Source organism: Hakea prostrata, chromosome 6, assembly GCF_041222555.1.
Source record: "Hakea prostrata isolate BN-2017 chromosome 6, UWA_Hpros_2, whole genome shotgun sequence".
Lineage (NCBI taxonomy): Eukaryota > Viridiplantae > Streptophyta > Magnoliopsida > Proteales > Proteaceae > Hakea > Hakea prostrata.
The window spans coordinates 36,830,207-36,968,707 of NC_142605.1; the positions used below are offsets into that span (position 1 = coordinate 36,830,207).

Below are 138,501 nucleotides of genomic sequence, written 5' to 3' on the forward strand. Positions count from 1 at the left end.
AATAAACACAGGGGGTGAGACCTAAACACACCAACCAAAGTTTATAATTGGACATGTCAACTATAGGGGCAAAGAAGTTTGGAAAATTCATAAACAATGTAAATATGCAAAGAGAACACAACACAAGTAAAAGAGATGTACAAGTTTACAATCATTATATAACATGTTGAGTATGGCCAGCTACAATTGTGCCGACGGATACGGGGCCCGCCCCCGGGGCGGGGGGGCCGGGGGGCGGGGGGGGCGCCCCGAGCTGAGGCCCACATCACTTTGGCAAAAGAGAACGAAAATCGGAAAAACAAACGAAGTGGGGAGCATCGCCGCTTGAGAGGCGACAAAGCGGGGGAGCGACAACGGCGGAAGTGCCGAATGAACTATGCTTATACCTCTCCCCAAACTCGTTTGGCTAGTGATGACTTAAAGCCGAGCCGATATTGTTAACGGCTCTCCAGAAGAAGTATCCGAGGACCTGTGATGACCGGGTGAATTCGGTCAGCCGGTGGACTTATTTGTTAAAAGGAAAAGAGTACTGAGAAGGTCGTCCCCATGGCAGTTGGTAGGCATTTACTGTGTTGCATCTCGCTCGTAGTATCAGAAAAGGACTTCGATCTGTGAAGATTGCCATTTCAGAGCACTTCTTACTTCAACTCTTCTCTATTCGTTTTCTCTCTTCGCTTCGATTTCTCGATATAACTTCATCTGGATTCGATTCGGTTCGCTGCTTCTGAGTGGAATTTGATTTTCTTTTTCCGATGCCGGAAAACCTTATTGTTCACTAAAACGATTGAAATCGACTGCATTTCGTTTGTTATTGCGAATCGATCCTTGTTTCTTCGAAATTGAGAATTTCGATCAGGTATCTCTGTTTATTTGCTGAATTTTGCATGCATTTGGCTGGTAAACTTATGGATCTTATGAATTTGTTCATTTATGCATTTTTAGGTTACTGATACTGTAATCTGCTTCGATTGAGTTTATACTGATATTTCTTGCTTAATTCCTTTTTTTTACAGAGTTCTACTTCAACGATAATCGTATGTAATCTGTAAATTATTTTTTTTTTCTAAAATGCAGGGATAAGAGTGGTAGCAGTGGCTGATTTCAGATTTCTACGATTACTCCAAACTTTGATTGTGAAGAAGTTCGATCAGTGCTTCAGAAGTATTACTTTTTCTTCCCTCCGAATTCAATTCTAGACAGCGGAATCCACGGTTTATTTCACGGAATCAGAATCTAATAGGGGAAGGTAATTAGTTCGGGAAAGACTATTTTTTTTCTTTCATTGCTTCCAGATATTGCAGTGGAACTTGTATGTCTTCCGGATTCTAGACTGATCAATGTAACCAACTGATTTTAAGGCTTGTGCTTCCAGGTTACAACCACAGTATGATGTCATCCTTCGGTTCTTAATTCGTACCGACGCATAAAATCGGCATCTTTTCCAAACGAAGCTACTTCCTTCCAATTTATTTCCACCAACCAAGTCCAGAAATATGAGGAATGGTATCATTATTATCTGGTGCGGTGTGTTGAAAATTCGCCAGGGTGTCAATGGGTAAGAAATCACTTATTTAGAAGATGCTGGGAGGCAAATATTTTAACTTTGTGATCCCAATCAATTCTTTTTCTTTCCCCTTCTTAATGTAGGAATTACTGCGCCTGATCCCGTTGAAGTCGTCATCTATCCACCAAGATCATTCTTTCTTATTATTGTTTCTATATTTTTGCCCGTTCGAAAGCTTGGTTGATGGATCAGTGAGGCGAGTTAGTTTGGAGGTAGATCAATAGGAAGTTACCTCTGCAATATCGCCGACTTCAAAGGATTTGACATATTTAGATTTTCTGAAGTTTGATGGGATTTATGTCTACTGGGTTGCTCCTTTTTGGATCAACCGAGATTGCTCAATTTACTTCTGAGTAGGCAAGAGTTATCAAGAAAATGCTGGAACCTGAGGTGTGTTCTTCACGGATTCTGTCACCTTTTCGCGAGGAAAGTGGTGATGAGGAGCTCTCCGTTCTTCCCCGGCACACCAAAGTTATTGTTACAGGAAACAATCGAACCAAGTCTGTTTTAGTGGGTCTGCAAGGGGTTGTTAAGAAGGCTGTTGGCCTTGGTGGCTGGCACTGGCTGGTATTCCTCTATTCTTTTCCATAGATTTGTGTTCATTGTCGTATCGATGCCTTTTTTGCTTATATTCATTTGCATGTCTGTAATTTTTAAATGCCTTGAATGCTCATTTTTCTTTTCCCGATTGGTAATTGATTCAATGTGGGGGTAAGAAATTTTTGCTTACATTTGATACTATTCCCATTTTTGAGCTTTTGCACGAATAATCTGGATGCTGGGGTTTATATAAATTGGCATATGGGAAGAAACTTTATTTTCCATGGGCTGTGAACATTGCTCCAAAGCAATTCAACGGGGAATTTTCCATCTTATGTATTAATTAAATACATTTTACACACTGAAAAGAATAGAACATTCAATCAAACAGATAACATTCCTGGTATGAATGCCCTCCAAAATCCATGGGTAAGCCATCTCAACTTTATTGCATGACAATGCTTGACCTTTGTAGATCTGAAGCTGCCATAGGTGATTGCATTCTTCTTCTAAAACACTCATTTGATAAATGAATCTTAAAATCATGTCATTGTATTGTTGATGGTAGATTAGGAGATTTTGCCGTTAACTCTATTTGTTGATTCTAAATATTTAATCTAGCACTTGAATGCATAACTTCACTGTTTTTCTTCTTTTAAGTAAAGAAAACTGTATCTGTGGAGTTGCAGGTTCTGAAGAATGGAGTGGAAGTTAAGCTACAAAGGAATGCTTTAAGTGTGCTAGAACCACCCACGGGAAATGAAGAGGATGATGATGACCATGATTTAGATAATTCTTGCAGTAGCTCAGATATGGGTGAGAAGAAGAATAATTTTTGTAAGCCTAACTTGTAAATAATTTCTGGATACATGCTTTTCTTGAAGTGGAGCTCAATTTTTTCTTACTGTGAGTTTACTGCTGCGTGAACAGCTAGTAGTATTCAGTTACACAAATCAAGCAAGCCAAGAGTGAGGCATACAAGGCCCTGGATATCTTCCAAATCAATTAACAGAAGCCATAGCAGAGAAACACACTCAAATAACCACAAACATCAACTGGTAAGAATTCAGGAGCAAAAATGTCTATAAAGTTCTTAAGCTTTGTTAGGATATATAATTAATTAATATCTGTTGGTGAAGTTTATGCAACAATAATCTCATTTTTCAGTTTTTCTTGGATCATCAGAGGGTGAACTTGGCAAAGCTAGGAACGAATTCATTGTGGAGATATTGGAAACAATTCAATCTTGTAGGTTCACTAACTTTTTATGTTTCAACGTTATATTATTACATAGTTTACTAACTCCAATGGTAATTTTATTTTATTTATGAATGATGGGAAGGCACGTGCAAATGAGTACATTGACGGCTTTGTCTGATGCAGCAAAGCTTCATGTGTTTTTGTTAAAATGGTAATTTAGATATAATATCCTGCTTAAGTGGTCCAACTTGTTCTGTTGGACCGGATCATTTTAAACTGACAAATATTTGGTGGATTGCATCTGAGATCAAAGTAGTTTTTATTTTAATCTCAGTGACAAAATTTTCATTCGTTGGTAGACCTAATTCCACTTGTATCCCCTTACACCCATGTAATATTCTTGGATTCATTTATTGTCACATGGCCAATGCTATTGGTTTGAAATCTGAGAATTTTGATACTCTGCTGTCTAGCGCCTTGCTTGCTAATACTGTTGTTGACTGAGATCATGCCACATAAGCTGTGGAATACACTCAATGGTAAGTGGAAAACTGTTGTAACGTTGGATGTATTCTGCTGCTATTTTGGTTGTCTCTATGATCGTATAATGGTGACAGGGCATCCAGGCTGCGAAGATCAGAATCCAATATCTGATGTCTTGGCAACCTTGGGATCAACCTGTCTATAATATTTTTAGTCAAACCCAAATTGTCATGGGATATACTAGGATTTTAGTACCTAGAAACCAGAGTGGTCCTTGCTAGATTAGATTGGTGAGGAATCAATCAGCACCGGCCCAAAGTTGACATTGTTCTAGACTTTGGAATGGGATTTGCAGATTCAATCCTTATTTTATAAACCCTGTTCCCAAAAAAGCAACCCAACCATGACTTTTATGTGGTCCACCGGACCAGAAAACCTTCTTGTGTATTTTATTATAGTTAGAATCCATCAATGGACTATTAAATTCTTACTCTCCTGTCCAAATGGTCATTTATAGATATAATTTTTCAATTAAATAGAAGTCTTTTTGTGTCTTCCTAATTATGATCTCTATCTTTCTTGGCAACTGAACTGGGTGAATCTTCATTGTAGGCGAGGAACAATCTTCCTCATCCACCTTCTAGGGAGCAACTGGTGGATGCTGTGAAGCGGCACTTTTCATCACAGGTGGTGGCTCTTTTGACTTCCTGCTTCTCCATTTTGTGGATAATTTCATCATTTTAACACTAATTTAACCATCTTGATGCTCCAGCAATTGGACGAGATTGAAGTGATCGTGGAATTTATTCATGCTGCCAAGAAGTTGAAACCTGCGGACTCATAAGATTGGTACACTCTGATGTTTCGTGTCCATCTGGGTTGCAGGAAGAAGAATTGCGGGATTTCCAAATGCTTTGTATTATACGCATCATCAATCTAACCTTAAGTAAATTCGATTTGGCCCTTGTGAGTACTGATGAGTCAAATCCAGATTCTGATGTTCTAATTTATATCGTCTTTATGTTCCTTACCGTGTAGTTAGCCAAGTGGACCTGTGGAATTATGCCGAAATTATCATCTGGGAACCCACAGGTGAACCTTAAGACTATTGAATGGCTGTTGTACAGTAACTGTCCTATGTAATCAATTATCATACTATCATCAGTTAGTGCATGTGTTTGCTCAATGATGCATTATATCAAACAGTTGCAGCGAACTACCCCACCTGCTCTCTCTTCCCCCAAGAAAACAATATCATTAGTTAACCAGTATGAAAAACTCAGTTCAGTTCTTGCTTATGCGCACAATGAGCTTGAAAGGAAATCCTAACGAGTATTTGGGATCAAGTCTTGTATAGCAACATGATCGATATTCATTAAATGCGTTTTTTGTCTGAGAGCCTTCGTGTTTCTTTTAGTAGGTAGAGATCTGTGTTTTCTCCATGAAATTTTGACGATGCTTGTATCATGATGGAGACGCTCCATGGTTTCATCCTGCAAAAAGTTTACTAGTGCCGGAAACAATAATGTTAAAGCGTACGATATTTTAGGGGCTCTGGAAGGAAGATGATGGGAAATTTATGGGAGATGGGGACCATGACAGGCTGTCGTTTGATGTCACGAGATACGAATGGGGCATAGCCAGATTTAGTGATTGGAACGGGTCAGCGGCAAAGACGGTAGAGTGCACGAAAGTCACCACAGGAATTTGTCTTCTCTATCTATAAGAAGATGGTGATTGGACGAACGCAAGCAAAACGCCATTTGCTTCTTTTCTCGTGGTAAGTTCATTGTTGTCATTTCGACGAACAGAGCTAGGTTTCCGTTTCCTACCATGAATCCGGATCATCACCCCCATTGATTGTCGCGTGATGCTACCGAGTACAGAAAAAGCTGCGTGTCTGAAGGGATTCTGTGTTGCATGCCTTACTGCCTTTGCCTGCCTTTGCTTGCAGATGATGTGCTCTAACGCCAACCAAACGGTGGCTTGGCGTGGCGTGGTGTGGTGGCCATACTCGTCTGACTGTGTCAGCCACATGTTTTTTTTATTGATACACGACACCTCAGGCCAGGCCGCTTAGGTGACCCAGGAACCCTACAGGGTCAGGCCATGGTGGTATAGAATGGCGCCCGCACAGACAATTACTCAATTCAATTGGGCTGACAAAAGAGGACAAGGAGACTTTATGGAATAAAATGTGCAAACCCAAAGGATAGAGGTGGACTTGGTTGAGAAAACTACTCGGAATTATAAGATTCAGCATACGAGTATAGAGTATAGGGTGGGTTTTAGAATTTCTAAGGTTTCTGAGTTAATTGATTTAGAGGCCATCAAATGGAAAGTTGGCTAGTTCGAAGTTCTTTTCACCTGGATGATGATGCTAAGGAGATTTTGAAAATTAACCTAGGTTTATTTCAAATAGAAGATTGGTAAGCATGGGGTCCTGCAAAGTTGGGGTGTAATCAACAAAATTGGCATATCATCATTTAACAAATTTGAAGGAGCATGAGCCATGAAGAAGGAATTGAGGCAATCAACCAAATTCCCCTCTCAGCTGTGGAAGAATGTCTGGGCGTGTAATGCACCTCCCAGGATTTGCAGCTTCATCTGGAGAGCTTGCAATCAAGCACCAAGTATGGGGATGAAAGAAAAGAGGAATGTTAAGGGATGCAACATGTCAGAGATGCGGCCAAGCTGAAGAATCGGAAGATCATCTTTTTATGGAATGTGAGTTTGCCAAATCAATTGGTTTGGGTCACTTTTCTCCTGCATTCCTCCATCAATCAAGCCAGATTTTCGTCTCTTCATGGTGGATTGGCTAAAGCTTGACTGTCCAGGTGAGAAAAGGGGGCATCGTGCTAGATTAGCAACTATGACCTATTGGCCTTTGTGGCTGTCAAGGAATGAATTAATATTTTACAACAAATAGCCTACCCCTCAACAGGTAATTGGGGTAGACTATTTGCATCACCCCATTTGGAAGCAGCATAATCTTTGCCAATGGACCACCAAATCGAGATCTCCTGACCAGCTTAGAAATCCATCTGTAAGGGTTTTACCTCTAGAACTCTCTCTCATCCCCCAAAAACCTTTTGTAGATACACTAAGAACAGACTTATTGTTGTTACCAGGGGTTTGGATACTTCTATTTTGTAGCTCTGAGGCTAACCCAAGCTCTCGAGCTCCTCCTCCTCCATCCCCCCCCCTTCTTGTAACTTCTTTTCGTTTCCCCTTCGGGGTGTTTTATATATTTTTATTCCCCAAGGAAAATAAACTGAAAAAGGGGTTCAAAAAGTTGTGCATAACGATTAAGTCAGGCAAAGCTCAGAATATCCAGCACACAGAGATTCTTCTTGCTGATAGGACTGTTGGTAGGTAGGACGTTGTAAATAGCTAGCAATTCAAACTTACCTTTTGCAAAAACCAACAGCAACACACAAAACTACGAGAATCACTAAAGCTTAATTAAATATTAAGGCTGTTGCAGTTGTTACCTCTCCATGAAAAATAAAGATGATCCCATGAGATAACCGACATTAATTGTCCTTGTTAAAAACAAGGTCTCAACCTAGTTGACAAAGCTCAACACAGAGTCATCTTCAACAGGGTAAACGGGAAATTCAACATCAGTAATGTAGTCTTCCATCTTCATTAGCCTAAACAATCTTCCCAGTATATCATACAACTCTGAAGCTTGAGGATGAGATCTGTCACATGACATAAATGTATGAACCACACCAGAAATTTCCATCCAGCTACAACCTGGCACTTTATAGTCACACCTGCCCCTCATAATTTTGCGTACTCTTGCCACATCAACCCAATGCCCGATGGAAGCATAGAGGTTAGACATGAGTGTATAATTCACAGACTTATTTGGCTCCAAAATGAAAAGCCTCTCTGCTGCCCACCTAGCTAATTCTAAGTTTCCCTGTAGCTTACAGGCTCCAAAGAATGCCCCCATGGCATTTGAACCAGGTTCAAAGGGCATTTTGGCCAAAACATTATACGCTTCCTCCAGATGGCCAGCTCGCCCAAGAAGGTCAATGAGACAAGTAAAATGTTCTGAATCTGGCAGAATTTCATGGTCCTCGGTCATTGAGGTAAAGTATTGTAGGCCCTCTTCTATACGGCCTCCGTGGCTACAAGCAGAAAGGACCCCAAGGAATGCAATCTGATCAAGCTTCAAACCTTTGGACACCATCTCCTCAAAAATTTCTATGGCTTCTGCAAATAGACCATGAAATGCACAAGCACCTATCATAGAAGTCCACGTAACAATGTCTGGGCCTGCAATTGAACTAAAACACTGAAACGCAGAAGTTATAATACCACACTTGGAGTATGCGTTAATGAGTGCATTTGCAACTGATAGGAAAGCATCACACCCATTCTTTACTACATGGGCATGAGATTGGAAGATTTCACTGGTTGCAGGCATGCTGGCACATGAACTGAGGATGCTAGCCCATGTAAGCTCATCTGGCACAAAATCTTGTTGAATCATACTCTTGAGAAGTTTCATAGCGTCCATTCCATTGCCAATCTGTCCATAACCCACAATCATGGTTGTCCAAGAAACAACATTGCGGGAAATCATTCCATCAAAACCCCTGCGTGCGTCCATGATAAATTTACATTTTGCATACATGTTAACGAGTGCACTAGCCACGAGAACATCCACATCAAATGAGAGTCGAATAATAAGACCATGCACTTGCCTCCCCAATTCGCAAGAACCCAAAATCCCACAAGAATTTAAAAGACTACTAAAAGTAAAGTCATCCCCCTTTATACCTTCAGACCTCATCAATTTAAAAACTCCAAAGGCCTCTTCTGCCAATCTGTTATACGCATAGCAGGAAACCATCACATTCCACAGAACCATATCTTTAATAAGAATCCCATCAAATACCTGTCGTGCATCTTTCACAAAATTACACTTTGAATATAAATCAACAAGAGTACTTCCAACAAAACAATTCAGAGCTAGTTTTGATTTGATTACAAGACAATGCAACTGTTTCCCAGTGTTGAGGTCATTTAGCTCAATGCAGCTGCGAAGCAACCCAACAAAAGTGATATAGTTAGGCTCCACCATCTCTATAAGCATTTCCTTGAAATATAACAAAGTCATATTGTGGTTCGACTGAGTACTTCTTTTACTAAAGCCAACTGTCGTGGATATCATTGTATTCCATGTCACGACATTTCTTTCATCCATTTCATCAAACAGCCTCCATGCATCTGCAAACTTGTTGCATCTGAGGTACATACCCAATAGCTGGTTTCCCAGAGACTGTCTACGATTGTACCCTAATTTAATGATGAGCGAATGCACTTGTCTTCCTTCAGGTAGGTGACCCATTTTCGAAGAAATTCTCAAGACGTTTGAACAGAACAAAGTGCTTAAGTGGGATAAATTGGCATGGTTCGGTCCAAAGGTCTCCATTGAAGACCCGAGTTCTCCACTAGGAAAAGTTGAAGTCTTATTACATGGGTCGTCTTCATTTTCTTCACCGCATCCGGTAGTTCGAATAAGAACATTAGACGAGAAAGCTGATAAGTGACGCTTGTCATTTGTAACAAACTTGAAAGGTGAGATGAATTTATAGGGCATGGAACTTGAAAAACATTCGGTGCAGATGAGTAATGATGCATTAGGAATTCCCTCGAGCAAGCTTTAAAGCATCGCGTATCCGTAATGTATTAGTCGGGCGATTGTAAGAGACGTTTAGCTTCATATCATAGATATTATCGTTGAGTGTGGAACTGAATGGAAATGATCAAAGTACATAAGGAAATGATCTAATTTAAACATAAAACAATACATATATAGCTAATAAATAATCATTCTATCATGCACCTATTACTTAAACATGTGTAATTCATAACCACCAATAAGACATGACACATCTTTAGATCGGATTTTATTTATTATAGAAAAATCTTATTCTAAACAAACACATTCATTCAAGTTCAGTGACCAGTAAAAGAAACCAAGATTGTAATAATGAACACTTCAGCTTTTTTTTTTTTCCTAATAAGAGGGAAAATACATAAAAACATAGATAGAAAGACATTACAATCATCCAAAAAGTTCCTGGCATTACTTCTTCTTTTTCTTCTTTTTTTTTTTTAAATTCATAACAGTAATGGAGCTTTTCAAGTAATCAGCCATCAATGACTAAATGATAACTTTTTGGTAGATAAATGACAGATACCTGTTTTAAACCAACAATCTGGAATTCTGTCTCTGGAACCACACTACTCTTTAAAAGCCTAAATTCAAGATTTGTGGAAACATTTCCTAGGTAATCAAAAACAGGAACTAGTGCCCTGAAAACATACTCATTTGTATTCTCTACCATCGTAATACCCTATACAAGAATAAACCAATCAACTATTGGTTTTAGCCCCTAGTAAGGTTCTTTACTGGTCTATTACAGTCAAATATCCCTTTATTATATTATTGGTTTTCAAAAACCAGTAAATTGACTATCTCAATTTGCGGACAGTAAAAAATCACGATAAACTCAAAGATAGATAAACATTAAAAGCATGAATTCGGGTTGATCCACATATTCCTGTAAATACCTAACAACCAAACCGTATTATTAACATGGAAGCTATTGCATCCTAATTCTTAATCACATTTGAGACCCCAAACCACCAAATCGGATAACAAGAAATTACAACCCAAGTGACAAAGCTCAGATTATTATTACTAATAATTCATAGATATATGACTGCGATTACAAGTTTACCTGAAGATCTCTGAGAGAAAACCTTGAAATGGGCTTCTGTCCTTGAACGCTGGACATAGTTGAGGCAGCCTAGCAGGAAGAGTGGGCGGCAGGGTACCAGGAGGAGGAGGGAGAAATAACCAAAGGGAGTGGGGTCGAAGAAGAAGAGGAAGAAGAAGAGGCTACTACTTACTACTGTAGGATTAGTCACCGGAACAGCAGCTACAGAAGAGGCTACTACTACTCTGCAACTCGTAGCGAGAGAGGTAGAGAGTTGAATTCCACCTCTTCAAAAACCCTTGTTTTAATGTTTTCTCCCTTCAGGAGCTGGTTCGCATCGGATGAATCCGATTGATAATAAATTAATGAGTAAATTTTCATCCGGACTCTATGTCATTTTTAGTCCAAAAATAATTGAGATTTTGCATCTGCCTCCCTGTACTATAGAAAAAATCAACTTAAGGACAAACTATCAATTTTATGACTAATTTGCCCCCTTTTTTTTTTTATTTAAGTAAAATCTTAATGAGATGGATGAAGAGATTTTCCCTTCATCCATATTCTTCATTGATTAAGGGAAAAATTTATTTTCTCAACAATGCGAAAGCCACCTTTTGCCTACAACATTGCCTCGGCCATGGATCGAGCGCTCCCCGATTAAGAAAAAATTTAACCGAAGATTCATTTCGATTGTCACCACCACATAAGAAGGGGCTGCAAGCACCGGCCCATACCGGGGTTGGGACAAAGATGTTCAATCTAGGGAAGGATCCGGAGCCCGCACGGAAGAAATTGAGCTATCAAGATTGCTTAAAACCGGCAATTAAATATGGGTTTGTTCTGTTCCAATCCTTGAAATTTTTGTGTATATTATGCATTCTACTGTTATGCAGTTGATTCATTTTTTCTTTCCCATTCCAATCCGTGCTCTTTTCTTAGTTTTTCTGTGTGGGTTTTCAGGTTGGAATGGGAATGTGAATGATTTGTGTACTCTTTTTTTTCTTCTATTCCATTACATCGTTTATGACTCAATGAATGGATGTTGTTTTTGTATGGTTTGTTTATTTGTAATTATCCTTTGCATAAAGTTTAGTAGTGTGTTCTGGGCTCCAATCGTTTATGAAAAAAAAAATTGAGTTCTCGTATGTAGTTTTGTTTCGGTTGAAGGTCGTAGTTGGGGTTTTTTTTTCTCGTTTTTGTGTAGAAGTTTTGAAATTCATTAGGTTATGTCGAAGTGCTTGGAAGGAAATAATCCTTGAAATATTGTGTATATTCATTCTACTCATTTGTTATTTGTTTTTTCTGTGTCTGTCTTAAGGATCCATATCCGCCTTTTTTTTTTTCTTTCTTTCTTTTTCTTTTAGGTTTTGTTTTCATTAAGAAGAAAAAGTACATAACAAAATACAAAAAGACATTATGGTCTTCCCTTTTTGCTCAACTCAATCAATGAAGAAGATGGGTGAAGGAAGAATCTCTTCATCCATCTCGCTAAGATTCTACTTAAATATAAAAAAAAAAAGGGGCAAATTGGTCATAAAAATAATAATTTGTTCTATAAATTGTTTTTTTCTATAGTATAGGGGAGGCATATGCAAAATCTTTGTTTTTTGGGACTAAAAATGACATAGATCAAACCTCGGGGGGTCTAGATGAAAAATACCCTAAATTAATTATTATATGTCAACGACATGTCTCCGATATATCGTTAATATCACTGATATGTCACAAATGTCATCGATATGTTGCCAATGTCACTAATATATCGCCAACATCCCTTCTCTCTCTCTCTCTCTCCTGTTTCTTGTATTTTAAGTTTTTAACCCTATTTTGCTATAATCTTCGACCTTTACAAGTACATTTTGCTTCGTTACGGCTGACTATTATATTGTTTGTATTGATCAAACAAGATTTCAAGCTTCTCCCGCATACAACCGGGCATGTGTCGATCAAAAACATTAGTTTAGATGATGTTTTAAGTCAAAATAACGTTCCCAATGTGTTTATTAATCTCAAGTTAAGCTACACAACAAAATTCATACTAAAAATGATCCCAAACGGTTATGTATAGGAAAATAGTTTGAACCCATAATATAGTGTGGTACATTTTGTGTACAAATGAACCATGCCACTTTTGTTATTAGTTCATTCAAATCCTAATGATATTGCGATCAAACTATCGATATAATCTATATATAATAGACAAAACAAGTAAATCTAAGAAGATGAGTGAAGGATGAAACAAAAAACTGAAACAATAAAGTATGGATAGGATAAAGTCTATAAAGGTTAAGTGTTTTAATTGTAAATTACATTAATATCCTTTAATTTGGTACGGTATAGTTTTGGTACATACCGACCGTATGAGTACTTGAAACCAAAACAGTACCAAAGGAATTTGGGTTCAGTACGTATCATACCGAATTTTGAATGGTGTGGTTTTAGACAATGCAATTCGGTACGGCTAAACGATTTTGATACACAATTGACACCCTTATGGGCATATGGTGTTTTAAGCAGTTGAGATTCAACAAAGTTCACACGGCATGAAACCAACAACGGCCACCATGAACACCACCATGACAGATTCACTGCTATATCATGATTTTGGTTTAAATAAAATAGTTTTAGAAGGTGTATTTGGCAATCTAAGCATAACAATAACAATTTTTTTAAAAATTTGTTACAATTTTAAATTTTATTTTAAAAAGTAAATATTATCAAACTTGAATAGTTGTTATTTCTACTTCTTTAAACAAGTTTTATCAATTGCCTATAGGTATTATTAAGAAGGTTTTATTTATGCTTATAGTTTTATCAAGTTTTATCAAATGCCTATAGTTTTTGTCCAAATAAATGTGTACTTCAGTTGTTTAGCCCCGTCTTTGTACTCGAAAGAAAATAAAAATGTGTAATTCACGCGGGGTTTTCATATCTAACATTTATTTTAAAATATATTACGTAAGCAAGAATCAAGTCTCCCTAAGCGGAGCGAGGGTCCTTGATTCATTTTGTTCAAACTTAAAAGTGGGCTTATCTCTTAAGAGTTCAAATCAATTATATCTTAGGGGTGAATAATGTGTTTTTCTAAATTTATTCAATCACAAAGTAGGAGATAGGGCCCACACGGACCCATAGAGAATTTTATATTTAACTTTTTTTTTTGAACAAAAAGATGATCGAAAGTCATCTCTTAATATATAGTAGATTGATGGAAAAATATGTAAGAAGCACAGACCAAATTGAGGAAAAAAGATCACCTACTCGATAGGTTGACCTAATCTGGAATTTCCAAAATCAAACTGCACCAATATTTCCTCCCTACCCCATATGGACGCTTGTCACGTGTCTCATGTGGAGAATATCCTTATCTACTGCCAAGTGGACCCAAATTCTTTGATTCCAATCTAAAAAATTATATATAATGCCCCACCCAGTTAGAGATTTAACTGGGACCCACGTGTTTAATAAAACTGAAAAAAAATAGGAATAAAAGCAATTGGAGCGTCACAGGCAGTTACCGCACATTCTTTACTTAAAAACATTCTGGGCAATCCAGGAATTTCAATGATATTGACTATTTGCCGTATTTGGTCTTTGATGAATCTCCACCGACTCGATTGGTCAGATTTGTCCTCGGTCAACTTTATCAACGACGGATATGAATCGGTCTATTGGATCAAGAGGATCAACGGTTGAGAAGTTGAGATGGAGGAAGAGAAATGCACAAGCAATGTAGAGTGTAGTGAGAGTCTCTCCAGTCACGATTCTGCTTAAGTGGCGTTCATACTGAGAGAGATAGTTTTGTAGTTGCGAGTTGATGGATTGGTGCATGGTACTTCCTTTCTCGTTTTCTTTTTCATCGGCCGGAATTGCTTTTTGGTGCGTCGTTGCTTGTGAGCTTATTATCTACTCGATTCTGTGCTTAGGGTTTATGTCAATCCGGAACTTGGATTTACCAAAGCTGAAATCGTTGGAAGAATCACCGAATTTTGTTTCTATTGGGAGGTGGAGAGGGGTTGAATTTGTGCCCCTTTTTCGTCTTCCTTTAATCAAACTAACTGGATAGCTCTTCTCCTTCATGAGTTTGGATAGGTTTGGATTTCAAGAGGTTATGCTTGTTAGGTGAGTTATTGATTAGGTTGTCCTTTTTTCAATATCCAAAATCCAAATTGGTATGATTTTCAAATTTTAGGGTAATAGAACTCTGTATTAATGTCTTCTTTAATTGATTCAAAAACGTGGAGCTCAGGATTTTATCCTGGTTCGTTAATTGGATTATCGGTGCCTTTCCTCTTTATTCGAGAGGTAAATGAATTACCTTGTTTCTCGTTCTTGGACTCTCTCTAGTGATTGCGTACTTATCAGAGTCCTTTCTCATTTATTCGAGAGGAAATTGCCTTGTTTCTCGTTCTGGGATTCTCTCTAGTGATTGCGTACTTGGATTTCTTTGGTTTCCGGTGTTTAGCAAGTTGTTGGGTACTGCAACTGTTTTGTAGCTTGTTTGCCAGTTGAGTGTTTCTTCATGAATTATGCCAGTTTTTAAGGAAGCTTTCCAGAATTCTATTTTGGGGATACTCAGTAGCTTCCGTATTCAGTTATTTCTCATTGGCATCTTGAGATTTATTTTAATTAGGCAACTTTAATCAACCGTTGTTAAGTCAATAAGTCTGATTCTTGATTGATTGATGGAATCTGTGCAGATTTTCTTCTTGTTAGTCAAGAGGCTGGAAAGCAGAGGGATGTTGCATGATGGCAACTTGTTTTGAGTCCCCTTGAAAGAAAAGATATTGATTAATTGAATTGTGGGAGTGGGTGACTGTGCTAAGAAGAAAAAAATTCTTAAGTCGTGGAGCTATCCAGAGGACAAAGAAAAGGTATCTATCTTTTGGTTTGCCCTTGTTTAGATCAATAATTAAGTTGAAATTTTCTGGACAACCAAATGCAGAAGAATTGCTGTTGGAAAATTTGACAAGTTCTGTTTTGTTGATTCCTCACATACCAAAGGCATCCTTACTGGGAATCGAAGAGTGCTTTCTCCCTATGAAGAGTAGTTTTGCACTTCCCCCTTTTTTGGGTTTTTTTTGGGGTGGTTTGGTGGCGAAGGAGGGGAAAGAATTTTGAAATCTTTCTTTGAGTTGCAAATTTAAGTTCTACATTCTTACACTTTGTATTTTCTTACAGTTATATTTTTCATCTTCTTTGGTTTTGGGGTTGGAGTAGACTTTTGCAATGCTATATAAATTTTGATGAAACATAAAATATTTTTAATATACACCTCTGCTTTTCCTCTTTAAATCTCTCTTTAAATAGAAGTATTGGGTTTGCTTCAAATTTGAGTTATGGTTTTATCTACTACAAGAATTGTGAATGATGCATTTACGTTCATGGATTTGAATTGAAGTACTGAAAAATACTGTAACATGGAAGATACCGTATGACCCCCAGTGGGGTCCAATGGTTATAGACGAACCAGCATTTAACTGAGTATTGTTGATGGTGATTTCTTATAGAAATGAGTTCGAAGATCATAGAAAAGGTTTTCCTGGCTCTGGTTCTGAGGGTATCCCTTTTCTTTTCTCAAGTTTGCTATGAGGACTGATGAGAGGTTCAGATTCAAGCCTAGATATTACTGGCAAGTTATTGGTATTATTAATCTTCATGTGCTTGTTTTTGCTTTTGCCCTTATAATTTATTTATCATATTCTCATTACTGTTAGATGTCTTACCATTTTCTACTGTAGAAATGCTATCTTTGTAGTCATAGTTTCAGCAGCAGTTAAAGTCTTCACCAATCACCTCCCACCTCCCCCAACCCTTGCCAAAAAAAGAAGAGTTACAAGTATTTGGTTGTTTCCAAGATCTTCCTGGCTTGTATTTTGCCACTCAGATGTTAATGAAACTGGTACTGGGATCTGTTATGTGTACTGTTTGATGGAATAATGAGTTCAGATGTTCTTAAAATGGTCCATACGGAAATCTGTTCCCACTAAGTGAAGCACTTGTCATTGTTGTTTAAGTTGGTTTTCACGCGAAAGTGTATACACGGAAGCTATAGGTCTTTTATATATGATTAATTTCTGCTTTTATTGTTATTTTAATGGTTTTCATTATCTCTATCTAAAATGTCAATTGTTTGGTATTCTTTTCATGGCTTGCAATTCTTGAGGCTTGTTTAGATGAAACAAAAGACATGGGGTAAAAGATTGACTTAGCAACATAGAAATTGGGGTGAAAGGAAAATAATAATAATAATAATAATAATAATAATAAATAGCTTTTGCAAACACATTTCTAACAAATATTCCAAATGTGTCTAACATATCACATTGAACTGTTTATGAGGAAACAAGCCACAAATTATATGAATCACAGATAAGTGACTTTATGTGCATTGTTAGTGACAGGATCAGGTATACTTTTGGAGTTGGTGGATATTTATATTCACATTAGTTATGCTTTGATCCCCATGTTTTTGAATCTTATGTTGTAATCACTGTTTAATCTTTCTCTGTCCAGAATCCTCCCCATTTCTTTGCATCACATAGATCAGCATCTCATAAAATAAGAGTCCTGTTCCTCTCTGCTGAATGTTCTGTCATAGAGATTACATGTCTGAGGTAACAGTATTTACGAATTTTGATTTTTGTTTTTCTTTACAGATTCTAATAGCCACACCCATGTCCACTCAACATGGATGAGATTATCTTTATTTTAGATAAGTTGGCAGGTGCCTTTTTTTTTTAAATCACAGCCATTGATCTAACAACAAAGAGTTTCAGCCATTAAACACTTAGCCTGAAACTGGCTGTAACAGTGATCTCTTATCCCTTACCACCAGCCCTGCACCACCACCCTGCTTTGCGGTGTCTCTTTCGCAGCTTCTTCCCCCCATGCTCTTCCTCCTGCCTGGTATCTGCTGTCCCCTACTCAACCCTCTCTCCTTCTCTTTCCCGTTCAACCATTTAGCTTTAATTAATCTGTTTAATGGTATACTCAACAGTTTGATCTTCAAGAGAGACATAGATGGCCTCTAATGGCAGAGTAACTCGGAAATTTGTTATCCTACTACATAATAGGTTGAATCTTCAGGAGTTTTTTGGCTGATGGAATTTGAATGGTTGTGTTTTTATCTACTGATTGTTGTGTGCTTACCCTCTTGTAATCAAAGTCACGTATCACTATTTGGGTGATGGGTGGTGGCCTTGATGGAATTTGAATGGTTGTGTTTTTATCTACTGATTGTTGTGTGCTTACCCTCTTGTAATCAAAGTCACGTATTACTATTTGGGTGATGGGTGGTGCCCTTGAGGTGCTAAGCTAACAGCTTTAAGAGAAAACTCCAATTACTTTAAAAGTCACTTTGATGCTTCCATGAAAAGAACCCCCTTATCTGTCATAAAAATGATGACCCAAAGTCTTTCATAAAATAATCACCACCCTTGTGAGAGAACGATCAGAGAGAAGCAAGGGCTTGTGAGAGTGAGAAAAGAAACTCTAGAAACCCAAAAAATTAAGCAGAGAAAGGAAATTCCGACACAAAGAAATTAAAAACAGAACAAAAGATTGTACATGTTGAGGTTCTGGATGTTAGAGGGAGTAAGGTCAAGAAAAGTTGCAATGAGTGGTGAACGGGGCAGGAAGTAAGCGCAAGGGTGGCTGCTGCTGCATATCTCATAGTTGTATATCTTGTTAAGCTTAACACTTTGCTGCCTAGCATGGTAGTACTACCTTCTCAGTTGGAAAGGAGAGTTATCGGGGAATTAATATTGCAAACAATATGAATTTACAAAAGCTTCTCCATGCAGTTGTGATGCTTGCTTAGTGTCTGTCTGTTGCCCCTCTTCCTCCCCACAGAGTACTTGAATGATCATTTTTCTTTTTCCCTAAGCTTCATGTTTCTTTAATTTGCATCTTTCAATATTGCTCAGCTAGGAGATTATTTCACTCCTCTGATGGCATTTATTCCTCCTTTTTTTGGGGAAAGGGAAAAGGATGCACCAACTGCAAATAGCTTCTGCTGGATATTGGAGATAATTGAAAGAAATGGGAGGTTGCTGTTGTTGTTCTTCCAGAAGGTCTCAACTTAACGCGACACCAGTATATTACTATGTTAGTAGTTTCTGCCCTCTGAAATTAGATTTATCTTGGGTTATTTCTTGTAGAATGTGCTAAATTACCTGTAGATTTGGAGAATACATTTCTGGATATCAGGATTCCAAATGTGGGGTCTTGTGCTTTATGGTTGCATCTGCTTTCTGGGAATTAAGAAAAACAGCAGCAGAATGTAGACACAAAATTTTGGCATTTGTTTGAATATTGGTGATGCACCACCTAATGGCACCATTGGAAGTTCTGTGCAGAGCCTAGAATTTTGAGATAATCTTTTCCATTTTAACCTTCTTTTTAAAGCTTTGTTTGATGAGAGTGAATGATTGAGATAATTTTATTTTATTGATGTGGCTGTATAGAATTTCCTTAGTTCGATTGATCTTGCATTTGTGCATCTCTATACAGTTCAATTTTCCCCTCTATGTGACTTCTGGATTTCTTTATTTGATTGACTTGGAACGGATGTTCCTGGCCCTGAAAACTTGGATTTGTTGTTTTGGTACTGCCTTCTCAATGTAACCACTTAGCATAGAAATGTAAGCAGTTGCTTGTCTTTTAAAAGAGAACCATTTCTTTAGATTGCATTTGCCTTCAGATAGCCTTTTTCAATTTGTCATCCCCCCTCTCTGCAGTGCCCTCGAACATTGGAGGAGCGTGAACCATTATCATCACAACATGATGCAGCATCTGCACTCTCTACTGGGCTTCTAGTTGATACAAATCTGGATTTATCGTCTCCTGATACTTACCGTGCGCCTCCTGTTCCCATACCCTATGATGTTGAATTAGGCCGACCACAAACCCCACCTGTCACCCAAGGAAGTAATGCTGACAAGAGTGACAATGTGCTGCAGCCCACAGATGCTGAAGCTGTTGGAGAAACAGTCAGTGCCAGTGGTAATGAAATATCAGCTACATGTGGAAGCATGAAAGAATCTGACTGCAAAATTGATGCCTCTCCGAAGGAGTCTGAGGTTGAACCTACAAAGGAGTTGGAGGTTGAACCCTCAAAGTTGAGTGAACCTATTGCTCCAGTGGTTGAGGAGGATGTTTGCCCCACCTGTTTTGAAGGTGACAACTATTTCATTACTCTTAGCTGTGGTAGCAGGTGAACTAGATGGCTGCTAATAAACCTTTTGATGTTTCTTGCCTGCAGAATATGATAAGGAGAACCCAAGAATCATCACAAAATGTGAACATCATTTTCATCTTTCCTGTATTCTTGAATGGATGGAAAGAAGTGACACCTGCCCCATATGTGATCAGGTCAGTTTGGATAGAATTTTGAATTTACTGTTGTAAGATCTGAGAGAACCCTGACGTGTGTCACAGAGACACAACAGGGCCTTTATTTATACTAGTAACTGGCCAAAAATAGGATAAATCTTCCTTGTATGGGAATATTACAAAGATAATAATAAAAGTAACCTAACAAGACAAATATTCCCTTAGTAAAATAAATACTACTGCCTCTGCCTTGCAACAGATACATTTTTTTCTTGAAAGAATGATTAGCTAAATTATTCTTGGCATTGTTTTATCATTCAGTTCTTAACTGCATTCCTTCTTATCAATTGAATAGTTCCTCAGCAAACTTGTTTTCATTTCTCTTGCATTCTTTATTCACACTGGCTGGCCTCTCTCATGGATATGCATTTATGAACAAACTCTGCTTCATTTAATGTTGCAGGAAATGATTTTCAGCCAGTCATGAATGATGAGAGTGGATAGTTTCTAATTCTTCGGTTGAACTTGATGCGAGTTTCTAATTCTAGTATGGATGCATGGGATCGATTGATATATAGCAATTGTCAATGTCAGATTATGCTTCAGTTGCCAAGTGGTTTTGGTTAGAGTTGCCAAAGATGGAGGAGACTGACCTGGAAGATGTCAAAATAGTCTGCAGTGCTCAGATGCGATTGGCAGAAGAATAATCCAAGCTGCATGCTTTCTGAAGGGTCCCTCTTTCGTTTTCTCTTATAGAAATTGTTAAATTCTACACTTCCTTATTGATTTCCTGTTCAGGATTCATTTTCTTCCTGTTCTGTACAGCTCATCGTTTGATCTGTTGAACAACAATGATATAAGCTGGGTTTTGTTTTTCCTTCCTGTTAATAGTTTTGAAGGAGCAAAAGCAAGGTGGCGTTGGACCATCCATCTTAGATATTCTAATAGTTACCCTTGATCAACAATTTGTATTCTGCAATATACTCCTTATGCAGTGGATTTGATTGTGCATTGTGATACTTAACTCTAAATTTCTTTGGGAAGCAAAAAATAGAAACCAGAGCTTTTTAGAACAGCGAGCGATGACTGTGCTCAGTAATGTTTTTTTTTCGGCAAGTCACCTCAGCGTACAGTTGCCAAAGTCATGTACTGGGAAAAAAGAGCCGAAGTTGGAAAAAGCCAAATTCAGTATGTAGTTGCGTAGGCATTTTCTGTGCGGCTCTCTATGGTTCTAAAGTGATAGATTTCGAAATTGGGTCATGCGCTGTCAAGCCTAGATTTAGGACCGTCAGATCCAAAATTTCGGTCGAAATTGAATATCAACCGTTGAATTTCATTGGTTGAAACCGAAGTTTCGATCCAATGGCCCATAGTGTGTGGCTTGATAGTCCTGCATATTTAATGCAGGACCTAAGCAAAGTCTAGGAAATTGAAGATCGGGATATTACTGCCCGTAAGAATTGAATCTACAACCATCTCCATTGAGAATTCAAGTTCCTAACCATCATTATACTAACTCTATTGGCGATAGATTTTACCTATGTGGCTCTGAAGTCTCAAAATAAATTAATTAAAAAATACCCCCAATATTTATTATTTATTTTAGATGGTCTAGTGAAGGGGACATGACCAGGAACAAAAAACAAAAAAAAACAAAAAAAAAAAAAAAAAAAAAAACAATGATATCTCGCCATATATCACCGATTCTCAATGATATCTCGCCATATACAGGGATATATTGAAAATATCTAAATTTTATTATTATTATTTATTTATATTTTTATGCTATTCTTGCAATTTTTAGGCGATTTTCTCTTGCGATTCTACAGCAAAATATTTAGAATCAATGGACAATCTTACCAATTTTATCCCAATGATTCAAGACTCAAAATGTAACGTGCTAAATGTAATTAGGAGGAGAATCTATATATAATAATTTTTGAAAATAATTCAAATTAGGAAGATATTTTATATAAAATCTTCAAGATTTCTTAGTGATATCTTGCCATAAATATCGCGATATATCGAAAATATCGAAATTTTATTATTATTATTATTTATTTCGATTTTTATGTTATTCTTGCAATTTGTAGGGGATTTCTCTTGCGATTCTACATCAAAATATTTAGAATCAATGGACAATCTTTCCAATTCTATCTCAATGATTCAAGACTCAAAAGGTAATGTGCTAAATGTAATTAGGAGGAGAATCTACATAGAATAATTTCTTGAAATAATTCAAATTAGGAAGACATTTTTATATAAAATCTTCAAGATTTCTCAGTGATATACAGCGATATCGAAAATATCAAAATTTTATTATCATTATTTATTTTGATTTTTATGCTATTCTTGCAATTTTTAGGTGATTTCTCTTGTGATTCTAGAGCAAAATATTTAGAATTAATGGACAATCTTACCAATTTTATCCCGATGATTCAAGACTCAAAAAGTAATGTGTTAAATGTAATTAGGAGGAAAATCTACATAGAATAATTTCTGAAAGTAATTCAAATTAGGAAGACATTTTATATAAAATCTTCAAGATTAATGAGCAATCTTACTAGTTATAATCCAGTGATTTAGTCCTCAAAAGTTAGCATATCAAATGTGATTAGAATAGACGTCAAATTTGTGTTCAAAATTTCCAAAAATAGATTAAAAAATCGGAGTCGAAATTTGACGAATCTTTGGGCGAAATCTTGCTGAAATCTTGGGGAGATTTCCCAATATCGCCGGGTTCGCTACCCGGCGATATAGGGCGATATATTGTTCCTTGGTGTAATGTACACGCAAGTCAATCCCGCGAGGGATCATCGTTCGTTTGGATGACGTCGTTTTAAATTGGTAGCCCGCGATGCACCATGTGTTGAAATTCCAAAAGCGGAAAGACCAACGAAAAATAACAGAAAACTAGGTAGGTGAAAACAGAATCGTCATTGTGGTCTTGGGAGTTTCAAATCCGTTTCACTTCTCAGTTCCTAACGAATCTTGAAAACGGCAAAGCAGAATCAATGATGTTTTGATGGCGACGAATGATGTGAACCAGGTCACAGAGAAACACCTCTATGTCGTGAGAGATAGAGGAGCAACGAAGAGAAGAGAAAATCTTCATCAACTGAGGAGACAACGAAGAGAACAATTCGAGAAATGAACGAAGAGACGACGAATAAGAAGCAGAGTGTCAATGAAGTAGAGCTTGGGAAAGAGGTAAATAAAGTAAGCAATACATTATCGAGAAATTCCACACAGAGATCGGAATCGAGGTCTTCTAGGAGCAGCACATCTCCATGGGTAGAGGCGCCGCTGATCACCGCCGGCGTCTCCGTCGCAACCAGCGATCTTCAGCCTGCGCCACCTAGAGTAGAAGAATCTGGAAAAGGTGATGATTACCTTCCGGTGAAGAGCTTTGCCGATGTTAAATCTGTGATTTTGAAAGAATCGAGGAAGCTTTGGGGGATCGCCGCTCCGATTGCGTTCAATATACTTTGCTACTATGGAATTAACTCTTTTACGCAGATCTTCGTTGGTCACGTTGGTGATGTTGAGCTCTCCGCCGTCGCCATTGGTTTGTCGGTCATCTCCAATTTCACTTTTGGCTTCCTGGTAAGTGCTGTCTCTCTCTCTCTCTTGCCTTTCTCGATGATGTCTTTTTCATGGCCGGAATCTGCTCCCCTCGCCTCTGTTTCTTCGCCACACAGTAGGGTCGGTGAGGTCATGTTTCTAATTTATTTGTCCGGCACTTAGATTATATGATAGAAAACCATAAGGGGAGCACAGACCTCCCCCATTTACGTGCAACTTCTTGAAGAACACAAAGATCAAGGAATCCCTTAATATTGGATACGTAAACCCTTCCTTTCCTTTCGATCGCTGATGAAGTCCGCATAGATTGTCCAAATTCAAATCTCAGCAAAAGTCACATTTAAACTCTGAGCTTTTCTCTGTATAATTCAAGTATATCATCTGAATGAACCCTGATCTTTAAGAGGTGTTGGCCATTAACAACTGAGTCAACCTGTGATAGTATCAAACCCTGATCTCCTTACTAAGAGGCTAATGAGAACTCTTTGGTCACAGATTCTAAATTGTGAACAGAAAAATCTAATATGATATTTCATATAGGATGCTAGCCGTATGAATTTATGCATATGATCTAATATTTTGGATTTACTAATCCATATTGGCATTCATCCAACAACACGGAAGAACAGAAAACACTAGGCAGCTGGAATCTGTATCCATGAAAATCGTACCTTCAAGTTTAAGTCATCCTTCTAGATAAAAAGTTTAGGTCATCCAAAACTCACATTGTTAAAATTGCAGGTCAACTTTGAACTTTTTACATACATCCTCTCAAAAACATGCTAAACATGAGACATCGCTCAAAATCAGACTTCACCTTCGATATTTCCGTGGGCGTTTTCATATAGGAGGAGGAGAGAGAGAGAGAGAGACAAAAATGCAATTCCCATTTAACACTTGGAAAGGGCGCTAGTCTTATCCATAGAGCATTGGCCATGGAGAAATAGGTTTCCCTTTTTGTTTTCTTTGTTGCTCATTTTCAGAATTAATAACGCCAGGATGATTGCTTTCTATATGTGGGTAGTGAAGTTGAACACACTAGGAATTGTTGAATCATGACTCTTCTCCTGAGTATCTTTAATTAGTTGCAATATAAAGACCAGATCGAACTGTCATTCTCATTCTTCCCTTTTAAATATTTTACTTGTATGTTTCTTTTTTAGTAAAAGTTTATAGGTTTGTTTTAAGGTGCGCTTCATTCAGTCTTGTCTTTAGATGTTAATTTACTGCTGACTGTTTGTCGGAATTCCTCAGCGAAAAATATAACAAATGTTCATACTTAATACTCTAAAGATCCCCATACCAAAAATAAATAGCTCAGAAGATTCAGTCACTTTCAATCCGTTTGAGATCTTCTTGGATACAAGTGAATGTTCTTTGACTTTGATTCCTGAACCCTTGTGGAATTATACCTCTCTCAACAGTTTTCTTTATCCATTTCACTAATTTTGGGTTGTATTGTTAAAAATGGCAGCTTGGTATGGGTAGCGCACTGGAGACACTATGTGGGCAGGCGTTTGGTGCTGGGCAGATCTACATGCTTGGCATTTACATGCAACGCTCATGGATAATCCTCACAGTCTCTTGTGTATTCCTGACCCCAGTGTACATCTTTGCCCTGCCTATCCTCGATCTCCTTGGCCAGCAACATAATGTCGCAGTGCTCACTGGTAAATTTTCAATTCGGATCATTCCCCAGATGTTCTCTCTGGCCATCAATTTTCCAACCCAAAAGTTCCTGCAGTCCCAAAGTAAGGTTGGGGTGCTGGCATGGATTTCCTTAGGGGCCCTTCTCCTACATGTATTATTGCTCTGGATTTTCATAGATGTGCTTCGCGTGGGACTGTCTGGAGCAGCCTGGGCTTTCAACATAAGTTCCTGGTGTGCCGCAATAACTCAGGTCATCTATGTGGTGAACTGGTGCAAGGATGGTTGGAAAGGCTTGTCTTGGCTGGCTTTCAGAGAAATTTGGGCTTTTGTTAGGCTTTCCTTGGCCTCTGCTGTTATGCTTTGCCTTGAGATATGGTATATGATGACTCTAATTGTCCTCACCGGCCACCTTGATAATGCAGTCATAGCTGTTGACTCTATCTCTATCTGGTAAGTTAATTACTAAGCCCTCCTAAAAACAACTATTAGCATAAAAGACTGGCCTAGCTAGTCTCAAGATTCAAGACGTTCTGGGCAACTTAATGTGTTACTCCATGTGATAAAGGACCCCAATTCTAGTGTCAAAGTCATTTCACTCGCAATGTGATTTGTGGTTGAGTTCCATTATATGCAATAGAAACTCAATTCACTTTCCTTTTCAGACCAGATCTCTTAAAAATTCGATCACAAGTCAGAAAAGTAAGAACTCTAAGCTGTGATTGGTATGTATTCTCGGACTAAATTATGGGTATAGAATACATTCTGAAATGAAATAGTAGAGGAGTATCCTGTTAAAGAATTGTTTCTAGAACTGGAATCTACCCAAAAATGCTTACCTAAATAGCCTAAAAATTGTTGGTATAGGGTTACATAGGAGAATTGCCTCCTGAGTGTGGAAGCTTACAGCACAGGATTTGCCCTTGAAAAAGGGCATACCTTGGCGCAATGGTTTGTGGACAACCGTTTTATTTTCTTAATTTTTGAAAATTTAAGGTAAAACTATGAGTTAGTTTTGGTCAATGAATTTAGGTCATGAAATGTGAACTTCAGCAGGCATAAGAACTAAGAAATTAATATTTTTTCCACAATGGCCATTAGCCATAAATTAATGCCTGTTCTAGTTTCAAAATCTAGGATGATAAGGTCTTGGAGTAAAATTTCACTTTCCAAATGACGGGGAAAAAAATGAAAGAAAGAAGGAAAGAAAATGTTCACTTTTCAATTAACTTGCACAAATACAGTGTCTTAACCATTTCTTATTTATTTTTCTTGTTCTTTTTTCTGTTTCAGCATGAATGTCAATGGGTGGGAAGCAATGCTGTTTATTGGAATTAATGCTGCAATAAGGTAACAGAATCATTCTTGAAGTTCATATCTGCTATAGGTTTCATAGCTCTATTTGTTCAGAGGGGAAGGATCTAATGGCATCATAATCTGACTATATATAGTGTTCATGGACTTGTCCTTGATGCTTCTGCTTCTTTTTTTTTTCTTTGTTCTTCTTCTGTTTCAGTGTTAGAATCTCAAATGAGCTTGGATCAGGAAACCATAGAACAGCCAAATATGCAGTCTACGTTGTTGTTGGTCAATCTCTTCTTATTGGGTTAGTTTTCATGGTTGTTATCTTGACTACCAAAGATCAGTTTGCTGTACTTTTTACAGACAGTAAAAAACTGCAGAGAGCTGTCTCGCTGTTAGCTCCCTACCTTGGACTAACCATGGTACTTAACAGTGTCCAACCAGTTATCTCAGGCATGTTCTGAATTCTGATCCTTATTTCCATTCTAGTCCTCTCTCTCTCTCCCTCCCTCTCATAGAATTAGTTTCATGTTTATTTGTGATCTTGTTGATAAACAACCCTGGATAATTTGATCTTCGTATTGTTTTGCAGGTGTTGCTGTTGGAGGTGGATGGCAAGGACTGGTTGCTTATATTAATTTGGGCTGTTATTATATTTTTGGGCTTCCACTAGGGATGCTTTTAGGTTACAAAAAGAAACTTGGAGCAGAGGTATCTCATTTTTCTCTCTCTCATAGATGAGTCCAGATCCTCTCCACCCAACCTGTTCATGCCCCCATCCATTCTCCTCTTCTCACAAAAGCCTCTAACATGAATAGTACTTATGTCAGGACTTGTGAGAGGGGGAGGATAATGACACGGACAGTTGGGTGGAGAAAATCTCCATGCATCATAGACATATTCTGATCTTCAAGAAATGACCAGCTATCCAAGTGTAGCATTAGTGTCATGGATGGTAATTAATGAAAACCTACACTAACATGTGTTACGGCTCCAGGGAATTTGGTCTGGCATGCTTTGTGGAACAGGACTTCAGACATTGATCCTACTATTCATCATTTGGAGAACCGATTGGAAAGATGAGGTAAATATTAGAGAGGTTACATTGCTTTCCATTAGATTAGATTAGACCTTAAGGAAGCTTCTTAAATTAAATTTGCCAAGTATTATTCTTGTGGTCTTGGATATTTTCATATAATAGTTGAAGAGTCTCACCACCTAACAGTTTTAATCTAATCGGATTGATTATACTCATGAAAAGTTGTGATTCAACAAATATATTGCAGGCTGACAAGGCAACAGAACGCGTTCGAAAGTGGGGTGGAGCTGAGAGTGAAGAAAAAGCTTGAGACAGATTCTCACTAGTTTTTTTTTTTTTGGTTCAAAAGGGCTTTATTAAGCCCCGGGATGGGCATTATTTCGAACCCATGACCTCTTCACTAAGAGGTGTTGGTTTCAACCACTAGAGCGGCTCTGCGTTGGCCTAGTTCTTATTCTTTACTTTGTAGAAGTTGGATAATAGTGAAATTAGTCTTAAAATGATAATTTTTTTGTTAGTTGTTGAACCTTAAACCATTTTTCACTTTTTCCTAAGAAAATTGCTCTAGTTGTTGAAATTTTTTTTATGGTATATTTTATTTCTGAATTTATGACATCAACTAAGGATGTTTAGTTAAACAATGAAATAATTCTTTTTGATTTTATAAGGTTATTATTTTTTTTCCCTTTGAAGAAGAGATAATACAGCTCTGATGAATATCAAGCAGTTAATTCCACCTCCCCACGAAATTTAGATTAAGTGACAAGGGTATAGCCTTTAGCTATATCATATCCTAAGAAGAAAGATTTTTCTCTTTCATGGATTGGTTAATGCTTTATTATTTGCATATTCTTTTGTCTCGTTGTGAGTTTATAGTTTTCACATATTTTTATCACAAATTTAGGAAAGAGATCCATTTATGGGCACTGAGAAGATAGACCAGAAATAAGCTTTCTTCCCAAATATATGGTGAAAAATGTGAAGAGAGTGTGTTCTCCATCCAGTGAATAGATCCCAATTCCTTGTTTGAAGGCAATAATTCCATCTCTATGATTGAAGAAGATTAAGGTTCTTAACCTACAAGAAAACACACTAAAGAGGTAAAAGAGTAAAAAGATCATGGGGGAGTCTTTGATTGTGCTTTCTTTAAAAATCATGATCTCCATCTCAGAATCTAGAAATTGGGGTGTACTGGTCTATAGAGATCCAATGTTTGGGTTTTGCTTGGTTTCTTGGGGAGTTGGATAGGTTCTCTCAGAGTATGGCATTGTCTTAAGTCAACTAAAGCAGCTACTCATTTTCTTGTGCTTAAATGAATCCGATAATCGGATTCAAAACGTAATGGCAATGTGTCCATTAAAAATATGTTTAGAAGTTTACATGAGTCAATTTCAAAAAGATCGTTTGATATTAATGCATGAGTTGTGATTGTTCAGAGATCTTCATCTAAACTTGTTCAAAACTAGGGGTGTAGTTGGAATTTTGTTTATATGGTCATCATATTATGTGCTCTTGAGAGTTGAAACTTGTTGAGGAATCCGAACAAATACTTGAACGGGTGTTATAATCACAATACTTATTTATAGCTGAACATGTACCAGAGGAACTTTCTTTCAGGTATTTAGACACCCCAAATTGTGCAATACGGGTTCCAACTGTGTCTTCACCTCAAGATCAGTCAGCCCAAATCTTTAAGATTGCACCCCAAAAAGGTTATTTAAGAGTACATATCCAACAAAATAACAGCAGGGAGAGAGAAAGATGAGTAAATTTATATAAACTCGAAAATGGACATTTTGGATTAGGCTATTCAGCTCAACTTCTTATAGGAAGGTACCTATCCAACTTACCTCTCTAATGGCATCTCCTCGTTTTCACCCAGCCATCGGCTTTCTGGATTAGGGCCCATCATGACATTTCGGATCAGGCCTATGACCTACGACCCACGTCATATAAAATTATTAATATTAATTAATACATATCTATATAACCATGACTGGGTCACAATAGGGTTTAGGCTTGATTCGCGTCGCACAGGGTTCGATCCTTAACTCAAAGTAATATTATATAGGTACTTATTATATATAAACGAGATAATTAGCTCCTATCAATCCGACGTGGGACTAAATAAAAACCAATAAGATAAAAGACACGATTAAAACATATATTTATGTTTATATTAAAATATAAAATAATAAACATAAACTTTTAAACATATTTACAACATTGAGAAATGAAAGTTCTTAGTTTTAAGTGTGAACAAAGGCAGCAAGGTCTCAAATCGTATCTTGAGGGTCTTTAGAGGAAGGTGACAAATAGTTACAGAGAAACCAATGCAATGGCAGATATATGATTCGGATGGAACTACACAGAGATGTATATTTGTTTGACTAGTCAACTATTTCTTCTCCATGTGGTTGAGGAGATTAATTGCTCCTTATTTTTGGATATATTTTTTTAGCTTCTTTAATAATAATAATGACCTTTTAACGGAAAAAAAAACGTTTGGCTTGTTGTATTTTCATTGAATTAATTGTCGTTGCAATTTAATTGATGTTTAATTATGTTTTTTCGCATTAGATTAGGATCATAAAACCTCTAATACTTACATCTACAGAATTACATGTAATACAGCATCATTAAATTTTGGAGAAAGTCTTAAATGTAATTAAAGAGTTTGGTTTTCTATGACGTTTATTACAACAATAAGAAAGAGCCTTGTCCGCATGGTTTAAAGTATCTGTATCAAATATCAGGTATATTTCCATATCGAGTATTGTATCGTATTGGGCCAATGTATTTTGGTGCAATCTAGTAGAGAGACATATCAGTTGTATTCAATATAGATACGTTTCATCTAGTATTGTATTGTATCATGGGATACTTTAAACCTTGCTTGTCCCAACTAAATGGGGTCGACCACAGGGATCGTTGTCTTCCAATCTGTTCTATTTGAGGCTTTACAATATACAAGGCCTATGTCATGCATAGGATCTTGTTAGGCTAATGCGTTTGACGTGGGGGTGCCTAGCATTGGATGGACTTCACATGGACTCCATTAAAATCAGTCTCACAAAAGAATGGTTCAGTTAGGATCAACGAAAAACCAATTTGTTTCACTTGAATTGATATAATCTACATGGTGTTCATCCAACGTTGGGCACTATAGGCACCACTCTATCAGACACACCAGCCTAGCAATATTGGTCATTCCTTTCTCACCATTTCTCGTAAAGTTATTATAAGTTTGCTCTTGGCTCTTCTAGCACCTTCAATCTTGATTAAATCACTCTTACGTACAGAGGCTTTTAGAATATGGCCCCATAACCTTAATGAACTTCCACATAACTTATCAATTACGAGAACTACTCTTAGACTAGATCTAATATGATCATTTTGTATTTGACCCTTAATACTTTTTCCATCCATCTTAGCATCCTTATTTTTGCTACACCTGGTTTATATATATGATGTTTTATAATAGCCCAATATTCTACATCATACATCATATATAATTGATTGCAAATAGTCCTATAAATTTATGCTTTGAGCTTTAAAATAATACGCCAATTATACAAGACTCCAAACACAACTCTCCACTTCAACTACTGCATTTTAATTGAATAGAAAACGTCATCCTCTATTTCACCTTCTTTATTTATGATTGAGCCAAGGTATATAAAATAGTTCACTTCTAGAATTTCCTTCTCATCAAGTTTCACCACTCACAATATAATTGGTTATCTTTATAAGAAATGATCTACATAGATAGTATGTAGTTTCATACAGTTTAAGGATGTATTTGGAAATAACCCCCCTTCCACCCGAGCTCTGCTTGTGCAGAAGCCCTTGATACCGGATTCGCCCGTTTTATGAAAATGAAAGGAGCATATGTATTTGACATTTTATATGGATGATGCTATAATAATTTGAGTCCTATGCTAGAGGGGTGCTAGGAGTCTAGTTCATAACATGTACATTCAAGGGGGTTCCACTTCGATAGTTTTCAGATGTGGAACTCCACGTGATTATATGGTGGAGAAGGGTTGTGTGTGTTGGTTGGGGGAGGGGGTCCTCAAGGGCAAGGTTTAAAGTATAGGAATCGAGTATCATATCAATCATGTGATTTTACGAGACATATTCTCGTATCGAGTGTTGTATCGAACTGGCTAATGTCATTTAGTGCAATCCAGTAGAGAGACGTATTGATGTATGCGTATCAGTTAGTATCATATCATATCGTGGATAGTTTAAACCTTACTCAAGGGGATGTGAGGAGATGTTCCCATGCATTTTCGTGAAAAGGATGGAAGCCTGCATCGTGGCTTTCTTTTATCCTATTTTTAACTATCGTAATATACTTAATAAACTACTCAACCAAAAATAAAGAGACTCCGGTACCTCTACTCTGAGTACAGAGGATAACTCTAACACTCCACCACCATATATTTAGGGAATATATTTTGTCAATTTTTAGAGATGGGCCCCCTCTTTAATGTGTGGTGGAGAGGACTTTCGATTAAAATTATCTTCTACCCTAAAGCGGGGTAGAAAGGCTTGATTCAAATAAAGAGATATCAAATCTTTTTTAGATTTTACCTCTTGCCATTTTTGAAACCAAATTCTCCAAAAAGAAAAATTCCAAATCTAACCTAGGAAACCGAAAATGAGATTCCTTGAGACATCCAATCTTCATAGGAATCCGGATTACCTTCCCGTCAAGAGAGAAGTATGTGTTTCCTCATACTTTTTCATCACACAATAAGGCTGAGGTTCACGGGAGATCCACTAGAGTCTCATATCTGATTCATGTGGGCCCCCTTTATTGTGTGGCTAAAAGGCATGAGGGGAGCACATACGTTACCTTGACGGGTAGAGGATCCCAACTCTCCTTGTAGATTAAGCTATTTAAAAGGCATAAGGGGAGAATTCCAAACCAGGCCTATTCATTTGTCTATCTTTTCTCTAAGTTTGGTCTTGTTAGGGTTTGGGGTTTTGACACCTTAAACTCTGCGGTATGGTGTGTGATAGTTGATTGTCACTTCTTTGAATTGAATTTTCAAGCGTTGAATATCTTTGCTTTCTATGTGGTTCAAGCAGTGTCACAGAGCTATTATCTAGAAGTGGAACATCAATCGCAGTTCTAAGGTAACATTTTCTTTCTCCCTTTGTTGATTGATGAACTGATCTTCATTTTTTTTAAAAAAAAAAAAAATTTTTTTGGTTAAGCACTAATCTTAAGTTTGGATGCAAAGGCTGTATGCTTGATCCAAATATAATTTGCTATCTCAGATAGTTCTTCTTGATCAAAAACCCTAACATTTGTGGATCTCTAAATTTAAAGGGCCAATTTTGGATTTTTCAAAAGGTTGATTGAGATCGATTTTGTAAAAAAAACCCAAATTTTATGTTTTGAGTGGAAGCCTCGCAGAAAATTGAAAAAACCAGAGAGCTAGGATCCCATAGCATAAAAAAGAAGAAGTGTATCGATCTGATGCAGCTCATTGTTTCAAGAACACCACTGAGTGCTATCGAAATTATCGATTGTATAATACTACCAAAATAATTTATCAATTATATAAAAAAGGAAAGAGAAAATATAAAATAATATAAATAACATACCATTAGCAAACCAAACCAAACCCTTTTCGTTTTTTTTTTTTTTTGTTATTTCCAATTCACCCCAACCTTGTCATTCCAAGCTGTAAGAACTAGGGTTAGTTTTTAGAGGCCGTAAGAGTTATAGATCTAACCCAATGAAACAAACCCTAATATTACTGAACCAAAAAGAAATTCGTTCTTTTCTCCTGGGCCTTATATGGTCGTAGTTATATCCATAAATATATTTTGTACCATTTGTCTCTACGAATTGAAGAATATCAGAAGAGGAGAAAAAAGGGCAAAAAAAGAAAAATAAAACAGGAAAGCGCAAGTGATGGCCAAGGATAGTCACACCCAAGTACTGGTACGTCTGTTCTGTTCTGTCTGTGTGTCTCTCTCTCATGAGTCCTGTTGCGATCTTCGCAGTAAGAAAACGTTTTTGAAGATTTGGTTTATGTATCTGTTCAAAATTTAAGGAACCCGTCTCCATTAATTTGGCATTTTTGCGAGAGACAGAGAGAGTGAAAAAAGGGGGGGTGGGCAAGGGGGGTGTCGTATGTATTTCGTGAGACAATGAGAGAGAAAACGCGGGACGCAAAATGAGAGGTACTGGGGGGCCAGAGAAGCTCTTTCGCCGTAGATCATTGGGTTCCCGCCAAATCCTCAGATGTTAATCGGTATCATTCTGTTTATATTTTTATATTTTTGGGTTTCTCCAATTTCGTTCTTTCTTTTTTTCGTAAATGTTTTGAACGTTCAAAAAGAAAAAAGTGAAGTAAGAATTTTTGTGTTTGTTTAGGGTTTGAATTCGAAATCCATGGCAGGATGGTCGATTTTGGCTGATGGGTCAGTTCTAGAATGCCTTGAAATAGTTCGTTATCTTCAGAGAAATGGTTTCTGCTTGGGTCTCGATGCTTCTGTAAATGAAAATCTTTCAGGTTGCAAAGATAAGCTCCGATGTTTGTTCGATCACATTCTGACTGTTTTTCTCAAAGAGATATCTGTTGGGCAAGAACTGCGGACCTTACCTTCAATGCTTGGAGATGGACAGCCTGTAGATTTGTTTAAACTTTTCTGGGTCGTGAGACATAAGGGTGGATACGATTGCGTGTGTAAGAATGAACTGTGGTCTTCTGTTGCAGAAGAATCAGGCTTCAGTTCGGAAATCGCGTCGTCTTTGAAACTGATATACGTTAAGTATTTGGATATATTGGATCGATGGTTGCAGAGAATATTCAAAGATAAGAGCTTGAGAAAAGGTTCATCGGACAGTGGTGGAGAACTAGGTGTGTTACCTGCAGAGTTTCGAACGGAGTTTGAAGGTATGTTAACGGAGCTAAAGGACCAAATGATGATAGATGGTGGACACATTCAATTGGATTCAGAGAAGAATGAGTTTCTCTTGCCAGCTATGGATACGAGGACTCGTGACTTTCTCTTACCAGCTAACGGTTCAGGGACGCATGAGTTTAGCTTGCCATTTACGGGAGACTCAAATGATACGCTTGAGGTGCCTAGTGCGATGCCAACCAATGGTAGCAACAATTATGATGAAGATGACAGAGAAGTTGATATGTCAGAGTGCGAAGCTGATGTTTTCACTCACAAGAGGAAACGTGAATCGTCATTGTCAGAAATGCTGAATTGGGTTATTGAGACTGCCAAAAATCCTTGTCATCCTGCCATTGGAAAAGTGCCTGAAGTGTCTGAGTGGAAATCTCATGTGGGTAATGAGTTCTGGGTTCAAGCTGTGTTGGCTCGGGAATCACTATTAATGAGAAAGCACACGTGCTCAGCTTCTGAACAGTCCATTCTCCAGGTATACTTTAATTCTTGTTCTTTTATTTTGCTGTAATTACATGTTTTATGGATGCAGTATCTTGGCACCAGTCGCAATTCCAGGAGAAGAAGAATAGTTTGAAATTTCAAGAATTAATTATTCCTAATCTCAACAGTAACTGCATTGAAAGTTATTGAGTAGAGTTCTGTTTTCAGTTTCTTTCCTATTTTGGTTAGTTTCATGTCATAATTGCTGCTGAATCAGAAATCTATAAAAACTAGTTCTGTTGTGAATTGATTTCAGTTTCTCCATTGATTACATCTGAGATTTATATCAAACTTTGTGCTTCGTGCTTGGTTATCTGATGGTATACTCAACCCACCTACTGTTGAAATTTGATCTTTATTTCTCTCAGAAACCTACTTCTAGTGGAAATTTCAGTTCTGCTCTTTGTTATTATCATTTTTTGTTTTCTGTTTCAGTTAAGGATCCTTGTCTTACTGCAGAAATATGTTGGTGTTCTAGAATTTTAATAATCTTTTGACTGCTGGTTTGAGTCCCACAATATTTGCCATAGATAGTAACTTCCGGAATTTTGTTTGTTAAGAATTCTACTCGTAAGTCAGAACTTTGACCAAGGTTTCACTTCAATCTGACTTGTTGAATGCTAGATGATTAATTTCTGGAATCTGGTCATCTGTTTGTTCAGTGCAATTCTTGTTACCTAATCCCTTAGGCTTCTAGAAGTGTTTCTTGCTACCTAAAGCATGGAGTTCAGCTCTACTCAACACAGTTGTCAAGGTAGCAAGGTGACCAATGCGGGGAGAGGGGATGCAGATTCAGTGCCTTGGACAGACCCAAACCTATTTGGGAACCCAGATTTGAGACATCCAGATATGGGTTCTAGTCTGGTAGGTATAGAATTTATTTTTTAAGATTGTTGGGATTGTTATATTATGGGCCAGCCTTGGCTCTACGGTTGACATACGCCGCGTACCACAGATGTAGCCCTGAGTTCAAGGCATCAAAACTGCCGCCCGACAAAAAATTGTTGGGGCAAGACTGCATAGGAAAACTGCTTGTGCCCCGGAAGCCTTTGGCACCGGGTTCACCCTTTTTTCTGTTATATAAGGTGATCTTTAATTTTGGGATGGATACTTGAAATTGTTTAGCAATTTTTAAGTCATTAAAGAGTATTAGTATAGTTGTGGGCCCTTTTTTTGTTATATAAGGGGATCTATAATTTTAGGATGGATACGAAGAAATAGTTTTAGCATTTTTTAAATTATTAAAGAGTTCTAGTATTGTTATTTCCTTATTGAAGTCCGTCTTTCTATTATTTATACATTTGTAATCCATGCATTGAGTAGATTGAATAGAATGGAATAGTTGAGTTTTGTGGACTGAGTATTCTGGAGGCTGTGTACGAGTTCTCTTCCTCCCCCCCTCTTCCTTTCCCCTTCTCTTGTAGTGTGATTTCTTCCTTTCCTGCAATAATGACTTCTCTCCTCCACTAACCGTCCACCAGTTTGTATTCAAAGCTGAAGGATCATCTCCCCCCCCATCAACCTATCTCATTGCCTTGCCTGTGAATTTCTGTCATAATGTTGTCTTCTCTTGTTCTCCTTTTATTCATTTTTGAAGCGTACGGGGAAAAATAAAATAAGAAAAAAGAATATACCCTATATCACTGAAACCTCAATCAAAAGCAACCCCAATTTCCCTTTCCCTTCCACTGCAGCCCTCACCTCCCATGATTCCCCAGAAAAGGGGGGGGGGGAGAGAGAGGAGCAAGAGACCGTGGCATCAGTTAAAGTCATACCTAGTTCAAGGAGTTTATAGCGAATTAACCTTCCACATCTATGGCCTCCTTCAGCTTCCTCATCCATGACCTCCTTCGAGTCATTGTACCCCTGGTGAATTGCACGTACATAATCCTAGTGGAATTCAGACTCCTGCCACTAGTCATGCTGATCTCCTGCATTTTCTCTGAGATTTATGCCGTCTGAGTCTCTTTCTGCTTGAACGCTGGTAGAAGACTCAGCTATGTCATCTGTGCCTTCAATAAAATAAGTTTCCCTCTAAATGCATTTATCCCATCTTGCATTGTCCACTTAATCGATAATCTGTTTAGGTCATACTTCTTACCCCCCCCCCCCTTCAGAACTATCCCTCTTTTAGTCTTTTTATAAATTTCTTTTACATCCCATTGTTCCAAGATTACCCCCTCCTCACCGATACTTTTTTAGCTTGCTGTCCATTTGATTACAGTTTTGGTATTGTTATCTTAAATCCACTACATTACGGAGGTTTATCAATTAAATTTATCCATTCGATTAGAGATAAGTTTTATAAATTGCGAATGAACTTTTTAATTTGAAGACAGATTTTCGGGAGCCTGCCGAAAGCAGTAAGACCTTCCATGATAATGTGCCAAGTATGATACAATCATCATAAGGCAGATGAGATATGGAAGAAAATGCGGACAACAGAAGTGGCAATTGAACTGCAGTAATGGTCCAATCAAGATTACAGTTGAAGAATTGATTGACATTCTGACTTTAGGTATGAAATCCTATGATCAGATACCAATCAAAGTGATGTCATTTGTTAATGACTATCAGAAGATCTTGATGATTGGTCATGAGATTGGCTTGATCATCGCCCCATCAAAGTTGACTCCAATACTGATCGAGTGGTACTTATTTTTTCATTTGATAGAACTTATGGCTGAGCCTTTTCTCAACATTGGGGGAATTGATGCTGGTGACTATGTTGGACTATCCCGAAAGTCATTAGGGGAATCCGAACTAGGCACGGGATCCAAATAGGGGTTATAGTCTTGTAGGCGTTTTGGATTTTGTTTTCATACTGGGATAATTATGTAAGGAGATATTTCATTGGATAGTATATATCGGTTTTAGTTTTAGTTAGTTTTAAATTGTTTAAAGTCCTAATATGTGTTTTTTGAATTACTTATATGATTGTAAACGATGCAATTAGTAATTTACTTAGAATAGAATAATCAAGGTCTGTTCCTAGTGGCTTGAGGATTGTAAGCAAGTTTTCTCAGCTTCCCATTTGACTTGTGCAGCAGTTTCTTCTGTCCAACGATTTCGTCTCTTCACCCCTGCCTCTCTACAAATGGTCTTTCAACACATAGGTGACGATGTGCCTGCTTTGTAACCATAGCACCCAAGCGATGTGTTTTTTATTTCCCGTCGCTTCTAACTATTTAGTATGCTACAATATATGCCTTATAAAAGATTGAGATTAAGACACATCTAGTCATAAAAAATCAACATTACCTTGTACCATCACAAATCAAAACTTTGCGACGTCAGTTCATCAAAATCAACACAACTAGAAGATGATAGGATTGAAGAAGCAAGGTATTTCTTAACCCCCCCCCCCCCCCCCCAATAAAAAATAAAAAAGAAGAAGAAAGTTATTGGATGTTTGAAACAGTCAAATATAAATTTGGTTCACTATTCTTGGAATTGGTCGTTATGCCTTACATTTGGCTTACATGGTTCTTATAAAATATGATTGGATCCATAAGTAATTAAACTACTAAAATTTAGAGAAATGTTCTTCTAGTGTAAGAAGTTTGACTGGTCAACTGATTTTGTTCTTGCATGTGACTTTCTGTATTAGGTAGAGCTAGGAAGACGTTTCGAATTCCTAACATTAGTTTTTTGACATGCCAGTTTTATGTATCTCATTTGTTTATTAACCCCATTTCGTATCTTTGTACCTGAGGATTGACAACCAATTGGACCCGATTTTAGGAATTTTTTTTTGGACTTAAAAAGCAGGTATCAAGGGCATTCGGGTTCCCAAACCAATCCATTCCAATCTTGTTGAAATTGAAAACTGAAGAGGAAGATAGTGTCATCGAATAAATATTTCAAGCTGGAAGAAACAAGTCTAAGATTGCATGAGTCTGATTTATATTGAAGAAGCTATGTTTTGGTTACACCATATGGTGTGTAGAAATGTTGTTAAAATAGTTATGACTTATGAGTGAAAACATCTTTTTTAGATCAAATCAAATGATATTTTACTGCTATTTTAATTTTTTGCCATGTTTTATCCTGTTAAGATTTATGGGATTTTTAGATTTGAGAAAACCTCAATGAAATAAAGTTGATAATTAATCAACTGTAGAAAATACTTGTTTTGTTCTTGATTCTTATTAATTTTAGGGGGAAGTGATTTGACTTTATCCTTTCGAAATTCGGTTTTAACTATTTTTATTGGGTTCAAATGGGGAGTTTTTGCTTATTTATCAATAATTTAAGTAAAGAAACAACAGATTTATTTCCTTTACTTTAATGATACCTAGCATAAAATGAGGGTCAAACCTGGTTTGTTGCCACTAAGGTAACAGTCACCTATACCTCAGAAAAAAACCTTGACACCTTGGCAACTGCGGTACTTCCTCAACGCATGGCTGGTTTGGTATCCACTTTTGCAGATCTAGGATTGTGTATGCTCTATTTGCTTGGTTTCTTTTTTTTATAACCGTTGATTTTCTCTCCAATGTTTGAAGTTAAAAGAACTTGGACAACATGCATTCTTCTTTGTTTATTGGTTTATCCAATCATATCACAGGCAAGATTTTCTGCCTTTTTGTATTTTAATGTATGCTCAGGGTTCTTAGTTGCATCTTTATTGAAGTTCCTGTACATTATAAATTCTTATTGCATAGGTTTTCTATTAATATTAGTTTCAGAATATAATGATATCCCCTTTGCGACATTAATCTCCTCCAAGCATAGTTCAAAATCTAGGCAAGATCTCAACCTGATTGAGACAAGATTGCATTCTCGATCTCAAACTCAAGTAGTTTCAGTCAAGTTTGCTGAATTTTAGCTGAGATATGTTGACCTGTTTGAGAAGAAACTGCTTTCACTTCTTCTCAAACACTATGATGTCGCATTCATATGCCATGCAAATGGAGGACAATGCAGTTTGGCTCTACCGGACCATGAATGAACTCAATCCAGCACATCACAATTTAGTAGACATTCGCAATATTGTATTGGTGAGACATGGAAGACCTAGAGTGTCTATCACATATTTATTGTTTGCTATATGTACTATGCATAGGTCACTGTACCTGTACTTTCTACATCTCGTCTTTGACTATTTCTTAAATATTATAGGTTTTCATCTATTGTTGCATAATCTACTTGCTTTACTTGTCAATGTCTAATAGAAATAAAAAATTAAAAAAATGTGTAGAATAGGCAATAATACATAAGAGGTTGATGTCTACTGCCAACGAAGGTGGAATTCTGTAACACCAAATTGCGTAGTTTTTAAATAATCATCAAGATCAAAATATGTTTATTAAGCCTAAAATAAGCTTCCCTTAAAGCGTCATACCCAGCTATTGCTGTTTTCCAACTACAACATCAAATTGGAAAAAGAAAAGTATTGTCGCACAAGAGACAGCAGTTATCTTGATGAGTTCTGAACCTTGTTTCTGAATCTAGTATCACATAATCAAAACTAAGCATGGAAAGTGTTTTATTTGTTCAACTACTGTTTCGTATCTTGTAGGGCGTATTCTTTCATGTTGTAGATACCTTAGATTATATTCTCACTACTTTCCTTGTGATTAATGCCTTCCTTGCGTCTTAAGCCTTAACGTAAGTACTTGAGACTAGTCTTTTGGTCACATGACAAAGCAACTTCACCGCATGGTGAAATGAGAACTGGCAGAACATGATCTGCCTTGCTGGCATACCAAGAGAGTATCTTGGGGATCAATTAGCATAAGCCTGAGGGCTGACTAGATATTTCATTAACATAAGCTACATGGAAAATTGGCAACCATTGACAGGTGGCATGACAGAGCTGGTGGTGGTCGTTCACATGGTCTGCTGACAGTAGAGTTGTCATTGCAAAAACTAGGAAATAGGCTTGGTCCAGTTGGTTAATTTCCCTCATTGGAGGGCTATTAGTTATTCTGGGTCTCCACCAACAGATGTCGTAAGCTGGTGGTTCGGGGACAGCTTGGTTAGATGCAACATGTAAACATGTATGGTATTCAAAGAAGAGTTTGAAGGCAGTGATCCTTTTGGTGCAATCAGGAGAACCCTGGGAGACCAATCGCTTGAGCAGTTCTCCACCTTGGGATAATTGTTTGCTCTTTAATTCTGGCCAGAAAACTATTCAATCTGACTACCACTGCTAAGCTCATTTTATTGGGTATGGATAATCATGGTGTTGCAGTTTGGTTTCTATTTCTGCTTGCTGATGAGCTTCTCTGTTTGGACAGCATCTTATGTTCAGCTGGCCAAAATCTTCATTTTGGTGGTAGCTGGAATCCTCTAGTTACCGCATCTCTTTCTCAACCTCAACCTTGCCTCCTTTGCCCCATCTTTTCAGTTCAGCCTGTTAACCCCCATCATAGCAAAGGCTGTGTGCCATGTGTGATGAACCTACTTTTATATATTGTGTGTATTGTATCAATTTTGCCTCAAAGTTTTGTGCTTAAAGATAATTGATAACATAATAGTTAATTTAGGTACTGTGAGCTTTCTCCATTTGTTAAGAGCATCAAGGTCTTTAAAGGTTTGTTGAACATCCTATGATTGGTATAGAACAATTTTAACTTGACTCTTACATGCATGCTATATTTATACTTCATTTCATGTTTGTAGTTTTTTTTTTAAAATTGCATGTTTTATTGTGTGAATTTGTTATTCACCTACGTTTCCTAGTATTTCTCTATGATGGATGTGGCACATGTTTCCTAATTAACTTTCCCATTCAACTGTTTTTTATTCATAGTTGTTAAGGTGCCTCATGTCACGATGTTAGGCAACCAGTTGTCTCATATTTGAGGCACCCATTCCCAGATGATGATGGAAATATGCATGCAATATTGAAAACATGACTGAGATAAGGGGAAATACATGGAATATGGAAAATATACCTATAATATGGTGCTCACCTTGGGTCCTTTGACTTGCCCTCATGTAGGCTTGGCCTTGGCTCATCTACTATGATAGAAGCATATCTAATTTGGTCATATTTGTCATGGTGATGCAACGTGTTGGCAGGAGTCTGGGACACCAAGGAGACACCAGAAGGTGTCTAGACAACCCAAGGTTCTGTCCTACAAGGGGTGCTTGGATGTGAATTTTTTCATGAGAAACTAATCCCTACCATGCTCTACATTTGTTATGTATTGAGTAGCAACGTATACAGTATATTAAAAAAAAATTCTGGATTCAAATGCTGTTTTCTTATGATATGTTGTTTGGATTATGTACTGAGGAAAATCCTATGGAGCATTTTTTATGTTCATATATTACAGACGTATTTTTGTGTAGGGATAAAAGAAAACATTTATCTGTTGTAAGTTTTCCCATAAAATGGTCTCCTGACAAAAAGTTTTACTGTTTCTGTTAAAACTTGTATTTGTGTATGCAAGAAACCACAAATCTGGTACATGCATGGGCTATAGCATTCATTCAGACATATCCCTGAGACATAGATGTCTCTTCTTGTGTATATTCGGAGCTGCCAAAACATGGAATTCACAAACCCCCCACCTTCCCCCCCCCCCCCAACCAACACCCCTCATGCACACAAAAAAAAGAAGAATGCCTACCCTACCCTGCCCTGACACTTTCATCCTTCTGGCACTCCAAGTTAAGGGTTTTGGATGGCTATAGTGTTTTGTCCTGATTCCTGAGGATCAGTTTAATTTGGATGGCGAACTTCTCAGCCTTGCAAGGGGAATAGAGCTACTGCTACTGTAGCTTTGGATTCTTTTATACCTTATGGCTTATGCCATATCAGGCTTCTTGTGATGTTTTCAATAGTATTTCCATTCCAATTGCCTGATTAATATTATAAGAGAACTCATGCACTTCTGCTAGTTGGTTTATTTCAAATCGATCTTAATGAAGTTACTGTATAATCTCAGTTAAATTTACAATGATTTTAAACATGATAGGTCTGATTAGACTGTAAGGGCCTCATGTGATCTTAGTCAATTGACTTGTCACTTTTTAATCCAGCCTCTCTTGTCAGAGCTTCGCCATATTTTGCAGGATGATCTTGTCAAATGTTCCCTTTGGTACTGCAGAATATACTGTGTTGTAGGGGTCATTGATTTTCCTAGAGAAAAAAGTGTCTTCTCTTCTAATATTATGTAAAATACTTGCAGAAAAAGCAAAAGGTGCATCCATCCATGTACGAGGATCCTATAGATGGCTATCATCAGTTGACAGAAAGATTGCGGTGCAGCCAGAGAATTCTTTTGAGAAATTCTCTGTCACCTAGCCCTTCCCCATTATCTTCCACCTCTCAAAGTAATCCAAAAATAAACCTTACTCCTTTTGTTGCGGTGCTTGGAAATTATGACAAGAGAAAACCCCATGTGTCTGCTGATTCTTCAACTCCTATTAGAGTTGGTGTCTATGGTGATGATCACCTCCGACAACATGTTGCTGTTGGTCCACTTTATCAAGCTCAAGTACCGGATTGGACTGGTGTTCCTGTAGAAAGTGACTCTAAATGGTTAGGGACACGGATTTGGCCACCGGAAACAGGTCAGTATTATACGCTCACTGAAAGCGATCCTATTGGAAAAGGTAGACAAGATTCGTGTGATTGCCGGCTTCGAGGTTCAGTTGAATGTGTCAGATTTCACATTGCTGAGAAAAGGATGAGACTGAAGGTTGAATTAGGGTCTGCTTTCCATATTTGGAAATTTAATTACATGGGTGAAGAGGTTTCACTTTCATGGACAGAGGAAGAAGAAACAAGGTTCAAGGCTGTAGTAAGATTAAATCCTCCATCGCTGAACAGGAGTTTCTGGAACCAAATTTGCAAATACTTTCCCAACAAGAAGAGGAAAGACTTGGTGAGTTATTACTTCAATGTATTTCTTCTTCGGCGCCGGAGTTACCAGAATCGTGCGACTCCAAAGAGTATTGACAGTGATGATGATGAATCAGACTTTGGATGTGTGAGTAATGGTTTTGGGCATGAAGCAGTAAGGGTTGCAGACAACAATCCTATTGTGTGTGTTCAAAATGAGCAATGTATTGATTTGGAAGAACAGGCCTAGGTGAATTGGATATCTGGATTCTGCGCGGAGGTGCACTTTGGTTCTATGAATTGTTCAACCATCTTCAATGGAAATAATCAGTCGATTTTTCAGTGGAAATTTACATGGTTTTTTCTTTTGACCCTGGTACAGCATCAATCACAACCTCGAAAATTGGATTGTGGACGGGCTAAAGATCTTTGACAATTTTATGGGTGAAACAATTTTGGACAGATGACATCACCCATGCTAGAGGAAACTGCTTATAGTTGGTGCTTTGGTGCTGCATGATCCTGAAGTTTATGGAATTCCTTGAAATTGGTGGATGAGCCAGTTATTCTTACTCTTGCAGTGTATATTTTCATGATATGCTGTTTCACTCAGGTGGATGAAGCATCTGGTACAGGGACCGAACAGGTATACTGGGATTGCATTTTCTCTGTTAAAATTTTAGCTTGGTAAAGCAAGGCTGACTCAAACCTGAAGAATGCCAAAAACACATATACAAACAGAAAAAGAGAGAGAGAGAGAGAAACTTAAAACATGGTAATTCGCAGATTTAGGTAGATGATACTTTCTTTATTTTTATTTATTTTTTTAAAGTGGCTCTGATAGATTATTTTTCTCTATTGGTTTATGCCTTTGAGCATTATAGGATATACTTCTTTGTTTACTTTGTTCCTTTTATCTGTTATCTTGTTTTCTGGTATGGGTTTGTTGACTGGATGGTTTTTCTTTTCTGATTTATATTCTCTTTTTTGGAAGAAGGTTGTTGGGCATGGTTTCCTTCATTTTTCCATTAATTTTTCAGGGCAAGAGAATGCTAACTGATTGTGTAGTCTCTTTATATTATGGTGGTGGCATGGAGATAGAGGGTTTGTGGACGTGTGAACCACGTTAAATCTGTTTCATCTTTCTTTTTCTTCATTTCTGAGTCATTATAACCAATTTGCAGCCAATGGATTTAGAGATGTGAAAGTGGTTGATTGGGTCAGTTTTGGTTTGGTCTAATCCGTCCAATATCTTTTGAGGGTCAGCTTTGAAAAGGGTTTTGTTGTGTTCATTGTCTCTCATTTCTGGAAGGAAAGCAGGATTCAATTTGAATTTCCTTTTGGAATATTGGTTTCTTGCTTTCTCTGATTGGTCATGTTTATTTTTATAGGAGGCTTAGATCTATAATGTAGAGGTAGTGAATGACATGGGGTGTCGAACTTGAATGCTGCCCATTTAATGCACAGCATATGCTGCCGACGGTGGAGGTTAACCACTTTGAAGGTGTTGAAAACCAAAACAGACTGTCGAGATCGAATTATTGGTCGAGATTTGATCTCAACCGTCGTCAGCACATAAATGTGCAACACTGAAGTTCAACCCTGACATGGGGGACTTTTCTGAAATGGAAATGCACCCAAAGCATCCACTTTCGGCTACCTCTTGCCAAAGAAGAGGACAATACGATTGTTGGGTTTCCTATTATACTTTTCTGTCTTTCTCTTCTTTTCTCCATCTCGCATCAATCAACAAACCGTCCTCTTTGAATTTCTCTATTAATCTTCTGTTTGGGTCTGAGAAAGTGTTTCCTTTCCGACCCCTCCCTGCCCATCTCTCATAAAGTCAAGAGTAATCAATTCCTCCGGACAGATTCCACCATTCCAAATTAAGCATGAAACATCTCTAACATTATCTTTTCTTCATTAAACAATTTTTTGCTTAAAATTGGGCGAATGCCAACTAATTTTTTTATTATTCTTAGTGCCCTTATTTAAAAACATTTAATTAGAAATTATACCAAATCTTGCTCTGATTTTAAAATTTCCACCAGAAGATTTCAATGTGTGACTGTGACCACAGAATTCCTTTCCTTTAATCATAATTTGGAACTGGGATCTTCTGACGTTGAAGATGCAGAAAATAATTGAGGTTGAAAAAAACGACGGGTCCACCTTAAGGATGTGTTTGATTGGTGAATGATTTTGGGGTGTGTTTGGTAGTACTTTTTTGAGTGCGTTATCACCTAGAATACAATGTGTGGTCATGTTTTGCAGCCAGGCAAGCAATGAATGAGTGATTGCTATTTCTTTACCTACCCTTTCTATATTTTATCGATATTTTTATGTTTTTAAGACCTTCCAAGGATTTCACTTTTCATCTTAAGGATAGAAAATCAAAGCTTCATAGCCAATTCTTGTCTTCTTTCTCTCCTAAATCGAGGTCAAGAGTTCAAATTTCCATGGGTTTAGGATCGAAGTTTCATCATATATATATGTTTTTTCTTTCTTATATAAAGGAAAACGATTTAAGAACAAAATCAAGAAATGCAACAAAATCTGCTGGAAGAGGCCAAGAGGGGGATTCTAAAAGAATACTGAAAAAGTCCCTTATTTCAGGTGAATCTTCGACATGTCAACAATTTTATTTGTTTTTTCGCATATTTAGCTGAAGTGTGTGCTATCATTGAACCTTGAGATGGTTTCGACTTCTTTTGCAAGTGTCACACCCCTCTCCCTGCTTGTGTGCACTACCTTTCAATAAGGACATAGTCTTGGACGAGTTAGATTCCACCACAAGGACTATCTTTAAAGTTATCATGATGATGTAGTTTTGAGGTATAAGTAAATTGGCTTGGAAGAACTTCATCTATTTTCACAAATAAAAAAGATTTGTTTGGTATCGTGGGGATCAATATTTATTCCATTTCAAAGGAGGTGATGGGTGTCACTATATTAGGTTGTCAACTTGCACCTTGATGGGTCCATGACATCATGAATCACAAATGTGGGTCTATGACAAACACCTTTCCATCAAATGTTAGCATCATTTGATAGAAATGCGAAATTCCTTCAATCATGTGCATTTAATGTGCATGACTGTCAAGCGAGATTTCGGTCCATCAGAATGAAATCTGGTCAAGATTAATTGAAGTAATGTCCATAAAAATAAGGGTGTGATATCAAATATTCTTCTTAGTATAATATTTTTCCTTTTTATTTTCACTATTTGAAAATTAAAAATAAAATATTTTATGTACCTTCACCTACATACTGTAAATGTGTCTACCAATTTCAATTGGACCCGGTCTGTTCGAATGGATCCGGTTCGACCAATTTATGATTCACCTATGAAAAGAAATCAAATGACCCTTTTGCAACGAAGGCTAGGACGGTGGCGAGGCTCTGACTCCCAGGAGATAATGATTCTATTAACCTTGAAATCCGGAGAAAGTTGTGACGTAACGATTCGTGAAAAGACGCGTGGAACCCTCTTCAAGCATCTCAACTACAACGATTCCCGCGTCGTTCATTTGTATATTCTCACTAAGTCACTAGTCACTACACGATCATCTAGACATTTAGGCGTCATATACCCAAATTGCCCTTTTCTTTAAACCGTGATTAATTACCCTTAATTACATATTCTAATTCCATTTTAAAAAATGAACTTTAGGACATTCTCGTCACTGTAAACTCTCATGTTCTCTCTAGAGCCCGCTGTTTTAGCTTTTTGTCGTGAAGAACTCGTCTGTTCGGCTAAGTTCATCGCTCACTGAATTCTGAAACCGCAAAGTGTTTCTCATTACAGAAGTAAAATCATGTCTTCTCCAAGTAAACGCCGAGAAATGGACCTGATGAAGCTGTAAGTTCTTCGATTCGTTCGCCCTTTTTTTCTTTGTTGTTTCAAATTGTTCTGTTTTTTCAGATTATTTGTTGCTTTATTTTCTTTGTCTCAGGATGATGAGCGATTACAAGGTGGAGATGATCAACGATGGCATGCAAGAATTCTATGTGGATTTTCATGGACCGAATGATAGTATACCTCTATTCCCTTATACTTGTCTTCTCTTTGTTTTTGGATTTTTGTTTCTTGGAGTGCAAAATCGTGCCCTTACTTTTTTTTTGGCGAGGTGAGGGGGAAATGGTTTTGGTTCAATCTTGTTGTCACGTACAGAGACAGTATCTGGTGTATCTTTTTTCCATATTCCCGTTTATTACTGCAGATGTTTCTCTTTCCCTGTTGCTACTGTTCGATTTCCGGAATTTAATTCTGAATTGTTTGATTCCATCGTCTTTACCGCCGAAATGGTCGGAGCTCTGTATTACTTCTGTACTGATATGAACAAGAAAGTTCAGACTTTGCTGAGCTTTCAATTTTTTCCCCATACGGTCATACCTATCAATTTACTACAAAAATCTAGAACAGCTTTATTTTTCACTCATCTTCAGTTGTTCCATTTCTCCTTGATGTCTCAATACCGCATTATTTATTTGTGTCTCAATTTCTTCCTGTATCTACTTGTACATTGCAACAGGAAGTTTTAGTTCTAAATATGTGTGTATGTGTGAGAGAGAGAGAGGGGATGTACTATCATGGTGGAGTAATTATTATCTTATTTATCTACTGGCTTTTGATAGGTCCTTACCATGGTGGTGTGTGGAGGATCAGGGTGGAGTTACCAGATGCTTATCCTTATAAGTCACCTTCAATTGGTTTTCTTAATAAGATATACCACCCAAATGTCGATGAAATGTAAGCTATGATTGTACATATTCGGAGTTTTGACTTGGCTATAGTGGCAGCTTCTCATGTTCATTTATTATTCCTGTATTTCTTAAGATATGTGCTAATTTACAGTTCTCTGGTTGTTTTACAACTTATCATCCTGATGAGTTCCAAATATCAGGTCAGGGTCTGTTTGCTTGGATGTAATCAATCAGACTTGGAGCCCCATGTTTGGTAAATCAGCTCATTCTACAATTCAATTATCCAATCAGATATTGTTTGTAATGCTGCAGAGTGTACTATGAATTCATGCAACTTTTCAGATTTATTTTTCTGTATAATTGGTTCCAGATGTTGATTTCCATGTTTCACAGATCTGGTAAATGTGTTTGAAGTGTTTCTTCCACAACTACTATTGTACCCCAACCCATCAGACCCATTGAATGGAGAGGCTGCTGCTCTGATGATGCGTGATCGAACTGCTTATGAACAAAGAGTGAAAGGTATGAGATCCCTCTCAGCGTTCATTTATCCTGCTTATTTGTAAGTTTGTGTGAACTGAATGAGGCATGACATAAACCTCTTTACTCATCTTAAAGATAAGTTATATATGAATATTGGTTCTAGTTTAGTTGGACTTAATGTTTATATTGACTGTAGAAGGTGGGAAATTTATTCTATTTTCGTTTCTCTTAATGTCAATGTGTAGATATTCCTCCAAAAAATCTGGATGATTCCTAGTTGTGTAAGCTTGGTACAGACCATGTTTTGCAATGTAAAGGGAAAATGTGTAGTCATTTTTGATCTTTATAGTGACCAGCTCTGCATAAGACCAGATATGGTTATTGGTTCTTCTGAACATGGAGGCTGGGATTATAAACCCAAATTGTCATTCAGTGTTGTTTGCGGTATATAATTTAGTACAATGATGGTAAATGATAATGCTATGGTTTATCTTTATAGAAATCTATGCAATTATTTTATTAGGAAAATCTTGAACTTATTCGTGAACTTGAAGAACTTGCATAGTCTAGTCTACGCATCTATCTAATGATATTATGCAATTCTTACATGGTCCAGATTAAATTACATGATAGTTGATTTAGGGAATTTGTTAAGTGATCTCCTGTTTGGTTTCTCTTCCTTTCACTCCCTGTTAATTGTGGTTGGGCTGTAGAATATCATTGGATGTCCATTGGCTATCTATACTTGGTTTAAATGGGGGCCCATTTCATCTTTATATAGCAACTTTTCTTATGGGATTTAACTGTAACCTCCAAACTGCTGGCTGGTCACAATTTCTACATGCTTGACTTTTTTATTTAGATTAAATATGTGAAACCATGTACCGATTTGCTCTTTCTTTTCACCAGACTGTCCCTGTCTAGCAGTCTTGTGTGCCCTGAAGAGATGTTTCTAGATTCATTTCATCCCAGATTTGTTTTCAAAATGGAGTTTAGATTCTATGAACCTTTTGTCATCTCCCTGTTTTAAGTAGAGAAATTTTATAGGTTTTACCCCTTATTAGAAAGAAGAGAAATAGTAAAAACAACATTCCTAAGGAAGGAAGTGGTACTGTGGGATGTCATAGAGCTGGTTATGGTAGCTGTGCATTTTACTGTTAAAGCTGATGTTTATATTGCTAATCAACATGGTAACTTCTAAGGCTAGACTTAATCCATAATGGGAAGAAAGATGTACTAACAGGCAGCAGTATCAGCTAGGAACCAATTTTGGGCAATTTATAAACCCCAATTTATTCAAAGTTTGGGATATGATTGATTGGTCGAATTTAGTCATCCTCGGATACATCCTTGGTTGAGAATTGGTTAAATTAAGGATGGTGTATATAGCAGAGAAAAGGAGGGTGGCATTTGCTCCAGTTGTTGAGGTTGTACCATTGTGGCCGAGTGGTCACAACTCACAAGTTCAAGTCTACTAAAGGCCTCTTTGTAAAAGCAGATGTAAGGCTGCGTACATTATGACTCTCCCCAGACTGCAGTGGTGGGAGCCTTATGCACTAGGCACACCCTTTTTTATGAAGCAGAGGAACATCAGATGTATCTCATTTTTCATCTTATTGACCACACAACAGATAGATTGAACAAAAAGGTAATAAACCAAGACAAATGAAACTCTCACAACTAAAACTCCACCTCACCATAGATATTTCTTTCTGTATTTTTCTTGCTGTCTCTACTTTCTGTGTAGTGGGAGCGAGTGAATTGTACCAAACAAAAAATGGTGAGAGGCAGGGGGACCGTTGACTAGAACTTGCTGTATGGTGTAAAGGTGCTGTGGCATTTTGCGATTCTATTTCTCTTTAACTTATAGAACGTCAGTGAAGAACGAGATTCTGATCCGCTTTTCTCAAGATGAGAAAGCTTGTTACTAGCACAATTGCTCATATCGGTGGATGTGTATGTGATGTTTGCATATTATTTTATTTCTGATCATTTCAAAATTAAAAATGCAACTAGAAATAATGTCAAATGTCATGCCTTGTCTTCCAATTTGATTGTGTTAGTACTATACTTATCAGTTGTGTGTATCACTGTTCTGAAAAGTAGTCTGGAATCTGAATCCTGGACTACTTCATTAACCATGAATTGGCAATTCTGAAATGGAACTCTGTTATACACCAAAGCATTTATATCATACATGCTTCTATTAAAGCCGTAATTAGCTGGAATTACTAGTCTTCGCATCACCTCAAGTGGGGGGAATTCTATTTTAGAGGGCAAAAGTTAATCTCCGTCTATGGATAAATTGCGGGTTAGGCTGCAAGCAGCCTTTCATTGTTGGCTTTAATAATGATTGTGACAGGAATGGAAAGGCATGACTCCTAAAGAGCTAACGGCAATTCTGGTTTTTAGACACTACATATATCTTCCAGAATTAGGCTTGTTTTAAACAGTTGCTGATAGGATTTACTCTTACTGTAGTTCCTGCGTTGATACCTCTTTAAGCACCCCTGAACTAATGTGCTCTGTGTTCAGATTTATCAAAATCCTATCTTAAATTAATCTATGGGCTCTGTGATGCGATTTTCATCAAAATGTGTGTTTACTGTTGTTGCTCATTCGCACCCGTGGTCCAGAATATTGTGAGAAGTATGCCAAACCTGAAGATATTGGGGCCAAAGAAGAGGAAAGATCCAGTGATGAAGAACCGAGTGAAGATGAATATGACTCCAGTGATGATGCAGTGGCTGGCCATGCTGATCCCTAGTCTACAGGTGCATAAAAAACGTGCAACATTCAACTGGCTGTATTTGTACATTGACATTTATATAGTTCATGGTAAATTAATCTTCAAGTGGTTAGCTTCTTTATTTGGAAGAAATTCTCCAGGTTCTTCTGTTTCTTAGTTTTAGTTATCCTTTAGCTGTTTACAGTGTGATTCCACTTCCACTAAATCAAATCCATTCCCCAAAGCTTCCAGCAAGCCTGCTCTCAAAGGTAGCGCCTTACCCTCTAACCTTCTCTATGGTTCTTTTTCTCTATGGTTCTAAATGCTTATCTTCCATTAGTAGTGCCAGTGCCTGTGAGGGAGATTGTGGGAGACGGTGATGGTAAGAAATCTTTACATTTACCTCCTTATTTTGTGCACCTCTCCCACTTTTTGCAGACCCTATAAATATTCTCTAAAGTTGATTGTTATTTAACGGCTGAGGGGAGATTACAATTTCAGTTAATAAATAGATTTAAGTGAAGTTCTTATTTTACTCATTGATTCTCTTCTCCCATCTTCTTCATGTCAAAACAAGCACTCTTTTCAATTCTCAAAGATCGCTGGTGTAATATTACTGGTGAAATTGTTCTCTCCAATGTTGAAAAATTAGACGAAAGAACATTCTTTTGAATTCTTAAGAGTTCAAATCAAGTTTGTTATTTTTTATTAGGGATAATTATGTTGTCCCTTATACTTTAATTTTATTACTACTTTATGACCTGTTTTTTTTTTTAATTATTTATTCAACCTTTAACTTTGTGTACAATTACTAATACTCCCTACCATTACGTTTCATTAGATTAGTTTAGTGATGATATGACTTTTGCATATTTTTATAGAATTTCAAAAATAACCTTATGATTATTTTTTATTTACTCTTTTGTCAAGTTATAATACTAATACTAACCTTAATTACCTATAGAAAAAAATTAATTTTAAAAGAAACCATTGAATAAAGGAAAGATGTGATTTTTCTTTTTTAAAAATAAAGCACCAAATAAAGGAAAGATGTAATTAAATAAAATTTAAAATGGAAACGAAAATATTAAGAAATATCAAATTAATTCAACGTTGGAAATTGAAAATCATCTAATATATATTGAATATGCATGTTACCAAATTTCAAATTAGTTAGCATCTTATATGCTAATTTGTTTGTAAAATTTTCATCATTGTGATTATGAAAAATATAAATAGAATGTAAGAGTTTTAACAACCATAAATATGTGGTCCCACTAAATTCAAAATTAATTTTAAAATATAAGATTTTTAAGGATATAATTGACATTCAATATAGTTTCTATAAATGAGGGTAATGTCATATTTTTGAATTCTTAATTTTAATGAAGGATAAAATAGGCATTTCATATTTAATGTTAATAGCCACTTAACACCGTTATAAGTGAGGGGGACAATAGTAATTCCATAAAGAATGAGGTTTGATTAGTAATAAAACCAAAGTATAAAGGAGCATTAATTATTTCTTTTATTATTATTATTATTTATTTTTTTGTGTTCATGAAAAACTCTAAAAGCCCTCAGCCCATTGTTCCCTACCTTCTCTCCACTTCAAATCTTTGCGTCAGATTTGGGTGCAACACCCAGCATCGCTTCAAGCCTCAACTTACTTGTATAGCATCATTGACGCCACAGGGCACAACCCATGCTTTCCTCACATTAACCTATTTGCATGTATATGAAGGGTGGTCTCTTTGAGGCTTATGGCTTTAGCAACCAATTCTGCCTCCTATGGGCAGAGTGCAGAGTCGATATTTAATATTGGGCGGGGCCAAGTACTGATATTTTACACATAATGTAATGAATTTTGTACTCCATTATTTTTATCGTTAAAGAGGGTCGGAGAAAAAATTTTAAAATTTCAAGAAAGGAATGGAGAAGTTTCCAAAAAATTTATGGTTAAAAAAATTTCTCTAATCCGCCCAAATCCCCCGGCTTCACTCAACGTCTTAATTTGCAACCGTGCTCCACTACAGCTAAAAATGGCTAGTGGTCATCCACCATTGCTATTAGCTATGCTAGATCCTTACCAACCTTTGAGCAATCCAAACTTGTGAGCTCTCTGTCCTCCATTACCTTAGTATGTCACCCATGAATAATTGCATCAGCTCCACTTGACCCGTAATTCAACCTTGGAGCAGAATCTTCATTGGGTTGAGCCCATTGGTCTACTATTGCTCAACTCATAGTCTGTGATTCAGGACCAAGCGATCACATTTTGGTGCAAAATGGCACAACACTAGGATGGTTTATTTGTTGTACCATGGTTAAATTTATATAGGATCTCCAGGTTACGATTTCCATGACTGCAATATGGTTTGGTTTTTCTTGCCAACTGTAGTGGGCCAACCAAGGACCGAGTTGAAAAGGACGGAACCAGGACGAGTACAACCAAGGGGCCTCCCCGACTTGAGAGTGAGACCACGCTCACTAATCGAGTCTGGTCGAACAGGGTGCATGCGTTGATTCCGAGACCAACAACTCTAGTAGAGCCGATCTGACTAACTACTTAAGTGGGAGGCGTGCTTCCGAAGGAAAGGAATCGCAATCCACGATCAGGATCATTAGCGCAATTATGAGCCCAAGAGATTGAAGACCAAGATCATAGAGGTGAACCATATATAAACCAGCCTTTATGCACTCATAAGGTACGAGCAACTTCATCCTACTCTTGCATTCGCCAAGGAAATCATGATTGGAGTAGTTATGTTAGAGTCTAGACTAACTTGATTGTTGGAGGCAGTTCCCCTACCAACCTAGGTCGGCCTATAGCTAACTCGTTTGTGAGTACAAGTCCATTTGCTAAGGGGATGAGTTCAAGACAACAAAAAACAAAAAAAGAGGTCCAGGTTTTTTATACCAAGAGGATGATTACCATGACTGCAATATGGTCCTTTTTCATTTTCTTTTTTTGGTGGGAAGCATGAAATTTTCTTTATAAAGATCAAAACTTCGAGATAAGTTACAAGCAAGAGAATCTAGTAGTAGTGGTCAGTACAGGAATAGGGGTGGGTGTTAAGATACAAAAAGATTCTTGAGTTTTAGTGGCTGTCTTGGCCAACACATCTGCTTCAAATGTGCCTTCCTTGTGTATATGTATGAATGTGACATCTTTGTAAAGGAGGTAGCCAAGTGCTGGATATCTATAAGTAGTGGAGATATATTCCACGCCAGGGTCTGAGAAGGGTTGTTGAGTAAATCAATAATAGTTTTGTTGTCACTTTCAAGTAGGAGTCGAGGGTGTGTGCAAGCCTATTGCTCATAGGAGAGCTTTGCGAATTGCCATTGTGAGATTCCTTAAATTTCTAACCCGATTATCTGGTACCCTAAGTCCGCGTACCTGGAACTTAGGAAGAGATCAACTCTAGACCATCCGGGTTGAATCCAAAGATCCTAGAATCGAACCCATGGATTTGGATGATTGTGATGAAGACCCAGCCACTTTGTTTGACTTCACCAGAGAGAGAGAATTACTTCCAAAGGCATTAAAGCGAGATTTTGATGTGCCCGAAAAGCTATGCAAGAGGACTTAAAACCTTAAGGAAAATATACCATTGAATTGGTAATTTTGTAAGGTACCTACCCTCCGAAGACCATTGCGATCAGCCCTCGCATGAGGAAGATGTGGTGGGAGGTCGGATAGGGGTGGTCAGATAGGTTGACATGTCCCTACCCACAAAGGGCAAAATGGTCTTTTTATCTCTTAAATTGCCTTTTTACCTTAAGTCTCTCTCACAAATGTTTTTGTGAGATCTTTTGAAGAAAGAACACTTGGGAGAGGAGAGAGAAGAGAGGAGCAAGCTTAGGGAAGAGGGGTTTGTGTGTCTTGATGTGTCGAATCGGGATTTGGAAGTTTGATTGCGTAAGGAGGTAAGACTGCTTCACCTCACCTAATTTTGGTCAAATTTCATGAGGTTTTTGATAGATAATTTTATTTAAATATGATATTGGAGGGCCTAGGTTGAGGACTAAGTTTTCTAACTCTATAGAAAGATTTGCACAGCTGTTGTGCACATCTAGGTCGAACCTAGTGCGAAACCGAGCACTTTCGACCTAGTTGACTGGGTGAGCTGCCCGCCGAATTAACAAGGTCGATTGGGGCTGAGTTGACCCGCCTTGTTGAACTGGAATTAATACCCGGTTAACCCACATTTGATCTATGTTCAAATTGAATCCCGATATGAATTCTATTTATCTTGTTTATTTTGCTAGGTTAATTGAGACTTGAGCATTCGTTAATTTTGTGAATTTGTGGGACTTTACGCGTTAATTCTCAATTAACAGGTGAGGATAATATCACACATATTATGTAATATCATTGTGTGTTTGGATTGTGAATAATATAGTATTGCATGATAATTGTCGTTACCTTCTATAATCTCGATAATCTTGCATGTTATATTGCATTTATGATTGAATGATTAAATATGAATCGTATGTGGTTATGTGTTTGGTTACATCACTTGATTGATGTATGTGAATGTATGTGACTTTGAAATGGGGTTTACCTATTTTTGTATTCCTAGCTTGGGTTATCAGGGGTTGTGGTATAGGACACTGTCCTCTAATGTCCCCAACACTTTTCATAGTTGGTTTGTTTGTTTATATGCATTGGTTAAGAATTCCGAGAGTGCTACTACCCTTTCGGCAGGGGTATTGAAGCCGAGTGACCCGTGATAATAGTGGATAGGGCTTTGTGTGCTTTAGGCAAACCCACGGTTATCATGCATTGGTATAGAGACATGTGTTAGAATGGGACTCATGGGACTGTGATTACCCAACAGACGGCTTGAGTGTTGTGAGGGGACATGAGTGGCAACCACCCTAGCATATGTAGATGACTACAGGGGTTACGGAATGGTAGACCAAAAAAGGGCAGTTAGGCGGCGTGAGGAACCCCATTCCTAGGTAAGAATGATACCGGACCAACATGGTGCATATGCATGAGGAAAGGTATCTGGATTACACATAGTACGATACATAGTGACTTTGCATTGGGCTAGAGTAAATCCTTGACACGCGCCAGCTCTTAGACCAATGGTGATGTGAGAGAATGTTGATCTAATCCCTAGCCATGGTTGATGTGACAGGACCCAACTACTGCAAATAACTCAACAGACAAGCTTAAGTGCCATGAGGGAGAGTGATGAGACCACCCAAGAAGGCTAATGTGTTATCTTAAAGCGTGTCTACTATAAAGACTACATGGTAGAAGTTATAATCATGTTTTCATGTTCATCATTTATTTCATAGATGTGTATGCTGACATAGGTGTTTGTGTACATGATAAATGCATGATGTATGATATGTTAGGCTCACTGAGTTATGTAGGACTCAACCTCTGTGAATATTGTATTTTCTTAGATTCTATTGCTAGTTGTGACGACTCATGCTAATTGGAGAGCATGTAGTCGGAAGAGTCCTATGTAGAACCGGCCATGCAAGTTATCAATGTACATAACACATCGTGCGTATGTGCCTACTATGCATACGGAGGCTAGTCTCTTTGAGCTTGGGGACTCTTTTTGGGATTGGAAGACTTTGTTTCCTTTCAACTGTAAAACATCATATAATATAACTTCCGCTGTATAACTCCTGTGTACTTTTTTTGTATCGTAGATTATCTTATTGTGTGCTTATGTGGAAGAATGTAATAACTCTTGAATTACTCTTTTGTACACTCTTGCTCTTAAATTATGCTATGTTGTATTTATGTTATGGATTAGAATTCGAACCGGATCCTGTAGTGTTATCACCCTCACGAGTATTTCGGGTGAGATCGGAACCGACTGGGTGAAGTGTAACAGCCACGACTTATGTAACAAGAAGTTCTTGAGCTCCGGCTCTTTGACCGAAAGAGAATATAAGTCCTGCCTTTGTGATCACGGGCTATGCCACCAAAACCTACTAGGTGGGACTAGGGGGATATGGTCTGGTTTTATATCCACGGGAAAATATGGTTTGGTCGTGGGTTAAATTTTTGCAAACACCAGTCAAACCGGATGGCCAGTATTGAACCGATTGATAAACGATGACCTAAAAATTTAATCTGCTCCCAACTCCAAAACCCTAAATAAAACTCTCGCTCGCCAAAACCCTGATGAACACAGCAGACGTAGATCTATATAAGTGTAAGTGTATAACCACACTCGGCCTCAGTGTCGAAGCTGCGAACTTTCCTTCGCCCTCTTTTTTCCTTCGCTCTTTTCTGTTAAACTTTGTTCTGCTCCGCCGCTCGAACTCGCAGCCATGAGACCGCCAAGGGGTAAATCTCTTACACTCAATCGCTCTCTCTGTTTTACAGTTTATCGAGTGTTCTAAATAAATCGAAGAAGATATAATCTCTAGCTAAGCATCTCTCTGCGGTCTAGTTATACTTCGAATCTCACTATTTCGACTGATTTGCAGGCCGAGGTGGTGGTGGTGGTGGATTTAGAGGACGAGGTGATGGTGGACGAGGTAGAGGAAGGGGATTCGGGGGAAGAGGTGGCGGTGATGGTGGTGGCAGAGGCCGCGGTGGCTTCGGTCGCGGTGGTGGTCGTGGCGGAGGAAGGGGACGTGGTGGTGGTCGTGGAGGTGGAATGAAAGGGGGAAACAGGGTCATTGTCGAGCCCCACAGACACGAAGGAGTCTTCATTGCTAAGGGGAAAGAAGATGCTCTGGTCACTAAAAATATGGTTCCCGGGGAGGCAGTTTACAATGAGAAGAGGATTTCCGTGCAGGTGAATTTTTTTTAATTGTTAATTCTTTTGGGTTCTCAATATCTTACTTGACCGTTTCTAACCCTACAAGAGGGTAATGGCCTATGAGTTATGACTGATCTCTTCCGTATTCAGTTTATACATCTTCATGTCGAAAAGCTTGATTTTTTCTCTGATGATAGAAAGGGTTGATTTTATCATATTGGGTACTTCTAGGGTTTCTATGACTAGTTTAGTGTCTATTGTAGAGCATTCATTTGTTCGCTTTAAATTCTTTAGAAAGCTAAAGTTTCAGTCTAGCAGCGTGTTCCATTTCTAGCACTAAAACTTAGTTTCTTGAATGCATTTTGGCTCCATCATGGAGGTAATGAAAATAGTGAGATTCCTGCAGGAGATTATTCGCTGAAAGGGCTTGTCTGCTTTAATGGGCAGCCTAATAAACGAAACTTCTGTAGTCAAAGTTCTTTCTCTACACTGTCGGTAGTTTGTTTTGTTGGAAGTATGAATATGTGATTCATAGCAGTTATTCATGTTCATGCTGTTATATTTTCCCATCCGTCCTTTAACATTACAAGTGCATCAGGTGTATATGTTGTCTAGGTTTGTATTGAGTCGAGTTGGCTGTTTGACTTCCTTATTCTTTGGTTGGGTTTCTAGAATGAAGATGGAACAAAAGTTGAGTACAGGGTTTGGAATCCCTTCCGTTCGAAGCTGGCTGCTGCCATTCTTGGTGGTGTTGATAACGTCTGGATTGTGAGTGAATTCACCTAATGCACATTTTGTTCTCCTAGTGGAATTTATAACCTCATTTGCTTTACTTAATTCTTTTCGTTCCTTTCTTCCCCTTTTCATTTTATTTACGGTTGCAGCTATTCCTTGTAAATGCCATGGTTCTCATTTTCTGTTTATATGTTCTTATAAAAGGTTCCTGGAGCTCGTGTTCTCTACCTTGGAGCTGCTTCAGGGACAACAGTTTCTCATGTGTCTGATATTGTTGGACCTGTAAGTGAACCTTGTAATACTGTTTATTATGTTATTTTATGTATTGTTTGCTGCTGTTATTAAGTAAGTTCTCTAAATATTTTTAATGTTTGCTCTTGAACTGGAAATTGTTTCATTTTATGCTTTATAGACTGGTGTGGTGTATGCGGTGGAATTTTCTCATAGAAGTGGGAGAGACTTAGTCAACATGGCTAAGAAGCGCACAAATATCATACCCATTATTGAAGATGCTAGACATCCTGGAAAGTATCGTATGTTGGTAGGAATGGTGGATGTTATATTCTCTGATGTTGCTCAACCTGATCAGGTATGGTCTGATTCTATTGGATCATATGATTTATTTATTATACATTAAGTATCTGCCTCAAATTTGAAGTGTTTTTTTTGTTTTTTAAATTTAATTTCAGTGTCTTTAACCTTCTTAATAATACACTGAGGTTCATGCACGAAGTTCAGTGATTTGGTGTGTATGCATAATTTTTTACTTTGGAAATGATCTCATATCCTTCTTTTGTTGTTATGTTGTTTCATCTTTAACTTATTTTCACTGGGATCTTTATATTTTTTCCTATCGTGTTTTGTTCTTTTCACATACTTCAAAGCTAAATAGTTTTTGCTTTTTTGAGATTCCTCCGTCTTTTTAAACAAATTTTACATTTATTTATTTCAGCGAGTTTTCTAAGAGCTAGCAGATGATGAGTTACTCGGATTCCCCTTCAAGACCTTGTGGGTGATGAAATCCCGAGCTTCTGATGCAAATGGCTATTTTAAATTATGAATTTTGTTTTGGCCTTCCTTTTGTTTTTGCTATATCCTCCTATGTTTTGGCTGTTTCTTTTCTTTCTGTTTTTTTTTTTTTTTGGGGGGGGGGGGCGCTTAGACATAGAAATGGGGATCTAAAAGTGGAACAGTTGGCGGCCTATTTTTCACTTTGTTCAATTTTAGTCCTTTCATTTGTTCCTGTTATTGTTGCAATTGTTAACATCTTAATCCCTTGTTTTCATGTTTCTCTGCATGCTAACCAATAACCACACTGACTTTTTATATTGTTGGCTGAGCTAATTTTTTTCAACTGAGTACCAGCTTTTTAGATTCTGCTTGATTGAATTGAACATAGTTTAGTTTTTCTATTGTGTTACTTGTTCTCCAGGTTATTTATGCTTGTGTTTCGGTGATTCATTTACATTCTCATCATATACTCCTGGCATCTTGGAGACTAGAGATTTGTCAGTTGTAGCCAATCAATTGGACCCCTCATGTTGTATACTACTTAAGAGTCTCTGACACATTTATTTATCTTGGCAGGCAAGGATCTTGTCTCTGAATGCTTTAAATTTCTTGAAAGATGGAGGGCATTTCATTATATCAATCAAGGTTGGTTGGTTGAAATTATTTTCAAGTTCTTTTCTAGAACCCTACTGAAGAAATGATTCCCCCCCCCCCCCCCACCCAAAAAGGAAAAAAAAAGAAAAATAGAAGGACAAGCATTACTTCTTGTGCTCACACACATGACTAAAGGACCTCTCCATCCCTCCACTCATGCACACAAGGGCAATCTTCCTCTTTGTAACAGTTGTCTTTTTTATTAATAAGCTTCAACTTTTGCTAAATGGACTTGTTTGTGGATGCTTGTTCTTTTGTTAGTCCACCCACTGAGGAAGTAAATCATAATCCTGAAATCACATGTATTTTTTTTTCTGTTTTTTTTTAGGCAAACTGCATAGATTCTACTGTTCCTGCCGAAGCAGTGTTTGCTCAGGAAGTGAAGAAACTGCAGGAGAATCGGTTCAAACCATCCGAACAGGTTACACTTGAGCCATTCGAGCGAGATCATGCTTGCGTGGTTGGAGGATATCGGATGCCAAAGAAAAAGAATGCTGCGTCATAGAATTCGTATCTGACAGCCACTTGTAACTTTGGGTTGAGTATTTTTATCATTCCAGTTTTGACTGTTCTTGGACTCTAATGATGGAACTGTCAAAAAAAAATTCAAGGGAAAGGGAGGGGGTGTCTTATTAGTTTGTATTTTGGGGAATAGTTAACTAGAACTGAAATGCTAGAGAAAATTGAAGAAACAATGTTTTACTTTAAGATTTTGTTAGTTTGAATCTGTGGTGGTTTTGCCATGAGGTTTCACTTTATTATTGCTTGCTCTCCTTTTGTTTTTCCTAGTATTAAGTTAAATGGTTCTAAATTCGCTGCTGAAAGAAGCCTTTCATAATCCCAGATAAACTATTTGTGTTTATTTGATTCATGGCAAGGCAATATTAACAATGGAAGCTTCGCTGGTAACACCTTTTGAAAATTTGGAGGTGTTCTTCTAGTAGCTTGCCAAACATGGGAAACATGGCTCCTGCAAGTTTTTTTACATGATAATGACTTTTCACCGCAGTAGTAAAAATTTATTGGACCTTCAGTTGAAAATCAATGTATAAGATCGATATCTTGGTAGAAATCAGATCTTGATTCAATGGTACGATTTCAGAAGTAAAAGTTTTATGACCTGTTGAAAAGCAATGATTATCGAGATCTTGGTCTCAAAATCAGATCCATGGTATGACCAAGTAAAAGTTTTATAGACCTTCAGTTTAAAATCAATGATTGAAATTGAGATTTCAATCTTGTGCATAGTAATATTTTTTATAAGAAAAACAGCAAAAAAGAAAAAGGAAACATATTCTTTTGGAACCTAGTAACTTCTAAATTATTTATTTGATATCTTTCCCATGCATTAGAAGCTTCCACTAAATACAGTTGGATGTTGTGATAAGATATAAAAGTTGAAACCAATAGTCTATCATATGAAAATTTATTTCTTATATTTTTCTAGTTGTGTATACTTGCTGGGTGTAGTCAAATAGGGTATAGAAAAATGTAAATATGGCATAAGCGCAAGCATTAATATAACCTATCAAATAGGGTGTGGCTCGGCCTTGGTGGTTCAATAAAGGTTTAGCTTAAAAATGTTGACTTATTGGGAGATTGGCATAAGAAACTTGTTTTTTTAAGGATGTCAATATGAAATTTGAGATTGTTTTACTTTCATGGGGTTTGGGTTAATCATATTTTTGGCGATCATTTTATTAGTCATAAAGATTGGGGCCTAGAGTTACAGAGTCCTTGTAACAAGAGGAAAAGAAACTTTTTAAGCAATTTACACTAAAAAATTGAATCCACTGGAAACTCTAATAAAATAAAGGGATAATCACTATTGCTCTCTTGTACTTTGGTTTTATTACTAATCAAACCTCTTTCTTTATGAAATTACTGTTGCCCCCCTCACTTCTAACGGTGTTAAGTGGTTGTTAACATTAAGTATGTAATGTCTATTTTGCCCTTCATTAAAATTAAGAAGTTAAAAAATGTGACATTACCCTCATTTTTAGAAATTATATTGAATATCAATTATATCTTTAAAATCTTATATTTTACAATAAATTTTGGCTTTGGTGGGACCACACACTTTGTACAATGGTTAGCATATATTAGGAAATTTTCAATTTTCAACTTTGAATTACATTTGATATTTCCTAATATTTTAGTTTCTATTTTAAGTTTTATTTAATCACATATTTCCTTTATTCTGCGAATTCTTTTTAGAGAAGAAAAATCAAGTCTTTTCTTTATTCGGTAGTTTCTTTTTAGAAAAGAAAATTTAATTTAAAGTTAAATTTTCTCCATAGTTAATTAAAGATAGTATTATAACTTGCAAAAGAGTAAATAAGTAAAGAGATAATTGTAGGGTTATTTTTGGGTTTTTAAAAAAATATATAGATGCCACATCATCAGTAAACTAACTGAGCTTAACGGAAGGGGGCATTAGTAATTTTAGATAAAGTTAAAGGTTGGATTAGTAATTTTAAAATGTAGAGGGGATAAAGTAGTAATAAAATCAGAATAAAAGGGGGCAACAGTACTTATCCCTAAAATAAATCGTTTGGTTTAGATGTTTAGTCGGGATTCAGATTCTTCAAGATTCACCAAGAATCTACAATTTACACTAAAAAACTGAATCCATTGGATTCCAAACAGACTCACCTAATTCAACCCCAAATATAAATATGGATGATTCGCATAGGATCACCATTATCGTGAAAATTTCTCTATGGATTCATCTTCTCAACAGAGCATGAACGTCACTCTAGGGCTCATATTCTATGTTTTCTCTAGGGCTCATCTTCTCCGCGGAGTGTGAAAATTTTCTCTAGGGTTCATCTTCTCCGCAGAGTAAGTTTTCCGTTCAGTTTGGGAACGAGCATAGCAATCATTCGTTGAGTTCCATCGTTGTTTTCTGACGTTTGATTTGGCTTCACAAGAGCAAAATGTTGTTGTCGAGCACCATTTCTGGTTCGTTGAGCTCCATTGTTGTTTTCTGACTTTCGATTTGGCTTCAGAAGAGCAGATTGTCGTCCCAGTGCACCATTGCTGGTTCGTTGAGTTCCATTCTTGTTTTCTGAGCTTCGATTTGGCTTCACACCCATTTCTGCAAAAGATATCCACAAAAAATGTAACATCTCTACTCGTGTAATCTTAACTGCTTTAAAGCGTTCCACGGTTCATCTCATCTCTCTCCCTAAGGACTTCACCATGTTCAAGTCCATGCACATGTATGACATCGTTGTCAAGAACTGTAACTGTTTTGAAGTTAGAGACATGTAATAGCTCATCTTCAACATCAAATTGCAACTGGGTTTTCTTCTTGATCTTCTTCTTCTGTTTGGATAGTCTATCTAACTGGGTTAGCTAGCTTCTATGGTTTCTTCATGATCTCTTCTTCTCCTTTATGGGTCTAGACTTGTTGTGTTCGTTTCATGAATTCCTCATATATATGTGTGGATCAGTTATGTAAATTCTTCAAATAGTAGTAGTTCGGCAATGAAATGTGGGTTTGTGTTGAATTTCCATGTAAGAATTTACTTTTCATAGTTCCATTATTAGTCATCCTTCTGGTGGTTCCCTGGTTCAAGGTAGATTTTGCATTAGGTGCGTTGGCTTCACAAATTGTTTTGCATTGGTTCCTGATTTTCTGTTTTCAATTTAATTATGCTAAATTGTACTGGTTGAAACTGAGGACTGCAGCACCTGTCAAGATGTGAGACCATGCCGCGCGAGAATCTTTGGATGCTGCTGCCTGAACATCAAGTCCCCCAAAACTTGCCATTTTTTATATTATATAGTTACACTTATATAAAATTATATAATACCCTTAACAAGGGGAAAAATTAATCCAAATTAAAGAAAAAAAAATTGTCATCTCAATAGCTTTCAACCTAGTAATAAATGATTGTTTAAAGTGATTCCGGTTGAATCTACTCACAGAATTATGGTAACCAAACAAATTTTCAAACAGATTAACTTTCAGAATCAAGATAACCAAATAGTTTTTCAAATAGATTTTCAGAATCAGAGTAACCAAACAGTTTTTCAGACAAATTCACTTTCAGAATCAAGGTAACCAAATGATTTTTAAGACAGATTCACCAAAATTAAGGTAACCAAACAATTTTTTTACAAATATGATTCTACAGAATCTAATTTCGCAGACTCATGATTCCCTTATAATCTGATTTCAGGGAATTGCGGAACCAAACGCCCCGTAAATAAAACTCTCACCCGCCAAAACACCGACAACACAGCAGACTAGATAAATAAAACTCTCGCCCGCCAAAACCCTGAGAACACGGCAGACGCAGGTAAATAAACAGCACGTAGATAAATAAAACTCTCGCCCGCCAAAACCCTGAGAACACAGCAGACGTAGATAAATAAAACTCTCGCTCGCCAAAACCCTGAGAACACAGAGAACAAAGAGAACACAGCAGACGTAGATAAATAAAACTCTCGCTCGCCAAAACCCTGAGAACACAGCAGACGTAGATAAATAAAACTCTCACTCGCCAAAACCCAGAGAACACTGAGAACACAGCAGACGTAGGTATATAAGTGTAACTGTATAACCACACTCGGCCTCAGTGTCGAAGCTGCGAACTTTCCTTCGCCCTCTTCTTTTCTTCGCTCTCTTCTGTTAAACTTTGTTCTGCTCCGCCGCTCGAACTCGCACCCATGAGACCGCCAAGGGGTAAATCTCTTTCACTCAATCTCTCTCTCTGTTTTACAGTTTATCGAGTCTTCTAAATAAATCGAAGAAGATATAATCTCTAGCTAAGCATCTCTCTGCAGTCTAGTTATACTTCGAATCTCACTATTTCGACTGATTTGCAGGCCGAGGTGGTGGTGGTGGTGGATTTAGAGGCCGAGGTGATGGTGGTGGTGGATTTAGAGGACGAAGTGATGGTGGACGAGGTAGAGGAAGGGGATTCGGGGGAAGAGGTGGCGGTGATGGTGGTGGCAGAGGCCGCGGTGGCGGCGGTCGCGGTGGTGGTCGTGGCGGAGGAAGGGGACGTGGTGGTGGTCGTGGAGGTGGAATGAAAGGGGGAAACAGGATCATTGTCGAGCCCCACAGACACGAAGGAGTCTTCATTGCTAGGGGGAAAGAAGATGCTTTGGTCACTAAAAACATGGTTCCCGGGGAGGCAGTTTACAATGAGAAGAGGATTTCCGTGCAGGTGATTTTTTTAGTTTTAATTCTTTTGGGTTCTCAATATCTTACTTGACCGTTTCTAACCCTAGAAGAAGGTAATGTAATGGCCTATGAGTTATGACTGATCTCTTCCGTATTCAGTTTATACATCTATGTGGTTCATAGCAGTTAGTCATGTTCATGCTGTTATATATATTTTCCCATCCGTCCTTTAACATTACAAGTGCATCAGGTGTATATGTTGTCTAGGTTTGTATTGAGTCGAGTTGGCTGTTTGACTTCCTTGTTCTTTGGTTGGGTTTCTAGAACGAAGATGGAACCAAAGTTGAGTACAGGGTTTGGAATCCCTTCCGCTCGAAGCTAGCTGCTGCCATTCTTGATGGTATTAATAACGCCTGTATTGTGAGTGAATTCACCTAATGCACATTTTGTTCTTTACTTAATTCTTTTCGTTCCTCTCTTCCCCTTTTCATTTTATTTACGGTTGCAGCTATTCCTTTTAAATGTCTTGGTTCTCATTTTATGTTTATATGTTCTTATAAAAGGTTCCTGGATCTCGTGTTCTCTACCTTGGAGCTGCTTCAGGGACAACGGTTTCTCATGTGTCTGATATTGTTGGACCTGTAAGTGAACCTTGTATTACTGTTTATTATGTTATTTTATGTATTGTTTGCTGCTGTTATTAAGTAAGTTCTCTAAATATTTTTAATGTTTGCTCTTGAACTGGAAATTGTTTAATTTGATTTTATGCTTTATAGACTGGTGTGGTGTATGCGGTGGAATTTTCTCATAGAAGTGGGAGAGACTTAGTCAACATGGCTAAGAAGCGCACAAATGTCATACCCATTATTGAAGATGCTAGACATCCTGCAAAGTATCGTATGTTGGTAGGAATGGTGGATGTTTTATTCTCTGATGTTGCTCAACCTGATCAGGTATGGTCTGATTCACTGTGTCTCTTAATCCCTTGTTCTCATGTTCCTCTGCATGCTAACTAATAACCACACTGACTTTTTATATTGTTGGCTGAGCTAATTTTTTCACCCAGTACCAGCTTTTTAGATTCTGCTTGATTGAATTGAACATGGTTTAGCTTTTCTATTGTGTTACTTGTTCCCCAGGTATTTATGCTTGTGTTTCGAAACTAGAGATTCATTTACATTCTCATCATATACTCCTGGCATCTTGGAGACTAGAGATTTGTCAGTTGTAGCCAATCAATTGGACCCCTCATGTTGTATACTACTTAAAGAGTCTCTGACACAATTATTTATCTTGGCAGGCAAGGATCTTATCTCTGAATGCTTCATATTTCTTGAAAACTGGAGGACATTTCATGATATCAATCAAGGTTGGTCGGTTGAAATTGTTTTCAAGTTCTTTTCTAGAACCCTACTGAACACCCCCCCCCCCACCAACCCAAAAAAAAGAAGAAAAAAAACAAAAATAGAAGGACAAGCATTACTTCTTGTGCTCACACACATGACTAAAGGACCTCTCCATCCCTCCACTCATGCGCACAAGGGCAATGTTCCTCTTAGAAACAGTTGTCTTTTTTATTAATAAGCTTCAACTTTTGCTAAATGGACTTGTTTGTGGATGCTTGTTCTTTTGTTAGTCCACCCACTGAGGAAGTAAATCATAATCGTGAAATCACATGTATTTCTTTTTCTGTTTTTTTAGGCAAACTGCATAGATTCTACTGTTCCTGCCGAAGCAGTGTTTGCTCAGGAAGTGACGAAACTGAAGGAGAATCGGTTCAGCCCATCCGAACAGGTTACACTTGAGCCATTCGAGCGAGATCATGCTTGCGTGGTTGGACGATATCGGAAACCTAAGAAATAGAAAGCTGCGTCATAGAGTTCGTATCTGACAGCCACTTGTAACTTTGGGTTGAGTATTTTTATCTTTCCAGTTTTGACTGTTCTTGGACTCTAATGATGAAACTGTCAAAAATATTTCAAGGGAAAGGGAGGGGGTGTCTTATTAGTTTGTATTTTGGGGAATAGTTAACTAGAACTGAAATGCTAGAGAAAATTGAAGAAACAATGTTTTACTTTTAGATTTTGTTAGTTTGAAGCTATGGTGGTTTTGCCATGAGGTTTCACTTTATTATTGCTTGCTCTCTTTTTGTTTTTTCCTAGAATCAAGTTAAATGGTTCTAAATTCACTGCTGAAAGAAGCCTTTCATAATCCCAGATAAACTATTTGTGTTTATTTGATTCACGGAAAGGCAATATTAACAATGAAAGCTTCGCTGGTAACACCTTTTGAAAATTTGGAGGTGTTCTTCTAGTGGCTTGCCAAACATGGGAAACATTGCTCCTGCAAGTTTTACATAATGACGACTATTCACCTCACAAGTAAAAGTTTTGTGGACCTTCAGTTGAAAATCAATGATATGATTGAGATGGAGATCTTGGTCGAAATCAGATCCTAATTCGATGGTACGATTTTAAAAGTAAAAGTTTTATGGACCTTCAGTTGATAACCAATGATTATCCAGATCTAGGTCGAAATCAGATCCCGATTCGATGGTAAGATCTCTGAAGTAAAAGTTTTATCGACCTTCCATTCGAAATCAATGATTGAGATTGAGATTTTGGTGAACAATCATGCATGTCAAATACATATGATTGAAGGGAAAAAAGAAAGAGACGATGGTAAATTTTTATAAGAAAAACAGCAAAAGAAAAGCAAACATATTCTTTTGGAACCTAATTAAGGGTTTAGGTAACTTCTAAATTATTTATTTGATACCTTTCCCATGCATTAGAAGCTTCCACTAAATATAGTTGAATGTTTGTGATAAGACATAAAAGATGAAACCAATTGAATAGCCTAACATATGAAAATTTATTTTTATATATTTTTCTAGTTGTGTACACTTGCTGGGTGTAGTCAAATGAGGATTAGAAAATTGTAAACATAGCATAAGCGCAGACATTAGTGTAACGTATATGGCCTTGGTGATTCAACTAAGGTTTAGGTTCAAAATATTGACTTCTTGGGTGATTAATTGTTTTGTTTTTCGTAGTTAGGGCTGGTTTGAAGAGACTTGGTTTTTTAAGGATGTCAATATGAAATTTGAGATTGTTTTACTTTTATGGGGTTTGGGTTAATTATATTTTTTGTGGTTATTTTATATCAAGTCATAAAGATTGGGGTCTACAGGCACAGAGTAGGGGGAGGTGTGAAGGGATGACATTCAAATTTAAGGTCTCGTTTGAATTATCATTTCTACTCCTGAGACTGTCACTATTGTGCTATAAGCACATCCACTTAGTTACAATCAAGAATATTAAAAGCAACCTTTTTCCTGAACCTCAAAACTAGTATTGTAATAATAGATGAAGATTCTTTGGTGTTTTGTAATGCAAGTTAAAATCCAGGTTGGTAATTCAGGAGGCATTGATTATGCTCTAATATCTCCAACAAATGAGGTCCTTCTAGTAGTTTATCTACTTCTACATTTCCACGATGTAATCGCTGGTGAAGCACTAGCGATACGTCAAGCTTTGGAGAATGTTATAGATCAATGTTATTATCATCTCTGTGTCTTTACTGATAACCAATTTGTAGCTTATTTTTTAGTTATTCATAGTGGAAATATTCCTATTGAAGTTGAGGGTATTTTGGAGGATGCATTACTCGTATCCTCCACTTGTGTTTCTTGTAATTTCTTTCATGTTTGTCGGCCGGATGCTAATGGTTTGACATATTCCCTAGCTAGGAAGGCTCTGTCTATTTTTCCAAGTATGACTGTATAGTCGTTATCCGATCCCTGGTTGTGTAGTGTTTTGCCAACTAGGTGGTTTTCTTGGTAGTTTATTCTTTCTAATAAAATATCTATTTACCAACAAAAAAATATAATTGATGATATAGACAATATTTGAAATGATAATATCTAATTATACAATTGACAGAAGAAGCCGTAGGGAAAAAGGATGGCTTTGATGTCATATTTTTATTGTTTTAGGTCTAGTTATCTTCAAATTCAGATCCCACCCCTCCAAGGAGAGCGTTGGCGTCCTTTTTCATGTGCACATGTGTCGCCCATTCGAAAGGTGCAAATGAGGTGAGATGATATTTGGTGGGTCATTTCTCCCAACAAAACGAAAAAAAAAGCTATATAATTATATTTTGATGTTGAAAAGGAATAAAATATAGCTTGGACTCTTTGGAGGGCAAGAAATGATCGTGCAAAAGGAGACAAAAGATGGACATCTTATGAACTGACACATTGAGCATTAAGAGCCCATAAAGACTTTTGGGAGAATGGGAGGAATCATATTAAAGAAACAATGATAAGAAGTTCTCATGAGAGTAACAGCTCTAATTGGGTTCCTTCGGATCACCCATTCATCAAATTGAATGTTGATGCTTCATGGAAAGAAAATGAGAGGAAAGGGGGTCTTGGATGGATTTGTGGGGTGCAATTGGGATAGGAGGCCAAATATTGCATAGTCCATACAATCACATTTTTCTTCAGTCTTAGAAGGAGAGGCTTTAGCACCTCGTGAAGCACTACTTTTCACTTTGGCAGATGGTATTGACTATGTGCATGCGAAATCCGACAACCAACTACTAATCAATCCAATTAAGAATCATAGCACAAGTTGCCCCCCCTATGGTGAAGCCTTTGGTGGATTACATTTGTAAGTTGGCAAAAAGTTTTTTTGGGTTTTGTGATTTCTTATGTACATAGGAAAGCTAATGTATTAGTATACATCCTAGCTAGGGAGGTCCTTTCAATTGAGAGCCCAAATGAATGGTCATGTTCTAGTGTGAAGTATGGAGGGTAGTTTTGTAAGATTTTAGGGTGTTTCAAATGAATATGGAAGAAGTTCACATGTAAAAAATCTATAACATAAATATTATTTTGGGTAATTTTGTTGTGGGTCATAGTGATTTGAAAAAATTTACTCCTAAAAGGTCACATAAAAGGAGATTTTATAAATGATGAAGACTTTTTGCTCTGTAAATTTAAGATAATATGGTAAATGCAACAATGGAATAAAGACTCAATAAAAACAGAGATTCTTATACAAATAGAGACTCTTATACCATTTGATTGTCTTTTATTTATTAATTTTTTTGTGTCTAAAATTTGATTGTCAATTAAGAGCCATACATGTTTGAGATCCATTGGGAGGGTCAAATTTCTTTCCATACAATACTCATATCAGATTAGATTTATATTTACAAAGGGAAGATTTTCTTTTCACTGTTGTCATTCCTTTTTGTAAAAAAAATGGATAGGCGAAGAATATCATAGTTCAGAATTCTTTTCCATTAGATATAAGCTTATGTTTCTTTCACACTGGGAGTTTAAACATTTGATTCATTTTATCAAAATTAAAAAAAAAACGTATTTCAAAGATCTGATGGAGAGATATAAAGAAATAAGTGGGATTGGGACCCACTAGGAAACTGTAAAGAACCGAGTAATTACCATACGACCCAAGTGTGGGGCCATTCACGACCCCACCAACATGCTGACCCACAAACATGACCCCACCAACATGCTGGCCCACAAACATGACCCCACAAAAGCTTGTTGGCTCTGACATATTTTCCTAAACCCCTAACTTAACACCACGTGTCGATCCAAGGAGAAGAGTTCACTGCACCTACCTGTCATAGCCGGTTGAGTCCACTATACGTCATCCCTTATATAGGGGTAGTATCGTACTTTGAAGGTATATCAAACCATCACGGAACTACCGTGTGTGGAATGACTTTCTTTCTTGTCTTCAAATTTCAATTAAATCACGAATATAACCTTCTCCTTCTCACACTGGTAAGGGTAATTTCGTAGAATGATCGATATTCAGGGGTACTTAAACGCTGTTACTCATCTACTGCTTTAATTATTATTTAATGAAAAAGCAATTTCCATCTAAAGAGAAAAAAACAGGCCAATGAGAGATAAAGGCGGTTTTCCGTCACCTGAAAGAAGAGAATAAAGGGCAGCTAAAGAAAGTTGTCCTTTATGTTTGGAAATATTACGGTTATGCCATTAGGGACACTGTTGTAATTACGTGAGATTCGGAGGGTTATTCCAGGACAGTGGAGTTGATCTTTTTGATTATGGCATTTTATACCGCAGTTAACGGACCCAACCAGGGATTGGTATAAAAGGTTGGTTTATCGAACCAGAGTTCTGAAAGGAGTGGGAGAAAAAATAAAATGGGGAAAAAAAATTGCACAAAGCTTATTAGGGTTTGACTGGGATCGCAAATCGGGTTAAATTTTCGGAATCCAGGCTGTTCACGAGATTCCGGTGGACGATCTGCGAAACTGGTCTTCTAAAACCAGAAATCGATCGTGTATTGGTGGAGAAATCGGCGGGAATTGAATTTGCTTTTAAAACCCTAAAGCCAGCCAGGCCACTCAAAGTGCAGCGAAAATGCTGGAGAGTGAGGGAAGGAAGAGGAAGAGGAGAGAGAGAGAGTGAAAGGTGGTTTTGATTGTCGGGATCGTTATGCAAAAAAGGCGCTAAGCTCGTAAAAGCGGTTTTGGTGTGTGAATTAGTTTGAGTTTTTTTTTTTTTGGCTTTAATTTTGAATTATTTGCATGCAATCTGGTGGCGCGCAGCGCGGCGTTGGTGCTGCCGGTCATGGGCGAAGCGCGGCTCTGCCGCCGCCGGGCCGGTCAACGTCCTCTGCTTCAGCATCACCTTCCTCTTCTTCTTCAGCAGTGTCCGCCCCACATCAAGGGTTTGATGCTATCCAACAGCAACAGCAGCAACAACACCACCAGCAGCAACAGCAACTGCAGCAACTGCATCTGCAGCAACAACAACAGCAGCTCGCATTTCGGCAGGTTGGTATTCACTCAAGTTACACGATTGACTACTGGATAATCTGAAAATTTCTCTAATGGTTGCATTATTTGGGGGCTTTGCGATCGAGTGATTTTTGTTCACTCGACTAGTAGTTCTGGAATCTGATTGAGTATTAAACAATTATTGGCTTTGGTTACCCTATATTGAATTTTCTTTTACCTGGAACATCGGGTGCTAACTGATCTAGCTGAGCGTCCAGTTTCCTAACTCAGTTAATTATGTTGTGGAACCAAATTATTGACCAGAATAGGTCAAACTGGCAAGTTTGTTGCTGACGGTCCTGCCTCCTCAAAAGATGGCATTTGCTATGAAAATCTTTCCCTATGAGACAGTTAGCGGGACTTTGTCTGACAGTGTCCTAATAAAAAACCTAAAAACTAGTAATGAGAACTGGGCAACGGGCTGTTCTTCTTCTGACTCATTTGCTCTGTTCAGCTTCTCATCAGCTCAACTTACAGCGGCTTGCTGGAATCTAGTTTGGAACATCTTAATTCCTACTTGCTTGTGCGATGCAGCTCTCCTTGTTTCTCAATGTGTTACTTCAACTTTTGGCTTGACCTAATATTTGGTTGGCAATTTCTTGCTTGTAGACCCCAAGGCAGAGTCTGAGTTCAATTTATGGGGTTTGATGCGATATCTTTTTAGGAAAATTAATTAGGAACCTTCTGCATGATTGGGCTGGCGACCTGAATTCCCTTGGCTGCCCTAGTTTTTGAATCTTCAGTCTTTTTTGTGCTAAGCTGGATGGTTCTTCTTTTCCTTATTTGTAACGTATGTGTCATATATTGAGTTTGTGGAAACTCATTAGTTTAACTTTATGGCTATGTTCTAGTAGTTGGCAGTTTGTTCTTTCAGCTACAATTCTTTCCTCTCTGGGTCTTTCCTCATGAACTTAAGCTGGTTTCTGGGAAGGTTCTGATGGTTAGGTTCATTTATGTGGAACTAAAAATTTTCCAGTTCTTTCAAAATCTTGCATTGCACTTGGCTGTTACTTCATTTGATCACACACTATGAAATGTTAAATTATTTTCCCACGATTTGATTGCTACAGTCACAAGTCTTTGTTTTGAGGTATTTGTATTGTTGTCAATAAGTTTGTATTCTGCATTAGGTCCTTTTTTGGTGTTATTTATCTTTAAAGCCGTGATTATCTCCTTCGGATACCTACTGGTCTCTATTTTATGTTCAGCTTAATTATTTATATATAATTCAGTAGATGAGGTTGATTGTTTAATATTTTGATTCATTACTGTTCATCCAGTTACAACAGCTTAGAAAACCTGAAGGGGATGAGGCTCTCCTGTCTTATCAAGCTGGTGGTATTCATGGAGTAATGGGTGGCGGCAATTTTCCCTCTTCCTCTGGCTCCATGCTTTTGCCTCAGCAGTCTAGGAAGTTTATGGATTTGTCTCAACAGCACGGAGCCAGTCAAACTCGTGAGGATAATCCGAATAAGGGCCAGGGCTCGGAACAACACATGCAGAACCCAATGCATCAAGCATATGTTCAATATGCTTTGCAGGTTGCTCAGCAGAAGTCAGTTCATGGAAATGTGCAGCCTCATCCGCAAGGTAAATTGGGTATGGTTGGCCTGCCAACTGGGAAAGATCAGGATATGCGCATGGGGAATATGAAAATGCAAAATCTCACTGCTATCCAAGCAGCTAATCAGGCTCAGGCTTCTGCATCTAAGAAGTCAGTTGAGCATTTTGTGCATGGTGAGAGGCAGGTGGAGCAGGGTCCTCAGCTAACTCCTGATCAAAAAGGTGAACCAAAGACTCTTTCGCAAGGGGCATTGGGTGGGCAGTTAATGTCACCAAACATGTCACCAAACATGATAAGGCCTGTTCAAGCACCACAGACCCAACAGAGTGTTCAAAACATTGCAAACAACCAATTTGCAATGGCTCAGTTGCAGGCTATGCAGTCTTGGGCTATGGAAAACAATGTTGATCTGTCTCTACCCACCAATGCCCATCTGATTGCTCAACTCCTTCCGATGTTGCAATCAAGAATGGCTGGGCCTCCAAAGACAAACGAAAGCAATACAGGTGCTCTGTCTTCACGGCAGCATACATCAAAGCAACACATCATGTCTTCATCACCAGTCGTTGGTGAGAGTTCTGCCCATGGGAATTCATCAAGTGATATGTCTGGTCAATCTGGCTCTGTGAAATCAAGGCAGATGGGTCCTTCTGGGGCTTTCTCAAATTCTGCAACTGCTGTGATGGGAAATGCTAATAACATCCAGATGCAACAACTTGGTGTTCACAACAGGCAAAACCAGTCACCAAGACAGCAAATTGCATATGGGAATGGAATGCCTCCACCACATCCTCCACAGTCCTCTGTGAGCACAAGCCATGGATCGGATAATCCTCCTCATACAAAGACTACAACTCCTGGTGCAGAAAATATGCAGATGCAATACTTTAGGCAGTTGCCACAGTCAAACCGATCCTCTTCACAATCTCTAATATCCTCGAATGATAATAGCACAGTGACCTCCTCCTCATCTCAGGGTGGTGCTGCCCTGCCACATCAGCATCTTGGGTTTACTAAACAGCAACTGCACGTCCTAAAAGCACAAATTTTAGCATTTAGGCGTTTGAAGGTATGTGAAGTTTCTGTCCTTTTACTATGTGAATTTGATTCTATGTTATTGAATTCCTTGTTTTGTTACTTGGCAGCGTGGGGAAGGCAGTCTTCCACAAGAAGTTCTTCGAGCAATTGCTCCACCGCCACTTGAGCTTCAACTGCAGCAAATGTTGGTTCCTCCCCAGTTAGTGACTAATAATGATAGATCTCTTACGGCGAATGCTGATGAACCTGCAAGGAATTTGGAGTCCAATGACAAGACTGCACAGGCTGTACCTTCTACCAGAGGTCTGAGTCTGCCAAAAGAGGAATCTAGCACAGAAGAAAATGCTACTACAGCTGCAGCTCATGTTCAAGGAGTGACAGCTGTGACGCAGGAGCCCCTGCGGATGGGTTCTGTTGGAAAGGAAGAGCTACAAAGCCCATCATTAATTGTTAAGCCTGAGCAGGAAGTTGAACGGGGTACTTTCAAGATTGCTGCGAAAAATGATCACACAGCAGATAAGGGAAAGGCTGTTCCATCTCAGGTTGCTGTATCAGATGCTGGCCAAATTAAGAAACCAGTCCAAGCAAATCCTGTACCGCAGCCAAAAGATGTTGGCCCTACAAGAAAGTATCACGGACCGCTCTTTGATTTTCCTTACTTTACTAAGAAACATGATTCTTTTGGCTCTGCAATTGGTGTTAACAACATGCATAATTTAACGCTGGCATATGATGTGAAGGATCTGCTTTTTGAGGAAGGCATAGAGGTACTTAACAAGAAAAGGACAGAGAATCTAAAAAAGATTGGTGGTTTATTGGCTGTGAACTTGGAGAGGAAGAGGATCAGGCCTGATCTTGTTTTGAGGTTGCAAATTGAGGAAAGAAAACTTCGACTCTTAGATCTTCAAGCACGTGTGAGAGATGAAGTTGACCAACAACAGCAGGAGATTATGGCAATGCCTGACAGGCCATATAGAAAGTTTGTTCGATTATGTGAACGTCAGCGAATGGATCTTGCTAGGCAAGTGCAGCTTTCTCAGAAGACGATGAGAGAGAAGCAACTAAAATCCATTTTTCTATGGCGGAAAAAGCTTCTTGAGGCACATTGGGCTATTCGTGATGCAAGGACTGCACGGAATAGAGGAGTTGCTAAATATCATGAGAGAATGCTCAGGGAATTTTCAAAGAGAAAGGATGATGATCGTAATAAAAGGATGGAGGCATTGAAGAATAATGATGTCGATAGGTATCGGGAAATGTTGCTGGAGCAGCAGACGACCATACAGGGTGATGCTGCCCAGAGATATGCTGTCCTTTCATCATTTCTTTCTCAGACAGAAGAGTATCTTCATAAACTTGGAGGAAAGATAACAGCTGCCAAGAATCAGCAAGAGGCTGAGGAGGCAGCTGCAACTGCTGCGGCTGCTGCACGAGCTCAGGCATGCAAAAATTATTATACATTATCTTTGTATTGTAACTGTGCAACCATTTCTCTTTTTAGTTCTTATATCACATGTATCACTATGGATTGGTTCATTATAATCATTATTGCTCTCATTTTTGGGAGTGTGCTCACCAATTTTTAAATCTCACCCCTCTTGCTCTTGCTCTCAGGGTCTTTCAGAGGAAGAAGTGAAGAATGCTGCAGCTTGCGCTGGAGAAGAAGTGATGATAAGAAACCGGTTCTCGAAAATGAATGCCCCTAAGGATAATTCTTCTGTTAACAAGTAAGTTTTTTAAACCAGCTCCCTGATCTTTTAGTTCATGATGTAACCTGTTTCATGAAAGAAGGGCCAATCAGAAAACTTATTATAATTCTCTAGTTACATCCTATTATTTCTCTTTAGATGGATGGATTGGTAAACTTGTGTTCTAACTCAAACCTGGGGCCTGCTTTAGGTTGGTAGAGCTATTCATAGGATTACCACAAGTATGAAGCCTGAGGTAAAATTTGGTAGCCAATCTTCCAAAGATTGAGAGAGAAAAAGAGAATGGCTAGATAGTATGGGAATTAGATTTTATTAATTTAAAAGGGAAAAAAATTAAATGGAGGGGAAAAAATTACCTTAAGCCAGTGTTAAAATTTCATGCTTACCACTTCTTAGTTTACAAAGCTGCGGGCATGGTTTGTGCAAAACACTTCGAAGCAAATTTCCATGGGAATTTGTTAAGGAAAAACCAAATTTTGTAACAGAAAGCTGTGTTTCTTTCTTTGAAAGGAGGGGTATTAGAAAATTTTCTTGTGAGAGAGAAAAATCACATTGTGTTAGTGAAATGTTTATGGGTGTTTGGATACAAAACAAGGAGCCAATAGCCTGGATCTGCTATGAAAAGTTAGATTTGGCTAGTTTAATTTAGGATTTTGGTCAATCTTAGGAATAGGTGGTCTGTGGGTTATGTCAGGTTGAGATTTGGGTTCTAGCGCAGAAGGTGGTCTTGTGATGTTCTCAGTGGATGTAAAATTACTAATCAGAATTGGCAGCAAGTTTTAGGGTTAGGTTCCTATTTGAGAAGGTGAATAATGTAAGAATCTGGGGTTTATGATGGGAGTTAAGGGCAGGTCTTTTGATTGAGTTCTCCCTGCATGTAAGTAAAAGTTGATTCATATATGAAGGCTTTTTAGTTGCTGTTAGGAGTTTTTGGGCTTTGGGAATGATGTCCTGAGATGCAGGGGAAGCTTGGGTTTGGTTGGTTTAGAGGGCTAGAAGAAAGGTGTTGATAAATTCAAGGTCTCAGAAAATCCTTCGCTGCAACTGTAGCAGTTGAAGTCAAGGAAGAAATTTTGACCGAAACAGGAATTTCAACCTTGCAGAAGGCTGAAATTTCGGTGTTTCGGTTGAAATTTAGGTTGAAACTGGACACTTTTTTATGGAAATTGGAACTTCAATTTCGGGCCTCATATGGACTCAAAATGATTTGGATTTTTGCATACTACCTATTTCAAGCATAATAAACACAATGGAACTAGTATTTTGCCAAAAGAAAAGAAAACCATTGAAAATTTATCATTCGAGTATACTAACGAATGCCTGGTTCCGACAAGTGCAAAATGTATTGCATATAGGCATATAATCATCAGCATACATGAATTGTTTGGTAGAATGGTTACATATACAACAAATCAACAAAATAAAATGACTGACTCGATCAAGTGATGGTGTCTCCGTGTCTCACATATATTAAGTTGAAGCCTATATATCATATACACATAAAATAAACATACATAATTTTAGAAAATAATTATTAAAATCAGAAGTTTAAAAAATGGTAGCAAATAACAAAAAGATAAGTATAAAAAATTGTAGCAAATAACAAAACACAATCATAGATCATAGTCCTGGGTTAAACATATATTAATTTCAAGGCAATACAAGATCATTTAAGGCATGAACAAAACAAAAATAAAAAAAGGGGAAGTTTGAAACTGTTGGGTATGGCTCATGCTTCACATTCTATTGTTGCTGGAGTTTGCTTTGTAGTTGTTGTGGTTTAGGAGGTGTTTGGAGGCAAAAAATGAGCAAAAGAGGTGTTTGAAGGCAAAAGAGTTATGGAAATTAGGTGAAAATGGGATAGAAATCAACAAAAACTAAGGAAAAACAAGTTGGAATGTTGAAATGGTCGAAATGGTGTAAATCCCCGGAATTTCGGTCGAAATTTGACACTTTTCCGAAATAATTGGAATTTCGTTTCGTTTTTGAAAAAATGCAGTCAACAGAAATTTGGACAATTTCGGTTGAATTTTCTTCTATGGTTGAAGCACTTGAATACAAATCAAATCTAGAACTTCAGTAAAAATGAGTCTTGAACTCAATCTTGAAGGAAGGCTTCTATAGGATCAGATGGGCTTCACACTGCTTGGTGTCAATTGGATCAAGCACAAATCCTAACAATCTTGATCAAACACAAAACTGAATCTTCAGCAATTAAGAAGAAATTGCAGAGTAGTAGCATTGTAGACAAATTTCGGAAATTATGAGGTGAGAAACCACCCCCGCCCCAAAAGAAAAATCGAATAAGATAATTTCACTATTCATGATGCCTAGTTGGAAACGTAGGCTGAGTTGAAGCACTAACACCTCCTCCCTGGAAAAATCGTGGACAGCAGATGAGGACTCTAATTACAAGCGTAATCTTTTTAGACAAGAGGGAATATTCCAACATAACTTGAATTGAATCACTGATCCAAACAGGCAAAACCAGTTCACATAGAACATAAAGAATGGCTAAGTATAAAAATAAGACTTGAGTATGGAAGTGTATTTTTATAGGCATCCCTACTTAGCTATTTTTTTCTTGCTCTTCTTGCGGAATGTGGATGCAAGACTTGAGTTTTGCATACTGGATTACTCCACTTAATTTCCTCTGCTGTCTCAGGCTTTGGCAGCATTGATCATGCACTCTATAAATATTCAGTCATTGTGAATAATCTGTGATATACTTGGGAACCTAATAGTTCCAATAAAGAGAGAGAACTATTCAGAATATAGGTGTATCCCATGGTCTGCTCTTTTTGGCCAAATTCCCTTATGGGGAATAACTTAGTTTTCAAATTTGAATTTGTCTGCTATGTCAACACCAAGGTTGGTGTAGGTAGAGTGGTGCAACCTCCTCACTGGGTCTATTGTGATGAAACTCTGGGCTAAGGAGATATGTAAGAAACTGTAGAGATTGCTTACAACATGCCTTTGGGGAATGTCATCTGTTCCTTTGATGGGCATTGTGGAATGATATGGTGCTGTCACACCTAGTGGTGAATTGAAGTTCAAGTGATTTTTTAGTTTCTTTGTTTGGCAAGCTGACCCTGGTCAAAATGCCAAGAAGTCTTCCTATCAATATTGTGTGGAAAATTCTCTCCCTAAAGGAGGAGAATTTTCAGTGAAATGCAATCTTATATATATGTTGTCACGGCCTGTAGGTGATTAAAGGTATTGGAATGACCTGAATGCAATGGGACCATTGCTTTTGAAATGGTCTCATGATGCAGATCTAGCAACAATTCTATTGAAGAAGGGCCGAACGAGGGGTGCAAGTTTGGCCCTGACCCGCCCTGAGCTTGAATAGGGCTTGGGCTCAAGATTTTGGCCCTGAGGGCGGGCTATGGCCAAAATATTTTGGCCCTAACTAGGGCCAAGGGCGGGCCTGAGATTACTCTTTGGCTCATTGGGCCTATCCTGACCTGTCCCTGACCCTGGCCCTGATTTTGGCCCTAATTTTGTCCATGATGCTTGATCTCAATGAATTAGGAACGTGGATAAGAATAGGGTCAATCAGGCGAGGGACAAACAGGGCCAATCAAGGCTAGAGACATGGCCAATTAGGGCTAGGGACAAACAGGGCCAATCAAGGCTAGGGACAAGGCCAATTAGGGCCAGGGACAGAGCCAATCAGGGCCAAACACAAGACCAATCAGAGCCAAGGACAGGGCCAATCAGGGCAGGAATGGGCTTGGCTTGGCCCTGTAGGGCTTAGGGTCATGGACAATAATCCTTGGCCCTGAATTAGGGTTAGGGCGGGAATGGGCTTAGATTATAATATATAGGGCTGGGCTTGGGATTGCAAAAGCCCGGTCCAGCCTGACCCTGTTACAGCCTGCTGAACTCACTCATTGTAACGAGTTTTGGTTGGTTAGCCTATGAACAGAAGGAGGGTTGTTTCTCTTGAAGGTAACAACCTTATTCATAGATCTTTGCTGCTACTGTTGTCTCCTTTGGGGGGGGGGGAGGGATGGTTGTGATTGTTGTTGTTGATGCTTTACCTGTTCTCAAGCTTGGTTTTACTCTTGGATTTAGTATCCATCACAGTCGGGAATTAACTGTAGAATTTCGGTTTACTATCAGCTCCTGCCCGTTGATTGTTAATTGTTCAGGCTCATAATAATAACAGTCTGTATTCCCTCAGGACATAGACAGAATGTTAATGCTCCTCCTCTGGTGGTTAGCTGTTGAATAAAAAGGGGGAGACCAAATATGATAATTGGTAGTATGAAAAGGAGAGAATTTTTTGATGTTTCTTGCTAGATGCTTTCTATTGAAGGCTTGTTCACCCACTGTGTGTAGGTAAAGTGTAAATGTTCTTCAATTTTCAGGAGGGAGAGATTAAATAAGGCATCATCTATACATTGAGACCTGGGTATAAGAAATTTAGAGGAACTTTTTTGATTTTACTGATTGATTACTCTGAGTACTGATGCATATAAGGTTATAAATCTTTAGGGAGTTGAGTGTTAGGTGAACACACAGCCCTGGCCGCAAATAAATAATTTTCACAAATGATTGTATGTTATAATTGAGTGGGGAGGTTGAGGGGTTGCTATTACAACTAGAAAAAATGGAACAAAGATTGTGCTCTATAAGATAGGCAGGACGGCAAGGAACTGTTGGCTGAGATGGTCAGCCTCTTGACGAATATGTAAGTGAAACTGCTTAATGTCATTTTCATTGATAATTACTTGCTCTATTGCTCCTTTTTTTCATCCTAAAAAGAATATCGTAATACCATATCAAGATGTTAAACTGCCTTCCACTTTGATTAATGCAGGTATTACAATCTTGCTCATGCTGTCAATGAAAGGATCATGAGGCAGCCTTCGATGTTACGTGCTGGGACATTGCGGGACTATCAGCTTGTGGGTTGCTGCCTCAAATTTTAAGATTATTTCAACACATGCTTCTTTGGCTATTTCTTCTTTCACCATGTGAGCAATTTGATTTAGTTGCTTTCTCGTTTTGCAGGTTGGTTTGCAGTGGATGCTTTCTTTGTACAACAACAAATTAAATGGGATCTTGGCAGATGAGATGGGTCTTGGGAAGACTGTACAGGTTACTATCTCATGATTTATGGTTCTTAAAGTTATGTGAACTTTGTACAAAGCCCCAACTAGTTTGAATGGGGCTCGACATCTTCCCCTTCCAGTAATCCTCCTCCTACTTGAATAATCTGATATGTGAAAACCAAAAGCCTTATAATCTTATTTGTGAGTGCACTTTAAATGGAGAGGCATGTTCAGTACTCTTGCTACTTTAGGAGCTGTTTTATCTATTGTATGAAAATGTCAGAAGAAACTGCTGAAATGGTTACAGTATTGATTAATTATCTGCCTTAACAGGTAATGGCATTGATTGCTTATTTGATGGAGTTCAAGGGGAACTATGGGCCACATCTTATTATTGTCCCAAATGCTGTTTTGGTTAATTGGAAGGTCAGATTCATCTCCCAGAAACTCAAAATTGAAAGAAGTGTAAATAGATTTTAAATACATTATTATTCTTCAACTTTCTCCATTTTTTAAATTATTAACGTTAATATTATTAATATTTTTAATATTTTTATTTCCAGAGTGAATTGCATAATTGGCTTCCGTCTGTGTCATGCATTTTCTATGTTGGTGCAAAGGATCAAAGATCAAAGTTATTTACTCAAGTAAGGGAAGCTTTTAGGTTTCCTCTATTACTATTGAAGTAGTTGATAATAAGACTTATCTGATTTTGTTTCCTCTACTGGTGTCGAAGTAGTTAATAGTTTGTTTCAATTTAACTTATTTACACTTCTGTAGGAGGTTTGTGCGATGAAATTTAATGTGCTTGTTACAACTTATGAGTTCATCATGTATGACCGCTCAAAGTTGTCAAAAATTGATTGGAAGTATATCATAATTGATGAAGCCCAACGAATGAAGGATAGGGAGTCAGTTCTAGCACGTGACCTGGACAGATATCGTTGCCAAAGGCGTCTACTTCTTACAGGAACACCATTACAGGTAAGCCAATTACTCCTCTCTTTCATGTGTGAAAGTTTTTCTTTGGGTGAAAGCCACTGGTTTGCTTTCCTGTTTGGCTAATTATCTCTCAGCTGTATGTTAAAAATCCAACTCACTCAATCACCCACCCCACCAACCCCCACAAAAAAAAAGGGGGGGGGGAGGGTTGGAATGTGAATTCGTTTATCTTTTGGATGGCTACCCTTTTAAATGGAAATTACTTGCTGATGGTGGCTCTGTGGATTGTTTTGGAGTTCAGGTGTATCAGAAAGAGTGCATGTTTTTCTCAAAAATGCTGATTCTTTTTCTTGCATTTATAGATTGTAATGAAAGGACTAGCAGGCAATTAAAATTAGAAAGTCTGAGAATAGAAATGTCCAACTTTGATGACTCTGTCATTTGGTTACAGGAAACTACCAGTTTTTTAACTGACGTGATTGACTAATTCTTGTCACCTACTAGTCTTGAAAATAGAGACTAATCAAACTATTACTTAATGAAAAACAGAAAGTTGGTATCTTCAGCTAGTTGATCAAGTATCAAGGACTCGAATGAGACACTAGACTAAAATTATCGTGGAATGTGAAACCATGGCTTCTGGTGTGGCCGCCTAAAATCATGGCCAGTGCCTCATGTAGCTAATTGGTCTCTTCTTCTTCTTTTGCTGCCGCCGCCGCCGCCGCCTTGAATATACTTTCAGATCTGCATCGATATAGACTTGGAGATTGTAATAATATAACCAATTGATTCACCAATTCTGTATCAAATGATGGCACAGGAAACAAAATACTGTGCAACTCAATGTCTCAACCATTGCTTGTCGCTCCTAATGGCTAGCTTTCCATTTTTGTTTTTGTGTTTGTAAGTAGGTAGATAGATCCTTTGACTAAAAAAAGGAAACTAATAATTTTCAAGTGGACCAGGAATATGCTTGCATCTTTTAGAAAAGACGCATACACAGCGGTAGCTATTAAGGATCTCAGACCCAATTGCTTTAGGTCATAATTTATACTTCATGCTGTGAGGAATTGTGAACTCCATTAAGAGTAGTGTTGAATTCATTGGCACCATATTGACTTTGCTTTCTACTTTTCCTGGGTTTCATTATCTACTAATAAGTCTCAGAAATAGAAGTATTTCTTAAAATTTAGTGTGCACGTAAAAGGTGTCAAAACCACCATAGTCAAATGGTTTTCCATTTTTCTGCACTTAATTTCTTATTATTGCTTGTGTTTTCTAAGTCAATATATGGAATATTCACTTGTAGTTGAACTGAATGTAGAGTGACCTCTTCTGCAGAATGATCTGAAGGAGCTTTGGTCACTTTTGAATCTGCTCCTTCCAGAAGTGTTCGATAATCGTAAAGCATTCCATGATTGGTTCTCAAAGCCTTTTCAAAAGGATATTCCTACGCATGATGCTGAGGATGATTGGCTTGAGACTGAGAAGAAGGTGATCATTATCCATAGACTTCATCAAATTCTAGAGCCATTTATGCTCAGACGTCGTGTTGAAGACGTGGAAGGGTCACTCCCACCCAAGGTATATTTTTTTACAGTCCTAGGTAGTTAAATACTTGTGCATAGTTAATGACTATATTTTGTCATTAATTGCAGGTGTCCATTGTTTTGAGATGTAGAATGTCAGCTTTTCAAGGTGCCATTTATGATTGGATTAAATCCACTGGCACTCTTCGGGTTGATCCTGAAGATGAGCAGCGGAAAATGGAAAAGAATCCAAATTATCAGCCAAAAACATATAAGACTCTCAATAATAGATGCATGGAGCTTCGCAAAACTTGCAATCATCCTTTGCTTAATTATCCATATTATCAAGACTTCTCTAAGGACTTCCTTATTAGGTCATGTGGAAAACTTTGGATACTCGACAGGATTCTTATAAAACTTCAGAGAACAGGACACCGTGTATTGCTATTTAGTACCATGACTAAGCTTCTTGATATATTGGAGGAGTACTTGCAATGGCGGAGGCTTATTTATAGGCGAATTGATGGAACAACATGCTTAGAAGATCGTGAGTCAGCTATTGTTGATTTCAATAGCCCTGGGTCTGATTGTTTCATCTTCTTGCTTAGTATCCGTGCTGCTGGACGGGGCCTAAATTTACAGTCAGCAGATACTGTAGTCATATATGATCCTGATCCAAATCCTAAAAATGAGGAACAAGCAGTGGCCAGGGCCCATCGTATTGGACAGAAGAGAGAGGTCAAAGTCATCTATATGGAAGCAGTTGTTGACAAAATTTCAAGCCATCAAAAAGAAGATGAATTGCAGAGTGGAGGTACGGTTGACTTAGAGGATGACCTTGCAGGTAAAGATCGATATATGGGATCCATTGAGAGTCTTATTCGCAATAATATTCAGCAATATAAGATTGATATGGCAGATGAGGTTATAAATGCTGGCCGTTTTGATCAGAGGACTACACATGAAGAAAGACGCATGACCTTAGAGACTTTATTGCATGATGAAGAGAGATATTCAGAAACAGTGCATGATGTCCCCTCCTTGCAGAAGGTTAATCGCATGATTGCTAGGAGTGAAGAAGAAGTCGAACTTTTTGATCAAATGGATGAGGAGCTGGATTGGAGTGAGGAGATGACAAGGTATGACCAGGTGCCTGACTGGCTTCGAGCCAGCACCAAGGATGTAAATGTTGCAATTGCTAATTTATCTAAGAAGCCAACGAAGAACATTTTATCTGGCAGCGTGGTTGTGGAATCCAGTGGCATGGTTTCAGATTTGTCACCCATGAAAACAGAGAGGAAAAGGGGGCGACCAAAGGGCTCATCAAATGGCAAAAAATTCACTAGTTACAGGGAGTTAGATGATGATGCGGAATTTTATGAAGCAAGTTCTGAAGAGAGAAATGGATATTCCTTGCCTGAAGAGGATGGAGAAATTGGGGAGTTTGAGGACGAAGAATGTAGTGGTGCTGTTGGTCCACTGCTTACTAACAAGGACCAATCAGAAGAGGATGGGCCTGCTTGTGAAGGTGGTTATGAGTACCCTCATGCTTCAGATGGCGCCAGAAATAATCACATTTTTGAAGAAGCTGGTTCCTCTGGGTCATCCTCAGAGAGTCAAAGATTGACTCAGACGGTATCTCCTTCTATATCTTCACAGAAGTTTGGATCTCTTTCTGCCTTGGATGCTCGTCCAGGTTCTGTTTCAAAAAGAATGGTATATATCATCTTCATGAATATGCTAATACTGTGTGATGGGTTTGTTAGGTTTGTGCATTATTCTCAATTACCTTCTGTTCATTATTCTGCAGCCTGAGGAGCTAGAGGAAGGAGAAATTGCTATCTCTGGTGATTCTCACATGGATATTCAACAATCTGGAAGTTGGACTCATGATCGCGATGATGGAGAAGGTGAACAGGTTTTGCAACCAAAAATAAAGCGGAAAAGAAGTATTCGTGTTCGGCCTAGACATACTTCTGAAAGATTTGAAGAAAGGTCTAGCAGTGAAAAGCCATTTCTGCAGCGTGGGGATTCATCTCAGTCAGTTTTTCAAGTGGAACAAGACTATGAAGCACAGATAAGGACTGACCCTGAAGTTGAAACATATGGAGAGCCTGCTGCTCCTAGGCAAGAACATAGTGATTCAAATTTGAGAAAGAGGAATTTACCATCGAGGAGGGTTGCAAATTCTTCAAAACCACAGGCTGTGGCAAAATCCAGCAGATTGAACTGCATGGTGGGGCCTGCAGTGGATGCCACAGAGCAGTCTAGAGAAAATGTGGATGGTAAATCTATGAATGCAAGTGGGTCTGCTTGCTTTGGTCCAAAGATTCCTGACCTTACACAAAGGAAGGTATGCATCCTTGAACTTCTCAGTTATGTTTGTCGGTGTGATGAAGTGCATCCCCCCCCCCCCCCCCCCAAAAAAAAAAAAAAAAAGTAAATAAATAAATAAAAGAAAAAAGAAGAAAAATTGTGCAAATGAAAGGTTAGCTGGGTCATGACAATTCTTAGAGTAGCTGTTGTGATGCATTTTTGTTATAAGCATATCCTTGCATTTTTTTTACATAATCTTGGGTGGACCAAGCACTAGAGAAACCATTTTACTACGTAGACTGGTGTGGTTGATATTTGGACAGTTTTAGGTCTCCATTGCTATTCTATTTCTGTTATCAAATGGAACTACTTGTTTCTGGGGCTTTTTGTCTGACCCTGACCTGGTCACAGCTAGAATCCACATATGTTGATGTCTCCGCCTGATTTGGTGCCAATCTGATCCAAGTGTCTGACCAAGTTCCACAAACTCACTGTTTAATGCTTAGTACAAAGTGAAATATATTTTTTCACAATTAAAAATGAAGCTACAACATGGTAACATCAAGATTGAACTCAAATATTATTCTTACCCAAGGTTTAAAGTGTTGTTATTGGTTGAAGGGGCACTGGTTTTTTTTGATTGGGGGGCGGGGGGTTTGTTGTGGGAGAGGAGGAAATCCTATAGCAACTTATCCCAAATTTTCTTTTGCTAGGCCCGTAGCTAAAAAAACCATATATTTTTATGATTTTGAGGTTCATCCTGGATATGCAGCATCCCTCTTTTTAATTGCACTACTGTAGGAGTCAATACATTTTGAAATTAAGAATATGGGAGTGGGTGCTATCAGTGTAAAATCAGTTGAATGGGACTTGCTAATTATTAGAGGTTCGAGGTTGAAAACAGGGGTTTTCAGCTAATAATGTTTCAGAAAATTTATAGATATTCTATTATTATAGATATCTTAGATAGTTTCAAAGAATTCAGCTGACTCCTAACTTTAAATTTTGTGGTCCCTCTTTGTGATCGATAACTCGTGGAGCAAGAAAACCTTACTAGAAGAAAAGAAAAAAAGGGGGGGGGGGCACTGAAGAGCACTTTGGAGCAAAAGCAATATAAAAAAGACCATATAACACACACAATGCATAAACACCAAAATAACGACATCTAACAGGACAAAACACTTTAAACGACCTGAGTACAATTCCTAATAGATGATCAAGTTTGATGCGTCGTTACTCTTTAAACTTAGTCTAACCATTTATCAATGTATATATGGAATAAAAAAGACTAAAACTATATTTCACCTGAAGATCATGTTTTTCTTAAACCCTCGTTTTCTTTGAAATCTCCCTTTCCTATGATGTCTCTTTCTATCTCTGATCTCGAAAACAAAATAAAGTCCAATAGTCACATAGTTTTAGTCCATATCAACAATATACGATGGTATCAACTGTATCAAGCTGCTGATACATACTAAAACATATCGATGTTCTAGCTGAACATTTTATGTACATGTTGTAAGTATTAGCCTGTATCATATCATGTTGGTCCACATTGGCAGGTGCAATATGATTACTAATTGAAACATGACATACTCTGAAAAAAGGATATGTATTGAATCTATTTATATATATATATATATATATATATATATATATATATCTATATGCATCAGTGCCGAAGGATGCTGTTGTTATCGTCCTGTATCCATTGTATCATATCATTTTCGGCAATATTTTAAACCAAACTAGTTCAAATTGCCATACATGGACTGGCCCAAGCCAACCTAACCCACGTCTAGATTTAGACCTAGCAACCCAGGCCTGGATTTCAGGCGGCATTTTCTTCTCTGAATCTGGTTTTAACCCTGTGAACAGAAGTACTCCAACAGCTGGTCAAATTGGCAGTTTAAAATACCCCATCCATGAGTCTAGCGCTCACTCTCTCATGTGGATGTCTATGCTTGTAGGGGTTATTAACATCTGGTTGTCGTGTTTCAGGGCATAATTTATACCATACAAGATTTGGGTCAAGGTTTTTAAGTGTTAGATCAAAACATACCATTCAACAGAGGGTTTCAAATGTAACAGAACTGGATGTCATGACCGAGGGCTGAGAAAGCCCCTCTGACCTCCTTTTTTCTTTCTTTTTGTCACCTGTTTTGTCTCAGACTTACCAACTTCCCTTGTCTTTTCTTTCTATATTCTCTGTTGCTGTTGAATATTTCTGCCCTTTTGATTGCGACTGCTGTGAGTCCCTAATTTCTGTGGGAGAAGGATCTACAAGATGCCGCTGGAGATCTAATCTGCTTGGGCCACTCAAACCTTGCTCAAACTCGTTTTCCAAAGTAGAATTTATCCTTCGTAGTTTTCTGATCTGGAATCTGTTACTTGCAAAGTGGATTTCCCAAGGAGACTTTCTGATGGTCAATAATCCTTTTAGTTTATTTACTCTGTTAATCCCATTTTGCTCTTCTTGTGGTTCCTTGGTTAACTCTGGAAGATTCACACCTAGTTGGGTTACTTTTATAGTGTTGATCCTTTAGTGATTTACCTTTTCATGGAACTGTCTTTACTAGAAGTATTGTTGCGGAAGATATTTTATTGAAATGGTGACGAGAGAAAATGGGTAATCTGAACCAGTTATAGGATGCTTACATCATTCCATTATATTAGGATGCTTACATCATTCCATTATATTATCTAGATGAGCATCTCCTGCTCCTTGTTTAAATTGGGATTCACTGATTTCATTAATAATGAGGACATTGGGTATTTGTATTGAGTCATTAAATGGCAGTTCCTCTTTCAAGAAAGCATTGGTTATGCTGGAAGATGAAAGCATCAACGCCTGATTAGGTGAAAAAGTAGAGAGGATGTGTATGGCAGGATTGTGGGCAGGTGTGGAGGTTTTGTGGTTCTGTAAGTTTTTCTTTTCCAGTTTTGCCTCTGGAGAGCATGGCATGGAAGTAGATGTTGAAGGTGTAGATACAGTTAGATTGGAAAGAAAAGATCTGTAATTTTTTATTAAGTTTGTATTAAACCATTTGTATATTTTTATAAGGTTTTGCTTCTTATCATGGTACAGGATTTCACATTTCCCTGTTATGTAAATGCCCTTGCATTGGCATACTTGATTAACCTATCAGTATGAAGGCAATGGTTATTTGTTTATTTATTCATTTGGGGGGAATCCTTGTCCTTGGCCACTTTCCTTCTTGGCACCATCACCCCCTCCCCCCTTCTGACTACTGGAATGTATTAAGAGTTTGACCAATAATCAGTCCTGTAACTTTTGCCTAGTGGCAAGTTCATGTGCTAACACGGATGGGAGGTTGCTTCCATTTTGTTGAGTCTAGACAATAAGTCTGCTCTTATTTTCAGTACTGTAAATAAGAGTTTAGAGTACTGACCAATAATCAGTCCTGTAACTTTTGCCTAGTGGCAAGTTCATGTGCTGACACGGATGGGAGGTTGCTTCCATTTTGTTGAGTCCAGACGATAAGTCTGCTCTTATTTTCAGTGACTGATTGACTGGAGGATATGTATGGACCCTAGTGACTTGTTCTGTCTTCATGCCTTCTTTTCATTTGAAAACTTAATTAATGCTAAAGTTTCTTTTCCTCTTTTTTCTTGTCTGGGGGCAATATATGTGTGTGTCGCAGGAGGGGCTGGGTGCATTGTAACTCTTCAAATCCATGAATAAATTTTCATGCTTATTTGCAGTTCAAGAATGTAATAAACAAGCTTCAAAGAAGGATAGATAAAGATGGTCATCAAATTGTACCGCTGTTAACGGATTTTTGGAAGAGGAATGAGGGGTCAAATTACTTGAGCAGCATGGCAGGGAGCAACCTTTTGGATCTGCGGAGGATTGATCAGCGGGTGGATAGATTAGAATATAGTGGGGTGATGGAGTTCGTTGCAGACATTGAGTCCATGTTGAAAAATGTGATTCAGTATACAGGTTCTTACGAGGTATGAGCTCATGTCTTTCTTCTTTTTCTTCTTCTTTTTTTTTTTTGGGGGGGGGGGTCTCTTGTTGACATTGCCCTAAATGTCTCCTTCCCAATGTGCTAAACCGAATGGATTCAAGTACTCCACATCCTTGTTTTCTCTTGTCAAGGATGCAACTGTTCTTGTTAAACATTGGGAACCCTGCTTTATTCTGCTAATAAAATTTAATGTCTTCCTTTTCTTTAATTGGTCTCTTCAAGTTTGAAATCTCAAGAAATCATTGAATTCCATTGGCAGGTGAGATCAGAAGCAAGGAAAGTGCTAGAAATGTTCTTCGAGATTATGAGGATAGCATTCCCTGACACAGACCTCAGAGAAGCTAGAAATGCAGTTCTGTTGTCACTCCAGGGAACAAACTCTATACCATCCCCAAAGCAGGGACCTACTGGCCAGAACAAACGACACAAGTTGATTAATGATGTTGAGCCAGAACCCAGTCCTTCCGCTAGGTTATTGTCCCGTGCTCCTGCCTCAGTTGACGAGGACCCCAAAACCCGAGGTCATATATCCAAGCTTCAGAGGGAATCCACGAGGTTGGGAAGCGGTAGCAACAACCGAGAACAGGGCCAGTTGGATGAATCTCCAATTCTTACTCATCCTGGTGAGTTAGTCATCTGCAAGAAGAAGAGGAAAGACAGAGACAAGGTCTCTCTGAAGTCGAGGACCAACAGCCCTGTGTCTCCTCCCAGTGTGGGGCGAGGGGTCAGAACAGCCGGCCCTGGTCATGGTCATGGCCCTGGCCCAGGTCCAGGATCCATGGTGTCCCCAACGGAAATGAAAGTGAGCCAGTCGGCATCTCATCATGGGTGGTCTCACCAGTCAGCTCAACAGGCTAATGGGGTTGTTGGGGGTGGTGGGACTTTGGGTTGGGCGAAGCCTGTAAAGAGAATGAGAACAGATACTGGTAAAAGGAGGCCAAGCCATTTGTGATCCAATTACAGTATTATTAATGTACATACAATGAAAAGGTCTCACTATTAATTCCATGTGTAAGCTAGTGGCTCGTCTGACCTGTACAAGTCAAAAGTGGGTTATAATGTCAATACAATTGTAGTTCTTCGTGTAACCTTTGTCGCCTTAAATCTTACAGGAATACTCTTAAAAAGAGGTTTTTAGTTTGTTGATCTGGTTTGGGAAACATGACCTAGTATTCTCAGGAATTAATAATAGGCACTTTTGATCACAGAAGCTAAGATCATATGGAGTACTCCCATTTATTGCTCTCTGGTCATTCTTTTTTCTTTTTCCTCTTTCGGTGCTAGATGCTGTATCTTGGTTGCTGTATTGAGGTGTTCAGATTGACTCTGGATCTTCTACCCTATGGTGAGAATTTTGATACATGTTTAATTTTAAAGCAAGAATTTCTTGTGTTTGGAATCAAAAATTTAGTCTGACCAACTTACGAGTGCCTCTCTACATCTTCAAGAGAGTTTTTATACAAGCCTCAAGAGGATTTGAGTTTTGACTTTTTACGTAAAAGTATTGGTCTTTTGTCTATTGAGCCATTCTTGAGATTTAAATTTTTTTTTAAATAAATTTGTTAAAATATTATTTAATATTATTAATTTATGAAAAAAAAAATAGAGTTCTTTACATTACATGATACTTACTGTCAAATTTGCAAGTTATTAGAGTTAAGAATTTCTTTCAAGTTATGGGTAAAATGACTTAAGTGTCCTTGTCATCATTTAATTCACTTAAAATTTAAATTTAAATTACCTAAATATTCTTTCGACAGTAAAATAACATTATTGTCCAATTTTAACTCACTAAAATTAGCTAAATACCCTTACCTCATTTAACTCATTCAAAATTTTGAAATGCAAATTATTGAGACCCTTTAACAGTGAAATTACTATATTACCCCAACTTTACTTAACATCTCCCTTTTATTTCATCCATGTCATTGTTGGGAAAATTATATATATATATATATATATATCTCTCCACAGTTTTGCCAAAGAAAAAGATGCTTAATGTAGCCATGAATGCCTTTACAATGTACACCAACTTAGGTGAATATATCTTATGTTTGAATAAATTTTTTTAAGGAAAAGTGTAAAGAATCGAATCCAAGAAATGCATCTAAAAATGTAAACCAACTTAGGTGAATTTATCTTTATATTGGAATAAACTTTTTCTAACGAAAAGCATGAAGAGTAGGATCTAGATACATCACATTAACAGTTAATTTTGACACACCTAATGGACTTAATTTACAAAACCGTCTTCTACCCAAAAAAATCAAAACCGTCAATATTTGTTAATGTGTTATAATTCCTTCCCTAAAAATAGTAAAATTTCATGAAATGACGGTCCATACTAACCAATAAACTTAGTTTAGTATATATTTTTGGAAAAAAATCCTCTGTTTTGTACAGTTCTCTCTGCTGTGGAACACTATACATATTGAGATTTAAAGTTTAATTTTAAATTTAAAATATTTAAAAATAATATTATAATTTATTTGCTTTCTCAACCAGTTATTTGGCATATATGTGCAGTATTGTGCGCAACTGAAGATGTTTTTCCTCTATTCTTCTATTTACAGAAATTTCCAGCCAGCTATTTTACCTTAAAAGGTAAAGCTTCCAACTAGATTTAGGGAAAAGAAAAATAACCCAACTGAAAAGTCCAAAGTGTCCTCCATCTTCTCTATTTACATGAGCAGCAAGAAAAATATCTTCTGTGGGACCTTTATTTATTTTGTTCCATGCTCGAGCTAAGTATTTAGGGAGATCATCTGTGTTGTCTCTTCGATCTTCTTCTGGTCAGAGAAAGCAAAGGTGAGGGGTTGAACACTTGAACTTCAATCGATCTTCTCTATAAACCTTTCGTTTGTCACATCTATTCTAATGGATATTTGTGTTCGAAACAAGTCATATTTAAGTTTTTCTTTTTATGTTTTTTCCTAATTTCATTTGGTAATTTAGATTTATCCCTTTTACTTATAAGAACGGCACAGAAGTGATAGGCTCTGTGTTGCTCTGCGGAGATCGTCTACCTCTCGCTGGCATTAAAAGGGTTCGAGGGTTCGTTTCGTTTCCGTTGTATTAGTCCAGTATCGGGAAGAAGAGAGTTTTATTTATTTATTATTATTTATTTTTCTTTAAGCTGATCTGGTTGGATTATCTGGATTTGCTTCAAAGTGGAGTACTAGCTCAATTAAATGGCTCGCTTGGTTCTTCAATCCAAAGGCTCGACTTTGACGAAGACGGGTTTCTTGGGCTTACTGTCCTCTCTTAATGTGATTTTCCAACCTCATTTTTCCCCCCTTCTATTTGATACTGTTACTGATTAAATCTCGTATCTGGGTTTAATTGTATCACCATCACATTGGCGATGATGTATGTTCAATTAAGCGGCTGATTCGTTTTGCTTTGGTGGGTGTAGTTGGTCTTCAGTCTTGTGATGGTGTTAATTATTTTTCCATTGTTCGGATGTTCGGTTTTCACTACCAAGTGGATATACAAGTTACTAAAGATTTGGTCTCACTACTATATATGCGTTTTTTCTAATCCCGCATGGGTTATTGGGGGTTATAGTGGTTGCAGCTGCTGTGTTTAGTCTTGTACTCTTGTTCAACAATTCCTGAGGCAGTTATGTGACGAACTGCCTCGAGGTTCTCTTTTCTAAGAACCATTTTTGTGTGTCAGAAGCAGTGGTTTCTTTTGATGGCTTCTCCTGGAAATTAATGTACGTTAGTGTTTTTTTTGGCAGCTCAATACAACTCATCGTGCTAGTTCCTTTCATTACTCAGCAAAGACTCTCTCCAGAAACAGGCAGTACTGTTCAGAGGTTAGCAAATTTCCACTAGAGTTATGGGAGTGTGTAGGTATTTGAAGGGACCCATGGAGCATGGGTTTAACACCTCTTTTCTTCACAGATAATTGTAATTCAGACAGTTTAAATTTGAAGAGGACATTCTTGGTGTTCTCACTTTAAACCTATCAATTGAGTTTTGTAGGTTACTTGTTGGAGAGATAAACAGTTTCACCGATTGTCAGCACATGTAAGTTGCTTTTCTTTTTTTGGTGGAAATATATAAGTTACTTTAAGGTACATATTTGCATGTCCATGCTGATTCCAACATTTAAAAAAAATAAAAAAAATCTGTATTTCACATAATTAACCTCCTGAAAGAAAAAAAAACTTCGTTTTTTCACATTAGGACTTCTACTTCTGGTTTTGATTCGGAAATACAAAGTATGTGTTAGTTTTAAAGGATCCATATTGTCGCTGAACCTTTGTGATTTTTCGCTCATGATTTGTGGTTGATTTTGCCTTTTGGTTAATTTTGTTGGTGGGTGCCTTAAACGTTATTTCAGAGGACAAAGCAAACAGGCAGGAGGTTGATTTGTTCAGTTGCAACAGAAGTCCTACCTACTCAGGTTGAGGAGTCCAAAATGGATGCCCCGAAAGAGATCTTTCTGAAAGATTACAAGGTTCCCGAGTACTACTTTGATGCGGTATGTCTAATTAATTTGAATTTTATTACTGAAGTTTTACAGACTTAGGGTTTATGTGTGCTTTATGGCAGAAATTGAGCATATTGCAACATTTTATTGGCCATTTGTTCCATATCTGTATTGATTTCTTGGATAGTCTTGTGATATTCAACCCAAATTTCATTCAAAATATTGTCTCAAAGCCAATTTTTTCCACTTATTAAGTTCATCTTTTTAATTTTTGGTTTGTGGATCAGGTGGATTTAAAGTTTTCTCTGGGAGAGGAAAAAACTATTGTTCATTCACAAATTACTGTTTTCCCCAGAGTTGAAGGTGATTTACAGTTTGTTGACTTATTAAAAGAACATTTGTTTGGTTCTGTTATTTTTGTCTACTCTTACATACAGAATATTAATCTATGGAAAGAATCTCTCACATGCAAATTAATAAAGTTTGATCTATATTCTGAATATCTCACATGCAAAGAAGTAAAGCTATTTCTCTCTCACATTCTAGTATAGTTTTTCGGGTCTCTTATGTGGTTGTGGCCTATATTTTTGTGATCTTCGGCTCATTGATTTCTTTGGAAATAGGTGCTTCTTCTCCATTGGTATTGGATGGGCAAGATCTGAAGCTGGTATCAGTTAAAGTTAATGGCAACGAACTGAAGGTATATGGTGCTCTTACTTTAATTTATTGTGGCAGTGTTTTAGTATCATTTTATGATCCATCGTTCATAATCTTTTGACCTTCTTGTCTTCTTAAAGCTTTCCTATTTATCTCCACCTGTACTATTTTTAGATTTTGATGGTATAATTTGAAAGCATTAGTTTCATGTTTGCTTCAACTCCCTCTTACATTTTTGATGATTTATTGCTGAGAGTCTACCCCACACATGATTTCAGTCTGATGTGTACTATTCGAGAGACTACAGATTTCTATAATATCTGGGTATGCAGGAATATCTTTAGGGCCTGGGATGTTGTTGGATGGATCATAGGCTATCTGGGTTGACCCAAGAATTCCAGTCCTGATCACAAGTGCTGAGCCTTCCACAGCTTGATTGCGTATTTACAAATTAGAGGTTTACCCATAAATAATCTGTTAGATCTTGGGTCAAAAGATTTTCCGTTTTGGGCTGGATGAACTGCATTTATTGATCCAAATGGGTTGGGTTTCGCTTGTATTTGGTCTTGTGTATGATTCTAACAAATAATGTGCTCAATAACTGCAAAAGTCAATATCTAAATATCTTCTACTTTTTGGTACCAATGAGAAAGCAAGCTTACTTTGATGGTTCTGCTAGTTAAGAAACATGAAGTATCATATTTGTGATGATAACAAGAAGCAAAGTCTGGGAACCCCAAAATGAAAAATATGCTCTTTGCCTATAATCAATTGCAACATCAAGCCCTACATTCTAGAAGTTGAACCAATGCTAAAAATCGTAACCTTTTGCATCTAAGATCTTAAAATTGGGTGATGGAAAGCATTTTGAGTATTAGTTGAGGTTTGTAAGTATTGAGTTTAAGCTTTCTATTTCAACTTCTATATTTATTGGTGTTCTAAGTTAGTTCCTTCAGTTTTATTCTTGTTGCTTTCCTCTGTTTGGATATTCTTTTCTTTAAAAGGAAAGAACGTTGAACATTATGTCGTGAATAATTTTTCTTGCATGTGAGATGGTAAACTGAAAACAGCTATTATTACTTCCTCAACTTCTTATGGCTTCTATTTTTTTGGAGTGTTTTCCCTATATTACATTTATTCTGGAGTGGACCTTTTTTGAAAATACTGATTGTTCTTTGGTGATTTTTTTCTGTGTGACTGTTGGGGGTATTGGGAGGAAAGGAGCAGAAGGTGGTAGGTGTTTCAGGTCATTTATGGCATCTTCTCATCTTGACCTATGATTTCACAGATCTATTGCATAAATATGGTATTTGCATAGCATAATTTGCACATATAAGTGGTCTAACCTTTCTAAATTGTTTCAGATGCATTCTTTCCTATCATCATTGATTTTTTTTTCTTTAGGTGTCCCAATTAGTATAGGGTTGATGTCATAGACCAGGATGGATGTTGTAGACCAGGAGTATCTTCCAGTTAAATATGATGCCCTCCTGATCTATTTTAAATTTGTATGAAGGGTCTGAAGAGAGGGAAAAAAGACAAATGAGTGTATGCTTTACTGTAATTGATGGTCCTTTTGTTCAACTACCCCTTCAGTTCTTTAATGAGTCTGTCCACTATAGGCATTCTAGTTGTTCCAAATTTTTTTATAATTCATGAATTTAATGTTGGATTTTGTTTTTTCTTCTTGGATCCATGATGACACTAATCTCATAATATTGTTCTTCAAAATGAACATTCTTTGTGGAAATGAGATTCTTAAATTTAAATATTTTAAGGCCCTTTAAAAGCTTTTGTTGCTAGATTGTGAATTCACACAGGTTGGCATCATGCTTTTCATATTTGATCAAACCTGGCTTAATTATAATTTGTTATTGTCTTGCAGGAAGGGGATTTCAACTTGGATTCACGCCATCTCACTCTCTCATCACTTCCAAGTGCTAGATTCACTCTGGAAGTAGTTACTGAAATATATCCTCAGAGTAACACATCTTTGGAGGTGAAATTGTCTGTCTATATGTTATATTTTTTTGGGTCAAATATGTAATATTTATAAACATCTATTAAACACCTTTTCCACCCTCACCCCCAACCCCTCCTACCCATTATATATTATATATATCATATAAAAAATAATATGTATAGAGGTCGTTGGTTTATGGGATAGGAAAAATTTAGGCCGCCAGCATGTAGACACATTGTTGTGTGAGGACAGCTAGTTTCGGGGAAATCCTGAAAATTTGGACAAATTCCAGTCCACCTCTCCAGGTCCCAGCAAGAGTGGGGATTATACTGGCATACTGACTTGTGGACCAAGATGACTAAGACTGATCAGGATATAGCAAGAGGAATGGGCCAAACTGCTAAACGGTGCAGGCCAGGCCGCCGGGGCAAGGTAAGAGACTAAGAGTACAGAAATTCCTTGGGAAGCACGAGTCCAGAAAAACCTAAGGATACTGTAGGACATGCTATTTGGATTCCATATCAAAATGCTATCTGAATACCCTCTACCCCTCTCCACAAAGTAAAGGAAAAAGTTCACAAGAAAAGCTTCTGAGGTTTGAATCATGTTAGAAAACGCCTTCTTTTGCTTCTCCCTAATAGGCCACTTTAAGGGAACAATACATTGTATACCACTGCATGGAGGGCCATCCTCTAGCTACTCCCTAGTTAATTAACTCATTGGTACTTCGAGTTCTGGTTTATAGCTGCTGTTTTTTTTTTTTTTTTTTTTTTTTAAACATTTTTTATTTATTTGATATTTGATCATTTAGTAATTTTGAGTTTCTATTTTGGTTATTGGCCTTTTCTGAGACTACTCTATGTTGTCAAATCTGACCATTAAATCAGTATAAGATTTTACAGACTTGTTCTCCTTGGTGAATAAACCTTTGGAGCACAATATTTGAATAGGGCTACCCCCACCGTCGTGGAACTTCGCGTGTGTGGGGAGCCTCCAGCACAGGGTTCACCTTATTTTCTTTTTTTTGAGTAGTCTACCCGTGATTCTCTCGCAAGCTGATCTCCCACTGGACTTCATTGGTTCAAGATTAGAGCAGCATTAAAAAGAGATCTGGCTCTTCAACTATAATGGAAATATCTCTATCCTGCCCATCTGAATTTGTATCTATATTAGGTGTTTGCAATTTACAGGCCTATTTAATGTCCTTAACGTAAATACGTGTGCTTACAACTTGCAGGTGTATTTCCTATGCGTTAATTATTTTCCTTCCTTGCTGCAGGGCCTTTATAAGTCCTCTGGAAATTTCTGCACACAGTGTGAAGCTGAGGGTTTCCGGAAGATCACATTTTACCAGGTTAATTTTCTCTTCCCATTGTGTATGTGGATTTGGTAATTGATATTTATGACAAATGTTTTTGAAATTTGAAGTTTTACCTCTTGTGTTCAGGACCGACCCGATATCATGGCCAAATTTACTTGTCGCGTTGAAGCTGATAAGACCCTATATCCTGTACTATTATCTAATGGGAATCTTATAGAACAAGGAGACCTTGAGGTAAAACTTTCTAATGGCTAGGGGACATTGAATACCAATATATGCTATTTCTCTCATAATGAATTTTGTTTTTTTGAATTGCAGGGCGGCAGGCACTTTGTCCTTTGGGAGGATCCATTCAAGAAGCCAAGTTATCTGTTTGCACTTGTTGCTGGACAGTTGGAGAGCAGGGATGATACATTCATTACTCGTTCAGGGAGGAAGGTGTCCTTGAGGATCTGGACCCCAGCACAAGATAAACCGAAGACGGCCCATGCTATGTATTCTCTCAAGGCAGCCATGAAATGGGATGAGGATGTTAGTTTTCTTCATTTTTGTTCCTCTTTTTAAATTTTTTTTTTAATTGCAATCTTGAAGCTTACTAAGTGGAATATGTTTCCGAATGCATGCGCCTCTTTGCTTAACAGGTTTTTGGTCTTGAGTATGACCTGGATCTCTTTAATATTGTGGCTGTCCCAGATTTTAATATGTAAGATAAAATTCAGTTGCACATTTCTTTTGGTTGTATACGCCTTTTAGTGATCTGCGTTCTGTGTTAATGTAAATTTTTTCCTTATTGATTTTCAGGGGTGCAATGGAAAATAAGAGTTTGAATGTATGTCTAATTCTTCAAAGCATTTTGAAAATGAGTAACTAATTGTCTACATAGTTGGTTAATTTTCTGAAAGTTTTTCTTGAAATGTTTAATAACAGATATTTAATTCAAAGCTTGTCTTGGCGTCTCCAGAAACTGCTTCAGATGCAGATTATGCTGCAATTTTAGGAGTTATTGGTCATGAGGTCTGTTCTTATTTAGCATGCATTGAAGATTGTGATGTCTGTGGTTTTCTAATATGGTTTTGGAAGACCGTAAGTTATACTAACTAAAGTCTTCTGGGCTTGTTATTGTTGCAGTATTTCCACAACTGGACTGGAAACAGGTTCACCTTTTATCCTTAACTTGCTCTAGGACTTTTAAAAGCCAGTCTTTGTCTCTTGTACCCATGGTACTAAATTATGCCGAAATTTTGGTAGTCTCAACTCTCAAGCTTACCGAAATAAACCTGGTCTGAAACAAAATTGAGTCAGTTGACTGCAAAATGTCGGTATTTCAGTGAAATTTCATCAAAAAATTTCAAGGGATTGTAGTTCATAAATTGTAAATTGTAAATTGTTGTTGAGATTTGATTAGTTATTGATATTCGTTCTTGCATTTTAATGGAAGTTTCAACATTTTCTTGTATATCTATGTTTAGATTTGTGAAAATACACGATCCAGCTTTGCCTTCATACAGCCGGGCATGTGCAAATCAAGGAGACCAGTTTGTGTTAGGTTTTAGTAAGAAATAACATTACCATTGTGTTTATTAGCCTTAAATTAGGCTGTACACCAAAAACCTGGTGTAAGAACCACCGAAAACCTCCAAAACCATCATACTAAACATGGTACACCATTGTACTTGTGTTTTGGTGTAGTCAAAATGAAATTTCAAACCTTGCTTTCACCACTAATATGAAGACTAGTGCTTTCTGATTTTTGAATTGGTTTTTATGGATGGTGCATGATTACCCTTCATGATTATCTTGAGTTGACTGAAGTGCTCAACATGTACGGCAGGGTAACTTGTCGTGACTGGTTCCAGCTTAGCTTGAAGGAAGGTCTAACCGTCTTCAGGGATCAGGTACAACAGATAGTATATGAATTATGATATGATAAATATTCTTTTGCATGTCTCATTAGGTTTTGTAGCGATTTGATCATTTAAAAGAGCATCATCATATGTGTTGAATCCTTTCTGCACTAAGATTTTCCCTAAAAGTGTATAGCAATGGGCAGGAATTCTCTTCTGACATGGGGAGCCGTACAGTCAAACGGATTGCTGATGTTTCAAGGCTTCGCAGTTACCAGTTCCCACAGGTTCTACTGTCAATGCTCTATACATTAGTTCATTTATTTTGTTGGATCACTTCTTTTTGGTATTTGCCTTTGTTCGTCTAATACTAACAATTATCTACTTATCTCTAGCCAAGTTCCGTTACATTGCAATGTGTAAATGTCATATGTGTATGTGGAAGTGGAAACCATGCTTTGCTTACTTCAATTTCATTGTTTCTGCATGTTTTTAAAGCCTCTGTTGCTTTTTATTTCCCTGTTTCACTGCAACTCATTTGTTTCCCTAATTTGTGTAGCTCCTTATTGTTTTTCATTTCGTTTTGCATGGGATTTCTATTTCTTGTGTGTAATCTCAAGTCAGATCCAAGTATTACTGGGTAATTGCGTTGGAAATTTGGATTCAAGTGCTTGAGTGCAATTTTGGTTAATAATTTGGATACACAGATTTGGCCTTTTTTCCAGTAGTTTTGTGTTACAATGTTTAGAGTGGCTATTAAATTGGACGTGTATGTTCATTCTTTAATGATATTCTCCAACCATGAAAATTACTATGTCCCCCTAAAGAGGAGTCCTCTATCATCAAATCCAAGGCATCCTATGCCAAAAATCCTACACCCCAATCAAGTAATTCTAAAGCCCTTGTTACCTCAAATAAGCTTTTCTCCCACATTGTAGTTGGAGCTAGCTAGTCTGATGCTCTAATTACAATGTGGGAGAAAAGCTTTTTTGAGGTAACAAGGGCTTTGGAGTATTATATATATACACACACACACACATTAGGATAATCAAGGATCTTTTGTGGTGTTACAAGTGTTGATGGAGGAGCATTGTTAGAAAATGATCCAAGAATGATGGAGAAGGGGTTTCCTGTAAGAAAAGCCCCCCTTTCACAATAGAGAGAGCCCTCTATTTATAGGCAATGATGGATTTGAAATTTGAAATTTCAAATCCAAAATAGTGCTCCTTCAAGATTCTAAACATCTGTCACTGTAGATGAATAGGAGATGCTGTCGGGCACTGTAGCTGATTGCAATGATAAAATGTATTGATGTTACAACGGTTACTGTTGATGAATAGTAACCTGTTGGGTACTGTGGCTGAAAGTAGCACTATTCTCCGCCGTCCAATTAGGGGATCAACTATTTTGCATTATTGGAGATCAATACATCTGTAATCATGCAGGAGCATCAACATTGGGGATTTTTTTGCATTTAGAGGTCGTGTGTTGATGGTCATTGTGCAATGTCGCTAGGAATGGGAAAGATTCTAATTTTACTTTTTTGCCCATTGTCTTATTTCCAAAAGTTATTTTTGTCATGGGTAAAAATGATTTTCAAAACAAGTTGAAAAATAGGTTGAGAATGATTTATCAACTATATCATTTTCAATAATTGTCATTATCCATGAGAAATGACAAGATTACACTTGCGTTAAGTAACTTTTGGGAATAAGACAAGGGGCAAAAAAAATGAGGTTACAACTTCTAAGTTCACCCACTCAATGACAACAAGATACACCCATATATATTCTGTGCTTATAGAACTGATAGTTTTGATGCCAGATTCAGACATGGTCATTGAGTGTCTAAAATGCAGGAAAATTAGGTGAACTGTCTTCCTACAGAGCACTGCACTAGTTGGATATTGTCAGCTGTTGTAGTGAGTATTTTGGAACTTGATGGGGCTGTCCGTGTGTGTGGTGACCATGAGGAACCTTGCTGAATTACTATAATGCATGTTTAGAGGTGTATTTTCACGAATTATGTATCCCGTATCCGCAAAATAATCTGAAAAAGGAGTGTTGTTTATGAATTAGATGGAATTCGGGAGTACCCATGGTAGAGGCTAGCAGTAGCTTGTTAGTTCCTTCTATCATGACTAGTTTGCTAACTTCGTTTGCTACTGTTTCACCTAAAGGCTCAATTGTTAGGAAGGACAATGTTAATGTAAAGGGCAAATTACATAGTGACCCCCTGTGTTTGCAATCAATTACATCTACTATCCCTTAAAAAAATTACAGATGTACCCTTACTGCTTCCATTTTTGCTTTCAATTCTTAAAAGTAGGGGGCATCTGTAATTGATTTTTTTCAGGGGTAGTAAATGTAATTGATTGCAAACATAGGGGGTCTATTTGTAATTTGCCCTAATGTAAATGTCGACAAACATGTATGACCTGTTCTATGGCTATGCTTTCCAACTTGTTACTAATTTGTCTACAATTTCGATTCAAAGCTAAAATTGGTGGTTTAGTACCCAGAAGTCAGTGCTTGCTGCTTGTGCATTTTGTACCTTCTGTATTTTGCTTGATTACAGTTCTAAAATAATTCTTGTCCATCTTCAGAATTTACAATTCAATTCTATTGTATTGTTAAAAAGAAGAAGCTATTACCGTAGACTATACATAAACAGACTTATTACTTTGTTATGTCTGTTTCTAATTACAAAATTTTATGTTCTTTTTGGTTATTTAGGATGCTGGTCCTATGGCTCATCCAGTTCGACCACATTCATATATCAAGGTAAGTAAATCACCCCTTTTCTTTTTCCTTTGTTTTCCCCCTTTTCCACCTGTCTCTTTACAATTCTTCTACTAAATTCTCAGCTATTTAACATTGTAATTTATAGCAATCTACCATAATTGGTACTGACTGTTGCTTTATCTGTATCTGAACAGATGGACAACTTCTATACAGGTGATTTGAACAATTTCTATCTTTACCTGAAATATTTTAAAAGGTGGCAGTGATTCTATATGTTATTTGTTTATTTTTAAATTTTTTATAAACACTGATGTGTTTAAATACTTGGATGACGCTGTAATTTGATCTTGCTGGGGCGGTGGGGTCTCACCTACTCCAATTGGCAGTGACGGTATGCTTCAAAATGCCCTCTTTTCTTGTAGATATACTTTTAGTCTGTTTTGCATGATCATTCACTGGCATTAGTTTAGTGTTTTATGAATGTGGGCCAGATGTCGACAGATTGGATTTTAAAAGGCTTAAGTTTGGATTCATCAATATTGTATGGGACTTTACTTTAGGTTCTATGCAGTTTTCATATTCAACCTGTAGACTAGTGAATCTTGCCACTTAAAGATTTTCTAGAATGGGAACTTGTTACTACAGTACATCATAGTACTTATTCTTATGTATTGCATATAAGTTACAAGTGGTATAGTGATTCTAAGTGTTGAACCACAGCTCTTGAAGTGACTTGAAAATGAGTCTAGTTTAAAGATTTGATTCATTTGGAGTGTCCATGCAATGTAGGTCATTTTTTTCCCTTTTCATTTCTTCTCGTTTTATAAATGTCTAACATGTCTTTCTTTTCTGCTGTTTGCTGTTTTCTTTCTTCCAGGTCTATGAGAAGGTTTTCATCTCTTGACTTCAAATCTCATGTCTCATCATTCTCTTTCTCTAGCACACACACAGACGCACAGATACTGATGTTTTACAATTGCTTCTTTAATTTTGATGAATTATGCTTTCGAACTTCTCAGGGCGCTGAAGTTGTGAGGATGTACAAAACGTTGCTGGGTAGTGAAGGGTTCAGAAAAGTAAGACATGAACTTTCCTGATTCTCAAGACTAATCTACAGTTCTCTCTATTCCCCTCTGTTATATAGTACTGCACAGATGCCAACTTTTTTAATTTTATGTCTATTGTCTATACATACACTAATTTTTATGAGGCTCTTTATAGAAGATACTAAACTTTGGGGTACTACAAACTACAAAGCCAACACTTTCAGAGCATGTATACTTTAGAGATTCCGGTTATCCTTTTTTTTTTGGGGGGTGAGCCGTCGCCTCTCCACCGTCACCGCATTGCCTCTGATATACTTTGAAGAATTGGTGCCCCAACCCGGAATCGATACCTTTTGAGGAAAGATAAAACCCATTCCAGAACCATCGATCACCACATTCCAGAATTCTAGATGACGATATAGTCTCTATCGAAGGTAGAAGACGATGCTTTATAATTCTAAAGTAGACCAAACCAGCATCTATTGAACTCACATAGACCAGACCATACTAGGGGTCTCTTTTGTGAATTTGCATATCCCTCTTTTGTGAATTCACATATATCTAGGGGTCTTTTTTGTGAGTTCACATATACCCAAGGGTTTCTTTGTGATCTGCATATATCCAAGGGTCGCTTTTGTGAATTCGCGTATATCTAGGGGTCTCTTATGTGAATTCACATATATCTAGGGGTCTATTTGTGATTTTCCATATATCCAGGGGTCTATTTGTGATTTTTCATTTATTTGAGGGTTTATTAGTGATTTCCCATAGATCTAGGGGTCTCTTTCGTAAAAGAAAAAAAGATGTCCTCTATCCTATGAACCTCTAATTGGGTGGTCAAGTTATTCAGTTCTGCGACATTTTAGTTGTTTAAAAAAGGGTGAAGATTGAAGAACAACAAGTTTTTTGCAAACATGGCAACCACCATTAGATTCGAACAACTAAAATGTCGTAGTTGGTTGGTCAATAAACCCACTAGCTCCAAACATTATCCTACTCTTGCTCTTCTTTTGGTAAGTTTTGATGGAAATGGTCTCTATCTGCGTACTTGACTATTGCTGGAAAAGGACTTGTTGGACACATTACGGGGACCACTATTAAGTCTACCACCACAGGTTTTTCTCAAAATAAATGGATTTTAGATGACTCTCTTATCATGTCGTTCATTTTGAATTCCATGCATCCAAGTATTGCCTGTGGATACTTATTACTTGATACTACAACCCAGATTTGGAAGGCTACTACAGAAAAACTTGGACAGTTGGGGAGTGATGCACACGTTTATGAGCTACAGAAGAAGCTTCATGAGACTACCCAAAATGATTTGACTGTGGCCTAGTCTTATGCTAAATTGCAATCTCTTTGGCAAGAGTTGGATCACTATAGGGATTATCACCCCACTAATCCAGATGTTGTGAATACTTATCGGAAGCACGTTGTTAAGATTTGTGTTTATGATTTCGTAGTTGGTTTGAATGTGGAGTATGATTAGATCAGGGTACAAGTATTGAATCATTCTCCCTTTCCTACACTAGAACAGTCTTATGCGCTTGTTCAATGTGAGGAAAGCCATCAATTAACCATGTTGCATGCTCTTATTGTGGATAAATTAGGCCTACAGTGTGTTAGCACCAAATTAGATTCGATCAAGGAATTTGTCAAGTGTGAGCATTGTCACAAACCATGTCATACCAAGACCAACTATTGGAAGCTCCATGGGAAGCCTACTAATTTTGAGCAGAGAAGAGGAAAACCAAAAAGCTAATTTCTCTAAGATTGTTCCAATAACACCTTTTGAGCAATAATTTCTTCAAATTCCAATAGATTACTATATTATTACACCAAGGCATGTAATTCAATGGTTTTAGGCCACATGTACGCATACATTTTGGAGGTCTGATAGGAGTTACATATAATGGTTGCTGTCTAGCAATTGATGTCTTGATCAGTTCCATCTAGGACCCAGATCAGAGGTTGTGAAGGCGCAAGTTTTTAGACCATGTATAACATTATCCGCCTTCTGGGCAATACAGTAGATTCAATGGGATAATAGTTTCTTCCCTTTTTAAAGGCTTTCAAGAGATCTTATTGTAGTTCTAATATGGGAACCATTTCTTATTGCCTATGTTAGAGATATAGCAGAACCATTGCAGGTCTTATTCACAAATAAAGATTTTCCACTTATTTAGCCATGAAAATGGCAGGGTTATTGGTAACAGCCACGTGAAATTCAGATTCTTAAATCATTCAAGTGGAAAGATGAATCCGGTTTGTCAACTCGTCATCGCCTGGTATTCAGTCCTTTTCAAAGTCAGGAAATTCTGTTGTCAGAGACACAAACATTGGTTCAACATCCTTCGTAACATGTTATTTAGTTAGTCTTTGGTGCCACCATTCATCACATTTGTTGGGAGCGTCACATCAGAAGATAGACTTCCAAATCTCGTTCTTCAGACTCAATTTGGAATGCCATTTATTTTGATGTTTTTTCTAGATTGCCTTCTCTTCCCCATCCCCCTGTTTGTGACACTCCCAGAAATAGGTTAATTGTTAGTTTCTGGGGTCTCAATTCTGTTTCGGTTTGTTTGTTTGCTTCTGCTGTTGCTTTCTCTTTGTCTTTATATAATTATTTATTCATCCAATATATATATATATATATATATATATATATATATAATCTAGATTTTCTTGAATTTTAAATATTTAAATAATCTCAGAACTGAATATGAGATTACAGTTGAAGAAGATAATTGTTTTTGGGTGGGCTTTAATTGAAGAAACACTTGTTACCTTAAGGGTTGTGAGAAGGTAAATCCTAACTTCTAGGGTAGCTTCGCCCTTTTGAGTAGTGGAATACTTGTCTTGCTGGATGAATCTTTGATGGTTAAGATTCTAAGAAACTGTATTGCCATTCAGATCTTGATTTATTTTACTTAGTAGCTTACGCCATTCTAGACAGTGCCCACAATCCATCCATAGTATTCTCTCTATGCTTCAGCATACTGTAACTTCATTCTTTAGTTATTCACTTTCAGCTGGGAAAAAATTATTTAAATACATGTTATTTGATATATAAATACAGTTTATGAGTTTGTTTTTGAAAGCTATGCCTTAATAATCTGTAATGGTGAACAATATGTTCTTGTTACTTCGTTACCATTTGTTAATGCTGATTCTCATGGAAAGTTGTGAGCTGAAAATATTTGTGTAATGTTTCAGGGCATGGATCTTTATTTCAGAAGGCATGATGGCCAAGCTGTGACATGTGAAGATTTCTTTGCTGCCATGCGAGATGCCAACGATGCAGACTTCGCTAATTTCTTATTATGGTATGGATATGAGTAGTCTTGTTCAGCTGTGACTTCATGAGTTATCCCGCATCTTATGGTTGTGGGTGGATAAAACTGCATTATAGGTACTCTCAAGCAGGGACACCCCTTGTGAAAGTCACATCATCATACAATGCTGAAGCGCAGACTTATTCTCTAAAATTCAGGTGCATATATGAAGATTTTTGTTGCGGATATCTGTTCCTAAGTTTTTTTAGGGCTCAGGAAATCATTACATGGCTTTCAATGGGATTTGTCACAGTCAAGAGGTGCCACCAACTCCAGGGCAGCCGTTGAAAGAACCTATGTTCATTCCGGTGGCAGTAGGTCTCCTAGATAAAAATGGGAAGGATATGCCACTTAAGTCGGTGTATCATGAAGGGATGCTGCAATCAATTGAAAAGAATGGTCAATGTGTTTTCACTACAGTACTCCAAATGAAAAAGGTAACTGCTATGTTCCCTGAATGGCATGCTGTATTTACTCTCTGTGTTACAGGTCATAATATACATGTTTGAGATGTTTGTCTCTGAATTTCATGTTCAGGATCACTCATGCCTTGTTTCATATTCTTTATAGTCACCACTTGGAAGTGTGAAGTAGAGGGATATGTAATAGATTTGAAATGCCACTTATACATCCATCCTAATATTTAAATGGTGACTATCACTTGTCCGTTTAGGATATCCGGAGGATCAACACTTTGTAGAAATGGTGAATATGCTTTTGATTTTCACGGGCGATCAGAGACTGAAGTTTCTTTGTCGTCTCTATGACATGAATTGAACTTGTGCATTGCTATCAAACGATTTCAAATTGTGGGACTTCAGTCCTTGTTTATTCTTGTAATGAATTTTTCCAGAGTGTTAACTTATCTTGTGTTTTGTTAATAAGCAGAAGGAAGAGGAATTTGTGTTCTCTGATATACCTGAGCGTCCAACTCCCTCTCTTTTACGGGGTTACAGCGCCCCTATCCGTCTTGATTCTGATCTTTCTGATATTGACCTGTTTTTTTTGCTTGCTCATGATTCGGATGGATTCAACCGGTATGTCTTGTCTGGAAAACCCCCCTTCTTTGCTTTTGAAGAAAGCTTTTTTGTTTTCTATTTTTTCCTGTGTGGTGACTAAACAGTCAGTTGTCCGTGGGTGCTATAATGATAATTTTTTCCACCTTCCAGTTGGGAAGCAGGTCAGATATTGGCAAGAAAGCTGATGCTCAGCTTAGTGGCTGATCGCCAGCAAAACAAAGAGTTGTTTCTTGATCCGAAATTTGTGCAAGGGATCAAAAGCATACTTTCCGATTCAAGCTTGGATAAGGTACCTGAAGGGAGAAGAGAAGCTCTTGTCTCGTTTGAGAATTCGGTTTTTTGTTGAAACCACAATTGAATCTACCAATCACTAAAATTCTGTGTGTTTTTTTTTTTTAAACCTTTAGGAATTTATTGCCAAGGCGATAACTCTGCCTGGGGAAGGGGAGATAATGGACTTGATGGAAGTTGCAGATCCTGATGCTGTGCATGATGTTCGGAGTTTCATTAAGAAGAAGCTCGCTTCAGAACTAAAAGCAGAGTTCCTTAGCACAGTAAGCAGGCAATATTGTTAATTACTTTTTTTTTGTTGGAAGTTTTACATCAACTAAACTTTACATCACAACAGGTTGAGAAAAACAGAAGTTCGGAGCCCTATGTATTTGACCATCATAATATGTCTCGGCGAGCTCTGAAGAACATTGCTCTGGGTGGGTGTCATTAGAAATTTAATGATGGACTTCTTTCTAGACATTAATTCTTCTGTTTATGCTGTTGTGGTTATTTTTTATTTATTCTTTCATTTTTGTGTAGCGTATCTCACATCACTTGAAGATTCAGAAATCACCGAGCTGGCTTTGCATGAGTACAGATCGGCTACGAACATGACTGAACAGTTCGCCGCTCTGGCAGCTATTGCCCAGAGTCCTAGTAAAGCCCGTGATGATGTGCTTGCTGATTTCTATAACAAGTGGGAGAATGACTATTTGGTGAGTTCAGACCCAGTGCCAATATTATTAAAATCATCCCTAGGGCTTTGCAAGTTGATTTTGCTGTATCTTGGCTACTTCTGCTTCCCAACCCCGACCAAAAGATTATAGAGAAGGAAGAAGAAAAAGAAATGAAATTCGTAGTGGCATTTAGGTTTGTTTTCTGTAATTGATCCCTGCTAATTTTCATGTCTGTCCCAACTTGCATGACCCATTTATTGGTATAATGAGTAGTAGTATTCTTTGTATGGATGCCTCTTTAGTAGTAGTCCTGTAGTTGTGTACTATCCTTGAAAAGCCTTCCTCTCTTGGCTGGCTTACCAAGTGGATGGGGCAAAATGTTAAATGGCTATAAATGGTTAAAATTGCACAAAGCTTCTCGGGCTCTCTTCATGTGGTTATATTGTATTCTCTTAGGAATTGCACTCATATGGGTAGCCCATGTACCTAACACTTCAGGGGGGCATGTATAGAAAAAAGGGTAAAGTGGGATATAATCCTGGGACCTTAGCTGCAACCAACATAGTCCTTGTTGATTGAGCTAGCCAACAACTCAGTGTTTCTTGATTTTACTGATATGTGATTTAGAAACCACTAACACAATACTCATTGTCGCACTTTTTTTCTGCATTTATAGCGTGAGGTCACGTGTATATATATTTTTTTTCCAGCTACTTATGTGCATGTATTACTTTTTCCTTTTTTTTTTTTTTTTTGGGGGGGGGGGGGGGAGCAAACTGAAATATAAATGCTGGGTTCTAAAAAGTACTAATGTATGGTTCTTTGTGAGAGTTCTATTCAAATGTTGGTAAGAGTCCTCTTTAGGATGAGGTTTTATACCTTGCATGTGTTGCAACTTTATCCTCTTGGTGTAATGGTTTTGTTACCAAATTAAGAAAAAGCAAGCTTGTTACATCTTTTCATCTTTATCTTCACTCTTCAGGTTGTGAATAAATGGTTTGCACTACAATCCACATCAGATATTCCTGGGAATGTTGAGAATGTTCGGAAGCTCTTGGAGCATCCTGCCTTTGACTTGCGTAATCCAAACAAGGTAATCAATATTCTGAGGGCTACCTTTTATTTTTAATTCATATTCTTTTATATACTTGACTACTCAAGGGCCTGCAGGAGTTGAGAAAGTGCATCACCATTGAGAAAAAACAAGGAAACACCAATCACCATAAGAGAACTAGTTTCTATATTGTCAAATGCAAAACTCAACTTTTTTGAAGTCTGATAGTTCTGAACAATAGGTTGATGATTATTTTCAATAGTCCGACACTGTGTATCCACTCAAAAAGTCATGAGGCTAATAGAGAGAACCCTATGTCGCCCATCATTAGATGACCACATAACCTCCACATAGTGAAGATAGCTGCATGTCAAGAAAACTCTTCCGCACTTGGTTACTAATCTAGATCCTTTTCATGAATCAGGTATATTCTCTGATTGGAGGATTTTGTGGATCTCCCGTGAATTTCCATGCAAAGGATGGATCAGGCTACCAATTTTTGGGAGAAATTGTTGTGCAGCTGGACAAAATAAACCCACAGGTATTATGAAAAGATGATACTATCGAATCATGAGATGCCTCCTATGTTAGTTTTCCACTTCTGAGTTATATATAACACAGACTATTGTTTATTCACACACACTTCTTTGCATGAATTCCAAGGTTGCCTCCCGCATGGTATCAGCATTCTCAAGATGGAGGCGTTATGATGAGACCAGACAAAACTTTGCAAAGGTAAGCTGCAATGTCCAATGTTAATATTTGCTTCTAAAGAGGGAGGGAAGGAAAAGCCTGAAAAGCCTGAAAAGCCTCAGCTTTTCATGTTAAGTCTATGTTTGTTGATACAAATTTATATGGTTTTCCATTCCTTGTACAGGCACAACTGGAGATGATAATGTCCACCAATGGATTATCAGAGAACGTATTTGAGATTGCCTCAAAAAGCTTAGCCGCTTGATTGCACTGTGGATACTGGGTTTCCTTGTGTAATCTATCAATCCCCTCTGTTTCACAAATTGATCCTTCCCCTCATTTGATGTAATGGATTAGATTTTGATAAACTATCATGGGTCAACGTCTTGACATTTGTAATTTGTTATGGAGTTGGTTTTAACTTTAAATATTTATTTTGCCAAGTGTGCTAATGGGCAGATGGTCGCTGTTCTTCCACTTCTTCCCTTACAGGTTTAATAATAATAATAATAATAATATGTACCAGGAACAGAAGCCTTCGTGAACGTCGTGACCACCATTACCACCACGTTTTGCCTCTTTCCTCTGATCTTGTCTTTTAAGTCCTGCATTGCTCAGCGGCAGCAAGCCAGCAACGGAAGATGGCGTTGAGAGGTCCATTAGAGGCGAAACTGAGCATCTCCTCTGCAAAGGACCTCAAGAATGTGAATTGGCGTTACGGTCGTCTCCAGCCTTACGCCGTCGTTTGGGTAGACCCAAACAACAAATTATCCACCCGCGTCGACCCAAACGGCGACACTTCCCCCGTTTGGGACGAGACACTTGTCATCCCTCTCCTTTCTCATCTCGACCACTCCACCACACTCTTCATTGACGTCGTTCACGCCAACGCCGCACGCGACACCAAGCCTTTGATCGGTTCCGCAGGCCTTCGGCTCAAGGAGATCATAGATGATGTGGGTTATGGACAGCCACTGCACCGTACGCTGCGGCTAATCCGTCCATCAGGTCGTCCACATGGGAAGCTCGATGTCACTATCACCGTTCGTGATCCTCGCTATCGTGAGCCAGATCCGTATCGTGCCCCATACTCTGCGGTTCCTCCGTATGTGCCGGCTTATGGCAATGCGTATTCAAATGCTCCGCCGCCGCCGCAGCCCTATGCGGTTCCGGTTGCCGGATACCAACCTTACTACGGATCCGGGTCTTACGAGCAGGTTGGGAGCGGGTATCCGTTGAAGGCGGAGAAGAGTGAGAAGAGCAAGTACGGGTTGGGAACCGGGTTGGCTGTTGGGGCGGTTACAGGAGTGATAGGTGGGTTGGTGATAGCCGAAGGTATTGATCACTTGGAAGACAAGATCGCTGACGATGTGGAGGAGAGAGTTGAGGAGGATAATGACTCAGACAACGGTGGATATGGCGATGACGACGGTGGTTATGGTGGTGACGATGGTGACGAGTGACGACTTCTCTAAATTCTATTTCGAAACCTGTTGGTCGTGGGTGGGTCGGGTCTTCTACTACTATGAGTCTACAACTAGGATTCTTGGGCGGGTGGGCTTTTTACACCGGTTCTCTTCGTGCTTACATGGTGGGGATTCATTTTCTATCAAGTCTATAACTAGAATTCTTGGTGGTGGCAATGGGTGATTTTCAGATGAAAGAAGAAGATTAGTGAAGAGAAAAGCTCTTCGTTAATCTAGAATGAGGATATTATGGCTATTTCATCTCTAGGATCTTGCATGGGGTGAGATTCTAATTTTATTTTTCAGTTTAAGGTAAGAGTATTATGATGATTTGACATTATACACTTGTGATTGTGAATGTGTGCGTTTTCCGTAATTTTGGCGGCCAAAGAGAGACCGCCATCCATTGAATGCCACGTGGAGACCTTCAACGACATCTGGAAAAACTCATTTATATTTTTGGAATGAGGTTAATTAATATGAGGCGGGCTTCACTCGGCCCTGAGGGGATTCAAACTCTGACCTCTTATGTGGAAGCGTTGGTCTTTGCCGACTGAGCCACCCCTCGGGGTTATATATGTGGAGGTATGTTATATATGAAGTGTCTTTGTTAAAATAAAAAAAAAAAAAAAAAAGATTTTAATCCATAAACCAAGGCCCACCTTAGCTCAAATAGGGCCAAGGTTTTGATAGCCGTAGCAATCATGCAAGCCTGGGCCCCAAAGGGTTGGGCCTCTACTAGAATACTAGACCAACCTACAGTATAAGTTGGGCTTGGGTTATAATATCTAAGGCCCAATCTCTGGGCTGAGTTCAGTTTGGGTTGGGCAAAGTCAGGTAGAGTTTGGGCTGAGATATTTCAGCCCAATACAAGATTGAGTTGGGCTTGGCTGAACTAAGAGTAATAAAAAAAACTGAAAAATTAAAAGAAATTAAAAAAAAAAAAAAAGAAGAAGAAGAAGAAGAAGAGAAGAAAAAAAAAAAATGCTCCTGCTTCTGTGATCTGCGGTAAGGTCTTGTCGTCGATTTTTAATTACCTGAAAATCATTCACGTCTGAGCACGACTCACTGCTCAGGCCACCCTGGCTTCCGATCTTCTTGAGTGTTTTTCCATTTATCTCTTTTGCGTAGTTCTAGTCAATTATTGTGAAGAGAAAGAGAAGTTAGTATCATGAGGAATCAGAGCAATCCTTTCTCCTCTTTACTTCTGGTTCATCTTCTCCTGCTCCTCACACTGCTCTTTGTAGCCGAAGATGGTGGTCTTGTTAGAGTTGCAGAGGGAGGAAAGAAAAAGATTCATATCCCAGACGAACTGGATGATGTGATCGATGACGAAGAGGACGATGGGTGGAGGCAATGGGGCCAAAAACGCAGCCCATCGCAAGATTCCGAATTTGATCCTCCTCCAGATTTCAGTAAGATGGATCCATCAGAGATTCAAGCCGAAATGTTGAAGCACCAAACTGGCCCCGCTTTTGGTTTCGTCAAGCTTCGATTAGGTGTTAAACGGACACCGGTAACCCTAAAAAGAACTCCTCTTCTTTTCCCCTAATTTCGCTTTCGCTCCTATTCAATTTCTTCTACGACAACGTTGATTTGTGGGTTTCCTTCCAAATCTCTGAATCTGAAATGGGTATTTTCAGGAAATGGTCTCGGAGCTTGCTATGAAATGGAACAAGGTTCTCAAAACTGGATCCGTTGAGACCAATTTCATGACTGTCGATCTCAGTACCATTATGTTCACCATGCAAAAGGGGAAGGACACAACAGAGGTAAGTTGTACCAACTCAAGATTTTTCTTAAAAAATTGAGATTTGAAAGTGAATTGAATTCGATTTTGTTCAAGGGAAAAGCTCAGAAATTAATTATGAAAACTACTTTTAAAAGTTCAATTTTGATATTAGACAAGAATTTGTTTCCATCATCTGCTCAAAAGATTTCGATTGGGTTTGTCTATGTTTGCCAGTTGAAAGATTTTATACTGAGTCAACCGGAGGCATATGAGATAAAAATAGGTGATAACATCTTCCGGAGACCTGGAGATCCTCCTCTAGAGGAAATTCTCGAGAAGCTCCACGCTGAGAAGAATAAAGCCCCTGATGATAGTTCTACAGAGTCTTCAAATCAACTGAAATCGGACGAACTATAATGTTCTTGCTGAATCAAATTAAAAATCTTCAGCTTAGTGCTTTCAGTTTGATGATTGTTTGTCAGTTCTAATTCAGTTTGGTAGTTGATGTACTGTGAGCTTCATGTGATTCAAAAGATGATAAAAGCCTACTGTAGTTCAAAATCGAACATCAATGAAACTGCCCAAAGAATCACAAATTTGATATTTGCTTTTTAATTTATCTTCCTCTCAAGAACTGGTTGTTGAGTGAGTTCTTTTTCAGAGGAATGATGAAATCTTAGTGGGGTGTTAGACCCAGGTGCCTCGGTTTTCCTTAAACCTGCTTTCAACAATTCTTAGGAGTGAAAGTTAGTTTCAAGAAAACCAAGTTAAAGGGTACCCAGAACACAGCTCTAGATGAAATTTCTAATGAAACAGAGTTTAGCTTTTAGCAGTAATGCATCAACAAATATGCCTTGAAACAAAACAAACAAAATGGGAATTTTAGGTCGAAACCGTATTATTTATTTCGGAGATCGAGATATTTATATAAAAAAATTTTAAACCAAAGAGAATATATAAATATATATAAAAGAAATAATACAATGATATTACAAAGCAAATTATAGTCTCATAAAAACTCTCCCACCAGCCTCCTCAGCCACAATGGCTTTGAGGCGTTCAGGAACCCTCACGAATCAAAAATCACCTCCTTATTATCATTTATCAGACTTACCAAGAAGTCAGCACATCTATTCGTCTCTCTAACTTGATGAACCACCTTGAATTGTTGCAACTTCCCTATGGAATCCCAGATCTCTTCAAGTAAAAAAAGGACGTTCAGTGAGTATTCACCACTTTCTTAGACCATGTCTACGGAATACGAGTCTAAAAACACCACCTTCACTATACGTGGTGTTGAAAACCCCCCCAGGGCCCCAACCAACCCCCATGGAGCTCCAAAGAAGTGTATTCTGCTTCTCAACACCACTCCTAAGCAAAAGCACCATCACCAAGCATGTCAAAAAGCACCATAACCACCCCTATGTAACCGAACAAGGTACCAGTGTTCGGAGGATTCCAATGATGAAACGATGGCAATCGGAGAGTATAAGAAACAGAAAGACCCCACTTCCCAAAGAAAGATCAGGTAAAAAATTGGATGTTTAGAATAATGGTGAGTCATTAAAACCAAATCGGGTAGAATCATGGATAGGAGAGACATTATATTAGGGATCGTGTGGTTAGAAACACTAAGTCCCTCAAGAGAAATAATTATAGAAAAGTCAAAATATTAATGTTTACTAAACAAATAGCATCAATACCGGGAGTTGGTTCGTAGTGGAAACCCGAGTCCCTAAATAAAGCACGCACCTTACCATATCCTTGAGAGACAACCTCCCTAAGGCCACTAGCCATCCCCATGAGCTCACAAGAAAAAAAAGTGATATCAATTGGACCTCAACACCACCCGCTAAATTTGCAAAAACACCATGACAGCCAAGGGCATGGCGAACCTAGGTTCAACATGGAGAGGACCATAACACAACACTATTAGTTTTAATTTTGAACCGATCCAATCGGTAAATTTTAAAAACAAAAACAAGTGAAAAGCCACAAAAAACCTTTCTAGTGTCAATATCATAATGGAAATAGACTATCTTTGAGATGGCAAAAATCATCAATGATTGATTTGATTTATACCCAACTTCCCAAAGATTTAAGATCAGTACAAAATCTTATCTGATGTTTCAAGTGTATAGATATGAAATATTAAAAAAACAGCGCCCACATCAACCACAAATAAAAATAAGTAATTAATAGAGAAAAGGGAGAAGACAACTATCGATTCAGGGATCTTCGTGTGTTTAGAAAAACAAGTTAAAGAGAAATAATTGATAGAAATAGGAAAAAAAAAATTATTGTTTACTATGCAATGCAAATAGAATTAATACTTAACTGTGAGATGTGTGCATAGTGGTCAAGGCTTCGCCTAGGCGTCGCTTAAGCAAGGTTCGAGTATCGAATCCTTGTGGACTGCAAAAATCGCCCTTCCATTTTCAGGGAGACTAAGCCCAGATTGAGATTAGATGTGTTGATAGTCAGAAAGATGCCTAATCGAAAATCTCGCAATTCTTCATAAGATTCCGATTGTAAAATATCAATGATTGACCATTTGATATTTATAATCACGCAACTTGTTCAAAATTCAAATAAAAATAAAATCTTATCAAATGTTTCAAAGAAATTAAGTTTTTGATTTGATGTATCTCACCAATCCCAATCACATCGCGCTCCTCACATCAACCACCAATAAAAATAAGTAATTAATAAGAAAAACAAAAAGAAACTCCTTCCTTTTTTTCGACTTTTATTTGGCCTTTATGTGTGGTTTATAGTATGTTGGATGACTTAAGAAAAATATAAGTTTTTTATTAAAAGATATGAAAGACAGAATGAGAGAAACTAAAAAAAAAATTTGTCCTAGTATGCAATGTTATTTGAATTAAACTTTACTTGTGAGATGTTTGGGAGTTTTGGTGTTACAATCAAAGATTGTTTAAGCATATTATTTGCCATCTCCACCATTAGGTACTTGTTAAGTATGTCAAAACTTCCGTAATTGATGGAACGAATTGAATTAAATCTTTTGACTTATCCCATATTAAGTTGGACTAATCTGATGCCAATATATAAGAGGGAGCTCCATTAAGCGCAAACCATTAATCTTTGAAGAAGAAAGATTTAGATTGATTGCTTCAGTTATGCGCATTTGCCGTCATACAAAACAATTCAAGCCGTCGGATCGAAATCTCGATCAAAATTTTGGATCTAACAGTCTGAAATTCTACTTGACAGTCATACACCAGAAGCAATTTCGTTAAGATTGAGATTGAGATTAAGAGTGCCAATAAGAATAAGGCTGGGACTGGGACTGGGTTAGTATGAATTGTCAAACTTAATTAATTGCCGTCATTAACAGGTGAGTTGTATATGTTAATTTTTTGGGTTCTTTGTGTGTGAATGTATATGATAAAGTTAACATATATGATCAATCACATCATTGTTGATTAAAGTTCATGAGAAAAAACAGTGCTTATCCATCTAATATCCTCTTCTGAAGGCTTGTACGTTGTTGTATCTATAAATGACCGAAATGTTGGATCTGCGTCTACACCAACTTTGCGATTCAAATGGGTTGTTTTTTCCACTTTAATCACACTATTCATTGAAGGAGCAGCAAAGCCGGTTTGCCCAAAATTATGAGTGATCCAAATCAAATCTTCATTTACTTTTCTCATAATTCTTGTTGGAAACTTCTCATAATTCCTCACCAACCAAGCATTACCAAAATTGTTATGCTGATGAAGAAGACTCTGGTGAAAAAAAAATGGAATTTTGGGTAATTTGTGTAGGGGTCAGGGGGTCTTAATTCAAACAACTTTACAACTCAAATCTTTAAAACCAAGAAATGCTGGCTGGAATATGGTTGGACCAGAAAGATGGACCGTGTTGGTGTGGGATTTCAATTTAATTGATTGATCATATATAAGAACCATTTTAGTGTACATTAGTCTAGGATGGATCACAACTAATATTGACACTAGTGTGAATGGTTGAATTAGTATTCATTAGACACTTTTGGCCCCTCATTAAGATCTGCAACCCTCTTTTGCTTGCCCACCCCAATAATTCAAATTATTATTGAAGGGGAGGAGAGGTTGTTATTTGATGCTATTATTATGAAATAGTCATAATCATGCATGCTTTTTTGGTTGATAGCTTCACATGTGATCATTATGGAGTGGCCTTGAATGATGGTTGGTATACCATAGTGGTAACTTAATGTCAGGATATCAAAATAGTTCTCTCAACAAAAATTGTTCGGGTTGTTAACCAGTAAAGGATAATTGTCTTCTTGAATCCTCCTTGTGCTGAAGTCTTTAACACCGGATTCGCCTTTACACGTAATCATTGGAGTAATATGGCTTCATTGTTGTGTTTGATTTAGATATATAATATATATAGAGAGAGTACTCAAAAAAAAATTTTCCAGGGTTGGGGGGCGCCGGGGTGGGGAGGGGTGGGGTGGAACTGATCACAATTGTTCATAGGGCACGGATCCTAAACCCTAGAGGTGAGGGCATAGACCTCATATTCTACTAGGGTTGATCCTCACAATGCCTCGAGTAATTGACTCCTAATCTATGGTTTTACTTGATAAAGTGTACAAAACAATAGACCTAATGAATCCATCGTTTAAAACTAAAGTCTAAGGTTCAAATCTATCTTTTCATATCTTCTCCCCCTCCCAACACCCTCCCATCACCTTTTTGACTAGTTTGATTGATGAATCCATCGATCAAATGTAAAGAATGGTGAATGTGCTTCTGGCACAATGGTGGCAGTCTTCTATCTGTAAAAGTGTAAAACTAAGAAAGTCTTGGGTTCGAATCCATCTTTTCATATCTTCTCCCCCTCCCAGCACCCTCCCATCCTGTGGGTCTATCGACCCTGTCCTTTTGACTGGTTTGATGAAGACAAGAGAAAAAAAGATAAAGGTGACAAAAGGTTTGATGAAGACAAGAGAAAAAAGAAAAAGGTGAAAAAAGGGGTTATTGGAAAATACAAAGACACTGATTGATCAAACCAGCTGGTCCGGTTTGGTGAAGGATGTTTAAATTTATTGATTTTTAAGCTCGCCGTTTTGGTAGTTGAAGTTCATTATACAAATTAGTCAACCTAAGACAAGGTTCCAAGGGAGGCTGAACTACCAATTTTAGGTATTAGAAGGAAGAAGAACAAAAAAGGGTTACAGTCCCCCCTTCCTCATTTTCTTAAGCCATTTTAGTCTTAAAGATTATAAAACGACTCCCATTAGAATTGAATTGACCTTAATTAATTAATTATTTTTTTTTTTTTTTGGGTAAAATTGACCTTAATCTCAAGAACACTAAAATTGGCATTTAAACCTAAAGACAAGACTTAGGAACTGGCAAGAAAAACCCTGGCATTATTATTTTATTATTTATAAAATTTAATAAAGTCAACCGAAAAAATCCTAAAATTAATACCCCATGTGTAAAAAAATATAGTAATCTTAGTTGAATTAACATAGTAGACAACAAAGATGTATAACCAAAAAGAAACCAATCAGCTTTAAAAGGTCTCCAAGGTTCAGAGTTAAGGTTTTTCGACTACTTAAACAAGTGAAACACACTCAAGAAATTTAATAGGATTTGAATCCTCTCCACTCGCCATGCCGTTCGCTCTCCCATCTGCCCACCCTCATGGTCAGGCTGACACAGGCTTTCCTGGTACCATGGGCAGCTCATTTGTGCGGATAAGAGTATTGCCCGAGTGGAGAGGATGAGGATCTGAACTCATTTATTATGGTTTGATAATATTGTCTATATGCACTATAGAGAAATAAGGATTCAACTATTTTATAAAAACCCCATCACTCCCTCATCTTAAAAAGTACTATCTTTTGCTTGCCTTTAATTGGTCCAAAACCCGTTATAATTACGGCCAAAATTCTAGCTGCAAGACATACCCTAACCCAACAAAACATAGACATGGTGAGTTATATTTTCTTTTACCAAAAAAAAAGTGAACTGTATTTTCTTCGTTTGTAGTTGAAGCAGGCCAAGAAGTGAGTGACCTCAACATCAAACTTCCATGATTACATCCTAGAACCCATCACCAACCAAAGATAAAGAGAAGAAAGTTAAAATTTGCATTTAAGGATGGCATCTGCCCTCGTGGTTTCATTAATGCTCACTGCTTCAACTATTTCTCTAATGGAACGACTCTTGATCTATAAGTAAGCTTCACCTCCCTCCTATAGTTCCGCACAGGTGGCTGTTCGTCTTTGTTTTCTTGGTATCAGAAGTTGAACTACCCCTCATGGCAATTGAGAACGGGAAGAAGGTTGAAGTTGCAGAGAAAGCAAAGATGGTGAAGGTGACGAAAAAGGATATGGTTCTGCCAAGTAAAGACCTGGGAAGACGTGAATGTCCTCTAGTTACATTCGATCTTCCTTACGTGGCATTTTATTACAACCAGAAGTTGTTGCTGTACAAGGATGAGAAAATTAATGATTGGGAAGAGATCATTGGGAAGATGAAGGAAGCTCTGGGAGAAGTACTGGTAGAATTTTATCCATTGGCAGGAAGATTGGATATGGATGAGGAAGGCGTGTTGAGGGTTGTCTGTGATGCTGAGAAAGTTGGGGTTGAGGTGGTGGAAGCGGTGGCTGACGGCGTTGAAATTGCCGAGCTCGGAGAAGACGAATCTTCCATGTTGTTCCAGGAGATCATCCCTTACACCGGAGTTCTTAACCTAGAAGGCTTCCACCGCCCCTTGTTAGCCGTTCAGGTAAAATCTATACTACTCTCACATGCAGAAACCGCTTCAGTGCAGCTATTTAATCTACGCCGGCACCAAGAGAAGAGTAGCTACGCCTACGCCTACGCCTGTGTGAAGTCACAGTCATCTCCTTAACTAACCCTACCAAGCACAAAGTGAAAGTCTTCTTCTTTTTCTTTTTCTCACTTTTTTCTTGTCTGGTGCTGGTGCAGTTTACCAAAGTCAGAGACGGTCTAGCAATTGCGTGCGCGTTCAACCACGCAATCCTAGACGGTCATTCCACGTGGCACTTCATGAACTCGTGGGCGGAGATTTGCCGGGGAAAAAGCTCAATATCGGTCCTACCTTTTCACGACCGTACGAAAGCGAGAAACACACGTGTGAAGCTCAGTCTTCCCTCGGCGTCGGACCAAGCCCAGCTGGATAAATTTAGGGAGGAAGCCAAGGCACCCTTGAGAGAGAAGATATTCCGATTCTCCGGCTCTGCTATTGATAAGATCAAATCTGATCTCAACTCTTCTTTATCAGACGGTTCAAAGCCATTCTCAACCTTCCAGTCTCTTGGGGTCCACATATGGAGAGCCGTTACACGTGCACGCCACCTCAAACCCGAAGACTACACGGTTTTCACCGTCTTCGCCGATTGCAGGAAGAGGTTGGAACCTCCGATGCCGGAAAACTACTTCGGAAACCTAATTCAGGCCATTTTTACGGTGACGGCCGCCGGAGCATTGCTAGCTAATTCGCCGGCTTTTGGGGCGTCGATGGTGCAGAAGGTCATAGAGATGCATGATTGGAAGACGATCGAAGGTCGTAACAAAGAGTGGGAAGCTTCGCCGAAGCTGTTTCAGTGGAAAGATGCGGGGATGAATTGTGTGGCGGTCGGAAGTTCGCCGAGATTTCAGATTTACGATATTGATTTTGGCTCTGGTAAGCCGGAGACCGTGAGGAGTGGAAGGAACAACAAGTTTGATGGAATGCTTTACCTGTATCAAGGAAAGGGTGGGGGAAAGAGTATTGATGTGGAGATCAGCTTGGATCCTCAGACAATGGAGATTCTTGAGAAAGATAAGGACTTTCTCATGGAGGAGTAGTTGTATTAAAAGGGTATAATTTGTTGTCGGTGTGTTTGTATTCATGAAAGCTTCAGGTTCGTCGTCTTCGCTGTTTACTGCTTATTGTTTCTAGTTGATCTTGTGTATTAGGGTTTTTATTCAATGTCTGTAAGTGGAAAATGTAAGGTTTAGATGAACTTTACTACTTTTGTCCCCCAGGAATGGAGAGGCATATAGGGAGAGAGAACTGGATCGAATAAGTTTTCATTAATGGAAGTTTCAAGTTCTCTTCTTTAATCTGTGAGTATCTGTAAAAATATTTCTTCTGCAGTTCTGTTAGGTAGGGGATTTTTGGGGGTGGTGTGGATTTACTGATTTAGCATCAAGTAAGGAGGGAAACTAACACCGAGTTGGTGTCTAGTGGTCTCAAGCTCACTCCCAAGTAGTTTGGTAAACCGCACGTCTCAGATTGGAATCTGCTCTGCTCCTTTGTTTCTTGCATTGGTCCCAGGTTAGGCGGGCCTAACGGTTTCGGGTTGAAAAACATTCAGCCCAAACACGGCCCATTAAGAAAATAACGGTTTCGGGCCGGTGCGGTTTGGGTTCGGGTTGACTAACGGTTTAAAATTGGGTTTACTAACGGTTTGGGTTCGGGCTTACTAGCTGTATGTTTTGAGTACTTTGTTGATGTGTGGAATTTATCAAGAGCATGTAAATACATATAAACATTAAGTTCTCTCCAAGTCTCTTGTGTTCGGTGTTCAAACCAAAAACTTTTTTCTACAAATAAGTAAAAATTATAGAACTAATATATACAAATGAAAGTTGGCATCTTGATAAATTTTAGTGGATTGTCTCTGCTTATTCTACTCCCTCTTCTTAATACTTGTAAAAATTGATCAAAATAAAGCATTTAAAGATTTTCAAATGATAATACAATTGCTAAATATTCACTAAACCCATCTTTCAAATGGCAAAGGCTTTGACTGGGTTCTTGTTTGCATGTTCCAAAGCAAAACAATTAAGGAAAACAAATGAGCACTTGGGGGTTTTTTTGTCTTTTACATTTAAATTTAATTTATTTATAACGGGTTTAACGAGTTGGTTTGGGTTCGGGCTAGTTTCGGGCCAAACGGTTCGGGCTAGTGAGCCACACACGCCCCCCCCCCCCCCCCCCACCAAAGTCCGCCCAAACAACCCATTAACGCTTCGGGCCGGTCCGGGATATAAGGGGCCAGTTCAGTCCGGTTTTAACAGTCCGGGTTAGGTTTTGACACCCTTAGACAGTTGTATGCTCTTTGGCCTGGGCATGAGTCATAACGGCTTCTGTGGACTATACTAGGCCTCCAATGGGGCTCCGCTGACAAGGCCAGTGGGGCTAATGCTTGCATAGGTCGCACTCGATAAAAAGTCCGAACATTGCGTAGCGGGGTGCACTAGGTTGCCGCTACTGCAGCCCCTCTTTTATTTACCCAAAAAAAAAAAAAAAAGTAAGGAGGGAAGACTGGTAAGGTTTGGGTATAAAGTAAAAACCCAGCCCAGCCCACCTTTGAGTAATAAACGTATATCATTATCATGGGCTTTGGGCGTTGGGCATTTCAAGACCCAACTAACCAAAGAGATACAACCTGGTCGAAAATGACCTTGGAAGGGGAAATGAAGAAAGATAGACATAGCTTCTTGTCATTTATGAAGCATATTCTAGTCCAGATGCACTAATAAATCTTCATGCGAATTAGGATCCACAAATTCGGATTCATGTCCTCTACAATTCCTACCACCATGGGATTTCTTGTAATGCCTATATAAGATAATGACACATGGCAATTAATTATCCAACTATCACAATTAAAACCGAACTAAGAATTGAATCTAATGAATCCTCTCCCAGTTTAATATCTCATCTTATTAACAAGGTGGACCCCACTTTTGAATATATGATGGTGGGACTTGGGAGTAAGATATTGTTATCCTCTACCTCTACCCTCAAGAGTAGTGAAATCAAACCTCCTTCATGCAACCATCAATCTAAACCAACTAGTGTAAATTTTGTAAGTTTTATTTTTTGTACAAAGGGGTTTGGGGATGGGGATATTAATACGCCTTAAGCAATAGTCGAACCCACAACTTCTTCATAGTCTTAGTTGACTTTGTTATAAAAATTATGCATAAAGAAATAGAGAATCTGGAGCTAAAGGTTCTCGCATAGGAAGAACCAATTTTCTTTCGCAATCTTCCTATTGCAACATCTTTTGCTAAGAATCTGTCTCGATACCTTAACCGGTAATGAAGAAAACTGAGACTAAAACTAAACTAAACTGGATAAAGCAAAGTAAAATCAATCGAAAAAACCTAACCAAAACTAAACTAAATGATATTTTGGTTGAAAAATCATGTCTCATTGCCAAATGAGAGGTTTTAGCAGAAGCTGGTTTAGAACCAAACAGCACATGGTAGGTTTTTTTTTTTTTGGGGGGGGTAAAATGGCAAATAGTTAATGGATGAGATCATGGGAAGATCCTCAATCTTTAAAATACCATGATGCCCCTCCAAAAGTATCGTAATTCGCTCAAGTCATTACATGTCTCCTCTATTCTGAATCGTTCAATATTTTTTCTGACGGGTAAGGGAATCATTTGATTTGATATACGCCGGTAAACCCCACACATACCCTTAATTGATGTCCTCACGAAATGATCCCTCAAGAAACTCTAAAATTGAATTTTCATCTAATATATTTTTCAAATTTATTACTGAAAACAGTTAAATTACTGTTTATTTTAAAAAACATTATCTATAATAAACATTGTCTAAAAGGTTTTCAGTGATAAATTGAACAACTATATTTGATGAAAATTCAGTTTTAAGGGTCTATATGCTTTTTAAATATAAAGTAAAGTGTCAGTGCTTTAAAACCTCCATCTTGAGGTGCCAGTACAATTTACTCTAAATTATATATATAATAACTACATTGCCCTAAGGATGTAGTTCATATCCACGTAAGCTAGTCTGGACAAGCCTCAATTCCAAAAACGTAAAATGAAAATGCTCCGAGTTCCGGAACAAGCACTAAATATGTTTTCTTGACTCTAGAGTCCACACTCTTCCATACGCCAAAGACATGTTTCACACAAGCAAGGAAGACGATGACCCGATGACCCGATGACCCCGGTCTGAAACGACAAAACCCTCCATGAAGGACACTGTGGATATTATCTCTCTCCATTCCAAGGAGTCCACGACACCACTGACTCACTACAGCCGGTAAAATCGATTAACTTACGCAAACTTACCGGTGAAACCGTTTTCCTTTTATCTCTTTTAGTTCGTCTTTTAGTTTCAGCCCATGCTTCTTCCTTTACTCCGATTCTTTCCTGCCTCAAGTGTGCAAAGTCGCTCGAATTTTCTTGTTTAAATCTCACAGGAAAGTGTTGCTGGTTTCGTATTTTTAGGTAATTCATTGTAAAAATTTCGTCTTGATTGTGTTTTTGTGCAGATCGGATCTATAGAAGTTGTTGTTGACTCTGATCCTTCGCAGGTATGGTTACCCTTTTCAATAGAAATCATCTCGATTTCGTTTCGAAACTAAGTTCAACCATAATTAGATCTTTTTCCTTCTTACTTTTATGCGAAAAGCAAGAAGATTATGGTGTTTCAGTGATTATGTAGGGTTGGACTTTTATGATTACGAGTCTTCTTTCAATTTGAAAGGAAAAATTCTCTGAACAAGAGTCCCTACCTCCATGTCTCTCCTTATTTTTCCTTCCACATGGTTCATTAAATTTTAGTAACTGATCGATTTCTCATTCAGAAAGCAATAATTGTTTCAGTTCTCTTTATACTTTATTTCTTTCTATACTAGTTGGTTCGTAGTTTTGCGTTGTAGTGTTGAGAATGGATAAACCAAACCAAGATTTTGCCTTTTAAAAAGGGTGCATATTTGGTTTTCCTCGTTTATTGTTTTCCTTTCAGTACCTATTCGTCTGAACTTTTATATGAATTTATATTATATTTCGGCTGCATTAGTTTTGAATTTTACGATTTTGCACTTCTCTATATGTTGTTTGGTAGTTTTTGTATTATTCTTCAGTGTTTTTTCCTCCCTTCCACCAATCAAAGTGTGTTATATTGACTCATCATTATCTCTGAATTATTTTGGTATTACTAAGCCAATTGTGATTATTGTTGTTGATCTTGCATCTCTGAATTATTTTGGTATGACTGAGCCAATTGTGATCATTGTTGTTGATCTTGTAGGGAATCTGAATTTTGGAAAATGGCAGATAGTGGGAAGGGGGAGGAAACTTCTTCCCGTGGAAATGAATGGGAAGTTGTGTCACTCACGGCCTCAACATATGCTGCTGCTCCTGGTCCAGTCGAAGTTGAATGTGATGATAATAAGGGCCATGATTCTGTTGAGGACGATCAGGAAACCTCTCCTGCAATGATCATGTCTGGTCACTTCGTGTTCCCACCAAGTGAGCATGAGAATCTCCCTCTAGGGCAAGATAATAGTGAGATTGATAATAAAGCTAGGGACATGCCTATAGCTTCAAACAAGGTGCCTGGATTAGATATGGAGGTAGGGGACAGATCTGACAAGAAAATTGATGAGAATTGGGATGTGAAAGGATTAACCATGCCTGAGGAGTTGCCTGGAATGCGATTCTGTGATGAAAAAGGTGACACATTGTCCGTTGGAGGAACAGAGTTGCAAGAAGGTGTAGGCCTGCAAGGGCTCAATCTGGTTGATGATGAGCGTAGTATATATAGTGCTGCTAAGTTCAGTCCTTTTGTTGCTGAAGCAAATGTCAGTGGATCAACTGTGTATGATGAACACAATGTCATTAGTGAACCCTGTGATCTTTCTCAGCCAAGCTTAAATTCTCCATCGGATTCATTTAAGTCAACAAGTGAAAACACAAAGGATGAGTCCGATGGGGATGACCTACCTTGTGAAGCCTGGTGGAAGAGAGGGGCTGCTTCTTTATATGCTCATGCAAAGGAGACAAATACATTTTGGTCTATCTTTGTTGCTGCAGCCTTGATGGGACTTGTAATTATAGGAAAGCGGTGGCATGATCAACAAATTAAGTGGCACAGCATCAAGGATGAGGTATGCTGATGTCTATCCTTTTAGAAGACCTCTCAATGAAACAGGTAATTAATCTTTTATGCTTTTTGAGTCATTGTCTCTATCCATGTATGTCTACCACAATGAAGCTTGCATGACATCGACCACTGGATATGTGATTGAATGCATGCTATGTTATCGGTGAAGAGCAAAACTCTGATGATCAGCTGATGTGCTGAAAAGAAGGAACTCTATAGATGCCATGAATAGGTTCAGCACATTGGTTTTGTGTACCATCTCCTGCTTCTGCAGAGATGATGTAGCACGAGTAAAGAATGGACTCTGTGCTCTTAAGAATGAATAGTATGGATGCAATGATTAAGAAGATATCCTATACTGTTGTAGAAAGTCCATTACCACTGTTAATTTAGATTTGGTCGTACTTCTATGTTGGGAGTAATGTTGCCATGCTGGTTTCAACCTGCTGGTTTGTGAAGCCCTCTGATTATGTTAAGGGAGTTCTGGATTCTATGGTTTATTAGTTTGAGTGCCATCAATGAGAAATCAAAATGCACTGCTCTCAGCTTAGACATCTGCATGTTACATCCTTTTTCCATGCTGTCTAATAAATGTTTTGACGACTCGCAGATGCATCTCAGATGGAGGACCTGAGAGTGCTTATTCACAGTCTACTTAGCTTGAATGTCTGGCAAGCTGGTTGTGGAAGTATGTGGCTCTGAGGACTTGTGTCCAAATTATGCTATTGTCTAAGGCAGTAGGGTTTATAACCCATTAAGGGTTGGTGATTTAAGCTTAGTCGTTATAGGTCTAAGAACTTACAAGAAACATTATTGCAACATCAGTCTTAAGTCTTGACAACATGAAGGTTAAACACTTGTTGAGATGCCCTTTTCTACTAAGTTTTGAGGATCTTTCCCCTTGGTCTTACTCTAGTGGAGCTTTAATGCCACAAATCTTATTCAAGTTTGAATTGATCTTCCACTAAGATGCTTGCTTTACAGCTACCTTCACCCTGCTCCTAATGCCTGATTGGGCTTGCTCTTGATCCCCACTTGTGCACTTGGGATTCTAATAGATCCTTGCACTTTTACAGACATGTTTGGTAATCCCGTAGACTATCATCTTGCTGTTTGTCACATCACCAAAACCCAGGTAGAATAGTTAGAAACCCATGTGCTTTCTGGGAGGAAAGATTTTCTATTTGCTTTTAAAAATAATGATAATAATAATGAGGGGTAACCTGAGTTAAGAATGCCTCCTCAGTGTCATTGAGAATCAGGTTTGGAGCTTTAGCACACTTTAGCACTTAACCACCTTGTGCAACCCTGGAGAAACTATCTGGGTTTAAGTGTTAAAATAGTGTTGTATCTGCATAGTCTGTTTCTGAACATTCAAGATGTCAAGATTTGTGGTCTTATCTTCAGTTTCCCTTTACAGTTTGTTCCATTAGAAATAAAAATGTCATACCTCTACTAGAATACATTTCATTTGGATGCAAGAACTTATCAAAAATCATGAGGATTTCAAGGTGGACTAGTGGTAAGAATAGGATTGATGATATTGGAGATGAAAATTATTGAGGGTACCCAAGAGTAGGTAACGAAATAAGTGAGAAGTCTTTGTTTGGTGATTTTGGCTTTTGCATGTAGGCTAATTGGAGGGACCAGTTAACAGTATGTTGAGGTTGTGAAAGGTGTTAGTGGATACTTCTTGACTTGATTGGGTTGCAGAACTGATCCTTTTTCTGTTCTAGCATCAATGGGTTAAGGTTTGGATGATGGATCCAGCACCTTGATGATTCTAATCCACAACTTGGCATTTGCAACATAATCTGTTCGCATCTGATGTTTTGGGGTTAACTTTCCATCATTATGACTTATTTTTAACAATATTGAAACCTGGTTGATTACCAGATTCTGTGGCGTGTTTGCCACATGGTTAGACTTCTTGTTTACTTGGGTTTGTCATGTAAGAGGGTATAATGCGTATCCATATTTCTGTATTTGTAGCCTTCTTGTCATTGCAAGTCAATGAAACTATGGAGTCTTTTAAAGATAGCAACCCACTAAAATGGGACAACATAAATAATTGAAACATGTCTGGCAGTCAGACTTATCATATTTGGTTCGCTAGTTTATTAGTTGAACAGGAAGAGAAACTTCAGCATTTGCTTCTTTGAACTTACCTCCACATGATGGTGGGAAAAAGCTAGAGGAGGGAGAGAAGCATGAAGCCACTGCTACCCTGCTGCAAATGCTTAAATTATAATGGAAAGATTTGGTGCACAAATTAAGAGTCCTGAAAGGCCAAATGGCCATATGCATATTGGAGTGTAAGAGCTATTTGGCCCAGTAAAGTCCTAAAATTTGTTGTGTCCTTTGCCGGTTGCTGTAAGCTGTGCTGTTTGTTTTATGAACACATTGTCCCTTGTCAGGGCTAGTGACCATGAATATGCATCTCTTCACCCTATCAGTTCTTCGCACCCAGGGAATGTAGGTCATCATATTCAACCAGTCAAGTTCCACTGGGTCACCCCTAGGTTATCCAAATCAGAATGACATCTTTAATATTGGGAATGAAAAACAGCTGTATCAGGAGACATGAGGACATGAAGGAGACATGAAGGGATGAAACTCCATCAGCTGTGATCTATGAGTAGAGATAATTTTAGGCCTGCAATTATTAGTTTATAAAATAGTACTGGTAGCATTTCCCTGCTGCCCCTTGCTATAGCTTGTATGCCTGTGATGATAAATGTTCATATCCTCTGCCTTCTGCCCGTCTTTTTTGTGAGCACTCACCCATTTTTCTCCCCGTTTCTGGTGAACAGAAGACGAGCCGAATGCTGGATTCCATTTCTCGATTAAAAGATGTGATCATGGGCGGGCACCGCCGGGGTTCTACCATCAGAGGTAGTGCTGATCATTAGATGATGATGACGATAAAACTCTAGGAATGCAAAAATAGGTGAGGGAAGGAAGAGTTGGTAACTTGGTACATTATATGCTTGTTTGGAGTGTAATATGTAAACTATTGGCTGTGACAGAGGCAATATTCCGGGTTTGATTACTTATTTTATGCTTTACCGGAAAAAAAGAAAAAAAGAAAAAAGAAAAAACAAAGATTACTTATTTTATGAGGTGACATATCTCAAACTCTCAGTATTTGTTTTAGGCCTTTTAAATTGAAGTTGGAGAGGAAAACTTGTTCACATCATCAAAGCCTCTTCTGTGGGGATGGCTTTGTAACAGAATTAAAGTCACTGGTATTCCGATACCGATATTTGCCAGACGGGATCGATTAATTTGGAAATGGACCATTTCGGGTCTGTTTTTCAGTCAAACCTGCCTATCGTTTGACATGTGTATCTCGTATTATAATATATTTTCTTTTAACTCCAATCAGGAGGAATATGATATGTATTATGGGGACAATAATATTTCAAATTATATAAGTAATGAATTAAGTGAATACAAACAAATGTTGAAAATTGTAATATTTATTGAAAATGCTAATCACATGGGGCGTTTTAACAATTTTTTTATTTTGCTTTTCTTTCATTTTTTTCTTCTAGTAATTAGAATTACTCAATTCATACATTATGCATGATTTTTTTTTTTTATTGAGAAAATTTCAAGAACACCCCAAGATAATTGGCGAACAACATAGATGCCCCAAAACTATGCCAAATTGACAATCATCTCTATTTTTTGTTAGAAACATTAATTAGTTAAAGGAAATGATGTATACCTTTAGTTTTATCATTCTATATCTTATAATATAAAATGACGAATTAAGGAAGAAATAAAATAAAATTTAGGATTTAAACATAGGATTTATACAAGAGATTAAGGGTAATATTGAATTTATGAAATTATGTATCCATGACTTAAGGGCTTGTTTAGTTATCTAAATTTAGGGATTTCTAATCTTGGATTCATGAATCAAAAATTTGTTCCTGTTTGGTTATAAAACATTTTTCGATTCATGAAATCTAGGGATTTCATTTTTTTGCCTAAATTTGTGAATCAAGCTATTATAGGATATTGGATGAAATCCATGGGTTCCACCCTAAGTATAAAATGAATGAAATTTGCAGATTCATATGAAGTAATCCAACGGAACTTTACGAACATCGATATATTTGAGGCTACCAAATAGTTTAATATTTTGTATCATGAATACATAGATTTGAAATCCCATTTCATTTCAAATCCTTGGATTCATGTAACTAAACAGGATATAATGGAATTTGTTAACAGGAGTGTACCGTTGTGAAAATTTAGAGACATTTTGGGGTCTCTGTCAAGTTGACATATTTTTGGGGTGTTTATGTTTTTTGCCAACTGTCTTGGAGTGTTTTTGAAAAAAAAAAATTTAAATACATTATGCATGATTGAGGATAATAAATAATCATACATAGTTCGCATAGATAATCAAAATGTTTATGGCTATTGTCTGTAGTTATTCTATGTATTTAGTTATAGCAAAACACAATAATTTTTAATTTATCTTATTTTGGAGAATAAGTTTGATATATTGAAGGCAATTGAAATGCAACTAGTCTATAAGAAGAAAGTATCAGGTAAATTTTAATTTTAATTTCATAAAAAATTAGATTATTGATTTTTAATGAGTTGAATGATTATCCAAACCTTATAATTACAAAATTTCATATATTTCAACATACATATCAAGTGCTTCTTTATATATATTTTTTATTATAAATTATTTATTTGAAGTATTATTATATTAAGATTAGGTGAACAAAATTACAATTTTGCAATTGTAGAACAAAGTTATATTGAAATTGTTGTGGTGTTAGGTTAATCTAATAAGAGGGTTTTTTAGTATTTATTGATATTTTAATTTTAGTTAAAAAATTAAATATTTATTTTTCTCTTCCACAATAGTGTGCAAGTAACTTATCTCTTATAATTGAGAAAAAGGGAGAGAATAACTAATTAGTTAAATCAAACACAATGATAAGAAATGAAAAAAAAAAAACCAAATTAGGTATTGTAAAAATTAACCAACATAAAAGGAAAAAGATGGTTGTCAAATAATTATGTATTATTGAACATGTGATTATAACTAATATTAATTATTATTATATTTATTATGAAATAAAATTACAGTTTTGGGTATTATTTACTAGTCTAGTTAAGGACTCTTAAAGAAAAAAAATATAGTCATTTCTCTTGAGTTCATGCTTTTATAATAGTAGTATGATTTTAAAAGCAAATTATAAGTCGTTCATATAGTTGAATGAACTTTTGAGATTTTTGTGTCATTTTACAATTCTTATATACATGCTTTTTCTTCCTGTTCATATTTTCAAATGCATTGAGAATGAGCAGCAGAAGCATTTCTAGCATTGCTCTCCCCGGGGAACACTGAACAGTTATTAAAAAAGATTTTGACCTCAATATCCTTTCAAGGATTTTTGAAACCTCTCTGAGGTCTCTAGTGTTTTTTTTTTCAAGAAACAGAAGCCAAAACAAATTTTAAAAAGTTGCAGAGGCAATAAAGATGAAGGAACATAAACTCAAGAAAAATATCTGAGTTCTTTATATCCAATGCATCACAAGTTAAAGACAAGGCCAGAAGATATACTTGTTTCTTTGATCTTTATTCTCATAATTAATCTCCTTTTAATATCTTTTCGTCTTTTGCTTTTGCCTTTTAACTATACTGGATGATCCCATATTATGCTTTTCTTCTTGTTGTTGTTTGAGTTAGTGGTACTTACATAATTTCGTTCTTTCTGCTCTGACTTTGTATTTTTCTTAGTCTTGCTAGAATTGCTTGTTTGTTGGCCTTGTTCGTAATTTGATGTGATTGTTTACCATTTGAATTTGCTCGCTCTGTTTGTCTTGTCATTAAAGATTTAGGGTTTTAATTTCAAGCCTGTTGAGAATGTGGATACAATGGTACTATGTACTTTAGGATCTTGAGTTTTCAGGATATCCCAAGGAGTTTTCGCAGGGAACTTGTAAGATTGAATTTGAGGCTAGTTTTCTATTTGCCTAATGAAGAATACGAACTATTCCCTCTTCTGGGCAAATATAGAACAGAACATTTATCTTCTATATATAAGGAGAATAAGGGTGGGTATGAAATGGTCTTAGCTTTGAACATTCAGAGGGAAAAAGAAAAATAAGGGTGCTGCTTCACATTGAGACAGTGTTGAATTCAATGGAATTTCCCTTATTGGTTGGATTCTCTTAGTGCTTCACACTCAAAAAAATAGGTATGGAGGGTTAATTGATTGATTTATTCAACAACTTCCTTAGAAGACTTAGGAAATTTTGATTTTTGTAAACTAGTTTGTACGTAGGGGTTCTAATTTAGTGTGCCCCGCAGTTGAAATGGGTGTGCAGGAAACCAGCTGCAGTTATACAAAATGGGGTATTTGAGGATTATTCAACTAAGAAGGTTGATAGAGCTGTATATGAGAAAGATGATCAAGCAAGTTGAAAAATCATAGTAATGCAAAAGAATCTGATAAACGGGATAGTGGTGTGGAAGAGCTTAGTTGATAGAAATTAGAGCCAAAAGAGGCTCTTTTCTCAGCTGACTCATGAGATTTATGCACCTCATCTTTTCTCAGCTGACTCGTGAGATTGAGGCTCTTCGATCCAAGTCACCACCTCAAAGAAATCAGTAGCAACAGTGAAAATCCTCTCTGCATCAACAGCCAATTCGATGAACAAATGACCAGCTATATACTCTCTGCAAAACCCAGTGGTCATTGAAATTAATCAAGAAACTTAGTTCCTATCTCAAATGTCTACTCCCCAGGCTTGAGCAGTGCCAAACTTGAAAGAACCTAACACTGAAAAAGCAATCTTGGACGACTGGCTTTTTTCTACCAACATAAACAATTGAGTCTGTTGGACGTTCAAATGGAAGCCACTGAAAAAGCAACCTTGGACGACTGGCTTTTTTCTACCAACATAAACAATTGACTCTGTTGGACGTTCAAATGGAAGCCATTCATGACACGAAGGTAAAAGCAATAGTGGATACCATGCGTCAATGTCAACAAGTGAACTGAAATTCAGGCACCCAAGGTGCTATATTCAGCTTGTAATTCTTTTTTCTTAATATACAGGGAAAGAAGATAGTTTTGATATCTTGGTCCTTATAATGTATGACACATTCAAGTTGTCCTGTATAGTTGTATCATATTTCAAATAGTGGAACATGATATTCACCCTTCTAATGGGAAGTTAGCAGGGTTTCCCATGTCTGATCATCAAATTGAGATTTATCCCCTCATGCTCTATTTCCATATATAGCAACTATATGATTGGCCAGATCATATTCCTCATTTTTGTGCTTGCATTTTAATAAATAACATCTTCATTCTCTAATTTCTTTATGGTTTGTTGTCTCCTTTGCGGTACTTTTGAACAGACTTGATTTACAGCAAAAAATACTCCTGGACTCATTTGTACAATCAAATATCATTTAGGGAATAAGAATCAAAATTGTGCATATTTATTTCACAAAACATATGTGCATAACGCTTATCAACCCAATACACTGAGTAATCGAAACTTTAAATAAAAAAACTAAAGACCATCACCCCTTCTTTCTTGAAGTGATTCCTAGCGTACATACACGTCTCTGCTATATGGCCCTGCAAGATTCATTAAGTTGCCCAAGTCTTCCAATCTCCATCAAAAAGTTCTCAGAAGTCGGAACAACCCCAGATATTTTGGTGGATGTAGCATTTCATCAGTTTCATTTTATCAAGAACAGTTTCATGTCTCTTTCTTGGAGTTCTCTGGTGTAGTAGTGGCAACTTCAGAATTGAGAGCTGCTACAAATTGCATTGTATGATAAGAACCATGGAGAAACAAACAGAAGGCGAAGAAAATATGAGTTGGAATGCAACCTTGTGCCTGAACTACAGGTTCAGACGACTCTTCTGGAATGGGTGTTTGTCCTTGCTGTTGAGTGGAAGATGCTTTCAGTTGTGCCTCTGTAACCTTCAAGTAATCTTCAGTAGAGTATGCTCTTTTAGTAGATGGAGTGCCATCTGTTTATAGTGGAAAGTGACATTGCCATCAGATTCAGACTTCCAGTTTTCCTTTTCTATTTTCTGACATGTTTTAGACACAAAAGTCATAGATCTTACAAAAGCAAACAAACAATGATATACATATAGCAAGAATAATATCTCCCATTAAATATCAAGTAACAGACGATGATCAAAGGCTCTTCCCACGAACAAGTAAGCATCCAAATAGGAGGCCTATTGCATAAAATGGGCTTCCACTAATCCACTGTAATTTGAACATGTTTACTATATCATATTAGCCAATTTTTGTTAAATTTTACCACTGTATCAGTGGTTTCACAACAGCATGCTGTTAGAGACACAATTTCTCCCTTCTATACGCCATGGGAGGAAAGAAGAAAGGGTCTTTGGAAGTAAGGCCTCCAATAAAACAGAGATCTGGTTATTGTATCTGAGGTTGTATCTGAGGATTCTGAGAGCATAAATAACATGAAGCCCTTTGATACATCATAGCCAATATTCCAAAGGCCAGCACATTTAACGTTTCACACAACCATCATCTTTCGTGTCAGCTATCTGCTTAGTCACATCCTGGGGAGGGGGAGGGGGAGGGGGATAAACATGCACTTCTATGTTTGGTTCGGTATATCAAGGTTTATTTTGGGCTCTTGAAGAGCTGTGTTTCATTCTTATCATCAGCAAGATGAATTTGAAGGAACCACACCTTTTAAGTCCATAAAGTGGTTCATCAACCCACTGGAACACATGCAACTAAATATGTTTGGTTCGATATATCAAGGTTTATTTTGGGCTCTTGGAGAGCTGTGTTTCATTCTTATCATCAGCAAGATGAATTTGAAGGAACCACACCTTTTAAGTCCATAAAGTGGTTCATCAACCCACTGGAACACATGCAACTAAATAAGATGGTTAATTAACAAAGTTAATCAGGGCAACTGAAAATTCAAACATCTAGAAAGAAAACCAGGGGGGGGAGGGGGGGGGGGGAAGGGGAAAGGGGGCTGTAAGATCTGATCTTTACCAGCAAGCAGAGCCTCTTCTACACTATCATTTCATATAAGATGTCAAAGAATATACATAAAAGAAAATGGATATGGAAGTGTAAGAATGATGATCATGAACTTACATCCAAAAACTTTCATGTAATAATAGAATGTAGAAAGAATGAAAATCAAGGTAGTTTAAAACGAAACTGGAACAGAAAATTCAACCTTTCAATTGATGTATTTCAATTATCAATTCTAATTAACAACTAAACAACTTTCCAGAAACATTTTATAAAAGAAATGTATTTAAAAACAATGTTTTGCAATGCCATCAGCCTCCAGGACTGAAAGTTTCAAGACCCAAACTTATAAGAAGTAAGAGACTTCCCATTTTCTACACAGAATATAGATGTATAATAACTCACTTTCTCCACTCATGGCCTCTGCATTCTCAGTGTTTGTGTATGATGTGGTGGAAGTAGTGTTTGTGTTAGTAGGCCTGTATGTGTTCTGTGTCTGGATATCGTCAAGACCAATCTCCCTTTCAAGAGTGCTTTTGAATTCTCTGGAGACATCCTAATATTGAAAATGAATATCAGCGTCAATACTAAGTAATCTACAGCAGGAGCAATAAATTAAAATCGAAGAATGAACCTGCCCAATTACCTGAAGTTCCCTGATTGTAGGTTGGAAAGCCCGCAAAGTTTTCCCCAGGTTACGAGCTACCTGAAATAAGTAACTCAATCCATAACCCATGTTGGTTTTGCAAGGAAAATAAGTTTCAAAAAACACCATTGGTCGTTTTATGATGATGTGGCGTGACTTGATTTGGTTCTATAATTTGTATCCATTTATTAAGAATATGGATAGTTAAATGGGTTAATCAGTTTAGGCTACATTTTCATTGGATTCCAACCCAAGTGTGGTGTCTCTCTGAGACCATGGAAACCTTGGTGTCCCCTTAGCTAAGAGGTGTCTCTTTGAGACTAATAGGCACATCTAATGTCTCTTCCACCAAATAGAGGATCATTCCAAGGGTTCAAGGTTGGAGTTTCATCTACTCTTTCCTCTTTATGCTGCCCATTTTACCATTTGAGCATACCTTTAAGAACTCTAAGGGTCTATTAGTAGGTGAAGTGCTCGTCTATTAGGAAGCTATTTCAGAGGCCAATTCAACCCAGAAGCACTACTAGGGGAGTCTATGGTTTTAAGGAAGTGTCCATTGTCAAACCTCAGCCTAAAGGTCTTGCTCATTTCCTTATACAATTGCTACTAAGTAAGTCTTGCTCATTTCTCTCTTTTATTCATAACAACCCGAAATATAAACATGTATATAAAAGGTGCAAATATAAGACATCCACAGGTTTAAAGCAAAATAAATGAAGAACCTCACCTCTGCAAGTCCTTTCGGTC

General features: G+C 37.7%; 14 protein-coding genes, 3 non-coding genes and 1 pseudogene across 30 annotated transcripts in view; 16 read left to right on the forward strand and 2 right to left on the reverse strand.

Moving 5' to 3' along the window:
- Positions 1 to 532: 532 nt before the first annotated feature.
- On the forward strand, positions 533 to 5,680 carry LOC149013802 (uncharacterized). Of its 3 annotated transcripts, none has more exons than XM_089157987.1 (9): positions 533 to 856; positions 1,075 to 1,246; positions 1,373 to 1,555; positions 1,648 to 2,131; positions 2,794 to 2,941; positions 3,035 to 3,162; positions 3,290 to 3,352; positions 4,400 to 4,474; positions 4,560 to 5,680. In XM_089157987.1, the coding sequence occupies exons 4-9, from the start codon at positions 1,940 to 1,942 to the stop codon at positions 4,629 to 4,631; spliced, it is 678 nt and encodes a 225-aa protein (XP_089014113.1). In that variant the 5' UTR covers positions 533 to 856; positions 1,075 to 1,246; positions 1,373 to 1,555; positions 1,648 to 1,939; the 3' UTR covers positions 4,632 to 5,680. The 3 variants fall into 3 exon arrangements, with proteins under 3 accessions (XP_089014113.1, XP_089014111.1, XP_089014114.1); XM_089157985.1 differs by having other exon boundaries at positions 3,272 to 3,352; positions 4,560 to 5,678; XM_089157988.1 differs by having other exon boundaries at positions 534 to 856; positions 2,794 to 2,920; positions 3,272 to 3,352; positions 4,560 to 5,672.
- Positions 5,681 to 7,035: 1,355 nt separating this feature from the next.
- On the reverse strand, positions 7,036 to 10,836 carry LOC149013803 (Pentatricopeptide repeat (PPR-like) superfamily protein). The gene is made up of 2 exons (XM_089160179.1): positions 10,555 to 10,836; positions 7,036 to 9,559 (listed from the first exon to the last, which is right to left on the reverse strand). Exon 2 carries the CDS (start codon positions 9,405 to 9,407, stop codon positions 7,356 to 7,358), a length of 2,052 nt encoding a protein of 683 aa, XP_089016305.1. The 5' UTR covers positions 9,408 to 9,559; positions 10,555 to 10,836; the 3' UTR covers positions 7,036 to 7,355.
- Positions 10,837 to 14,292: 3,456 nt separating this feature from the next.
- On the forward strand, positions 14,293 to 20,875 carry LOC149013804 (putative E3 ubiquitin-protein ligase RHB1A). 7 transcript variants are annotated; one of them, XM_089159310.1, is made up of 8 exons: positions 14,346 to 14,365; positions 14,460 to 14,655; positions 15,234 to 15,407; positions 16,044 to 16,165; positions 18,518 to 18,608; positions 19,275 to 19,713; positions 19,799 to 19,908; positions 20,333 to 20,875. In XM_089159310.1, exons 4-8 carry the CDS (start codon positions 16,122 to 16,124, stop codon positions 20,354 to 20,356), a joined length of 708 nt encoding a protein of 235 aa, XP_089015436.1. In that variant the 5' UTR covers positions 14,346 to 14,365; positions 14,460 to 14,655; positions 15,234 to 15,407; positions 16,044 to 16,121; the 3' UTR covers positions 20,357 to 20,875. The 7 variants fall into 7 exon arrangements, with proteins under 7 accessions (XP_089015438.1, XP_089015437.1, XP_089015440.1 ...); XM_089159312.1 differs by lacking the exon at positions 14,460 to 14,655 and having other exon boundaries at positions 14,293 to 14,365; XM_089159311.1 differs by lacking the exon at positions 14,460 to 14,655 and having other exon boundaries at positions 14,326 to 14,412.
- Positions 20,876 to 23,019: 2,144 nt separating this feature from the next.
- On the forward strand, positions 23,020 to 27,752 carry LOC149013805 (protein DETOXIFICATION 35-like). The gene is made up of 7 exons (XM_089157751.1): positions 23,020 to 23,475; positions 24,929 to 25,554; positions 26,395 to 26,451; positions 26,618 to 26,856; positions 26,996 to 27,114; positions 27,401 to 27,487; positions 27,690 to 27,752. Exons 1-7 carry the CDS (start codon positions 23,020 to 23,022, stop codon positions 27,750 to 27,752), a joined length of 1,647 nt encoding a protein of 548 aa, XP_089013877.1.
- Positions 27,753 to 33,190: 5,438 nt separating this feature from the next.
- LOC149013806 (AT-rich interactive domain-containing protein 2-like) lies at positions 33,191 to 44,575 on the forward strand. 3 transcript variants are annotated; one of them, XM_089158691.1, is made up of 3 exons: positions 33,191 to 33,407; positions 33,843 to 34,862; positions 43,018 to 44,575. In XM_089158691.1, exons 1-3 carry the CDS (start codon positions 33,378 to 33,380, stop codon positions 43,921 to 43,923), a joined length of 1,956 nt encoding a protein of 651 aa, XP_089014817.1. In that variant the 5' UTR covers positions 33,191 to 33,377; the 3' UTR covers positions 43,924 to 44,575. The 3 variants fall into 3 exon arrangements, with proteins under 3 accessions (XP_089014817.1, XP_089014819.1, XP_089014818.1); XM_089158693.1 differs by lacking the exon at positions 33,191 to 33,407 and adding an exon at positions 33,420 to 33,720; XM_089158692.1 differs by lacking the exon at positions 33,191 to 33,407 and adding an exon at positions 33,420 to 33,720 and having other exon boundaries at positions 33,868 to 34,862.
- A 2,771-nt stretch (positions 44,576 to 47,346) lies between these two features.
- On the forward strand, positions 47,347 to 52,427 carry LOC149013807 (ubiquitin-conjugating enzyme E2-23 kDa-like). The gene is made up of 6 exons (XM_089159172.1): positions 47,347 to 47,535; positions 47,630 to 47,709; positions 48,312 to 48,426; positions 48,581 to 48,633; positions 48,774 to 48,902; positions 51,500 to 52,427. The coding sequence occupies exons 1-6, from the start codon at positions 47,492 to 47,494 to the stop codon at positions 51,628 to 51,630; spliced, it is 552 nt and encodes a 183-aa protein (XP_089015298.1). The 5' UTR covers positions 47,347 to 47,491; the 3' UTR covers positions 51,631 to 52,427.
- A 5,291-nt stretch (positions 52,428 to 57,718) lies between these two features.
- Positions 57,719 to 62,431, forward strand: LOC149013808 (rRNA 2'-O-methyltransferase fibrillarin 2-like). Its single transcript, XM_089159547.1, has 7 exons — positions 57,719 to 57,916; positions 58,060 to 58,373; positions 59,010 to 59,105; positions 59,277 to 59,354; positions 59,485 to 59,661; positions 60,660 to 60,728; positions 61,066 to 62,431. Exons 1-7 carry the CDS (start codon positions 57,901 to 57,903, stop codon positions 61,240 to 61,242), a joined length of 927 nt encoding a protein of 308 aa, XP_089015673.1. The 5' UTR covers positions 57,719 to 57,900; the 3' UTR covers positions 61,243 to 62,431.
- LOC149013809 (small nucleolar RNA snoR60) lies at positions 60,041 to 60,111 on the forward strand. Its single transcript, XR_016174226.1, has one exon. It is a non-coding gene; the product is annotated as a small nucleolar RNA snoR60 (small nucleolar RNA).
- LOC149013810 (small nucleolar RNA snoR83) lies at positions 61,575 to 61,695 on the forward strand. The gene has a single exon (XR_016174260.1). It is a non-coding gene; the product is annotated as a small nucleolar RNA snoR83 (small nucleolar RNA).
- A 2,986-nt stretch (positions 62,432 to 65,417) lies between the features above and the next one.
- On the forward strand, positions 65,418 to 67,755 carry LOC149013811 (rRNA 2'-O-methyltransferase fibrillarin 2-like; annotated as a pseudogene).
- A 332-nt stretch (positions 67,756 to 68,087) lies between these two features.
- Positions 68,088 to 68,208, forward strand: LOC149013812 (small nucleolar RNA snoR83). Its single transcript, XR_016174270.1, has one exon. It is a non-coding gene; the product is annotated as a small nucleolar RNA snoR83 (small nucleolar RNA).
- Positions 68,209 to 72,050: 3,842 nt separating this feature from the next.
- Positions 72,051 to 92,289, forward strand: BRM (transcription regulatory protein SNF2). The gene is made up of 14 exons (XM_089160201.1): positions 72,051 to 72,723; positions 74,007 to 75,359; positions 75,436 to 76,767; positions 76,943 to 77,055; positions 81,866 to 81,953; positions 82,060 to 82,146; positions 82,434 to 82,526; positions 82,664 to 82,747; positions 82,881 to 83,084; positions 84,384 to 84,626; positions 84,701 to 86,287; positions 86,382 to 86,924; positions 90,614 to 90,865; positions 91,142 to 92,289. Exons 1-14 carry the CDS (start codon positions 72,475 to 72,477, stop codon positions 91,832 to 91,834), a joined length of 6,921 nt encoding a protein of 2,306 aa, XP_089016327.1. The 5' UTR covers positions 72,051 to 72,474; the 3' UTR covers positions 91,835 to 92,289.
- A 1,407-nt stretch (positions 92,290 to 93,696) lies between these two features.
- Positions 93,697 to 112,431, forward strand: LOC149013814 (Peptidase M1 family protein). Its single transcript, XM_089160196.1, has 33 exons — positions 93,697 to 94,151; positions 94,625 to 94,702; positions 94,872 to 94,916; positions 95,233 to 95,373; positions 95,610 to 95,685; positions 95,946 to 96,022; positions 97,865 to 97,978; positions 99,222 to 99,296; positions 99,390 to 99,497; positions 99,582 to 99,794; positions 99,905 to 99,966; positions 100,065 to 100,092; positions 100,191 to 100,277; positions 100,392 to 100,417; positions 101,095 to 101,158; positions 101,314 to 101,394; positions 103,843 to 103,890; positions 104,046 to 104,064; positions 104,238 to 104,242; positions 104,729 to 104,740; positions 104,871 to 104,927; positions 108,117 to 108,226; positions 108,313 to 108,393; positions 108,489 to 108,672; positions 109,124 to 109,272; positions 109,405 to 109,543; positions 109,662 to 109,808; positions 109,883 to 109,964; positions 110,068 to 110,243; positions 111,187 to 111,297; positions 111,683 to 111,799; positions 111,922 to 111,993; positions 112,136 to 112,431. The coding sequence occupies exons 1-33, from the start codon at positions 94,074 to 94,076 to the stop codon at positions 112,214 to 112,216; spliced, it is 2,943 nt and encodes a 980-aa protein (XP_089016322.1). The 5' UTR covers positions 93,697 to 94,073; the 3' UTR covers positions 112,217 to 112,431.
- A 97-nt stretch (positions 112,432 to 112,528) lies between these two features.
- LOC149013815 (uncharacterized) lies at positions 112,529 to 113,751 on the forward strand. Its single transcript, XM_089160195.1, has one exon. It carries the CDS (start codon positions 112,593 to 112,595, stop codon positions 113,412 to 113,414), a length of 822 nt encoding a protein of 273 aa, XP_089016321.1. The 5' UTR covers positions 112,529 to 112,592; the 3' UTR covers positions 113,415 to 113,751.
- Positions 113,752 to 114,389: 638 nt separating this feature from the next.
- Positions 114,390 to 115,970, forward strand: LOC149013816 (LDL receptor wingless signaling/trafficking chaperone). The gene is made up of 3 exons (XM_089159338.1): positions 114,390 to 114,933; positions 115,061 to 115,189; positions 115,384 to 115,970. Exons 1-3 carry the CDS (start codon positions 114,589 to 114,591, stop codon positions 115,564 to 115,566), a joined length of 657 nt encoding a protein of 218 aa, XP_089015464.1. The 5' UTR covers positions 114,390 to 114,588; the 3' UTR covers positions 115,567 to 115,970.
- A 5,389-nt stretch (positions 115,971 to 121,359) lies between these two features.
- LOC149013817 (BAHD acyltransferase DCR-like) lies at positions 121,360 to 123,059 on the forward strand. Its single transcript, XM_089159616.1, has 2 exons — positions 121,360 to 121,908; positions 122,112 to 123,059. Exons 1-2 carry the CDS (start codon positions 121,438 to 121,440, stop codon positions 122,991 to 122,993), a joined length of 1,353 nt encoding a protein of 450 aa, XP_089015742.1. The 5' UTR covers positions 121,360 to 121,437; the 3' UTR covers positions 122,994 to 123,059.
- Positions 123,060 to 126,312: 3,253 nt separating this feature from the next.
- On the forward strand, positions 126,313 to 131,577 carry LOC149013818 (ATG8-interacting protein 2-like). Of its 3 annotated transcripts, none has more exons than XM_089159524.1 (3): positions 126,313 to 126,492; positions 127,212 to 128,070; positions 130,880 to 131,577. In XM_089159524.1, exons 2-3 carry the CDS (start codon positions 127,231 to 127,233, stop codon positions 130,976 to 130,978), a joined length of 939 nt encoding a protein of 312 aa, XP_089015650.1. In that variant the 5' UTR covers positions 126,313 to 126,492; positions 127,212 to 127,230; the 3' UTR covers positions 130,979 to 131,577. The 3 variants fall into 3 exon arrangements, with proteins under 3 accessions (XP_089015650.1, XP_089015652.1, XP_089015651.1); XM_089159526.1 differs by having other exon boundaries at positions 127,212 to 128,114; positions 130,880 to 130,965; XM_089159525.1 differs by having other exon boundaries at positions 126,322 to 126,406.
- Positions 131,578 to 135,370: 3,793 nt separating this feature from the next.
- HCF106 (Bacterial sec-independent translocation protein mttA/Hcf106) overlaps positions 135,371 to 138,501 on the reverse strand; it is a 3,631-nt gene continuing 500 nt past the window's right edge. The window contains exons 2-6 of one of the 2 annotated variants that reach the window (XM_089160166.1): positions 138,482 to 138,501; positions 137,755 to 137,814; positions 137,514 to 137,664; positions 135,956 to 136,099; positions 135,371 to 135,880 (exon numbers count right to left, since the gene is read on the reverse strand). The exon at positions 138,482 to 138,501 is cut by the window's right edge and continues 102 nt beyond it. In XM_089160166.1, coding sequence (XP_089016292.1) covers positions 135,822 to 135,880; positions 135,956 to 136,099; positions 137,514 to 137,664; positions 137,755 to 137,814; positions 138,482 to 138,501 — 434 coding nt within the window. In that variant the 3' untranslated portion in view covers positions 135,371 to 135,821. The remainder of the gene's footprint in view (positions 135,881 to 135,955; positions 136,100 to 137,513; positions 137,665 to 137,754; positions 137,815 to 138,481) is intronic. The other variant, XM_089160167.1, reaches the window with a different exon arrangement.

Bases quoted from the DNA above. Each gene is read 5' to 3' on its own strand.
- LOC149013804 (XM_089159312.1), top strand. From the start codon at position 16,122: ATGAGGACTGATGAGAGGTTCAGATTCAAGCCTAGATATTACTG. The intron at 18,609-19,274 runs GTCTCAACTTAA...CCCTCTCTGCAG, and splicing joins TGTTGTTGTTCTTCCAGAAG to TGCCCTCGAACATTGGAGGA. The intron at 19,714-19,798 runs GTGACAACTATT...TCTTGCCTGCAG, and splicing joins TTGCCCCACCTGTTTTGAAG to AATATGATAAGGAGAACCCA.
- LOC149013803 (XM_089160179.1), bottom strand. From the start codon at position 9,407: ATGCCCTATAAATTCATCTCACCTTTCAAGTTTGTTACAAATGACAAG.
- LOC149013802 (XM_089157985.1), top strand. From the start codon at position 1,940: ATGCTGGAACCTGAGGTGTGTTCTTCACGGATTCTGTCACCTTTTCGC. The intron at 2,132-2,793 runs GTATTCCTCTAT...GTGGAGTTGCAG, and splicing joins TTGGTGGCTGGCACTGGCTG to GTTCTGAAGAATGGAGTGGA. The intron at 3,353-4,399 runs GTAGGTTCACTA...TCTTCATTGTAG, and splicing joins ATTGGAAACAATTCAATCTT to GCGAGGAACAATCTTCCTCA.
- LOC149013815 (XM_089160195.1), top strand. From the start codon at position 112,593: ATGGCGTTGAGAGGTCCATTAGAGGCGAAACTGAGCATCTCCTCTGCA.
- LOC149013818 (XM_089159524.1), top strand. From the start codon at position 127,231: ATGGCAGATAGTGGGAAGGGGGAGGAAACTTCTTCCCGTGGAAATGAA. The intron at 128,071-130,879 runs GTATGCTGATGT...TCTGGTGAACAG, and splicing joins GGCACAGCATCAAGGATGAG to AAGACGAGCCGAATGCTGGA.
- LOC149013814 (XM_089160196.1), top strand. From the start codon at position 94,074: ATGGCTCGCTTGGTTCTTCAATCCAAAGGCTCGACTTTGACGAAGACG. The intron at 109,965-110,067 runs GTGGGTGTCATT...ATTTTTGTGTAG, and splicing joins TCTGAAGAACATTGCTCTGG to CGTATCTCACATCACTTGAA. The intron at 111,800-111,921 runs GTATTATGAAAA...ATGAATTCCAAG, and splicing joins TGGACAAAATAAACCCACAG to GTTGCCTCCCGCATGGTATC.
- LOC149013816 (XM_089159338.1), top strand. From the start codon at position 114,589: ATGAGGAATCAGAGCAATCCTTTCTCCTCTTTACTTCTGGTTCATCTT. The intron at 114,934-115,060 runs GTAACCCTAAAA...GGGTATTTTCAG, and splicing joins TAGGTGTTAAACGGACACCG to GAAATGGTCTCGGAGCTTGC. The intron at 115,190-115,383 runs GTAAGTTGTACC...TATGTTTGCCAG, and splicing joins AGGGGAAGGACACAACAGAG to TTGAAAGATTTTATACTGAG.
- LOC149013806 (XM_089158691.1), top strand. From the start codon at position 33,378: ATGGCCAAGGATAGTCACACCCAAGTACTG. The intron at 33,408-33,842 runs GTACGTCTGTTC...GTGTTTGTTTAG, and splicing joins ATAGTCACACCCAAGTACTG to GGTTTGAATTCGAAATCCAT. The intron at 34,863-43,017 runs GTATACTTTAAT...AAATACTTGCAG, and splicing joins CTGAACAGTCCATTCTCCAG to AAAAAGCAAAAGGTGCATCC.
- LOC149013807 (XM_089159172.1), top strand. From the start codon at position 47,492: ATGTCTTCTCCAAGTAAACGCCGAGAAATGGACCTGATGAAGCT. The intron at 47,536-47,629 runs GTAAGTTCTTCG...TCTTTGTCTCAG, and splicing joins GAAATGGACCTGATGAAGCT to GATGATGAGCGATTACAAGG. The intron at 47,710-48,311 runs GTATACCTCTAT...GGCTTTTGATAG, and splicing joins TTTTCATGGACCGAATGATA to GTCCTTACCATGGTGGTGTG.
- BRM (XM_089160201.1), top strand. From the start codon at position 72,475: ATGCAATCTGGTGGCGCGCAGCGCGGCGTTGGTGCTGCCGGTCATGGG. The intron at 84,627-84,700 runs GTATATTTTTTT...CATTAATTGCAG, and splicing joins AAGGGTCACTCCCACCCAAG to GTGTCCATTGTTTTGAGATG. The intron at 86,925-90,613 runs GTATGCATCCTT...GCTTATTTGCAG, and splicing joins CTGACCTTACACAAAGGAAG to TTCAAGAATGTAATAAACAA.
- LOC149013817 (XM_089159616.1), top strand. From the start codon at position 121,438: ATGGCAATTGAGAACGGGAAGAAGGTTGAAGTTGCAGAGAAAGCAAAG. The intron at 121,909-122,111 runs GTAAAATCTATA...GTGCTGGTGCAG, and splicing joins GCCCCTTGTTAGCCGTTCAG to TTTACCAAAGTCAGAGACGG.
- LOC149013805 (XM_089157751.1), top strand. From the start codon at position 23,020: ATGAACGAAGAGACGACGAATAAGAAGCAGAGTGTCAATGAAGTAGAG. The intron at 26,452-26,617 runs GTAACAGAATCA...CTTCTGTTTCAG, and splicing joins GGAATTAATGCTGCAATAAG to TGTTAGAATCTCAAATGAGC. The intron at 27,115-27,400 runs GTATCTCATTTT...TTACGGCTCCAG, and splicing joins AAAAGAAACTTGGAGCAGAG to GGAATTTGGTCTGGCATGCT.
- LOC149013808 (XM_089159547.1), top strand. The intron at 58,374-59,009 runs GTGAATTTTTTT...TTGGGTTTCTAG, and splicing joins AGAAGAGGATTTCCGTGCAG to AATGAAGATGGAACAAAAGT. The intron at 60,729-61,065 runs GTTGGTTGGTTG...GTTTTTTTTTAG, and splicing joins ATTTCATTATATCAATCAAG to GCAAACTGCATAGATTCTAC.